This window comes from Mobula hypostoma, chromosome 23 (genome assembly GCF_963921235.1).
Source record: "Mobula hypostoma chromosome 23, sMobHyp1.1, whole genome shotgun sequence".
NCBI lineage: Eukaryota > Metazoa > Chordata > Chondrichthyes > Myliobatiformes > Myliobatidae > Mobula > Mobula hypostoma.
The window spans coordinates 1,508,066-1,637,925 of record NC_086119.1 but is presented as its reverse complement, the minus strand read 5'-3'; the positions used below and the strand labels follow the sequence as shown (position 1 = coordinate 1,637,925).

The 129,860-nt window shown below is 54.8% G+C and overlaps 2 protein-coding genes across 2 annotated transcripts; both read right to left on the bottom strand.

The window, feature by feature from the left end:
- Positions 1–8,542: 8,542 nt before the first annotated feature.
- Positions 8,543–105,694, bottom strand: abr (ABR activator of RhoGEF and GTPase). Its single transcript, XM_063031718.1, has 19 exons — positions 104,792–105,694; positions 73,315–73,478; positions 68,743–68,847; positions 56,185–56,370; positions 55,353–55,460; positions 55,172–55,232; positions 54,640–54,692; positions 54,101–54,241; positions 49,805–49,926; positions 48,418–48,586; positions 47,073–47,195; positions 46,755–46,830; positions 40,121–40,225; positions 39,719–39,793; positions 39,391–39,488; positions 33,053–33,184; positions 31,615–31,674; positions 29,338–29,447; positions 8,543–8,690 (listed from the first exon to the last, which is right to left on the bottom strand). Exons 1-19 carry the CDS (start codon positions 105,627–105,629, stop codon positions 8,543–8,545), a joined length of 2,874 nt encoding a protein of 957 aa, XP_062887788.1. The 5' UTR covers positions 105,630–105,694.
- Positions 105,695–114,430: 8,736 nt separating this feature from the next.
- Positions 114,431–117,421, bottom strand: timm22 (translocase of inner mitochondrial membrane 22 homolog (yeast)). Its single transcript, XM_063030975.1, has 4 exons — positions 117,153–117,421; positions 115,522–115,718; positions 115,029–115,101; positions 114,431–114,768 (listed from the first exon to the last, which is right to left on the bottom strand). Exons 1-4 carry the CDS (start codon positions 117,376–117,378, stop codon positions 114,692–114,694), a joined length of 573 nt encoding a protein of 190 aa, XP_062887045.1. The 5' UTR covers positions 117,379–117,421; the 3' UTR covers positions 114,431–114,691.
- Between the last annotated feature and the right edge of the window lie 12,439 nt (positions 117,422–129,860).

Sequence of the window (129,860 nt, the reverse complement as noted above, 5' to 3'; positions counted from 1 at the left end):
GATCTATTTATGGGCTCTCAAGTGGCTTATGAGTCCAATCTTGGCTTTGAAAGTTCCTCCACATTCAGGACAGGTAAAGCTTCCAGATGGCAGATGGGGCTTCCTGAAGTTGTTGCTGCCTCTCTTTCCATTTTCTTCCTCCTCTCTTTCAACTCTGCACATCTGTTGGCTTCGAAAGTTGCTGTTCCTCTCTCTCTCTCGGATGATGAAAGCTTGCCAGAGTTTCTGTCCTTGGCATTAGTTTCCCAATTGTTTGATGTCAATGTCATACATTTCTTCATGTTGGCTTTTAAGATGTCTTTCGAATCTCTTCTGTTGTCCGCCTCTTTTCACATTTGCCTTCCTCCTAAGCTGGGAGTAGAAGTATTTGTTTCGGCAAGATGTTCGTCTTTCATCTGAACAACATGACTGCTCCATCTTAGTTGGTTCTTCCCATGATGTAGGCTTCAATACTTGCTCTGTTTTTTGCTTCATTTAGCATGCTGACGTTGGTTCTTCTATTCCTTCCCAGCTGATATTTTAAGATGTTTCGAAGACACCGTTGATGGAACTTTTCAAGTGTCCTTCAGATGTCGTCGGTATGTTGTCCAGGTTTCTGATGCATACAGGAGCGTTGGGATTACCACTGCTTTGTACACTAACATTTTGCTGTCTGTTTAACGGGATGTCACGATGATGAAAAAGACTCTGCTCTGTTCGGAGACGTCCAAAAGCTGTTCCAGCGCATTTAAGATGATGTCTGGTTCTCGACATTAAGGTGGACATTGGAAGGAGAAGTGACTTCCAAGATACAGAAAGTGGTCCAACGTTTTCCAGGGGAATTGTTTTCACCAAGTTGAATCTGAATGGTTCTATCCAATTTGTCTCAGCCTTGGTGATGAGTAATGATGATCCTGAGTCTTCTTGGAATTGATGGTACAAGTCCAAATCTTCATGTACGCAACGGTTGAAGGCAGTCAGGGATAACTGCTGTCCAGCGTGGTTTTCTGGAGAGAAGCTGCAACAACTGTTGTCATCTGCGTAATTGGAACTCGATGAGGGAACTTATGGATGTCTTCGTTTTGGACTTGAGACGGGCAAGATCTAGAAAAGTCTGCCATCTGTTTTGTGGACGAGTTCAATTCCTGGGGGTAGAGTCGTCCTTGATAATGTGGATGATTGTCGCAATGAAGATGGTGAACAAAGTTGGGCAACCGCAATCACGCAAATCCCTGTTTTACTCCTGATCTTGAACTTGAAAAGACTCACAGTGTGATGGACTGTGTGCTGACCATGACTGTGGCAAAAAGGCATGCCATTATGGAGGAAGATGCCCAGGGTTCGAATGTACTTTTCAGGGCATCTGTACATGGATAGGAATATCCCATAGGAAGTTCCCTTGATACCGAAGTCAAAGGCCTTCTGGTGAGGTCAATGAATTGCCATGTACAAAGTGTTGAAGTTGCTTCGACGACATTTTTCTTGTAGTTGCAGCATTGTGAAGATCATGTTCATTTGGTCGACGTGATGGTCTAAAACGAGCTTGAGCTTGTGTCCGAAAGTTATCCTCCTCAGCTAAAAAGGCTTGAGCCAGAAGGTTCATGATGGGCGTGAGGCTACCTCTTGCGGCTGCTAACAGGGTGATCTCATGAGAACCTTCGACATTCCGGATCGATCAACCTCTCCCTCGGAAGATGGTAAGTTTGATTGCTGAGGCTCTGAAGTCTGCTGTTACCGTCTTCATCAATCCTAGATCTGCCTTGATGAGAAGTCTATGCAGTCTATAATGGTAAAAGTAGGTCACCTCAAAAACTCCGGCAGACCTCTGGCTGCAATTTCTATCGAAGCTTGAGCGGCCTTGGCTTGTTTTTCAAGGTGTTTTTGATGGGCTTTCTTGATCTTCTTCAAATGTTGGTATTCTGGTTGAGGAGTTGATCAACGGGGCTGTTTGGGAATGTTGTTAATGGCATTCCTGTCAAATGAGACGTGCTTGCATTTAGACACCTTGACAATGCTCCCTTCATCTAGAATTGATGTCAGCATTGCTCTCGAGGTATGGGTCTGCTACCATCTTTGCTTTCTAGTAGGGGCTTGACCGTGCGTGGATGGACGAAAGTAGAACTTGCCAAGTTGTGCGCCCAAAGCCTGGAGTGTCGTTGGCGCTTGCTAGTTGTTGGATATTTCTGAGCTTTCTTCCTCCACCATTGGTTCTTCAGGTTCTTCAGGTGCTCTTCTTGTACTCTGAAGCCTTGTACTCCTGATAGCATTTCCTTCGGTAGCCGATTGATGCGTCCCCACTTCGGGTAAGGCTATGAAAGCTCTTCTCTGCCGTTGATGAGCTTTGTTGGAGTAGTTCTTGTCGCTATGAACTGAGCTGAAACGGTCATGTTTTATCGTTTTTAACCTGAAGTCTCCTTCTTTGGAGGATGTGATGATAGCGTTCTTCAAATTTGATTCCGATGTTGTTGAGATACTTGGTGGGATCTGCTGAGGCAGCTGTTCTTGAAGATTTTCTTGTTGGCCTTGGTACAAGGCCGATGTCTCTGAAGGATCTTGTCCACATTGAACTTCTTGAAATAGTGTTCTGATTTTTGGTGTCTTCTTTTGGGCTGAATCTCTTCATCCTCATGGTGGACGAGATGAGTCGATGGTCTGGCGAGGACTCTGGTGAGGTACTCGAGGAGCAGCTCTTGTTGATCAGTACATCTTGTTGGTCCTGAAGTATTGGATTGATGATGTAGTCGATGAGGTGCTAGTGTCTTTGGAGCTTGGATGCTGTGCGAGGAAGACTTTGTGCCTGGAGTTTTTTCTGGCAAAATAGGGTAATTTGTATGAACCAGGGTTGGTGTTCAGCACATTTGGGTGAAGGAGGGAGTGTCTTTGATTGGGGTTTACTGTTGCCAACTCCTTCCTTGCTGATCATTCCAGTTCAGAGCCCTGATGATCTTTCCTTAGTCTCTTGGCATTGAAGTCTTGAAGTAAATGATCTTGCTGATTGTCTGGGAAGATAAGAGGAAGTGACGCGGTCAAGCTGGGCGGAGAAGCTCGATCTCACTTCATCTTCAGGCATTGAGAGTCCGAAGGATAGGCACTGATGATGGTAACGTGTTGGTACTTGACAAGCTGGGATTGGCATAGTCATGAGGCGTTCGTTGACATTTGAGTGGGTTGCTCTGTCAGCTTCTCAAGTAGGCTGTTCCTATGGCAAGATGGATTTCATGGATTCCTTCGGTTGTCGAGGATCAAGTCTTTTCCAGAAAAAGGTGTATTGACCTCAATGCTCTTCCTCTAGTCGTCCTTCTCGAGCTCTGCGGGTCGACTCACAGCAACAATGTCAAAATGAATTTTTGGAGTTCCTGGGCAACAAAGGCAGTTCTCCTGTTTGGTCTTGAGAGTTGGAGTTATTCTATTGTATAGTCTCTCTCACAGATCGAGGTTCGAATCTTCAGAGCCTTCACTTCTCGATGTTTTTGGATCTGATGACTGTGATCCCTCTGGATGCGGTCTTTCCAGACAGGACGGCGAGGAGCATACGATTCAGCAAACTTCTCCGAGCTGTTGAGCTTCAAGGGCTAGCAGACTTATCCTACAAGGGCTGCTCACACGCGAGACCTGCGTACCGAACAAGTTCCTGCTTCTGCCTCCAAAAGTTCAGCGACGAAATCGAGCATCGACGACTTCATTCTGAATTCTGATGAGGAGAAGCTTCGAGCTACGACACCGCCTGCTCCCGTCGCCTTCTCCCGATCGTCGAAGACGTGGCCGACGGGAAGTCAAGAACGCGCGCGTGCGCAATCGCTCAACGTGCATCCATGAATTGTATGAAGAAGTAGTATCAGCAGCTCTACAACAGCGACCCGAACCATCCATGGATGGAGAGTTACGACGATTGGAGCTATGGTTGTCGGAGCCTCGACCGCCTCGACAGCCATCTGAACCGAAAGACTTTGCATCCGCGGTGCTTCGACCGTTGAGAAAAACTTGGTCCACCGAGCATCCTCTTTGTCAAGGCAGGATACTCAAAACATCCTCGACCTTAACCGCCATGGGTGGCTACCAAGGAGCAGAGCCGAGACGGACACCAGCTCAGGATCTGAGGATGAGATAGCTTCTCCACACTATGCGATAAGGTGAGACTGCAATCCGGAGAAGTTTACTGAGAGGACCCAAACCCACCTGACACGGATATTTGTGGGAGCGATGTGATTTGGGGATGAGGGGGTACGGGAGGGGTGTACAGGGGTGGGGGGGGGATGTACAGACTGGGTAGGGGGTTACATTGCTGTTGAAGGGATTGCAGGGAATGGACATCTGTGGGGAGGGGATAGGAAGCGATGTGGGCATGTACGAAAGTGAGATGGGGTCAGTGATCAGGTGGAGACATGATGAGGAGGGCAAGGGCGGAGGGAGTCATCTACGGCTGTTGAAAGGAGCTGTAGGGACTGGGGCTGTGGGGGAGGGGACGGAGGAGCATGGAAGGGGATTCAGGTGGGTGGGGACAGTAGATTCTCTCTGTGGATCTCGAGTTACATCTGCCTTGGTGGTGGAGAAGCTTGTGTGGTCCTGAGATCCTGAGAGCAATGCCGTCTGGAGCTATGCTCCTGGTAGGGTCACCCATGGCGGTAAGGTCGAGGGTGAGGTCCCTGACAAAGAACAATCTAACCAAGACCTCAACGGTGGAACAGGCGGACGAAGTTACTTCGAATTCAATGGCTGTGAAGGCAGATGAAGGCTGCGACAACCATCAGCTCCAATCGTCGTGGTTTCCATGCCATTGGAATCAGTTGGTTGATTTGTGAGGTATCGTGTGCTTCTTGGAGTGCAACATCAAGTACACGTTAAACAAATACACACACAGGCGTCTTCGCTCCGTGGGCCAGTTCTTCAAGTCTTTCGGCGATCGGGGGAGGGCGACGGGAGCAGGCAATGTGATAGCTGGAAGCTCCTAGTCAAGAATCAGAATGAAAGTGGTGAATACTTGATTCAGTCACTCAACTTTTGGACAGAAGCAGGAAGGTTGTTCGGTAGCAGTATTCACGTCTGAGCAGCCCTATTTAGGATCCACTCTGCTCACCCTGAACTGGGAAGGGGCTAGAAAAGGTGCCCTAAAAATAGTCTGCTTCACCCCATCCTGTCTGGAAAGCCGCATCCAGAGGGATCACCATCATGAGATCCAAAAACATCGAGAAGTGAAACTATGAAATTTGGAACCTGGAATATAAGAACTCTGATGGATAACCCAAACTCAGACCGACCAGAGAGGAGAACTGCCTTTGTTGCCCAGGAACTCCAAAAATTCAGCTTTGACATTGTTGCTCTGAGTGAGACCCGCAGAGCTGGAGAAGGGCAACTAAAGGAAGAGCAAGGTCAATACACCTTTTTCTGGAAAGGACTTGATCCTGAACAACCGAGGATCCATGGAGTAGGTTTTGCCATCCGAAACAGCCTACTTCAGAAGCTGACAGAGCAACCACTGGGAATCAACGAACGCCTCATGACTCTGCGAATCCAGCTTGTCAAGTACCAACACGTTACCATCATCAGTGCCTATGCTCCAACTCTGGATGCTGAAGATGAAGTAAAGATGAACTTCTACGCCCAACTTGACCACGTCCTTTCCTCTGTTCCCAACAATGACAAGATCATTCTCTTGGGAGACTTCAATGCCAGAGTCGGGAAAGATCATAGGCTCTGGACTGGAATAATAAGCAAGGAAGGAGTTGGCAAGGTCAATGCCAATGGAACACTCCTCCTCACCAAATGTGCTGAACACAACCTGGTGATTACAAACACCCTATTTTGCCAGAAAAACAGGCACAAAGTCTCCTGGCAGCATCCAAGCTCCAAACACTGGCACCTCATCGACTACATCATCGTACGATCTCAGGACCAACAAGATGTACTGATAACAAGAGCTGTTACTGGTGCTGACGAGTGCTGGACAGACCATCGACTCATCTCGTCCACCATGAGAATGAAGATTCAGCCCAAAAGGAAACACCAAAATCAGAACACTATTAAGAAGTTTAATGTTGACATCCTTCAAGACATCAGCCATGTACAGAAGTTCCAACAAAATCTTCAAGAACAACTGCCTCAACAAATCCCACCATCTGTAGAAGAACATTGGAATCAATTGAAGAACGCTATCATCACATCCTGCAAAGAAAAAATTGGGTTCAAGACGATAAAACATCAGGATTGGTTTGGTGATAACGACAAACTACTCCAACAACTCATCGACGAAAAGAGAAAAGCTTTCATCACCTTACAAAATGACCAACAATCGGCTACCAAAAGGAAATGCTATCAGGAATGCAAGGCTGCAGTCCAGAAGAGCACCTGAAACCTGAAAAACCAATGGTGGAGGAAGAAAGCTCAGGAAATCCAACAACTAGCAGACGCCAACGACACTCCAGGCTTTTTCAACACAACTAAAGCTATTTTTGGTCCATCCACGCACGGTCAAGCCCCTCTCAAAAGCAAAGATGGTTCAACCATCCTGAAGAGCAATGCTGACATCAATTCTAGATGGAGGGAGCACTCTGAAGATCTTCTAAATCAAACCGTCTCATTTGACAGGAATGTGATTAACAACATTCCCAAACAGCCCGTTGATGACTCCCTAAGCAAAATACCAACATTTGAAGAAGTCAAGGAAGCCATCAAAACCTTGAAAAACAACAAGGCCGCTGGACTCGATGGAATACCAGCCAAGGTCTACAAAATTGGAGGTAACCTGCTTCATTATCAACTGCATCAACTTCTCATCAAGATCTGGATAAATGAAGACGTACCAGCAGACTTTAGAGCCTCAGCAATCGTTACCATCTACAAAAGAAAAGGTGATCGATCCGAATGTGGAAACTATCATGGAATCACCCTGTTAGCAGCAGCAGGAAAGATCCTCACCCCCATCATGAACACTGGCTCAAGCCTTTAGCTGAGAAGATCCTTTCGGAGACACAAGCTGGTTTTAGACCATCACGTGGAGCAATCGACATGATCTTCACAATGCTACAACTACAAGAAAAATGTCGTGAACAACTTCAACCTTTGTACATGGCATTCATTGACCTCACCAAAGCCTTTGACTCGGTATCAAGGGAACTCCTATGGGATGTCCTATCCATCTACAGATGCCCTGAAAAGTACATTCGAACCCTGACACTCCTCCATAATGGCATGCTTGCCACAGTCGTGGTCAGCAACAGTAACCGTGAGCCTTTTCAAGTTAGATCAGGAGTAAAACAGGGATGCGTGATTGCCCCAACTTTGTTCACCATCTTCATTGCGACAATCATCCACATTATCAAGGACGACCTACCCCCAGGAATTGAACTGGTCCACAGAACAGATGGCAGACTTTTCAATCTTGCCCATCTCAAGTCCAAAACGAAGACATCCATGAGTTCCCTCATCGAGTTCCAATACGCAGATGACAACAGTGTTGCAGCTCTCTCAGAAAACCACCTACAGCAGATTCTGACTGCCTTCAACCGTGCGTACATGAAACTTGGACTTACCATCAATTCCAAGAAGACTCAGATCATCTACCAACCATCACCAACTGAGACAAATTGGATAGAAGCATCAATTCAACTTGGTGAAACAACCCTGGAAAACGTGGACCACTTTCTGTATCTTGGAAATCACTTCTCCTCCAATGTCGACCTTAATGACGAGAACCAACATCATCTTAAATGCGCTGGAACAGCTTTTGGACGTCTCCGAACAAGAGTCTTTCATGATCGTGACATCCGAACAGACACCAAAATGTTAGTGTACAAAGCAGTGGTAATCCCAACGCTCCTGTATGCATCAGAAACCTGGACAACATACCGACGACATCTGAAGGCACTTGAAAAGTTCCATCAACGCTGTCTTCGAAACATCTTAAATATCAGCTGGGAAGATAGAAGAACCAACGTCAGCATGCTAAATGAAGCAAAAACAACAAGTATTGAAGCCTACATCATCAAGAACCAACTAAGATGGAGCAGTCATGTTGTTTGGATGAAAGACGAACATCTGCCGAAACAAATCTTCTACTCCCAGATTAAGGAAGGCAAATGTAAAAGAGGCGGACAACAGAAGTGATTCAAAGACATCTTAAAAGCCAACATGAAGAAATGTAACATTGACATCAACAATTGGAAACTCTGGCAAGCCATCATCCGAGAAGGAACAGCAACTTTCGAAGCCAACAGATGTGCAGAATTGGAAGAAAAAAGAAGAAAATGGAAAGAGAGGCAGCAACAACCAAAGCCTGATCTGCCATCTGGAACTACCTGTCCTGAATGTGGAAGAACTTTCAAAGCCAAGATTGGACTCATAAGCCACTTGAGAGCCCATAAATAGATCAGCAGAACAAAGATCATCATCCTCGACCTCGAGGGATCGCCACGACGACGACGAGGGGTATATAGACCAAGTGGGGGGCGGTCACTCACTGGTGTGGAAGTCCACCTGGAGGGATTGGATGTCTGTGGGAGGATATGGAGAACGGTATGATTATGAAATGGGTATTCGGGGTGGGTGGGTATACAGACTAATGGGGGGGTCACTCACTGGTGTCGAAGGCCGCCCGGAGGGACTGGATGTCCGTGGCCACACCAGAGATGCGGTAAATTCCAACCTCGTCAATGCCGCGTTTCTCTACCTCCTCCACACACTGACGCACGACATACGGAACCTTAGAGCGCTCTCTCCTGTAACACAGACAGTAGCAGCACGGGTGGAGAGAGGCTGCAGAGTGTGAGGGAGAGGGGTGTGGGTGAGTGAGGGAGAGGGGTGCGAGTGGGTGAGGGAGAGGGGTGTGGGTGAGGGAGAGGGGTGTGAGTGAGTGAGGGAGAGGGGTGTGGGTGAGGGAGAGGGGTGTGAATGAGTGAGGGAGAGGGGTGTGGGCGAGGGAGAAGGGTGTGACTGGGTGAGGGAGAGGGCTGTGGGTGAGTGAGGGAGAGGGGTGTGGGCGAGGGAGAGGGGTGTGGGTGAGGGATAGGGGTGTGAGTGAGTGAGGGAGAGGGGTGTGGGTGAGGGAGAGGGGTGTGAGTGTGAGGGAGAGGGGTGTGGGTGAGCGAGGCAGAGGGGTGTGGGCGAGGGAAGCAGAGGGGTGTGGGTGAGGGAGAGGGGTGTGAGTGGGTGAGGGAGAGGGGTGTGGGTGAGTGAGGGAGAGGGGTGTGAGTGGGTGAGGGAGAGGGGTGTGGGCGAGTGAGGGAGAGGGGTGTGAGTGGGCGAGGGAGAGGGGTGTGGGCGAGGGAGAGCGGTGTGGGTGGGCGAGGGAGAGGGGTGTGGGTGGGTGAGGGAGAGGGGTGTGGGTGGGTGAGGGAGAGAGGTGTGGGTGAGGGAGAGGGGTGTGAGTGGGTGAGGGAGAGGGGTGTGAGTGGGCGAGGGAGAGGGGTGTGAGTGAGTGAGGGAGAGGGGTGTGGGTGAGGGAGAGAGGTGTGGGTGAGGGAGAGGGGTGTGGGTGAGTGAGGGAGAAGGGTGTGGGTGAGTGAGGGAGAAGGGTGTGGGTGGGTGAGGGAGAGGGGTGTGGGTGAGGGAGAGGGGTGTGGGTGGGTGAGGGAGAGAGGTGTGGGTGAGGGAGAGGGGTGTGAGTGGGTGAGGGAGAGAGGTGTGGGTGAGGGAGAGGGGTGTGAGTGGGTGAGGGAGAGGGGTGTGAGTGGGCGAGGGAGAGGGGAGTGAGTGAGTGAGGGAGAGGGGTGTGGGCGAGGGAGAGGGGTGTGGGTGAGGGATAGGGGTGTGAGTGAGTGAGAGGGGTGTGGGTGAGGGATAGGGGTGTGAGTGAGTGAGGGAGAGGGGTGTGGGTGAGGGAGAGGGGTGTGAGTGTGAGGGAGAGGGGTGTGGGTGAGCGAGGCAGAGGGGTGTGGGCGAGGGAGGCAGAGGGGTGTGGGCGAGGGAGAGGGGTGTGGGTGAGGGAGAGGGGTGTGGGTGAGGGAGAGGGGTGTGGGTGAGGGAGAGGGGTGTGAGTGGGTGAGGGAGAGGGGTGTGGGTGAGTGAGGGAGAGGGGTGTGGGCGAGGGAGAGGGGTGTGGGTGGGTGAGGGAGAGAGGTGTGGGTGAGGGAGAGGGGTGTGAGTGGGTGAGGGAGAGGGGTGTGAGTGGGCGAGGGAGAGGGGTGTGAGTGAGTGAGGGAGAGGGGTGTGGGTGAGGGAGAGGGGTGAGTGTGGGTGAGGGAGAGGGGTGTGAGTGAGTGAGGGAGAGGGGTGTGAGTTGGCGAGGGAGAGGGGTGTGGGTGAGGGAGAGGGGTGTGGGTGGGTGAGGGAGAGGGGTGTGGGTGAAGGAGAGGGGTGTGAGTGAGTGAGGGAGAGGGGTGTGGGTGAGCGAGGGAGAGGGGTGTGAGTGAGTGAGTGAGAGGGGTGTGGGTGAGGGAGAGGGGTGTGAGTGGGCGAGGGAGAGGGGTGTGGGTGAGTGAGAGGGGTGTGGGTGAGGGAGAGGGGTGTGAGTGGGCGAGGGAGAGGGGTGTGGGTGAGTGAGGGAGAGGGGTGTGGGTGGGTGAGGGAGAGGGGTGTGGGTGGGTGAGGGAGAGGGGTGTGGGTGAGGGAGGGAGAGGGGTGTGGGTGGGTGAGGGAGAGGGGTGTGGGTGAGGGAGGGAGAGGGGTGTGGGTGAGGGAGGGAGAGGGGTGTGGGTGAGGGAGGGAGAGGGGTGTGGGTGAGGGAGGGAGAGGGGTGTGGGTGGGTGAGGGAGAGGGGTGTGAGTGAGTGAGGGAGAGGGGTGTGGGTGAGGGAGGGAGAGGGGTGTGGGTGGGTGAGGGAGAGGGGTGTGGGTGAGTGAGGGAGAGGGGTGTGGGTGGGTGAGGGAGAGGGGTGTGGGTGGGTGAAGGAGAGGGGTGTGAGTGAGTGAGGGAGAGGGGTGTGGGTGAGGGAGAGGGGTGTGAGTGGGTGAGGGAGAGGGGTGTGAGTGGGCGAGGGAGAGGGGTGTGAGTGGGCGAGGGAGAGGGGTGTGAGTGAGTGAGGGAGAGGGGTGTGAGTGGGCGAGGGAGAGGGGTGTGAGTGAGTGAGGGAGAGGGGTGTGGGTGAGTGAGGGAGAGGGGTGTGGGTGAGGGATAGGGGTGTGAGTGAGTGAGGGAGAGGGGTGTGGGTGAGGGAGAGGGGTGTGAGTGGGTGAGGGAGAGGGGTGTGAGTGGGCGAGGGAGAGGGGTGTGGGTGGGTGAGGGAGAGGGGTGTGAGTGGGCGAGGGAGAGGGGTGTGAGTGAGTGAGGGAGAGGGGTGTGGGTGAGTGAGGGAGAGGGGTGTGGGTGAGGGATAGGGGTGTGAGTGAGTGAGGGAGAGGGGTGTGGGTGAGGGAGAGGGGTGTGAGTGGGTGAGGGAGAGGGGTGTGAGTGAGTGAGGGAGAGGGGTGTGGGTGGGTGAGGGAGAGGGGTGTGGGCGAGGGATAGGGGTGTGAGTGAGTGAGGGAGAGGGGTGTGGGTGAGGGAGAGGGGTGTGAGTGGGCGAGGGAGAGGGGTGTGGGTGAGGGATAGGGGTGTGAGTGAGTGAGGGAGAGGGGTGTGAGTGGGTGAGGGAGAGGGGTGTGAGTGGGCGAGGGAGAGGGGTGTGGGTGGGTGAGGGAGAGGGGTGTGAGTGGGCGAGGGAGAGGGGTGTGAGTGAGTGAGGGAGAGGGGTGTGGGTGAGTGAGGGAGAGGGGTGTGGGTGAGGGATAGGGGTGTGAGTGAGTGAGGGAGAGGGGTGTGGGTGAGGGAGAGGGGTGTGAGTGGGTGAGGGAGAGGGGTGTGAGTGAGTGAGGGAGAGGGGTGTGGGTGAGGGAGAGGGGTGTGAGTGGGTGAGGGAGAGGGGTGTGAGTGAGTGAGGGAGAGGGGTGTGGGTGAGTGAGGGAGAGGGGTGTGAGTGAGTGAGGGAGAGAGGTGTGGGTGGGTGAGGGAGAGGGATGTGGGTGGGCGAGGGAGAGGGGTGTGGGTGAGTGAGGGAGAGGGGTGTGAGTGAGGGAGAGGGGTGTGGGTGAGTGAGGGAGAGAGGTGTGAGTGAGGGAGAGGGGTGTGGGTGGGCGAGGGAGAGGGGTGTGGGTGAGCGAGGGAGAGGGGTGTGGGTGAGCGAGGGAGAGGGGTGTGGGTGAGCGAGGGAGAGGGGTGTGGGTGGGCGAGGGAGAGGGGTGTGGGTGGGCGAGGGAGAGGGGTGTGGGTGGGCGAGGGAGAGGGGTGTGGGTGAAGGAGGGGGTGTGGGTGGGCGAGGGAGAGGGGTGTGGGTGAGTGAGGGAGAGGGGTGTGGGTGGGCGAGGGAGAGGGGTGTGGGTGAGTGAGGGAGAGGGGTGTGGGTGAGCGAGGGAGAGGGGTGTGGGCGAGGGAGAGGGGTGTGGGCGAGGGAGAGGGGTGTGGGTGGGCGAGGGAGAGGGGTGTGGGTGAAGGAGGGGGTGTGGGTGGGTGAGGGAGAGGGGTGTGGGTGGGTGAGGGAGAGGGGTGTGGGTGAGGGAGAGGGGTGTGGGTGAGGGAGAGGGGTGTGGGTGAGGGAGAGGGGTGTGCGTGAGGGAGAGGGGTGTGGGTGAGGGAGAGGGGTGTGGGTGGGTGAGGGAGAGGGGTGTGGGTGAGGGAGAGGGGTGTGCGTGAGGGAGAGGGGTGTGGGTGAGGGAGAGGGGTGTGGGTGGGTGAGGGAGAGGGGTGTGGGTGGGTGAAGGAGAGATGTGTGGGTGAGTGAGGGAGAGGGGTGTGGGTGGGCGAGGGAGGGGTGTGGGTGAGTGAGGGAGAGGGGTGTGGGTGGGCGAGGGAGGGGTGTGGGTGAGTGAGGGAGAGGGGTGTGGGTGGGCGAGGGAGAGGGGTGTGGGTGGGCGAGGGAGAGGGGTGTGGGTGAGTGAGGGAGAGGGGTGTGGGTGGGCGAGGGAGGGGTGTGGGTGAGTGAGGGAGAGGGGTGTGGGTGAGTGAGGGAGAGGGGTGTGGGTGGGCGAGGGAGAGGGGTGTGGGTGAGTGAGGGAGAGGGGTGTGGGTGGGCGAGGGAGGGGTGTGGGTGAGTGAGGGAGAGGGGTGTGGGTGAGGGAGAGGGGTGTGGGTGGGCGAGGGAGAGGGGTGTGGGTGGGCGAGGGAGAGGGGTGTGGGTGGGCGAGGGAGAGGGGTGTGGGTGAAGGAGAGGGGTGTGGGTGAGTGAGGGAGAGGGGTGTGGGTGGGTGAAGGAGAGATGTGTGGGTGAGTGAGGGAGAGGGGTGTGGGTGGGTGAGGGAGAGGGGTGTGGGTGAGGGAGAGGGGTGTGCGTGAGGGAGAGGGGTGTGGGTGAGGGAGAGGGGTGTGGGTGGGTGAGGGAGAGGGGTGTGGGTGGGTGAAGGAGAGATGTGTGGGTGAGTGAGGGAGAGGGGTGTGGGTGGGCGAGGGAGGGGTGTGGGTGAGTGAGGGAGAGGGGTGTGGGTGGGCGAGGGAGGGGTGTGGGTGAGTGAGGGAGAGGGGTGTGGGTGGGCGAGGGAGAGGGGTGTGGGTGGGCGAGGGAGAGGGGTGTGGGTGAGTGAGGGAGAGGGGTGTGGGTGGGCGAGGGAGGGGTGTGGGTGAGTGAGGGAGAGGGGTGTGGGTGAGTGAGGGAGAGGGGTGTGGGTGGGCGAGGGAGAGGGGTGTGGGTGAGTGAGGGAGAGGGGTGTGGGTGGGCGAGGGAGGGGTGTGGGTGAGTGAGGGAGAGGGGTGTGGGTGAGGGAGAGGGGTGTGGGTGGGCGAGGGAGAGGGGTGTGGGTGGGCGAGGGAGAGGGGTGTGGGTGGGCGAGGGAGAGGGGTGTGGGTGAAGGAGAGGGGTGTGGGTGAGTGAGGGAGAGGGGTGTGGGTGGGTGAAGGAGAGATGTGTGGGTGAGTGAGGGAGAGGGGTGTGGGTGGGCGAGGGAGGGGTGTGGGTGAGTGAGGGAGAGGGGTGTGGGTGGGCGAGGGAGAGGGGTGTGGGTGGGCGAGGGAGAGGGGTGTGGGTGAAGGAGAGGGGTGTGGGTGAGTGAGGGAGAGGGGTGTGGGTGAGTGAGGGAGAGGGGTGTGGGTGGGCGAGGGAGGGGTGTGGGTGAGTGAGGGAGAGGGGTGTGGGTGGGCGAGGGAGAGGGGTGTGGGTGGGTGAGGGAGAGGGGTGTGGGTGAGTGAGGGAGAGGGGTGTGGGTGAGTGAGGGAGAGGGGTGTGGGTGAAGGAGAGGGGTGTGCGTGAGTGAGGGAGAGGGGTGTGGGTGGGCGAGGGAGAGGGGTGTGGGTGAGGGAGAGGGGTGTGGGTGAGGGAGAGGGGTGTGGGTGGGCGAGGGAGAGGGGTGTGGGTGAGGGAGAGGGGTGTGGGTGAGGGAGAGGGGTGTGCGTGAGTGAGGGAGAGGGGTGTGGGTGAGTGAGGGAGAGGGGTGTGGGTGGGCGAGGGAGAGGGGTGTGGGTGAGGGAGAGGGGTGTGGGTGAGGGAGAGGGGTGTGCGTGAGTGAGGGAGAGATGTGTGGGTGAGTGAGGGAGAGGGGTGTGGGTGAGTGAGGTAGAGGGGTGTGGGTGAGGGAGAGGGGTGTGGGTGAGGGAGAGGGGTGTGAGTGAGGGAGAGATGTGTGGGTGAGTGAGGTAGAGGGGTGTGGGTGAGCGAGGGAGAGGGGTGTGCGTGAGCGAGGGAGAGGGGTGTGGGTGAGCGAGGGAGAGGGGTGTGGGTGGGCGAGGGAGAGGGGTGTGGGTGAGTGAGGGAGAGGGGTGTGGGTGGGCGAGGGAGGGGTGTGGGTGAGTGAGGGAGAGGGGTGTGGGTGGGCGAGGGAGAGGGGTGTGGGTGGGCGAGGGAGAGGGGTGTGGGTGAAGGAGAGGGGTGTGGGTGAGTGAGGGAGAGGGGTGTGGGTGAGTGAGGGAGAGGGGTGTGGGTGGGCGAGGGAGGGGTGTGGGTGAGTGAGGGAGAGGGGTGTGGGTGGGCGAGGGAGAGGGGTGTGGGTGGGTGAGGGAGAGGGGTGTGGGTGAGTGAGGGAGAGGGGTGTGGGTGGGCGAGGGAGAGGGGTGTGGGTGAGTGAGGGAGAGGGGTGTGGGTGAGTGAGGGAGAGGGGTGTGGGTGAGTGAGGGAGAGGGGTGTGGGTGAAGGAGAGGGGTGTGCGTGAGTGAGGGAGAGGGGTGTGGGTGAGCGAGGGAGAGGGGTGTGGGTGGGCGAGGGAGAGGGGTGTGGGTGAGGGAGAGGGGTGTGGGTGAGGGAGAGGGGTGTGGGTGGGCGAGGGAGAGGGGTGTGGGTGAGGGAGGGTGGGGGGGTGGGTGAGGGAGAGGGGTGTGCGTGAGTGAGGGAGAGGGGTGTGGGTGAGCGAGGGAGAGGGGTGTGGGTGGGCGAGGGAGAGGGGTGTGGGTGAGGGAGAGGGGTGTGGGTGAGGGAGAGGGGTGTGGGTGAGTGAGGGAGAGATGTGTGGGTGAGTGAGGGAGAGGGGTGTGGGTGAGTGAGGTAGAGGGGTGTGGGTGAGCGAGGGAGAGGGGTGTGGGTGAGCGAGGGAGAGGGGTGTGGGTGAGCGAGGGAGAGGGGTGTGGGTGGGCGAGGGAGAGGGGTGTGGGTGAGTGAGGGAGAGGGGTGTGGGTGAGCGAGGGAGAGGGGTGTGGGTGAGCGAGGGAGAGGGGTGTGGGTGGGCGAGGGAGAGGGGTGTGGGTGGGCGAGGGAGAGGGGTGTGGGTGAGTGAGGGAGAGGGGTGTGGGTGGGCGAGGGAGAGGGGTGTGGGTGAAGGAGAGGGGTGTGGGTGCGCGCGGGAGAGGGGTGTGGGTGAGCGAGGGAGAGGGGTGTGGGTGGGCGAGGGAGCGGTGTGGGTGAGCGAGGGAGAGGGGTGTGGGTGGGCGAGGGAGAGGGGTGTGGGTGGGCGAGGGAGAGGGGTGTGGGTGGGCGAGGGAGAGGGGTGTGGGTGAGTGAGGGAGAGGGGTGTGGGTGGGCGAGGGAGAGGGGTGTGGGTGAAGGAGAGGGGTGTGGGTGGGCGAGGGAGAGGGGTGTGAGTGAGTGAGGGAGAGGGGTGTGGGTGAGTGAGGGAGGGGTGTAGGTGGGCGAGGGAGAGGGGTGTGGGTGGGCGAGGGAGAGAGGTGTGGGTGGGCGAGGGAGAGGGGTGTGGGTGAAGGAGAGGGGTGTGGGTGGGCGAGGGAGAGGGGTGTGAGTGAGTGAGGGAGAGGGGTGTGGGTGAGTGAGAGAGGGGTGTAGGTGGGCGAGGGAGAGGGGTGTGGGTGGGCGAGGGAGAGGGGTGTGAGTGAGTGAGGGAGAGGGGTGTGGGTGAGTGAGGGAGGGGTGTGGGTGGGTGAGGGAGAGGGGTGTGGGCGAGGGAGAGGGGTGTGGGTGGGCGAGTGAGAGGGGTGTGAGTGAGTGAGGGAGAGGGGTGTGGGTGAGTGAGGGAGGGGTGTGGGTGGGTGAGGGAGAGGGGTGTGGGCGAGGGAGAGGGGTGTGGGTGAGGGAGAGGGGTGTGGGTGGGCGAGGGAGAGGGGTGTGAGTGAGTGAGGGAGAGGGGTGTGGGTGAGTGAGGGAGGGGTGTGGGTGGGTGAGGGAGAGGGGTGTGGGTGAGTGAGGGAGAGGGGTGTGGGTGAAGGAGAGGGGTGTGAGCGAGGGAGAGGGGTGTGGGTGAGCGAGGGAGAGGGGTGTGGGTGAAGGAGAGGGGTGTGGGTGAGGGAGAGGGGTGTGGGTGAGCGAGGGAGAGGGGTGTGGGTGAGCGAGGGAGAGGGGTGTGGGTGAAGGAGAGGGGTGTGGGTGAGGGAGAGGGGTGTGCGTGAGTGAGGGAGAGGGGTGTGGGTGAGTGAGGGAGAGGGGTGTGGGTGAGGGAGAGGGGTGTGGGTGAGCGAGGGAGAGGGGTGTGGGTGAGGGAGAGGGGTGTGGGTGAGGGAGAGGGGTGTGGGTGAGCGAGGGAGAGGGGTGTGGGTGAGGGAGAGGGGTGTGGGTGAAGGAGAGAGGTGTGGGTGAGGGAGAGGGGTGTGGGTGAAGGAGAGGGGTGTGGGTGAGGGAGAGGGGTGTGCGTGAGTGAGGGAGAGGGGTGTGGGCGAGGGAGAGGGGTGTGGGTGAGTGAGGGAGAGGGGTGTGGGTGAAGGAGAGGGGTGTGGGTGAGGGAGAGGGGTGTGGGTGAGGGAGAGGGGTGTGCGTGAGCGAGGGAGAGGGGTGTGGGTGAGGGAGAGGGGTGTGGGTGAGGGAGAGGGGTGTGCGTGAGCGAGGGAGAGGGGTGTGGGTGAGGGAGAGGGGTGTGGGTGAAGGAGAGGGGTGTGCGTGAGTGAGGGAGAGGGGTGTGGGTGAGGGAGAGGGGTGTGCGTGAGCGAGGGAGAGGGGTGTGTGTGAGGGAGAGGGGTGTGGGTGAGGGAGAGGGGTGTGGGTGAAGGAGAGAGGTGTGGGTGAGGGAGAGGGGTGTGGGTGAGGGAGAGGGGTGTGGGTGAAGGAGAGGGGTGTGCGTGAGTGAGGGAGAGGGGTGTGGGTGAGGGAGAGGGGTGTGGGTGAGGGAGAGGGGTGTGGGTGAAGGAGAGGGGTGTGGGTGAGGGAGAGGGGTGTGGGTGAGGGAGAGGGGTGTGTGTGAAGGAGAGGGGTGTGGGTGAGGGAGAGGGGTGTGGGTGAGGGAGAGGGGTGTGGGTGATGGAGAGGGGTGTGGGTGAGGGAGAGGGGTGTGGGTGAGGGAGAGGGGTGTGGGTGAGGGAGAGGGGTGTGGGTGAAGGAGAGGGGTGTGGGTGAGGGAGAGGGGTGTGGGTGAAGGAGAGGGGTGTGGGTGAGGGAGAGGGGTGTGCGTGAGCGAGGGAGAGGGGTGTGGGTGAGGGAGAGGGGTGTGGGTGAGGGAGAGGGGTGTGCGTGAGTGAGGGAGAGGGGTGTGGGTGAGGGAGAGAGGTGTGTGAGGGAGAGGGGTGTGGGTGAGTGAGGGAGAGGGGTGTGGGTGAGTGAGGGAGAGGGGTGTGGGTGAGGGAGAGAGGTGTGTGAGGGAGAGGGGTGTGGGTGAGCGAGGGAGAGGGGTGTGGGTGTGTGAGGGAGAGGGGTGTGGGTGAGTGAGGGAGAGAGGTGTGTGAGGGAGAGGGGTGTGCGTGAAGGAGGGAGAGAGGTGGGTGAGGGAGAGGGGTGTGAGTGAGGGAGAGGGGTGTGGGTGAAGGAGGGAGAGAGGTGTGTGAGGGAGAGGGGTGTGAGTGAGGGAGAGGGGTGTGGGTGAGTGAGGGAGAGGGGTGTGGGTGAGTGAGGGAGAGGGGTGTGGGTGAGGGAGAGGGGTGTGGGTGAAGGAGAGGGGTGTGAGTGAGGGAGAGGGGTGTGGGTGAGGGAGAGGGGTGTGGGTGAGGGAGAGGGGTGTGCGTGAGTGAGGGAGAGGGGTGTGGGTGAGGGAGAGGGGTGTGGGTGAGGGAGAGGGGTGTGGGTGAGGGAGAGGGGTGTGGGTGAGCGAGGGAGAGGGGTGTGAGTGAAGGAGAGGGGTGTGGGTGAGGGAGAGAGGTGTGCGTGAGTGAGGGAGAGGGGTGTGGGTGAGGGAGAGGGGTGTGGGTGAGTGAGGGAGAGGGGTGTGGGTGAGTGAGGGAGAGGGGTGTGGGTGAGGGAGAGGGGTGTGGGTGGGTGAGGGAGAGAGGTGTGTGAGGGAGAGGGGTGTGGGTGAAGGAGAGGGAGTGGTGTGTGAGGGAGATGGGTGTGGGTGAGCGAGGGAGAGGGGTGTGGGTGAGGGAGAGAGGTGTGTGAGGGAGAGGGGTGTGTGTGAGGGGAGAGAGGTGTGTGAGGGAGAGGGGTGTGGGTGAAGGAGAGGGGTGTGGGTGAGGGAGATGGGTGTGGGTGAGCGAGGGAGAGGGGTGTGGGTGAGGGAGAGAGGTGTGTGAGGGAGAGGGGTGTGCGTGAGTGAGGGAGAGGGGTGTGGGTGAAGGAGAGGGGTGTGGGTGAGGGAGAGGGGTGTGGGTGAGGGAGAGGGGTGTGGGTGAGGGAGAGGGGTGTGGGTGAGTGAGGGAGAGGGGTGTGAGTGAGGGAGAGGGGTGTGGGTGAGGGAGAGGGGTGTGAGTGAGGGAGAGGGGTGTGGGTGAGGGAGAGGGGTGTGGGTGAGGGAGAGGGGTGTGGGTGAAGGAGAGAGGTGTGGGTGAGGGAGAGGGGTGTGGGTGAGTGAAGGAGAGGGGTGTGGGTGAGTGAGGGAGAGGGGTGTGGGTGAGGGAGAGAGGTGTGTGAGGGAGAGGGGTGTGGGTGAGCGAGGGAGAGGGGTGTGGGTGAGTGAGGGAGAGGGGTGTGTGTGAGGGAGAGAGGTGTGTGAGGGAGAGGGGTGTGTGTGAGGGAGAGAGGTGGGTGAGGGAGAGGGGTGTGGGTGAGGGAGAGGGGTGTGTGTGAGGGAGAGGGGTGTGTGTGAGGGAGAGGGGTGTGGGTGAAGGAGGGAGAGAGGTGTGTGAGGGAGAGGGGTGTGAGTGAGGGAGAGGGGTGTGGGTGAGTGAGGGAGAGAGGTGTGTGAGGGAGAGGGGTGTGAGTGAGGGAGAGGGGTGTGGGTGGGTGAAGGAGAGGGGTGTGGGTGAGGGAGAGGGGTGTGGGTGAGGGAGAGGGGTGTGGGTGAAGGAGAGGGGTGTGAGTGAGGGAGAGGGGTGTGGGTGAGGGAGAGGGGTGTGGGTGAGGGAGAGGGGTGTGCGTGAGTGAGGGAGAGGGGTGTGGGTGAGGGAGAGGGGTGTGGGTGAGGGAGAGGGGTGTGGGTGAGGGAGAGGGGTGTGCGTGAGTGAGGGAGAGGGGTGTGGGTGAGGGAGAGGGGTGTGGGTGAGGGAGAGGGGTGTGGGTGAGGGAGAGGGGTGTGCGTGAGTGAGGGAGAGGGGTGTGAGTGAGGGAGAGGGGTGTGGGTGAGGGAGAGGGGTGTGAGTGAAGGAGAGGGGTGTGGGTGAGGGAGAGAGGTGTGCGTGAGTGAGGGAGAGGGGTGTGGGTGAGGGAGAGGGGTGTGGGTGAGTGAGGGAGAGGGGTGTGGGTGAGTGAGGGAGGGGTGTAGGTGGGCGAGGGAGAGGGGTGTGGGTGAGGGAGAGAGGTGTGGGTGAGGGAGAGGGGTGTGGGTGAGCGAGGGAGAGGGGTGTGGGTGAGGGAGAGGGGTGTGGGTGAAGGAGAGGGGTGTGGGTGAGCGAGGGAGAGGGGTGTGGGTGAGGGAGAGGGGTGTGGGTGAGGGAGAGGGGTGTGGGTGAGTGAGGGAGAGGGGTGTGGGTGGGTGAGGGAGAGGGGTGTGCGTGAGTGAGGGAGAGGGGTGTGGGTGAAGGAGAGGGGTGTGGGTGGGAGAGGGAGAGGGGTGTGAGTGAGTGAGGGAGAGGGGTGTGGGTGAGGGAGAGGAGTGTGGGCGAGGGAGAGGGGTGTGGGTGGGCGAGGGAGAGGGGTGTGGGTGGGAGAGGGAGAGGGGTGTGGGTGGGCGAGGGAGAGGGGTGTGGGTGGGCGAGGGAGAGGGGTGTGGGTGGGAGAGGGAGAGGGGTGTGGGTGGGAGAGGGAGAGGGGTGTGGGTGAGCGAGGGAGAGGGGTGTGGGTGGGCGAGGGAGAGGGGTGTGGGTGGGCGAGGGAGAGGGGTGTGGGTGGGCGAGGGAGAGGGGTGTGGGTGAGCGAGGGAGAGGGGTGTGGGTGGGTGAGGGAGAGGGGTGTGTGAGGGAGAGGGGTGTGAGTGAGGGAGAGGGGTGTGGGTGGGTGAAGGAGAGAGGTGTGGGTGAGGGAGAGGGGTGTGGGTGAGGGAGAGGGGTGTGGGTGGGTGAAGGAGAGGGGTGTGGGTGAGGGAGAGGGGTGTGGGTGAGCGAGGGAGAGGGGTGTGGGTGAAGGAGAGGGGTGTGAGTGAGGGAGAGGGGTGTGGGTGAGGGAGAGGGGTGTGGGTGAGGGAGAGGGGTGTGCGTGAGTGAGGGAGAGGGGTGTGGGTGAGGGAGAGGGGTGTGGGTGAGGGAGAGGGGTGTGGGTGAAGGAGAGGGGTGTGGGTGAGGGAGAGAGGTGTGGGTGGGTGAGGGAGAGAGGTGTGGGTGAGGGAGAGGGGTGTGGGTGAGGGAGAGGGGTGTGGGTGAGTGAGGGAGAGGGGTGTGGGTGAGGGAGAGGGGTGTGGGCGAGGGAGAGGGGTGTGGGCGAGGGAGAGGGGTGTGAGTGAGGGAGAGGGGTGTGGGTGAGGGAGAGGGGTGTGGGCGAGGGAGAGGGGTGTGAGTGAAGGAGAGGGGTGTGGGTGAGGGAGAGAGGTGTGGGTGGGTGAGGGAGAGAGGTGTGGGTGAGGGAGAGGGGTGTGAGTGAGGGAGAGGGGTGTGGGTGAGTGAGGGAGAGTGGGTGTGTGAGGGAGAGGGGTGTGGGTGAGTGAGGGAGGGGTGTAGGTGGGCGAGGGAGAGGGGTGTGGGTGAGGGAGAGAGGTGTGGGTGAGGGAGAGGGGTGTGGGTGAGCGAGGGAGAGGGGTGTGGGTGAGGGAGAGAGGTGTGTGAGGGAGAGGGGTGTGGGTGGGCGAGGGAGAGGGGTGTGGGTGAGCGAGGGAGAGGGGTGTGGGTGAAGGAGAGGGGTGTGGGTGAGCGAGGGAGAGGGGTGTGGGTGAGGGAGAGGGGTGTGGGTGAGGGAGAGGGGTGTGGGTGAGTGAGGGAGAGGGGTGTGGGTGGGTGAGGGAGAGGGGTGTGAGTGAGTGAGGGAGAGGGGTGTGGGTGAGGGAGAGGAGTGTGGGCGAGGGAGAGGGGTGTGGGTGGGCGAGGGAGAGGGGTGTGGGTGGGAGAGGGAGAGGGGTGTGGGTGGGCGAGGGAGAGGGGTGTGGGTGGGCGAGGGAGAGGGGTGTGGGTGGGCGAGGGAGAGGGGTGTGGGTGGGAGAGGGAGAGGGGTGTGGGTGGGCGAGGGAGAGGGGTGTGGGTGAGCGAGGGAGAGGGGTGTGGGTGGGCGAGGGAGAGGGGTGTGGGTGGGCGAGGGAGAGGGGTGTGGGTGAGCGAGGGAGAGGAGTGTGGGTGAGCGAGGGAGAGGGGTGTGGGTGAGTGAGGGAGAGGGGTGTGGGTGGGTGAGGGAGAGGGGTGTGGGTGAGGGAGAGGGGTGTGGGTGAAGGAGAGGGGTGTGCGTGAGTGAGGGAGAGGGGTGTGGGTGGGTGAGGGAGAGGGGTGTGGGTGAAGGAGAGGGGTGTGCGTGAGTGAGGGAGAGGGGTGTGGGTGGGTGAGGGAGAGGGGTGTGCGTGAGTGAGGGAGAGGGGTGTGGGTGAGGGAGAGGGGTGTGGGTGGGTGAGGGAGAGGGGTGTGGGTGAGGGAGAGGGGTGTGCGTGAGGGAGAGGGGTGTGGGTGAGGGAGAGGGGTGTGGGTGGGTGAGGGAGAGGGGTGTGGGTGGGTGAAGGAGAGGGGTGTGGGTGGGTGAAGGAGAGATGTGTGGGTGAGTGGGGTGGGGGTGTGAGGGAGAGGGGTGTGGGTGTGGGAGGGAGAGGGGTGTGGGTGAGGGAGAGGGGTGTGGGTGAGGGAGAGGGGTGTGGGTGAGCGAGGGAGAGGGGTGTGGGTGAGGGAGAGGGGTGTGGGTGAGGGAGAGGGGTGTGCGTGAGCGAGGGAGAGGGGTGTGGGTGAGGGAGAGGGGTGTGGGTGAAGGAGAGGGGTGTGGGTGAGGGAGAGGGGTGTGGGTGAGGGAGAGGGGTGTGCGTGAGCGAGGGAGAGGGGTGTGTGTGAGGGAGAGGGGTGTGGGTGATGGAGAGGGGTGTGGGTGAAGGAGAGAGGTGTGGGTGAGGGAGAGGGGTGTGGGTGAGGGAGAGGGGTGTGGGTGAAGGAGAGGGGTGTGGGTGAGGGAGGAGAGGGGTGTGGGTGAGGGAGAGGGGTGTGGGTGAGTGAGGGAGAGGGGTGTGGGTGAGGGAGAGGGGTGTGGGTGAGGGAGAGGGGTGTGGGTGAGGGAGAGGGGTGTGGGTGAGGGAGAGGGGTGTGGGTGAGGGAGAGGGGTGTGGGTGAGGGAGAGGGGTGTGGGTGAGGGAGAGGGGTGTGGGTGAGTGAGGGAGAGGGGTGTGGGTGGGTGAGGGAGAGGGGTGTGGGTGAGTGAGGGAGAGGGGTGTGGGTGAGGGAGAGGGGTGTGGGTGAGGGAGAGGGGTGTGGGTGAGGAGAGGGGTGTGGGTGAGGAGAGGGGTGTGGGTGAGGGAGAGGGGTGTGGGTGAGGGAGAGGGGTGTGGTGTGGGGAGGAGAGGGGTGTGTGAGGGAGAGGGGTGTGGGTGAGGGAGAGGGGTGTGGGTGAGGGAGAGGGGTGTGCGTGAGCGAGGGAGAGGGGTGTGGGTGAGGGAGAGGGGTGTGGGTGAGGGAGAGGGGTGTGCGTGAGTGAGGGAGAGAGTGTGGGTGAGTGAGGGAGAGGGGTGTGGGTGAGCGAGGGAGAGGGGTGTGGGTGAGTGAGGGAGAGGGGTGTGGGTGAGGGAGAGGGGTGTGGGTGAGGAGAGAGGTGTGGGTGAGGGAGAGGGGTGTGGGTGAGGAGGGAGAGGGGTGTGGGGAGGGAGAGGGGTGTGGTGAGTGAGGGAGAGGGGTGTGGGTGAGGAGGGAGAGGGGTGTGGTGAGGGAGAGGGTGGGTGAGGGAGAGGGGTGTGGTGAGGTGAGGGGGGTGTGGGTGAGGAGAGAGGGGTGTGGGTGAGGGAGAGGGGTGTGGGTGAGGAGAGGGGGTGGGGAGGGGAGGGGGGTGGGCGAGGGAGAGGGGTGTGGGTGAGGGAGAGGGTGTGGGTGGGGAGGGAGAGGGGTGTGGGTGAGCGAGGGAGGGGTGTGGGTGGGAGGGAGAGGGGTGTGGGTGAGCGAGGGAGAGGGGTGTGGGTGAGTGAGGGAGAGGGGTGTGGGTGGGCGAGGGAGAGGGGTGTGGGTGGGCGAGGGAGAGGGGTGTGGGTGAGGGAGAGGGGTGTGGGTGAGGGAGAGGGGTGTGGGTGAGCGAGGGAGAGGGGTGTGGGTGAGGGAGAGGGGTGTGGGTGAGGGAGAGGGGTGTGGGTGAGCGAGGGAGAGGGGGTGTGGGTGAGGGAGGAGAGAGGGGTGTGCGTGAGTGAGGGAGAGGGGTGTGGGTGAGGGAGAGGGGTGTGGGTGAGGGAGAGGGGTGTGGGTGAGGGAGAGGGGTGTGGGTGAGGGAGAGGGGTGTGGGTGAGGGAGAGGGGTGTGGGTGAAGAGGAGGTGTGGGTGAGGAGGGAGAGGGGTGTGGGTGAGGGAGAGGGGTGTGGGTGAGGGAGGGGGTGTGGGTGAGGGAGAGGGGTGTGGGGCGAGGGAGAGGGGTGTGGGCGAGGGAGAGGGGTGTGGGTGGCGAGGGAGAGGGGTGTGGGTGGGCGAGGGAGAGGGGTGTGGGTGAGTGAGGGAGAGGGGTGTGGGTGGGCGAGGGAGAGGGGTGTGGGTGAAGGGAGAGGGGTGTGAGTGGGCGAGGGAGAGGGGTGTGGGTGGGCGAGGGAGAGGGGTGTGGGCGAGGGAGAGGGGTGTGGGTGAGCGAGGGAGAGGGGTGTGGGTGGGCGAGGGAGAGGGGTGTGGGTGAGTGAAGGAGAGGGGTGTGGGTGGGCGAGGGAGAGGGGTGTGGGTGGGCGAGGGAGAGGGGTGTGAGTGAGTGAGGGAGAGGGGTGTGGGTGAGTGAGGGAGGGGTGTAGGTGGGCGAGGGAGAGGGGTGTGGTTGGGCGAGGGAGAGGGGTGTGGGTGGGCGAGGGAGAGAGGTGTGGGTGAGGGAGAGGGGTGTGGGTGGGCGAGGGAGAGGGGTGTGGGTGGGCGAGGGAGAGGGGTGTGGGTGGGCGAGGGAGAGGGGTGTGGGTGGGCGAGGGAGAGAGGTGTGGGCGAGGGAGAGGGGTGTGGGCGAGGGAGAGGGGTGTGGGTGAAGGAGAGGGGTGTGAGTGAGGGAGAGGGGTGTGGGTGAGGGAGAGGGGTGTGGGTGAGGGAGAGGGGTGTGAGTGAGTGAGGGAGAGGGGTGTGGGTGGGTGAGGGAGAGGGGTGTGGGTGGGTGAGGGAGAGGGGTGTGTGTGAGTGAGGGAGAGGGGTGTGGGTGAGTGAGGGAGAGGGGTGTGGGTGGGTGAGGGAGAGGGGTGTGAGTGAGGGAGAGGGGTGTGGGCGAGGGAGAGGGGTGTGGGTGGGTGAGGGAGAGGGGTGTGGGTGAGGGAGAGGGGTGTGGGTGGGTGAGGGAGAGGGGTGTGAGTGAGGGAGAGGGGTGTGGGCGAGGGAGAGGGGTGTGGGTGAAGGAGAGGGGAGGGGTGTGAGTGAGTGAGGGAGAGGGGTGTGGGTGAGTGAGGGAGGGGTGTAGGTGGGCGAGGGAGAGGGGTGTGGTTGGGCGAGGGAGAGGGGTGTGGGTGGGCGAGGGAGAGAGGTGTGGGTGAGGGAGAGGGGTGTGGGTGGGCGAGGGAGAGGGGTGTGGGTGGGCGAGGGAGAGGGGTGTGGGTGGGCGAGGGAGAGGGGTGTGGGTGGGCGAGGGAGAGGGGGGAGGTGTGGGCGAGGGAGAGGGGTGTGGGCGAGGGAGAGGGGTGTGGGTGAAGGAGAGGGGTGTGAGTGAGGGAGAGGGGTGTGGGTGAGGGAGAGGGGTGTGAGTGAGGGAGAGGGGTGTGAGTGAGGGAGAGGGGTGTGGGTGAAGGAGAGGGGTGTGAGTGAGGGAGAGGGGTGTGGGTGGGTGAGGGAGAGGGGTGTGGGTGAGGGAGAGGGGTGTGGGTGTGTGAGGGAGAGGGGTGTGGGTGAGGGAGAGGGGTGTGGGTGAGGGAGAGGGGTGTGGGTGAGGGAGAGGGGTGTGGGTGAGGGAGAGGGGTGTGAGTGAGGGAGAGGGGTGTGGGTGGGTGAGGGAGAGGGGTGTGGGTGGGTGAGGTAGAGGGGGGTGTGTGAGTGAGGGAGAGGGGTGTGGGTGGGTGAGGGAGAGGGGTGTGAGTGAGGGAGAGGGGTGTGGGCGAGGGAGAGCGGTGTGGGTGGGTGAGGGAGAGGGGTGTGGGTGAGGGAGAGGGGTGTGGGTGGGTGAGGGAGAGGGGTGTGAGTGAGGGAGAGGGGTGTGGGCGAGGGAGAGGGGTGTGGGTGAAGGAGAGGGGTGTGGGTGAGTGAGGGAGAGGGGTGTGGGTGGGCGAGGGAGAGGGGTGTGGGTGGGCGAGGGAGAGGGGTGTGGGTGAAGGAGAGGGGTGTGCGTGAGTGAGGGAGAGGGGTGTGGGTGAGCGAGGGAGAGGGGTGTGGGTGGGCGAGGGAGAGGGGTGTGGGTGGGCGAGGTAGAGGGGTGTGGGTGAGCGAGGGAGAGGGGTGTGGGTGGGCGAGGGAGGGGTGTGGGTGAGTGAGGGAGAGGGGTGTGGGTGGGCGAGGGAGAGGGGTGTGGGTGAAGGAGAGGGGTGTGGGTGGGCGAGGGAGAGGGGTGTGGGTGAGTGAGGGAGAGGGGTGTAGGTGGGCGAGGGAGAGGGGTGTGGGTGGGCGAGGGAGGGGTGTGGGTGGGAGAGGGAGAGGGGTGTGGGTGAGTGAGGGAGAGGGGTGTGGGTGGGAGAGGGAGAGGGGTGTGGGTGAGTGAGGGAGAGGGGTGTGGGTGGGAGAGGGAGAGGGGTGTGGGTGAGTGAGGGAGGGGTGTAGGTGGGCGAGGGAGAGGGGTGTGGGTGGGCGAGGGAGGGGTGTGGGTGGGAGAGGGAGAGGGGTGTGGGTGAGTGAGGGAGAGGGGTGTGGGTGAGTGAGGGAGAGGGGTGTGGGTGAGTGAGGGAGAGGGGTGTGGGTGAGCGAGGGAGAGGGGTGTGGGTGGGCGAGGGAGAGGGGTGTGGGTGAGCGAGGGAGAGGGGTGTGGGTGAGCGAGGGAGAGGGGTGTGGGTGAGCGAGGGAGAGGGGTGTGGGTGGGCGAGGGAGAGGGGTGTGGGTGAGCGAGGGAGAGGGGTGTGGGTGAGCGAGGGAGAGGGGTGTGGGTGAGCGAGGGAGAGGGGTGTGGGTGGGCGAGGGAGGGGTGTGGGTGAGTGAGGGAGAGGGGTGTGGGTGAGCGAGGGAGAGGGGTGTGGGTGAGTGAGGGAGAGGGGTGTGGGTGGGCGAGGGAGAGGGGTGTGGGTGAAGGAGAGGGGTGTGGGTGGGCGAGGGAGAGGGGTGTGGGTGAAGGAGAGGGGTGTGGGTGGGCGAGGGAGAGGGGTGTGGGTGGGCGAGGGAGAGGGGTGTGGGTGAAGGAGAGGGGTGTGGGTGAGTGAGGGAGAGGGGTGTAGGTGGGCGAGGGAGAGGGGTGTGGGTGAGTGAGGGAGAGGGGTGTGGGTGGGCGAGGGAGAGGGGTGTGGGTGAAGGAGAGGGGTGTGGGTGAGTGAGGGAGAGGGGTGTAGGTGGGCGAGGGAGAGGGGTGTGGGTGGGCGAGGGAGGGGTGTGGGTGGGAGAGGGAGAGGGGTGTGGGTGAGTGAGGGAGAGGGGTGTGGGTGAGTGAGGGAGGGGTGTGGGTGGGAGAGGGAGAGGGGTGTGGGTGAGCGAGGGAGAGGGGTGTGGGTGAGCGAGGGAGAGGAGTGTGGGTGAGGGAGAGGGGTGTGGGTGGGCGAGGGAGAGGGGTGTGGGTGAGCGAGGGAGAGGGGTGTGGGTGGGCGAGGGAGAGTGGTGTGAGTGGGCGAGGGAGAGGGGTGTGGGTGAGTGAGGGAGAGGGGTGTGAGTGAGGGAGAGGGGTGTGGGTGAGTGAGGGAGAGGTGTGGGTGAGGGAGAGGGGTGTGAGTGGGCGAGGGAGAGGGATGTGGGTGAGCGAGGGAGAGGGGTGTGGGTGAGTGAGGGAGAGGGGTGTGAGTGAGGGAGAGGGGTGTGGGTGAGTGAGGGAGAGGTGTGGGTGAGGGAGAGGGGTGTGAGTGGGCGAGGGAGAGGGGTGTGGGTGGGCGAGGGAGAGGGGTGTGAGTGGGTGAGGGAGAGGGGTGTGAGTGGGTGAGGGAGAGGGGTGTGAGTGGGCGAGGGAGAGGTGTGTAGGTGAGTGAGGGAGAGGGGTGTGAGTGAGGGAGAGGGGTGTGGGTGAGTGAGGGAGAGGTGTGGGTGAGGGAGAGGTGTGGGTGAGGGAGAGGGGTGTGAGTGGGCGAGGGAGAGGGATGTGGGTGAGCGAGGGAGAGGGGTGTGAGTGGGCGAGGGAGAGGGGTGTGAGTGAGTGAGGGAGAGGGGTGTGGGTGAGTGAGGGAGAGGGGTGTGAGTGAGGGAGAGGGGTGTGGGTGAGTGAGGGAGAGGTGTGGGTGAGGGAGAGGTGTGGGTGAGGGAGAGGGGTGTGAGTGGGCGAGGGAGAGGGATGTGGGTGAGCGAGGGAGAGGGGTGTGAGTGGGCGAGGGAGAGGGGTGTGAGTGAGTGAGGGAGAGGGGTGTGGGTGAGGGAGAGGGGTGTGAGTGGGCGAGGGAGAGGGGTGTGGGTGAGTGAGGGAGAGGGATGTGGGTGAGCGAGGGAGAGGGGTGTGGGTGGGCGAGGGAGAGGGGTGTGAGTGAGTGAGGGAGAGGGGTGTGGGTGAGGGAGAGGAGTGTGGGTGAGGGAGAGGGGTGTGAGTAGGCGAGGGAGAGGGATGTGGGTGAGCGAGGGAGAGGGGTGTGGGTGGGCGAGGGAGAGGGGTGTGAGTGGGTGAGGGAGAGGGGTGTGAGTGGGTGAGGGAGAGGGGTGTGGGTGAGTGAGGGAGAGGAGTGTGAGTGGGCAAGGGAGAGGGGTGTGGGTGAGGGAGAGGTGTGTGGGTGAGGGAGAGGGGTGTGAGTGGGTGAGGGAGAGGTGTGTGAGTGGGCGAGGGAGAGGGATGTGGGTGAGCGAGGGAGAGGGGTGTGAGTGAGTGAGGGAGAGGGGTGTGGGTGAGGGAGAGGAGTGTGGGTGAGGGAGAGGGGTGTGAGTAGGCAAGGGAGAGGGATGTGGGTGAGCGAGGGAGAGGGGTGTGGGTGGGCGAGGGAGAGGGGTGTGAGTGGGTGAGGGAGATGGGTGTGAGTGGGTGAGGGAGAGGAGTGTGAGTGGGCAAGGGAGAGGGGTGTGGGTGAGGGAGAGGGGTGTGAGTGGGTGAGAGAGAAGGGTGTGGGTGGGTGAGGGAGAGGGGTGTGGTAGGTGAGGGAGAGGGGTGTGGGTGAGTGAGGGAGAGGGGTGAGGGTGAGGGAGAGGAAGGGGAGGGTGAAGGGGAACAGGAGCTGGCATGGGTGAGTGGGAGGGATGAGGGAGATGGATGGAGACAGAGTTTGAAGGAGATTGGAAGGTGAGGAGGAGGGTTGGGGGGAAAGGACCTGGGGGAAGGGGAAGGGGGTTAAGAGGGCAGGGGCAGAAGGGCATGGGGGAGGAAGGGCGGGGAAGAAGTGAGGTTGAGGGGGAGAGGTTGAGGGGTGAGGGGTGAGGCAATGGGGAGTGGCAAGGGCTGAGGGAGAGGGAGAGGGAGAGGTGGGTGGAGTGTAGAGGGAAGGTGGGGTGAGGGGACGGTGGGAGGAGGGGGGGACAGTGAAGGGAGGGAGGGTAGAGGGTGGGGGAGGGGAGGGAAGGCATGGGGAAGGTGAGGGGAGGGGTAGGGGGAAGGTGGGGTAGGGGGACGGTAGTGGGAGGGGAGGGAGGGTAGAGGGATGGTGGGGGAGGGGAGGGGTTGGGGGAAGGTGGGAGGAGGGGAGGGTAAGGTGGGAGGAGGGGAGGGGGACAGTAGGGAGAGGGGAGAGGGACGGTGGGAGGAGGGGACAGGGGTGAGGGAGGGGACGGGGTGAAGGTGAGGAAGGGATTGCGAAAGGGGGTGGGGACCTCAATGGATGCGGTCAGGCTTCTGGCTGTCGGACTTACTTGGTGACGATGCCGATCTTGACACCGAAAACTCCGTGTTGCCGGCGCGACGGGGTTCGCCGGAGACTCAGGTCCCGGCTGCTGAACTTGAGCGAAAGCAGCACCTCCACCTGCCGTCACCAGAGAGTGGGGTGAGGGCCTGGAACCCGATCCCCTCACACCCCATACTGATCTGACCCCAACCCAACCCCCCAACCCTTGACCCTTCACCCCACCCCAACTGCTGACCTCTTCCTAAACCAACCCACCCCAATACGTGGCAAATTGAGCGTGGTTTTCTTCAGGGAAAATCCTGCCTGACGAACCTGTCGGAATTCTTTGAGGAGATTACAAGTAGGATAGATAAAGAGGATGAAATGGATGTGGTACATTTGGACTTTCAGAAGGCCTTTGACAAGATTACACACGTGAGGTTACTTACCAAGTTAAGAGCCCATGGTATTACAGGAAAGTTACTAACATGGTTAGAGCATTAGCTGATTAGTAGGAGGCAGTGAGTGGGAATAAAGGGATCCTTATCTGGTTGGCTGCCAGTAGCTGGTGGTGTTCCGCAGGGGTCAGTGTTGGGACTGCTTTTTATGCTGTATGTCAATGACTTTTGGAGAAGAGGAGTTCGGTGGGTAATACCGTTCCGCCTGACTGGAAGTGCACTGAGAGCGGTAAGCGTAAAGGAGTGGGGTGCTTACTGATCTGGTTAACAACGGATGGTGCAATCTGGGGCATATTACGATCGAGGAATGTGTTTCCAGACTGGATATTGAACATTTTACTGTTGGACTTCGGCCACATTCCACCGAAATACAACACTTGGCGGCAGGGAGGTCGTTCCTCCTGTGGAGGATCAGACACCCTGAGCCAATAGACTGGTCCTGGACTTATTTTCCATCTGGCATAGTTTGCATTTTGTAGTTTGATTGTTGGGGGTTTTGTATTGCTATATTTATGCTCTATTCTTGGTTGGTGCGGCTGTAACGAAACCAAATTTCCCTCGGGATTAATAAAGTATATCTATCTATTTATCTATATCTATCTATCTATTTATATGATGGAATAAGTGGCTTTGTTGCCAAGTTTGCAGATGATACGAAGATTGGTGGAGGGGCAGGTAGTGTTGAGGAAACAGGTAGGCTGCAGTGGAGCTTAGACAGATTAGGAGAATGGGCAAGAAAGCAGCAAATGAAATACAGTGTTGGAAACTGCATGGTCATGCACTTTGGTAGTAGAAATAAATGTAAAGACTATTTTCTAAACAGGGAGAAAATCCAAAAATCTGAGATGCAAAGGGACTTGGGAGTCCTTGTGCAGAACACTCTAAAGGTTAACTTGCAGGTTGAGTCAGTGGTGAGGAAGGCAAATGCCTTGTTAGTGTTCATTTCAAGAGGTCTAGAATACAAGAGCAAGGATGTGATGCTGAGGCTTTATAAGGCACTGGTGAGGCCTCACCTTGAGTATTGTGAACAGTTTTGGGCCCCTCATCTTAGAAAAGATGTGCTGGCATTGGAGAGGGTCCAGAGGAGGTTCATAAGGATGATTCTGGGAATGAAAGGGTTATCGTACGAGGAACGTTTGATAGCTCTGGGTCAGAAGGATGGGGGGGGGAGGGGATTTCATTGAAACCTTTCGAATGTAGAAAGATTAGACAGAGTAGATGTGGAAAGGGTGTTTCCCATAGTGGTAGAGTCTAGGACAAGAGGACACAGCCTCAGGATAGAGGGGCTCCCTTTCAAAACAGCGATGTGGAGAAATTTCTTTAGCCAAAGGGTGGTGAATTAGTGGAATTTGTTGCCACATGCAGCTGTGGAGGCCAGGTCATTGGGTGTATTTAAGGCAGAGATTGACAGGTTCTTGACTGAACTTGGCATCAAAGGTTACGGGGAGAAGGCCGGGAACCGGGGTTGAGGAGAAGATTAAAAAGAGAGGATCAGCCATGATTGAATGGCAGAGCAGACTTGATGGGCCAGATGGCCTAATTTTACTCGTATCTTATGGTCTAATTTCTGATTCCATCCCGAACTGAACCCGGTCTGACCCATATCTAACATCACCTCAACCTGACTCCCTCCCGACCACTGTCCCGACCTGACCCCTGACCCCTGACCCGCAGCCCGACCTGACCCAGATCCAGCCTGACCACTTCCTAAAACTCACCTCCAACCCAAGGCTGACCCTGATCCCTCAACCTGCCCTGTGACCCCAGCAGAAACCTCAACCTGACCACAGACACAGCCACTGTCCCCACTCCCTTCCTCACCCCACTATCCCTAGCGTCAGACTCACCCCATTCATCTCCAGGGTTGCCGGCTGCCAGTTGCGACTCTGGGCCAATGTGGCGTCCAACTGTGAGCAACAGGGTGGGTCAGACAGGGAGCATCAGAGAACGGTCTCAACCTCCAACACTGACACACACACACTCACACACCCTCTTGTACACTCACTCACACACACACACACTCATACTCACGCTAACACACACTCACTTATACTCACACTGATACACACACACACGTGCACTGACAGACACACTCATACTCACGGGTGTGAGGTGTCGGGTGACACTGTGGAGGCGACGGGTGACGCTGGGGAGGGATGGATGACACTGGGGGGGACGCGTGAAGCTGGGGAGGGATGGATGACGCTGGGGGGGACGGGTGACACTGGGGAGGGACGGATGAGGGATGACGGGTGACGCTAGGGTGGACGGGTGAAGCTGGGGAGAGATGGATGACGCTGGGGGGGACGGATGACGCTGGGGGGGACGGATGTGGGATGACGGGTGACGCTGGGGGGACGGGTGAAGCTGGGGAGAGATGGATGACGCTGGGGGGGACGGATGTGGGATGACGGGTGACGCTGGGGGGACGGGTGAAGCTGGGGAGAGATGGATGACGCTGGGGGGGACGGATGTGGGATGACGGGTGACGCTGGGGATGACGGGTGAAGCTGGGGAGGGATGGATGACGCTGGGGGGGGACGGATGACGCTGGGGGGGTCGGATGACGCTGGGGGGGATGGATGTGGGATGACGGGTGACGCTGGGGAGGGATGGATGACGCTGGGGGGGACGGATGTGGGATGACGGGTGACGCTGGGGAGGGATGGATGACGCTGGGGGGGACGGATGTGAGATGACGGGTGACGCTGGGGAGGGATGGATGACGCTGGGGGGACGGATGTGGGATGACGGGTGACGCTGGGGGGGATGGGTGAAGCTGGGGAGGGATGGATGACGCTGGGGGGGACGGATGACGCTGGGGGGACGGATGTGGGATGACGGGTGACGCTGGGGGGGATGGGTGAAGCTGGGGAGGGATGGATGACGCTGGGGGGGGACGGATGACGCTGGGGGGGACGGATGTGGGATGACGGGTGACGCTGGGGGGACGGGTGAAGCTGGGGAGGGATGGATGACGCTGGGGAGGGATGGATGACGCTGGGGGGGACGGATGACGCTGGGGAGGGACGGATGAGGGATGACGGGTGACGCTGGGGAGGGATGGATGATGCTGGGGGGGACGGATGACGCTGGGGGGGATGGATGTGGGATGATGGGTGACGCTGGGGGGGGACGGATGACGCTGGGGAGGGACGGATGAGGGATGACGGGTGACGCTGGGGGGGACGGGTGACACTGGGGGGGACGGATGAGGGATGATGGGTGTGGCGGGTGAGTGCTGAGGGTTGGGGAGACCCTGGGGGGTGCAGGGCTGTAACTCACCTGCACCTGCCCTTTACCCATGATGGTGTCGACAATTTCATTGTCACCCTTGTTGAGCTTCAGTTTGTCGAGGGATTTCTCGTAACAGAGAACGCGGAGCCACTGTGAACCTTCCAGCTCGATCTCAAACTCCTGCAGGGGGATGAGGGAAAGTCACATCCACACCCCCATCCCTCAACCTACCCCACCCCTCCTCCTGCCCCTCACCTCCACCCTTCCTCCCTCACTCCCCCCCGACTCCCCGACCCTCACTCCCCCCAACTCTCTGACCCTCACTCCTCCCAACACCCCAACCCTCACTCTCCCAACACTCCGACCCTCACTCCCCCTGACTCCCCGACCCTCACTCCTCCCAACACCCTGACCCTCACTCCTCCCAACACCCCGACCTTCACTCCTCCCAACTCCCCGACCCTCACTCCCCCCGACTCCCCGACCCTCACTTCCCCCGACTCCCCGACCCTCACTTCCCCCGACTCCCCCCAACTCTCTGATCCTCACTCCTCCCAACACCCCAACCCTCACTCCCCCAACACTCCGACCCTCACTCCCTCCGACTCCCTGACCCACACTCCTCCCAACTCCCCGACCCTCACTCCTCCCAACTCCCCGACCCTCACTCCTCCCAACACCCCGACCCTCACTCCTCCCAACTCCCCGACCCTCACTCCTCCCAACACTCCGACCCTCACTCCCTCCGACTCCCCGACCCACACTCCTCCCAACTCCCCGACCTTCACTCCTCCCAACTCCCCAACCCTCACTCCTCCCAACACCCCAACCCTCACTCTCCCAACACTCCGACCCTCACTCCCCCTGACTCCCCGACCCTCACTCCTCCCAACACCCTGACCCTCACTCCTCCCCCAACACCCCGACCTTCACTCCTCCCAACTCCCCAACCCTCACTCCTCCCAACACCCTGACCCTCACTCCCCCCGACTCCCCGACCCTCACTTCCCCCGACTCCCTGACCCTCACTTCCCCCGACTCCCCCAACTCTCTGATCCTCACTCCTCCCAACACCCCAACCCTCACTCCCCCAACACTCCGACCCTCACTCCCTCCGACTCCCCGACCCACACTCCTCCCAACTCCCCGACCCTCACTCCTCCCAACACCCCGACCCTCACTCCTCCCAACACCCCGACCCTCACTCCTCCCAACTCCCCGACCCTCACTCCTCCCAACACCCCGACCCTCACTCCTCCCAACTCCCCGACCCTCACTCCTCCCAACACCCCAACCCTCACTCCCCCAACACTCCGACCATCACTCCCCCAACACTCCGACCCTCACTCCCTCCGACTCCCCGACCCTCACTCCTCCCAACACCCCGACCCTCACTCCTCCCAACTCCCCGACCCTCACTCCTCCCAACACCCCAACCCTCACTCCCCCAACACTCCGACCATCACTCCCCCAACACTCCGACCCTCACTCCCTCCGACTCCCCGACCCACACTCCTCCCAACTCCCCGACCCACACTCCTCCCAACTCCCCAACCCTCACTCCTCCCAACACCCCGACCCTCACTCTCCCAACACTCCGACCCTCACTCCCCCGACTCCCCGACCCTCACTCCTCCCAACTCCCCGACCCACACTCCTCCCAACACCCCGACCCTCACTCCCCCCGACTCCCCGACCCTCACTTCCCCCGACTCCCCCCAACTCTCTGATCCTCACTCCTCCCAACACCCCAACCCTCACTCCCTCCGACTCCCCGACCCACACTCCTCCCAACTCCCCGACCCTCACTCCTCCCAACACCCCGACCCTCACTCCTCCCAACTCCCCGACCCTCACTCCTCCCAACACCCCGACCCTCACTCCTCCCAACTCCCCGACCCTCACTCCTCCCAACACCCCAACCCTCACTCCTCCCAACACCCCGACCTTCACTCCTCCCAACTCCCCGACCCTCACTCCTCCCAACACCCCGACCCTCACTCCCCCCGACTCCCCGACCCTCACTTCCCCCGACTCCCCGACCCTCACTTCCCCCGACTCCCCCCAACTCTCTGATCCTCACTCCTCCCAACACCCCAACCCTCACTCCCCCAACACTCCGACCCTCACTCCCCCCGACTCCCCGACCCTCACTCTCCCAACACTCCGACCCTCACTCCCCCGACTCCCCGACCCTCACTCCTCCCAACTCCCCGACCCTCACTCCTCCCAACACCCCGACCCTCACTCCCCCCGACTCCCCGACCCTCACTTCCCCCGACTCCCCCCAACTCTCTGATCCTCACTCCTCCCAACACCCCAACCCTCACTCCCCCAACACTCCGACCCTCACTCCCTCCGACTCCCCGACCCACACTCCTCCCAACTCCCCGACCCTCACTCCTCCCAACACCCCGACCCTCACTCCTCCCAACTCCCCGACCCTCACTCCTCCCAACACCCCGACCCTCACTCCTCCCAACTCCCCGACCCTCACTCCACCCAACACCCCAACCCTCACTCCCCCAACACTCCGACCATCACTCCCCCAACACTCCGACCCTCACTCCCTCCGACTCCCCGACCCACACTCCTCCCAACTCCCCGACCCACACTCCTCCCAACTCCCCGACCCACACTCCTCCCAACTCCCCAACCCTCACTCCTCCCAACACCCCAACCCTCACTCTCCCAACACTCCGACCCTCACTCCCCCTGACTCCCCGACCCTCACTCCTCCCAACACCCTGACCCTCACTCCTCCCAACACCCCGACCTTCACTCCTCCCAACTCCCCGACCCTCACTCCTCCCAACACCCCGACCCTCACTCCCCCCGACTCCCCGACCCTCACTTCCCCCGACTCCCCGACCCTCACTTCCCCCGACTCCCCCCAACTCTCTGATCCTCACTCCTCCCAACACCCCAACCCTCACTCCCCCAACACTCCGACCCTCACTCCCTCCGACTCCCTGACCCACACTCCTCCCAACTCCCCGACCCTCACTCCTCCCAACTCCCCGACCCTCACTCCTCCCAACACCCCGACCCTCACTCCTCCCAACTCCCCGACCCTCACTCCTCCCAACACTCCGACCCTCACTCCCTCCGACTCCCCGACCCACACTCCTCCCAACTCCCCGACCTTCACTCCTCCCAACTCCCCAACCCTCACTCCTCCCAACACCCCAACCCTCACTCTCCCAACACTCCGACCCTCACTCCCCCTGACTCCCCGACCCTCACTCCTCCCAACACCCTGACCCTCACTCCTCCCCCAACACCCCGACCTTCACTCCTCCCAACTCCCCAACCCTCACTCCTCCCAACACCCTGACCCTCACTCCCCCCGACTCCCCGACCCTCACTTCCCCCGACTCCCTGACCCTCACTTCCCCCGACTCCCCCAACTCTCTGATCCTCACTCCTCCCAACACCCCAACCCTCACTCCCCCAACACTCCGACCCTCACTCCCTCCGACTCCCCGACCCACACTCCTCCCAACTCCCCGACCCTCACTCCTCCCAACACCCCGACCCTCACTCCTCCCAACTGCCCGACCCTCACTCCTCCCAACACCCCGACCCTCACTCCTCCCAACTCCCCGACCCTCACTCCTCCCAACACCCCAACCCTCACTCCCCCAACACTCCGACCATCACTCCCCCAACACTCCGACCCTCACTCCCTCCGACTCCCCGACCCTCACTCCTCCCAACACCCCGACCCTCACTCCTCCCAACTCCCCGACCCTCACTCCTCCCAACACCCCAACCCTCACTCCCCCAACACTCCGACCATCACTCCCCCAACACTCCGACCCTCACTCCCTCCGACTCCCCGACCCACACTCCTCCCAACTCCCCGACCCACACTCCTCCCAACTCCCCCACCCTCACTCCTCCCCACACCCCGACCCTCACTCTCCCAACACTCCGACCCTCACTCCCCCGACTCCCCGACCCTCACTCCTCCCAACTCCCCGACCCTCACTCCTCCCAACACCCCGACCCTCACTCCCCCCGACTCCCCGACCCTCACTTCCCCCGACTCCCCCCAACTCTCTGATCCTCACTCCTCCCAACACCCCAACCCTCACTCCCCCAACACTCCGACCCTCACTCCCTCCGACTCCCCGACCCACACTCCTCCCAACTCCCCGACCCTCACTCCTCCCAACACCCCGACCCTCACTCCTCCCAACTCCCCGACCCTCACTCCTCCCAACACCCCGACCCTCACTCCTCCCAACTCCCCGACCCTCACTCCTCCCAACACCCCAACCCTCACTCCTCCCAACACCCCGACCCTCACTCCTCCCAACTCCCCGACCCTCACTCCTCCCAACACCCCGACCCTCACTCCCCCCAACTCCCCGACCCTCACTTCCCCCGACTCCCCGACCCTCACTTCCCCCGACTCCCCCCAACTCTCTGATCCTCACTCCTCCCAACACCCCAACCCTCACTCCCCCAACACTCCGACCCTCACTCCCCCCGACTCCCCGACCCTCACTCTCCCAACACTCCGACCCTCACTCCCCCGACTCCCCGACCCTCACTCCTCCCAACTCCCCGACCCTCACTCCTCCCAACACCCCGACCCTCACTCCCCCCGACTCCCCGACCCTCACTTCCCCCGACTCCCCCCAACTCTCTGATCCTCACTCCTCCCAACACCCCAACCCTCACTCCCCCAACACTCCGACCCTCACTCCCTCCGACTCCCCGACCCACACTCCTCCCAACTCCCCGACCCTCACTCCTCCCAACACCCCGACCCTCACTCCTCCCAACTCCCCGACCCTCACTCCTCCCAACACCCCGACCCTCACTCCTCCCAACTCCCCGACCCTCACTCCTCCCAACACCCCAACCCTCACTCCCCCAACACTCCGACCATCACTCCCCCAACACTCCGACCCTCACTCCCTCCGACTCCCCGACCCACACTCCTCCCAACTCCCCGACCCACACTCCTCCCAACTCCCCGACCCACACTCCTCCCAACTCCCCAACCCTCACTCCTCCCAACACCCCAACCCTCACTCTCCCAACACTCCGACCCTCACTCCCCCGACTCCCCGACCCTCACTCCTCCCAACACCCTGACCCTCACTCCTCCCAACACCCCGACCCTCACTCCTCCCAACACCCCGACCCTCACTCCCCCCAACTCCCCGACCCTCACTTCCCCCGACTCCCCGACCCTCACTTCCCCCGACTCCCCCCAACTCTCTGATCCTCACTCCTCCCAACACCCCAACCCTCACTCCAACACTCCGACCCTCACTCCCCCCGACTCCCCGACCCACACTCCTCCCAACTCCCCGACCCTCACTCCTCCCAACACCCTGACCCTCACTCCTCCCAACTCCCCGACCCTCACTCCTCCCAACACCCCGACCCTCACTCCTCCCAACACTCCGACCCTCACTCCTCCTGACTCCCCGACCCTCACTCCCCCCGACTCCCCCCAACTCTCTGACCCTCACTCCTCCCAACACCCCAACCCTCACTCCCCCAACACTGCAACCCTCACTCCCCCCGACTCCCCAACCCTCACTCCCCCCGACTCCCCGACCCTCACTCCCCCCGACTCCCCGACCCTCACTCCCCCAACACTGCGACCCTCACTCCCCCCGACTCCCCAACCCTCACTCCCCCCGACTCCCCGACCCTCACTCCTCCCAACTCCCCGACCCTCACTCCTCCCAACACTCTGACTCTCACTCCTCCCAACACTCCGACCCTCACTCCTCCCAACACCCCGACCCTCACTCCTCCCAACACCCCGACTCCCTGACCCTCACTCCTCCCAACACCCTGACCCTCACTCCTCCCAACTCCCTGACCCTCACTCCTCCCAACTCCCCGACCCTCATTCCTCCCAACACCCCGACCCTCACTCCTCCCAACTCCCCGACCCTCACTCCTTCCAACACTCTGACCCTCACTCCTCCCAACACCCCGACCCTCACTCCTCCCAACACCCCGACCCTCACTCCTCCCAACACCCCGACACCCCGACCCTCACTCCTCCCAACACCCCGACCCTCACTCCTCCCAACTCCCCGACTCTCCGACCCTCACTCCTCCCAACACCCCGACCCTCACTCCTCCCAACTCCCCGACCCTCACTCCTCCCAACACCCCGACCCTCACTCCTCCCAACTCCCTGACCCTCACTCCTCCCAACACCCCGACCCTCACTCCCCGCCGACTCCCCGACCCAAACTCCTCCCAACACCCCGACCCTCACTCCTCCCAACTCCCCGACCCTCACTCCTCCCAACTCCACTCCATCTACCCATCAAGCCTCTCCACTGTCCTTCTCCAAACACACCTCAACCCTCCCTCTACCTCGCTCTGCCCCGGTCACACACCTCATTCCATTGAGGCTCGGTCGTGTCCCGGAATACCCTCGTCTTCGCTTTACTAACAAAGTAGCCAAAGGAATCAACTTCCAGAGTGCAATACAGACCTACAGGCAGAGAGTGTGGAGAGACAGAGAGGATGCGTGAGAGCGAGGGTGGGGAGAGCGAGGGTGTGGATACCGAGGGCTCAGGGAGAGAGCACACAGGGAGAGTGAGAGTGGGGGAATGAATGGGTGTAGTGTGTGAGTCTCGGGAGTGGGGAGAGGTAACCGGGATGAGTCTGGTGGAGTAGGGGGATTCGTGGGGAGCGACTGGGGAAAGAGGACTTCACACTCACTGGCTGAGCTCTTGAATCCTTTTGCGGATCGAACGATGACATGAAGAAACCCGTACAGGCCCGTGGGTTCATCACCTGAGCAGCAAGGGAGGTGGTAGGAGGGTGAGGGTGTGTGTGGTAGGGAGGGTGAGGGTGTGTGTGGGTGGGTAGGGGAGGAGTGGGTGGGGAGGGGAGGTGTGGGAGGGGAGGGGAGGAGTGGGAGGGGAGGGGAGGAATGGTAGAGAATGAATTATTTTTCAGCTGTTCTGTGAACAAAATTCCCCTCTTCCCCTCTGCCTCCCCCCACATCCAACAGGCAAGTAAGCACCCCAGCAACTCTGTTACAAAGTCAACGACCCCACCAAGTACTCAAACATCCAACTGCCCATCGCCCAGCCCCGGTGCAGACCCTGGGGGACTTACCCTCCTTGTGGCTGGTGACAGGAAGGCTGTGGACGGTTCTCAGCTTCACACACGAACCCATCAGCATCTGCAGTTCCAGAGAACTCAGCACAAAACCCTGCAGATCTGCGGAGGTGTGAAGACATGACTGACTGGGGAGCTGGTTGACCGTAGCAGGGGGAGGGGTTTCGTTGACTGTAGCGGGGAGCAGGGTATGGTTGACTGTAGCAGGGGGAGGGGTTTCGTTGACTGTAGCGGGGAGCAGGGTATGGCTGACTGTAGCAGGGGGAGGGGTTTCGTTGACTGTAGCGGGGAGCAGGGTATGGTTGACTGTAGCAGGGGGAGGGGTTTCGTTGACTGTAGCGGGGAGCAGGGTATGGTTGACCGTAGCAGGGGGAGGGGTTTCGTTGACTGTAGCGGGGAGCAGGGTATGGTTGACTGTAGCAGGGGGAGGGGTTTCGTTGACTGTAGCGGGGAGCAGGGTATGGCTGACTGTAGCAGGGGGAGGGGTTTCGTTGACTGTAGCGGGGAGCAGGGTATGGTTGACTGTAGCAGGGGGAGGGGTTTCGTTGACTGTAGCGGGGAGCAGGGTATGGTTGACCGTAGCAGGGGGAGGGGTTTCGTTGACTGTAGCGGGGAGCAGGGTATGGTTGACTGTAGCAGGGAAAGGGTTTCGTTGACTGTAGCGGGGAGCAGGGTATGGTTGACCGTAGCAGGGGGAGGGGTTTCATTGACTGTAGCGGGGAGCAGGGTATGGTTGACTGTAGCAGGGGGAGGGGTTTCATTGACTGTAGCGGGGAGCAGGGTATGGTTGACTGTAGCAGGGGAAGGGTTTCGTTGACTGTAGCGGGGAGCAGGGTATGGTTGACTGTAGCAGGGGGAGGGGTTTCGTTGACTGTAGCGGGGAGCAGGGTATGGTTGACCGTAGCAGGGGGAGGGGTTTCGTTGACTGTAGCGGGGAGCAGGGTATGGTTGACCGTAGCAGGGGGAGGGGTTTCGTTGACTGTAGCGGGGAGCAGGGTATGGTTGACTGTAGCAGGGGGAGGGGTTTCATTGACTGTAGCGGGGAGCAGGGTATGGTTGACCGTAGCAGGGGGAGGGGTTTCATTGACTGTAGCGGGGAGCAGGGTATGGTTGACTGTAGCAGGGGAAGGGTTTCGTTGACTGTAGCGGGGAGCAGGGTATGGTTGACTGTAGCAGGGGGAGGGGTTTCGTTGACTGTAGCGGGGAGCAGGGTATGGTTGACTGTAGCAGGGGGAGGGGTTTCTTGACTGTAGCGGGGAGCAGGGTATGGTTGACTGTAGCAGGGGGAGGGGTTTCGTTGACTGTAGCGGGGAGCAGGGTATGGTTGACTGTAGCAGGGGGAGGGGTTTCGTTGACTGTAGCGGGGAGCAGGGTATGGTTGACCGTAGCAGGGGGAGGGGTTTCGTTGACTGTAGCGGGGAGCAGGGGGGAGCAGGGTATGGTTGACTAGTAGCAGGGGGGTAGGGGTTTCGTTGACTGTAGCGGGGAGCAGGGTATGGTTGACTGTAGCAGGGGGAGGGGTTTCGTTGACTGTAGCGGGGAGCAGGGTATGGTTGACTGTAGCAGGGGGAGGGGTTTCGTTGACTGTAGCGGGGAGCAGGGTATGGTTGACTGTAGCAGGGGGAGGGGTTTCGTTGACTGTAGCGGGGAGCAGGGTATGGTTGACTGTAGCAGGGGGAGGGGTTTCGTTGACTGTAGCGGGGAGCAGGGTATGGTTGACTGTAGCAGGGGGAGGGGTTTCGTTGACTGTAGCGGGGAGCAGGGTATGGTTGACTGTAGCAGGGGGAGGGGTTTCGTTGACTGTAGCGGGGAGCAGGGTATGGTTGACTGTAGCAGGGGGAGGGGTTTCGTTGACTGTAGCGGGGAGCAGGGTATGGTTGACTGTAGCAGGGGGAGGGGTTTCGTTGACTGTAGCGGGGAGCAGGGTATGGTTGACTGTAGCAGGGGGAGGGGTTTCGTTGACTGTAGCGGGGAGCAGGGTATGGTTGACTGTAGCAGGGGAAGGGTTTCGTTGACTGTAGCGGGGAGCAGGGTATGGTTGACCGTAGCAGGGGGAGGGGTTTCGTTGACTGTAGCGGGGAGCAGGGTATGGTTGACTGTAGCAGGGGGAGGGGTTTCGTTGACTGTAGCGGGGAGCAGGGTATGGTTGACCGTAGCAGGGGGAGGGGTTTCGTTGACTGTAGCGGGGAGCAGGGTATGGTTGACTGTAGCAGGGGGAGGGGTTTCGTTGACTGTAGCGGGGAGCAGGGTATGGTTGACTAGTAGCAGGGGGAGGGGTTTCGTTGACTGTAGCGGGGAGCAGGGTATGGTTGACTGTAGCAGGGGGAGGGGTTTCGTTGACTGTAGCGGGGAGCAGGGTATGGTTGACCGTAGCAGGGGGAGGGGTTTCGTTGACTGTAGCGGGGAGCAGGGTATGGTTGACTGTAGCAGGGGGAGGGGTTTCGTTGACTGTAGCGGGGAGCAGGGTATGGTTGACTGTAGCAGGGGAAGGGTTTCGTTGACTGTAGCGGGGAGCAGGGTATGGTTGACCGTAGCAGGGGGAGGGGTTTCGTTGACTGTAGCGGGGAGCAGGGTATGGTTGACTGTAGCAGGGGGAGGGGTTTCGTTGACTGTAGCGGGGAGCAGGGTATGGTTGACTGTAGCAGGGGGAGGGGTTTCGTTGACTGTAGCGGGGAGCAGGGTATGGTTGACCGTAGCAGGGGGAGGGGTTTCGTTGACTGTAGCGGGGAGCAGGGTATGGTTGACCGTAGCAGGGGGAGGGGTTTCGTTGACTGTAGCGGGGAGCAGGGTATGGTTGACTGTAGCAGGGGGAGGGGTTTCGTTGACTGTAGCGGGGAGCAGGGTATGGTTGACTGTAGCAGGGGGAGGGGTTTCGTTGACTGTAGCGGGGAGCAGGGTATGGTTGACTGTAGCAGGGGGAGGGGTTTCGTTGACTGTAGCGGGGAGCAGGGTATGGTTGACTGTAGCAGGGGGAGGGGTTTCGTTGACTGTAGCGGGGAGCAGGGTATGGTTGACTGTAGCAGGGGGAGGGGTTTCGTTGACTGTAGCGGGGAGCAGGGTATGGTTGACTGTAGCAGGGGGAGGGGTTTCGTTGACTGTAGCGGGGAGCAGGGTATGGTTGACTGTAGCAGGGGGAGGGTTTCGTTGACTGTAGCGGGGAGCAGGGTATGGTTGACTGTAGCTTAGCGGGGAGCAGGGTATGGTTGACTGTAGCAGGGGGAGGGGTTTCGTTGACTGTAGCGGGGAGCAGGGTATGGTTGACTGTAGCAGGGGGAGGGGTTTCGTTGACTGTAGCGGGGAGCAGGGTATGGTTGACTGTAGCAGGGGGAGGGGTTTCGTTGACTGTAGCGGGGAGCAGGGTATGGTTGACTGTAGCAGGGGGAGGGGTTTCGTTGACTGTAGCGGGGAGCAGGGTATGGTTGACTGTAGCAGGGGGAGGGGTTTCGTTGACTGTAGCGGGGAGCAGGGTATGGTTGACTGTAGCAGGGGGAGGGGTTTCGTTGACTGTAGCGGGGAGCAGGGTATGGTTGACTGTAGCAGGGGGAGGGGTTTCGTTGACTGTAGCGGGGAGCAGGGTATGGTTGACTGTAGCAGGGGGAGGGGTTTCATTGACTGTAGCGGGGAGCAGGGTATGGTTGACTGTAGCAGGGGAAGGGTTTCGTTGACTGTAGCGGGGAGCAGGGTATGGTTGACCGTAGCAGGGGGAGGGGTTTCGTTGACTGTAGCGGGGAGCAGGGTATGGTTGACTGTAGCAGGGGGAGGGGTTTCGTTGACTGTAGCGGGGAGCAGGGTATGGTTGACTGTAGCAGGGAAAGGGTTTCGTTGACTGTAGCGGGGAGCAGGGTATGGTTGACTGTAGCAGGGGGAGGGGTTTCATTGACTGTAGCGGGGAGCAGGGTATGGTTGACTGTAGCAGGGGGAGGGGTTTCGTTGACTGTAGCGGGGAGCAGGGTATGGTTGACTGTAGCAGGGGGAGGGGTTTCGTTGACTGTAGCGGGGAGCAGGGTATGGTTGACTGTAGCAGGGGGAGGGGTTTCGTTGACTGTAGCGGGGAGCAGGGTATGGTTGACTGTAGCAGGGGGAGGGGTTTCGTTGACTGTAGCGGGGAGCAGGGTATGGTTGACCGTAGCAGGGGGAGGGGTTTCGTTGACTGTAGCGGGGAGCAGGGTATGGTTGACTGTAGCAGGGGGAGGGGTTTCGTTGACTGTAGCGGGGAGCAGGGTATGGTTGACTGTAGCAGGGGGAGGGGTTTCGTTGACTGTAGCGGGGAGCAGGGTATGGTTGACTGTAGCAGGGGGAGGGGTTTCGTTGACTGTAGCGGGGAGCAGGGTATGGTTGACTGTAGCAGGGGGAGGGGTTTCGTTGACTGTAGCGGGGAGCAGGGTATGGTTGACTGTAGCAGGGGGAGGGGTTTCGTTGACTGTAGCGGGGAGCAGGGTATGGTTGACTGTAGCAGGGGGAGGGGTTTCGTTGACTGTAGCGGGGAGCAGGGTATGGTTGACTGTAGCAGGGGGAGGGGTTTCGTTGGCGGGGAGCAGGGTTTCGTTGACTGTAGCGGGGAGCAGGGTATGGTTGACTGTAGCAGGGGGAGGGGTTTCGTTGACTGTAGCGGGGAGCAGGGTATGGTTGACTGTAGCAGGGGGAGGGGTTTCGTTGACTGTAGCGGGGAGCAGGGTATGGTTGACTGTAGCAGGGGGAGGGGTTTCGTTGACTGTAGCGGGGAGCAGGGTATGGTTGACTGTAGCAGGGGGAGGGGTTTCATTGACTGTAGCGGGGAGCAGGGTATGGTTGACCGTAGCAGGGGGAGGGGTTTCATTGACTGTAGCGGGGAGCAGGGTATGGTTGACTGTAGCAGGGGGAGGGGTTTCGTTGACTGTAGCGGGGAGCAGGGTATGGTTGACTGTAGCAGGGGGAGGGGTTTCGTTGACTGTAGCGGGGAGCAGGGTATGGTTGACTGTAGCAGGGGGAGGGGTTTCGTTGACTGTAGCGGGGAGCAGGGTATGGTTGACTGTAGCAGGGGGAGGGGTTTCGTTGACTGTAGCGGGGAGCAGGGTATGGTTGACTGTAGCAGGGGGAGGGGTTTCGTTGACTGTAGCGGGGAGCAGGGTATGGTTGACTGTAGCAGGGGGAGGGGTTTCGTTGACTGTAGCGGGGAGCAGGGTATGGTTGACTGTAGCAGGGGGAGGGGTTTCGTTGACTGTAGCGGGGAGCAGGGTATGGTTGACTGTAGCAGGGGGAGGGGTTTCGTTGACTGTAGCGGGGAGCAGGGTATGGTTGACTGTAGCAGGGGGAGGGGTTTCGTTGACTGTAGCGGGGAGCAGGGTATGGTTGACTGTAGCAGGGGCAGGGTTTCGTTGACTGTAGCGGGGAGCAGGGTATGGTTGACTGTAGCAGGGGGAGGGGTTTCGTTGACTGTAGCGGGGAGCAGGGTATGGTTGACTGTAGCAGGGGAAGGGTTTCGTTGACTGTAGCGGGGAGCAGGGTATGGCTGACTGTAGCAGGGGAAGGGTTTCGTTGACTGTAGCGGGGAGCAGGGTATGGTTGACTGAGCAGGGGCAGGATTTAGTTGACTGTAGCGGGGAGCAGGGTATGGTTGACTGTAGCGGGGAGCAGGGTATGGTTGACTGTAGCAGGGGCAGGATTTAGTTGACTGTAGCGGGGAGCAGGGTATGGCTGACTGTAGTGGGGGGAGGGGTTTCGTTGACTGTAGCGGGGAGCAGGGTATGGTTGACTGTAGCAGGGGGAGGGGTTTCATTGACTGTAGCGGGGAGCAGGGTATGGTTGACTGTAGCAGGGGGAGGGATTTCGTTGACTGTAGCAGGGGCAGGATTTAGTTGACTGTAGCGGGGAGCAGGGTATGGTTGACTGTAGCAAGGGCAGGATTTAGTTGACTGTAGCGGGGAGCAGGGTATGGTTGACTGTAGCAGGGGCGGGATTTAGTTGACTGTAGCGGGGAGCAGGGTATGGTTGACTGTAGCAGGGGCAGGATTTAGTTGACTGTAGCGGGGAGCAGGGTATGGTTGACTGTAACAGGGGGAGGGGTTTCGTTGACTGTAGCGGGGAGCAGGGTATGGTTGACTGTAGCAGGGGCGGGATTTAGTTGACTGTAGCGGGGAGCAGGGTATGGTTGACTGTAGCAGGGGCGGGATTTAGTTGACTGTAGCGGGGAGCAGGGTATGGTTGACTGTAGCAGGGGCGGGATTTAGTTGACTGTAGCGGGGAGCAGGGTATGGTTGACTGTAGCAGGGGCGGGATTTAGCTGACTGTAGCGGGGAGCAGGGTATGGTTGACTGTAGCAGGTGCGGGATTTAGTTGACTGTAGCGGGGAGCAGGGTATGGTTGACTAGCAGGGGCGGGATTTAGTTGACTGTAGCAGGGGGAGGGATTTCGTTGACTGTAGAGGGTAGCAGGGTATGGTTGACTGTAGCAGGGGTAGGGGCTGGTGGATTGCAGCAGGGGTAACAATAGTGGGGACAACTGTAGAAGTGAGGGTGAGACTGAGACAGTTATGTGGTGCCTGCCGAACTGAGAGAACAAGCCAACAACTGTTTGGAGACGGTGGTTGATGGGTCGGTGTGTAGTGTTTCAGAGTTCAGAACGCGGGGTTTCAAAGGCTGGGGCAAGAGCATACCTTTCCTCTGCAGCTTCTCAATGGCCTCTCTCCACTCACAGCGCTCATAGTCGGACGACAGCAGGAACTGGAAGCTCTGGACCGGAGGGACACAGTCAGACATCAATCCCAACCTCCCAAGCCCCCTCCCTCTCATCCTTGAACCCTGATCCTTAACTCTGACCTTTGACCCGTCATCAGACATCCTCCCCCTCGCCCCTGAACATTGACTGCTGTCCTTGCACATCATCCTTCTGACTCCTGATCACTGAAATTGTCCGTGGAAACCCCCCCATTAACCCCTCCCCAAATGCCCTGAGTGTTGCCCAAGGCACTGACCTTGCCGTTCTTGTTGTGGATGCGGAAGGGGATGTTGGGTGAATGCATCAGCAGCCAGGACTCTAACTCAAACACCTTCCTCCTCAGACGCTCCACCGCTCGGTTCTGTGCCTTCGGCAGTTTCTGCAATGTTGGAGGATAGGTCAGTCCTGGCCGCCGCGGGTCGGCGTTGGCCGGTCCTGGTGAATGCCCCTGCCCCCAATACTGTCAACCAGCCCACCCCCCCCACCCCCACTACTGGTAAACAGTCAATGTTTCAGGCTGAGACCCTTCAGAATCCTGCTGAAGAGTCTTGGCCCAAAACATCGACTGTACTTTTTTCCGTAAATGCTGCCTGGCCTGCTGAGTTCCTCCAGCATTTTGCGTGTGCTGCCTGCATTGGTCAATGCTGGTCAACGCAGGTCTGTACTAGTTGATACTGATCAACACAAGTCGGTATTGGTCAGTGCAAGTCAGTATTAGTTAATGCTGGTCAAACCAGCTTGGTAGTGGTCACTGCTGATCAAGACAGTTTAGTATTGGTGAGTACTGGTCAACACAGGTCAGTATTGGTCAATGTTGATCAAGGCAAGTCTGTAGTGGTCACTAATGGTCAATGCAGGTCAGAATATGTCCACATTGATAAATACTGGTAAGTACTAGTGAGTATTTGTCAGTACTACTCTCTGCAGGTCAGTGCTGGTCAGTACTGATCTGTGCAGGTCAATATTGGTCAATATTAGTCAGAGCAGGTCTGTATTGGTTAATACTGGTCAGTGCAGGTCAGTATTGGTCAGTGCTGGTCGGTACTGGTAAATACTGTTACCCCAATGGTCATCGAATAGGTCTGCGTTGATCAATACTAGTCAATGAAGATCAAAATTTGTTAGTACTGGTCAACGCAGGTTGGTATTTGACAGTACTAGTCAACATAGGTTGGTATTGTTCAAGACTGGTCAATGCAGGTCAATTTTGGAAAGTTCTGGTCAGAACAGGTTAGTACTGATCAACCCAGGTAGGTACTGGCAAATGCTGTCCCCCCACTGGTCATTGAACATCGATATTGATTAATACTGGTCAACACAGATCTGTGTTGGTCAATACTCGTCAATGCAGATCAGAATTGGTTAATACTGGTCAGTACTGGTTAACGCTGTTCCCTCCACCGGGAGACCATGGGAACACGCGATGATCCTTCACCAACAGAGGGACACTCAGTGATCCCTCACTGAAGGAGAGACCCAGCAGTCTGTCTGAAAGCCCACCGATGGAATCAGGGGGGAGTGAGTGTGGTGGAGCTGAGGCCTTGGGTCAGCGCTGGGAGTGATGGGGGGTAAGGGGTCCAGGGATTGCCACACACACTGACCTTCTCTCGCTGGATCTCGTTCCTGGCGTGGGAGATCTTCACCTTGGCCTCGTCGAGCTCGCGGTCTGGGATGGGTGGGAGCTGGGGTCCCGTCTCGCGGTCCTCGGCTGACACCAGCACCAGCTCCCACAGCGGCACGTACCATTTACACTCATACTGTGGCACCTTCCTGCCCACACACACCCTGTCAGGCTTTTTGGACCATTTCTCCAAACCCAAACTCCACCCAAATGCCCCCCTACACCACCCCATCAGGCCTTTTGGCTTGCTGCCCCCCACCCAAGCCCACTGGCATGTGCTGGGACCATTTCATCCAAAGACCATCCACCCACTGCCCCTCAGACTGTCTAATCGGGGAGTAACCAAGGTGATACGCTGCCCCCGTACTCCCCAACCCCAAACCTCCCCAACCCCACCTGGAGAAAAGCCCACTCACACCACCCAGTCTCTTTCTTTGTTACCCGGTGCCCCCCACCCAAATTTTCCTTAGCCACCCCGGGGTTGGGGCGGAGGGCTGGTGTGACGGACCTTTCCACACACAGGCCAACCACTCCATCCAAAACATCCCCTCTCCCACAACAGCCTGAAGAGGGAGGGAGGGGGAGGGGAGAGTGAGGGGAGAGGGGAGAGTGAGGGAGGGGAGAGCGAGGGGTGGGAGGGAGGGGGATGGGGGGGAGAGAGAGGAGAGTGAGGGAGGGGAGAGAGAGGAGAGTGAGGGAGGGGGAGAGAGAGGAGAGTGAGGGAGGGGGAGGAAGGGGAGAGCGAGGGGTGGGAGGGGAGAGCGATGGGACGGGAGATTGAGGGGAGGGAGGGGAGAGCGATGGGACGGGAGATTGAGGGGAGGGAGGGGAGAGCGATGGGACGGGAGAGCGAGGGGTGGGAGGGGAGAGTGAGGGGACGGGAGAGCGAGGGGTGGGAGGGGAGAGTGAGGGGAGGGGGAGGGGAGGGGAGAGTGAGGGGAGGGGGAGGAGCGGGGAGGGGAGAGAGAGGGGAGGGGAGAACGAGGGGAGAACAAGGGGAGGGGAGGGGAGAACGAGGGGAGGGGAGGGGAGAACGAGGGGAGGGGAGAGCGAGGGAAGAGGGCAGAATGAAGTAGGGAGGACAGACAGTAAGTGAGGGAGGAGGGATGAGAGAGGGAGGGAGGAGGGGAGATTGAGGGAGGACAAACAGGATTTGGGGAGAGGAGTGATTGCTGAAGGAAGTAGTGAAGGATTGAGGAGTGAGGTGTGAGAGGTTAGGGGTGAGAGATGTGGGGGTGATGGGGTCAGAGTTGGGAGAGGTGGGGGGTCAGTGGATAGGGGTTGAGACAAGTGAATCAGGACGTGTGAGCGAGTGAAGACATGGGGAAATGTGGCGTCAGGGACGGGGGTGAGTGTTGATAACTTACACGGCGGTGGGTTTCTTCAGCTTGGCGCACAGCAGCAGGTCAGTGAAGAGGAAGAGATGTCTCAGCTTCCTCACCCCCTCCGACACCTCGACCAGGAACCCGTCCTTCACCAGCTGCCGGCTCTGGGGCCAAAGGGGTGGATTCACTGACAGGAGACTGACCGACCGGACGACCCCCCTCCCCCACCACAAAATACCGACTGTCCAGTTCCCTCCAGCCATTTCTGTGTTCACATCCTCACAAATATTAATTCACCAGTCGGGTTTCAGATCACGTGAACCATTATTAGTGTTAACTGAACACAAGGTTTCAAAAGCAAGCACAGCCTGTTGGGACCTCCAGCAAAGCCTGAAATGATTGGGTAATTCAGCACTTGGCAAGGACCAATAAAACGTTGAGTTAAAGTAGAGGTGCCATTGCTGGAGTGGGCCAAGGTTAGAATGGGGCAGCCTGAGGCTTCAGCTCAAGATGATTCGGCGAGAAGAGGCAGAGGGTAAGGTTCATTCTTTCTATCTTTCATTCTCATTGCATAGTTAGAGGAGAGGAAATACAGGGAGACCTCCATGACCCTGATGACTCCACCTGCAAGAAGTGCATCCAGCTGCAGCTTCTAACACTCCACGTTGACTCCCAGAAGGTTAATTTACAGGTTGAGTCTATGGTAATGAAGGCAAATGCAACGTCGGCTTTTATTTCAAGGAGAATAGAATATAAAAGCAAGGAGAGAATGCACTTGGAGTGTTGCCAATAGTTCTGGGCCCCCTATCTCAGAATAGATGTGTTGTCATTGGAGAGAGGTTCACGAGGATGGTTCCAGGAATGAAAGGGTTGACATATGAGGAGAGTTTGGCAGCTTTGAGCCTGTACTCACTGGAATTTAGAAGAATATGGGGGATGGGGTGGATCTCATTGAAACCTACCGAATGTTGAAAGGACTAGACAGGGTGAATGTGGAGAGGATGTTTCCTACGCTGGGGGTATCCAGAACTAGGGAGCACAGAGTCAGGATTGAGGGACAACCTTTTAGGACAGAGGTAAAGAGGATTTTTTTAGCCAGAGAGTCGTGAATCTGTGGAATGCTCTGCCACAAACTGAGGCCACGTCCATGGGTATATTTAAGGTGGAAATTGATCGTTTCCTGACCTGTCAAGACATCAAAGGATATGGCGAGAAGGCAGATGTATAGGGTTGGGTGAGATCTGGGATCAGTCATGATGAAATGTCAGAGCAGACTAGATGGGCTGAATCGCCTAATTCTGCTCCTATGTCTTATTGGCTCATAGTGGAAGAGTTGGAGCTTGAACTTGATGAACACCAGAACTTTCTTGAGGGTGAGGGGGTGAAAGGCAAGATATTTAGAGAGGAAGATACACCCAAGGTGCAGGACACAGGTAACTGGGTGACCATCGGGAAGGGGCAAGGCGATAGGCAGCCAGTGCAGAATACCCCTGTGGCCATTCCCCTCAACAACAGGTATACTTGGATACTGTTGGGGGGGGAGGGGTTAGTAGAAATGACCTAGCTGTCTGGAGGAAAATTAGAATATAAGAAATAGGAGCAGGAGTAGGCCATCTGGCCTGTCGTGCCTGCTCTGCCATTCAGGAAAACTGTCAGAGATTACAGCAGGATCTGGACCAGCTGGAAAAATGAGCTGAAAAATAGTAGATGGAATTTAAAACAGACAAGTGCAAGGTGTTGCACTTTGGTATGTCAAACCAGGGTAGGACTTGCAGGCTGAGCAAAAGGGCACGGAGGAGTGTGGCAGAACGGAGGGACCAGGGAATACAGGTCCATAATTTCTTGAAAGTGGTGCCGCAGGTAAACAGGATTATCAGAAAAGCTATTGGCTCATTGACTTCATAGATCAAAGTTTGAGTACTGCCCAGAAGTTAGGAAGTTACGCTGAAGTTGTATAGGATGTTGGTGAAGGCTAATATGGAGTTTTGGTCACCTAACTACAGGAAAGATGTAAATAAGATTGAAAGAGTGCAGAGAAAATCTACGAGGATGTTGTTGGGACTTGAGGACCTCAGTTACAGGGAAAGGTTGACCAGGTTAGGACTTAATTCCCTAAGTAGGAGAATGAGGGGAGATTTCAAAGTTCAAAGTACAGTTATTATCACTGCGTGTACACTATTTACAACTGTGATATTCATCTCCTTACAGGCAGCCACAAAGAAACCCAATAGAACTCCTCCATCCTGATCAAAAAGGCGCACTAGCGCCTTTATTTCCTGCAGAACATCAAGAAAGCTCACCTCTGTCCCAGGATACTGACGGACTTTTACCGCTGTACCATTGAGAGCATACTCACCAACTGCACCTCAGTGTGGTATGGCAATTGTCCCGTATCAGACCACAAAGCACTCCAGCATGTGGTGAAAACTGCCCAGCGGATTATCGGCACCCAATTGCCCACCGTTAAGAATATCTACCATAAACGCTGCCTGGGCAGGGCGAAAAGCATTATCAAGGATGCATCTCACCCTAACCATGGACTTTTTACTCTCCTATCATCCGGTAGGCGCTACAGGAGCCTCCGCTCCCACACCAGCAGGCACAGGAAGAGCTTCTTCCCTGAGGCTGTGACACTGCTGAACCTCTCATCACAGCGCTAAGCAGTATTGCACCCATATTGGACTGTCTCAGTACTTTTATATTTGTTTGCTGTAGCACTTACTTTTTATTCGCAATTATTTTGTAAATAACACTATTCTTTGCATTTCTGTTCAGATGCTAAATGCATTTCATTGGCTTTGTATCTGTACTCAGCACAATGACAATAAAGTTGAATCTAATCTAATCTGATCTAAAAAAGACCCATCATACACCTAATGTGCAGAAAAAAAACAAATTGTGTTAACAATAAAAGTAAGCAAATAACATTTAGAACTGAAGTTCACGAGAGTGAGTCCACAGCCAATCCAGGAGACCATTAGTTGCAGGCCACAGCCTCAGTTCAGCGCAGCGATGAGCAAACCTTGGAGGGAACAGGCCTGTCCCTTGCCTCTGGCCTGGTGGTTAAATCATCCAAATGTTGGGTCTTCCCTTGCTCTCAGACCCAGGGCCTGCCCTTTCGATACGTGTTTGGGCCTGGACCTCATACCCAACCTTCCCAATTTGTCCCGACACTTAGATCAGGCAAACCTCAGGTCTTCCCTTGTACTCGGGCCTGGGCCCAGCGCCTCAGCTTGGCGTCACCTCGCCTCAGTTCTGCCGCATCGAATTGGGTCCAAGTCTGCTTCGGCAACAGCCAAACATTGGCTCATTTCCTGCTCTCAGGCCCAGGGCCTGCTGTCTTGGTTTGGCCCATATACGCCACACCACAACCATTCTGCACCTCCAAGACTTCAGTTCACACCTCAAAAATGGCAGGTCGTAGAGGCGGTTCAACAGCTCAACTCCAAAAGAGAATTTACAGGCTATTGATAGCAGTGATCGTATCCGTAAGACCATAAGATATACAAGAGCAGAAGTAGGCCATTCGGCCCATTGAGTCTCCGCCATTCAATCATGGGCTGATCCAATTCTTCCAGTCATCCCCACTCACCTTGCCTTCGCCCCATACCCTTTGATGCCCTGGCTAATCAAGAACCTGTCTATCTCTGCCTTAAACGCACCCAATGACTTGGTCTCCCCAGCCATTCATGGCAAAAAATTCCACAGATTTATCACCCTCTGACTAAAGTGATTTCTCCATATGTCTATTCTAAATGGACATCCTTCAATCCTAGACTCCCCTACCATCCCATAAAAGTGTGATTAACACAGTCAGTTGTTTGTTTCCAGAAAGTCATCGCTGTGCCGTCTTAAACTAGAAGGGGTATACAGAATGATAAGGGGTATAGGTGGGGTAAAAGCAAGCAGGCTTTTTCCACTGAAGTTGGGTGAGACTACCACTGGAGGTCATGGGTTAAGGGTGAAAAGTAAAATGTTTAAAGGTAACATGAGGGGAAACTTCACTCCGAGGAGGATGAGAGTGTGGAATGAGCCACCAGCACAAGTGGTGATGGAGGTTTGATTTCAGCATTTCGGAGAACTTTGGATAGGTACGTGAATGGAGACCTATAGTCCGAGTGCAAGTCGATGGGACTATTTACAATAATAGTTTGGTACAGACTAGATGGGCTGAAGGGTCTGTTTCTATGCTGTAGTGTTTAATGGCCCTCTGACCCCTGCATCCATCTGCTGAGACCCCTTTTCCAACACCAAACCTCTCGCCCTTCTTCCATCACCCATACTTCCACCTCATCCCTTGAGCCTTCCCACTCCACTTCTCCGGCCCCTCGCCCTCACCTCGCCCTTGGCCAGTCCAACTGGTGTGGGTCGCTCTGCGATTTCCTGGTTGATGCTGGACAGGAGATTGTGGGAGATGCGAAGAGCATCCTCCAGCAGCGGGTAGTCAGGGTGATCAGCTGGGGTGTGTTTCAGAAGGTCCTGCAACACACAGCAGAGACAGATCACGGAGTGTTTCGGGGGGGGCAAGGGTCAGGAGGGGTCACAGATTGGTTCTGGGGGGCAAGGGTCAGGAGGGGTCACAGAGTGGTTCTGGGGGGGCAAGGGTCAGGACAGGTCACAGAGTGGTTCTGGGGGGGCAAGGGTCAGGACAGGTCACAGAGTGGTTCTGGGGGGCAAGGGTCAGGACAGGTCACAGAGTGGTTCTAGGGGGGCAAGGGTCAGGAGGGAAGGAAATAATGGGTTGGGGGGGCCACATTCACCCACCTGGTCGGGAGGTGTAGTATTGAGGGATTCACAGGGGTGGGGAGTGGGGAGCGGATTCGGGGGCGGGGGGAGGTAGGTCAGTGATGTCTGTGCCACTTGGTCCCTCTACTCACGTGCAACACCAGCGTACTTCGGGTGACACGGTCAATGGGCTTGTAGAGAAGGGCTGGAACACAGAAGAGAATTGTGTCTGAGACCGAGACTCACCGCACTACACACACAGAGACACACACACACCACAGTCTGCCTGTCCCAAACCCAATCTCTCCACCATCCCTCACCACCGTGGGAGAGTAATGACCTCAACTCACCCCCTCTTCACACACGGTTCCCGTGCTGGTGGGCAGACCTGAACCCTTCTCCAGCCCTCCCGTGCAGTCACGCCAGCCCCTGGCCCAGGGAGCAGAGATTCAACATGCAGCGGGGACAGGTGGAGAGCGGGATCAGCGTTGAGGTGTGCAGGTGAGGCGGGGGGTGGTCATGGGATGAGAGGGGTCGAGGGTGAGGGTGAGGGTGAGGGGTGTGTCAGGGGCGGGGCAGGGGAGGTCCGGGACGAGGGTTGGGGCAATTGGGGACAAGAGCAAGGGTGATTGGGGACAAGGGAGAGGGCGAGAGGGGTCGAGGTCTGGGTCAGCACTATCCTACCTTCCAGTGTGACGGAGGTGGAGGTTTCCTTCGAATCTTTGCAGCTTTTGACCTTGATGTCCTGGGGGGACACAGGGAGACTTTCAGCACCAGACGACACCCCCAACCTCTCGCGAGGTAGCACCCCTCACCAACCCCCACCCACCCGAACCGCTCCAAGCTTCGAAAGCTGAACTCTGACCTCAGAGATCTTCCTGAAGTTGTTGTTGGCTGAACTGCAGTGCTCCACCATCTCGATGGCCAACTTGTAATTGTCGACAAACTCCTTGTACACACCCAGACTCTCCGCCTGGGGCGATGGGACCAGAGAGAGATGGGGGTGAGGAGGGAGTGAGGAGGGGCGAGGTATGGGGTGAGGAGGGGTGAGGTAGGGGGTGAGGAGGGGCGAGGAAGGGGGTGAGGTGAGGAGGGGTGAGGAAGGGGGTGAGGTAGAGGGGTGAGGTGTGGGGTGGGGGGGTGAGAAGGGGCAAAGAGAGGTGAGGTAGGGGTGAGGAGGGGCAAGGTAGGGGGTGAGGGGGCAAGGTGGGGGTTGAGGAGGGGCGAGGAGGAGGTGGGGGGGTGAGGTGAGGGTGAGGAGGGGGTGTGGTGTGGGGTGGAGGGGTGAGGAGGGACATTAGTTAAACCAGGTAACATAAACCTGAATCCATCCCCAACCCCCATTGATACAGGTCTGATCCCTGAGCTCTCACTGTAGCCTTCCCTCACACACCCACCCTCCTCACTGCCCACACACCTTCCACTTTCCTCTCACCCCACCCGGTGTCTCCACACCCCTCCCTCTGTCCTCCCTACTCCTCCGTCCCCTCCCCTACATCGCAACTTCCCTCTTCCTCAGTCTCCTCCCCTTATTGCCCTATCTCTCCCTGTCAATTCCCCCAGCTCCTATCCACCACTCCCACCTCCTCCTCCCCCTTGCCTCTCCTCCTACCCCCGCCTCTCCGTCCCCCTCCCCGCCTCTCTCTCCCCATAGCCCTTGCCTCTTTGTCCCGCTGCCGGCTGTGGGTCAGACTCACCAGTGTGTGGAAGAGGTGTCCCACGGTGGGGTGGGCATCGCAGTGCTGGATGTGAGCTCTCAGTCCGTCGGTGAATTGTTGGTGGACCTGGTGGATCTCGGTGACCCTATAGAAAATGGTGTCGATCTGCTGGTGGGTCAGGACAGGTTGTGACGTGGTGGCCGCTGCCTTCAGCGGCTTCAGTGGCTACACAGGGACCAGAGCGCTGTGGGTTAGATGGCCTGAAGTCTCCCTCCTACCCAGCCCCCACCCCTTCCCCCGCTGAGTGATCCCCCCCTACCCAGCCCCCACCCCTTCCCCCGCATGCCCACTCCCAACCCCCTACCCGGCTCCCAACCACCTCTGCCGAGTGCCCACCCCCAACCCCCTACCCAGCTCCCACCCACCTCCCCCGAGTGCCCACCCCCAACCCCCTACCCGGCTCCCACCCACCTCCGCCAAGTGCTCACCCCCTACCCAGTCCCCACCCCCTCCCCTGAGTGCCCACCCCCAACCCCCTACCTGGCTCCCAACCACCTCCCCCGCATGCCCACCCCCAACCCCCTACCCAGCTCCCAACCACCTCCCCCGAGTGCTCACCCCCTACCCAGCCCCCACCCCCTCCCCCGCATGCCCACTCCCAACCCCCTACCCGGCTCCCACCCACCTCCCCCGAGTGCCCACCCCCAACCCCCTACCCGGCTCCCACCCACCTCCACTGAGCACCTACCCCCATCCCCTCCCTACCAGGCAGTAGTGGGTAAGGGTATCAGGAAAGATCTGGACATGGGTCAAGAATGGAAGTAGGGCTTGAAAGGTTAGTGAGGGGAGATGGGGAGACAAGAAGGGGGAAATGGGGAGAAGGACAAGGGTGAAGGGGGGGTCAGAGGGATGGGTGTAATGCCCTGGTAAAGATTTTACTGCTAATATTGTAGGGTATTTCATTTCATGGTTTTCGGTATAAGCTGTGCGTTCTGCTGGTAGTGTTTGGGTTACTGTTAAAGATAAGGGAGCTTAGAAATGTTGTGTCATCCAATCAGGATGGTGGAACTGGGAGAAGGTTCTAGAGAATGCTGGAGGAGAGGTTTTGTGACAGACATTGAGGTGGGTTGAAGGTCTTTTTCGGGGATGGAGGTGCAATGGAGAGAGAAGATGCTTGAGAGAACTGGCTGTTGGATTCGATCTGGCAGGAATGTGCAATTTGATGGAGCCCGAGGGGATCGGTGAATAGGAGTTGGTGCCGTGATTACATTGGAGATTTGAGCTCCAACCTGCACACGTTTGACTCTTTGACTATGATGGGCCTTTTGTTTTTTTTTTCCTTTCTTTTCTTTAATAACTGCTTGGTTAAGCTAACATTCATAAATATGCTTTCCTTATAATTGTATGCAGATTAAAAGGGGAGTTGAGTATAGGAGCAAAGAGGTCTTTCTGCAGTTGTACAGGGCCCTGGTGATACCACACCTGGAGTACTGTGTGCAGTTTTGGTCTTCAAATTTGAGGAAGAACATTCTTACTAGTGAGGGAGTGCAGCGTAGGCTCATGAGGTTAATTCCCGGGATGGCGGGACTGTCATATGTTGAAAGATTGGAGCGACTGGGCTTGTATACACTGGAACTTAGAAGGATGAGAGGGGATCTGAGTGAAACATATAAGATTATTAAGGGATTGGACACGCTAGAGGCAGGAAACATGTTCCTGATGTTGGGGGAGTCCAGAACCAGAGGCCACAGTTTAAGAATAAGGGGTAGACTATTTGGAACGGAGTTGAGGAAAAACTTTTTCACAGAGGGTTGTGGATCTGTGGAATGCTCTGCTTCAGAAGGCAGTGGAGGCCAATTCTCTGGATTCTTTCAAGAAAGAGTTAGATAGAGCTCTTAAAGATTGCGGAGTCAAGGAATATGGGGAGAAGGCAGGAACAGAGTACTGATTGTGAATGATCAGCCATGATCACAGTGAATAGTGGTGCTGGCTCAAAGGGCTGAATGGCTTACTCCTGCACCTATTGTCTATTACGGTCTGTTATGTCTTGCCACAGGGCAATTAGATGGGAGCAGTACGTTACACAGTATTCACACAAAGCAGGGTTTGGATGGGCAAGACATTGCAACCTCATGGATTTGGTGGGACTCAAGTCACACCCTAGACATACTAAGTCTGATAAGGGTTTTCTTATCACTGAGTCTGGTGGCTGTTAGTGAGGGACCAACGATCCACATCTTTAGAGACGCCCAGCAACCGTCCCAGATTGAGTTTGTTGAATACTGTGTAATTTCTCTAAGAACTGATTAAGTGGGTTTCTGTTTAAGCCTGTGTTAAACTTTTGACCGAGTGTTGGCACGTGGCCAAGTGGTTAAGGCGTCGGTCTAGTGATCTGAAGGTTGCTAGTTCGAGCCTTGGCTGAGGCAGCGTGTTGTGTCCTTGAGCAAGGCACTTAATCACACATTGCTCTGCGACGACACTGTTGTCAAGCTGTATTGGCCCTAGTGCCCTTCCCTTGGACAACATCGGTGGCGTGGCGAGGGGAGACTTGCAGCATGGACAACTGCCGGTCTTCCATACAACCTTGCCCAGGCCTGCGCCCTGGAAACCTTCCAAGGCGCAAATCCATGGTGTCACGAGGCTAACGGATGCCTATTTTAAACTTTTGACCAAGAAAGTGATTAAGATATGTGGTTACGGACGTCGCAAGGATTAGGCGTTGGTGTGGTTCAAAGAGATCATCTGTAATGATTGCTTGTGTTCTGAGCGGGGTGGATGTCTGCAGCCCAGATGAACGGCTATTTTGGGTTTTAAGTATCGTTGAAGAACTAGGGGAAGTTGTCATCACAGAATGACAGTTTGACCAAATGGAGGGCAAAGATGTTGTTTTAGTTCAGACCAGCGACGGCGTAACAGGAATGGATCTGCCTGTTACCTCTGGGGTCCTGGGAGAGGCCACGGGCCATCCACACTTTCAGAGAAGAGAGGAGTGTAGGCAAGGTGACGAATTGCAAGCTGAGTTTCCCGTAGCTGAGGGTGGAAACTTTAAAGACCAGTTATTCTCATTTCTGCGGAGTGAGAGGAAGGAGTTGTCTGATGTGTAAGGTCTAATGAGTGCTCCAGCAAGGGGTAAAAATTCTGTAGTGGTATTGCCAATTATGTCCCTGGTGCATATAAATGACAAAGTGCACTGGTAGAGTCAAAGTGATCTTAGGCTGAGAATGTTGTCGGGAGTGAAGCCAGACCCCGACTGGGAGAAGGAAAATGAGACTTGGGTGGAGCAGACCTCTCAGACGCTGGATGATGTGAAAGGACAGCGCTGGTAGAGAGCCTAAAATGTCCAGTTGCTCAGGCAGTGACATCCTCAAAGACAGAGAACCCCTTTGCTGCTTCCACAGGCTAAATGCAAGAGCTGTAAGCAGGGGACCAATGACCCACATCTTTGCATTTTTGGCGATGGAGCTTATGGTGGGGTTTAGAAACATGTTTCAGGAGAAGGGGAGAAACTTTCTGCCTACATTTTTCAGCTAAAGAGACAGCTGCTTTGCTTATGGCGTAAAGGGGCCATTCCACAGGCCAATATGAGTCAATTAAGGATGAACCAAGTGGCGAAGGGTACACAGTCACGTGACATGATTGCCTTAAGCCTCCCAGTGTCTTGTAAGATCGTCCCCCTCCCTAGCTTTATACTTCATTGTCGCCAAACAGTTGATACTAGAATGTACAATCATCACAGCGATATTTGATTCTGCGCTTCCCACGCCCTGGATTACAAATATTAAATATTAAAAATAAAATTAGTAAATATTAAAAATTTAAATTATAAATCATACATAGAAAATAGAAAAATGGAAAGTAAGGTAGTGCAAAAAAACCGAGAGGCAGGTCCAGATAGTTGGAGGGTACGGCCCAGATCCAGGTCGGGATAAGTTCAGCAGCCTTATCACAGTTGGAAAGAAGCTGTTCCCAAATCTGGTCGTACGAGTCTTCAAGCTCCTGAACCTTCTCCCGGAGGGAAGAGGGAGGAAAAGTGTGTTGGCTGGGTGGGTCGTGTCCTTGATTATCCTGGCAGCACTGCTCCGACAGCGTGCGGTGTAAAGTGAGTCCACGGACGGAAGATTGGTTTGTGTGATGTGCTGCGCTGTGTTCACGATCTTGTTGAGCTGATCAGAGAAGTAAGAGGAGGAAAAAGCGATGGAGGAGTGGGAGGCCTCCGTCAGCAGGGCACAGTCCTCAGTCGTTGCCTCTGTTGCTGAAAGGACCCCCGATGTCACACAGGCGGGGGGTTTACAGGATTTTGTGAAAGAATTGAGAGCCAAGATATCTCTGTTGATATCGACTGGCACTGTCACCAAGCATGACAAGGTCGATAGGTAGTCAGACCCACTGATGGGACACGCTAAGCAGGCCCTCTGGATTGTTTCCCTCACCACAGTTGTAACAGACAATACTGGTCTCACAGTAAAGGGCTGCTGTTAAACGGGGAGCAACTGGTATTGATGGTTACAACTGTGGTGAGGAGAGACATTTCAGACAGGACTGAGAAGGACATGAAAACCTTTGGAAAGTGAACCAACAGTTATTTAAATAGGAGGGGAAGTCAGGAAACCTCGGAGAGACCCAGTGACGGAACAGACTGGCGTTTCAGAGGGAACACATCCCAATCAATGTATCAAGGAAAACACCAGAGAGCAAAGCACTATTCCTGAAGGCTTGGCAGGGCCAAGCTCCAAGCTCCATGGATCGGGGTGTTTATGCTAGAGCCATACTTGATAGAGGTTCTCAGGTTACTCTGCTGTATGGATCCTTCTGCAACCGGTATCTGACGCATTTACCATTGATGTCAATCAGTGTGCTAAGGATCTGGGTGATGACTACCCGTATGATGATTACTTGTCGTTGAAGCTGGAGGTTTCGGAGGCAGATGTGGGAGCAACTGAGGCCCTTGATATGTTAATGTTGGTCTGTCCGGACCCTGTTGAGAAGGCTGAAGCTTCAATTCTTGTGGGGGCAAATACTCCTGCTGTGAGGAGGCTAGTGGAAGCCTGCAAGGAGAGAATTGGGGGGAGCTTTCTGAAAGATGTCCATTCATCCTGTCTTTAGAGTTGCTTTTCAGAAAGTGCAAGCCCATCCTGGACTGGATGATGAGCACAAACAAGGAACTGTGTGGTACACCCCTTCCAAATCTATTGTGTTACAGCCTGGGGAAGTAGCGAGAGTGACGGGAAACCCCAAATTTCCGGGAATGCCTGATGCCAAGGCCTCCTGGTGGATGTTCCTGAGGACAACAAAGAGGAGTCATGCTTACCTGCTGGGGTACTGGTGAGGCCCAAACTGCAGAAGCCTTTGGTTGTACATGTAAACAGGGCGACAGTGAGTGTCAGGAACATCTCAGAGAGGGAGGTCACCCACAGGCAGGGGGTGCTGATGGCACATCTTTCTCTAGTGACTGTAATGTCTAGTTTTCCTGTGTGAAAAGCAGGAGAGAGAGACCATCTCCTGGATCAGGACAGTTGACAGTCAAGTCATTCAACTTTGGTGACTCCCTTGGTACCTGGAGGTTGGAAAAGAAGACTGACAGAAGCTCTCAGGATGAGGCTTTTCATTCCAGAGTGAAGGAGATGTCTTTCTTCAAAGAAAGGGTTTCCGTTCCTCCACCATTAACACTGCCCTCAACCGCATCTCTTCCATTTCATGCACATCTGCTCTCATCCCATCCTCCCATCACCCTACCAGGGATAGGGTTCCTCTTGTCCTCACCGACCACCCCACAAGCCTCTGCATCCAGCACACAAGTCTCGTCAACTTCTGTCATCTCCAATGGGATCCCACTACCAAGCACATCTTTCTCTCCCCCCACTTTCTGCTTACCACGGGGATCATACCCTACACGACTCCTTGTCCATTCATCCCTCCCCACTGATCTCCCTCCTGGCACATACCCTTGCAAGTAGAACAAGTGCTACACCTGCCCCTACACCTCCTCCCTCACTACCATTCAGGGCTCCAAACAGTCCTTCCAGGTGAGGTGACACTTCACCTGTGGGTCTGTTGGGGTCATATACTGCGTCCGGTGCTCCCGGCGTGGCCTCCTGTATTTCGGCAAGACCCACCGTAGATTGGGAGACCACACTGCCGAGCACCTATGCTCTGTCTGCCAGGAAAAGCGGGATCTCCCACTGGCCTCCCATTTTAATCCCTCTTCCATTCCCATTCTGATCCTTGGCCTCCTTACTATCATGATGAGGCCACACTCCGGGTGAAGGAACAACTAATTACTTTCTGTCTGGGCAGCCTCCAACCTGATGACGTGAACATCGATTTCTCGAACTTTCGGTAGTTGCCCCCTCCCCCCTTCACCAGTCCTCATCCCCCTTTCCCTTTCTCACTTTATCTCCTTGCCTGACCATCACCTTTCGATAGTGTTCCTCCCCCCTTTTCTTTTTTCCATGACGTTCTGTCCTCTCCTATTAGATACCCCTTTCTCCAGCCCTGTATCTCTTAGAAACATAGAAACATACAGCACAATACAGGCCCTTCGGCCCACAAAGCTGTGCCGAACATGTCCCTACCTTAGAACTACCTAGACTTTACCCGCAGCCCTCTATTTTTCCAAGCTCCATGCAGCCATCCAGGAGTCTCTTAAAAGAGCCCATCATTTCCGCCTCCACCACTGCCGCCGGCAGCCCATTCCACACACTCACTACCCTCTGAGTAAAAAACTTACCCCTGACATCTCCTCTTTACCTGCTTCCAAGCACCTTAAAACTGTGTCCTCTCATGCTAGCCATTTCAGCCCTGGGGAAAAGACTCTGACTATCCACATGATCAATGCCTCACATTATCTTGTATACCTTTATCAAGTCACCTCTCATCCTCCGTTGCTCCAAGGAGAAAAGGCCAAGTTCATTCAACCTATTCTGATAAGGCATGCTCCCCAATCCAGGCAACATCCTTGTAAATCTCCTCTGCACCCTTTCTATGGTTTCCGCATCCTTCCTGTAGTGAGGTGACCAGAACTGAGCACAGTACTCCAAGTGGGGTCTGACCAGGGTCCTATATAGCTGTGACATTACCTCGCAGCTCCTAAACTCAATTCCACGATTGATGAAGGCCAATGCACCGTATGCTTCTTAACCACAGAGTCAACCTGTGCAGCAGCTTTGAGTGTCCTATGTACTCGGACCCCAAGATCCCTCTGATCCTCCACACTGGCAAGAGTCTTGCCATTAATGCTATATTCTGCCATCATATTTGACCTACCAAAATGAACCACCTCACACTTATCTGGGTTGAACTCCATCTGCCACTTCTCAGCCCAGTTTTGCATCCTATCAATGTCCCGCTGTAACTTGACAGCCCTCCACACTTTCCATAACACACCCAACGCTCCACTTCCTCAACCAGGTCATTTATAAAAATCATGAAGAGTAGTGTCCCAGAACAGATCCCTAAGGCACACCACTGGTCGCCGACCACCATGCAGACTATGACCCGTCTACAACCACTCTTTGCCTTCTGTGGGCAAGCCAGTTCTGGATCCACAAAGCAATGTCCCCTTGGATCCCATGCCTCCTTATTTTCTCAATAAGCCTTGCATGGGATACCTTATCAAATGCCTTGTTGAAATCCATATACACTACATCTACTGCTCTACCTTCATCAATGTGCTTAGTCACATCCTCAAGAAATTCAATCAGGCTCCTAAGGCACAACCTCTCTCTGACAAAGCCATGCTGACTATTCCTAATCATATTATGATTCTCCAAATGTTGATAAATCCTGCCTCTCAGGATCTTCTCCATCAACTTACCAATCACTGAAGTCTTTCACCAACCAACTTCCCAGCTCTTTAGTCCACCTGTCCCCCTACCAGTTTCACCTATCACCTTGCCTTTCTCCCTCCCCTCCCCCCACTTTCTTATTCTGGCGTCTCATCTTTTTTTCTCCAGCCCTGTTGAAGGGTCTCGGCCCGAAATATCGACTGTACGCTTTTCCATAGATGCTGCCTGGCCTGCTGAGTTCCTCCAGCATTTTGTGTGTGTTGCATGTGTTTTCTACTGACGAATTTAATGTGGGTTGTTCCAAGAGTACTCAGTACACAATCTGAGAGAGAGAAGACACCCCTTTCAGAGAGAGGTCTCGGTGAATAGCACCTGCTGATGTGGAGGAAGTTTGGCAGCATCTGTTGAAGCTGAAGGAAGCTGGGATTATCACTGAGTCACCGAGTCCCTTATGCATTTCTCACAGGGGTGGGGAGGAAGAAGAATGGGAAGGAACGAATGTGTGCTGACTATGAGACACTGAACCGACGTACGGTCCCTGACCGTGAATTGAGGTCATGCTAGCCTGCCTGAGTGCAGTGAAATGCTTCAGTGTGCTGGGCCTGAGGAGTGGGTATTATCAGACCCCCATGAGTGAGACTAACAAGGAGAAGACGGCATTCACAAGTCCACTTGGATTCTTTCAGTTCGAAAGGAGGCCCCAGGGCATCTCAGGAGCACTGGCTACCTTCCAGCGTGTCATGGAGACTGTTGGGGATATCAACTTGCTTGAGGTACTGGTGTACCTGGATGATCTCACAGTGTTTAGGTCCACCCTGGAAGATCATGAGATGAGGCAACTGAAGGTGCTAAACTGCCTGAAAGCTGAAGGGTTAAAACTGTCTCTGGACAAGTGCCAGTTCTGCAAGATGTCTGTCACCCGAGCTTGACACATAGTCTCATGGGATGAAGTAACTACAGATCCAAAGATAGAGGCAGTGACCACGTGGCCAAGGCCCAAGAATGTGAGTGCTCTACCCTCGTGCCTTGGGCTCTGTAGGTACTATCGGAGGTTCGTGAAGGACTACTCCAACGTGAGTCACCCTTTGAATCAGGCTCTGTGCGGTTACTCTCCTTTGGGGAAGAAAGGGAGGAGGTCGAAAGGAGACGATGGTAAAGTTTATTGTAGCCCTTCAGAGCCCTTTGGAGCAAGATGGGATGCAAAATATGAAGAACCTTTCAGTTGCTAAAGGAGCTGCTGAAGAAAATACCTGTGTTGGCTTTTACAGACCCCCAGTTGCCATACGTACTGCATACAGTTGCCAGCCGAGAGGGCTTAGGGGGCGTTCTATATGAGGATCAGGGCAAGGGTTGAAGCCTGTCACTTTTGTCAGCTGGAGTCTGAGCAAAACTACCCCAATAACAAATTGGAGCTTTGGCGTTGAAATGGGCTGTAGTGGGTAGTGATTATCTATATGGTGCCACGTTCAAAGTGAGGACTGACAACAATCCATTATCCAGACCTCGATGAAAACGGATGCCACAGGCCATCAGTAGTTGGCGGTGTTGTCTGCCTAAGTGCTGGCCGGGCAGCCGGTACATTGAGCCGATGCATTGTCCCGACATGCGCACAAAGGGCCGGAAATGGACAGAGTGGGAGGGCATTCCTGCACTTGGAGTTAAAGCAATGTGCCTGTTTTCTGCCACGGGGAAATCAGAGCGAGGCAAGGGCAGAATAGAGCTGTGGATCATGTGGGAGCTTCTGGTTGCGCCATTCCACAAGTTTATTGCAACTTGACCATTCTGAATACAAAGCAGTTGCCTGCATTGGGTCCTGGGGCAGTGGACACTGCTCAGCGAGATGACCCCTCTATAGCTACCATTTGGTCAGCCGTTGCAAGAGGGGATATGGCACAAATTGAAAAGACGAAACACCCTGCCATACCTCTGTACTGCTGAGAGAATGGAAGAAAATGGAGTTGAGGAACCGGGTTCTATACTGGGTCCAGACGGGCCTCAGCAGTCCCAGTTGTTTCTGCCAGAGAAGTATCAGAGGATTGCATTGAAATCATTGCATGATCACTCGGGTCATTTGGGGTTTGACAAGACCTGTGGATTGGTCCGAATTTGGTTCTACTGGCCCCAAATGAAGCCTGAGGTCAAACAGTACTGTAAGTTGTGCATTCAGTGTACTCAGAAGATGCTGCCTACGAGGGCTGCTCCTTTATCCCATTTGGAGAGTGCAGGCCACTTGATCTAGTATGTATGGATTTCCTCTCCATAGAGCCTGATTCCAGCAACACTGCAAATGTCTTGGTTATTATTGATCACGACACCTGATATGCTCAAGCCTTCTCTACAAAGGATCAGAGGGCAGCCACCATGGCCAAAGTGTGATGTGAAAAGCATTTAGTTCATTATGGCCTTCCAAGACAGCGATCAGGGAAGGAATTTTGAGAGTATGCTAATACTTGAGTTACTGGGCATGCTTGGAGTTGAGAAATTGAGGACTACACCTCATCAGCCTCAGGGTGATCTCCAGCCCGAGAGGTTCAACTGGACATTGCTAGACATGCTCAGAACCCTGGATATCAGCAAGGAGGACAAATGGAGTCAGCATATTGGGCATTTGGTCCGCTGTTACAACTGTACACAGAATGAAACTACTAGATACTCACCATATTATTCGATGTTTGGACACAAAGTGAGATTGCCTGTTTTGGGACCGGTGGGGAAGACTTGAAACAGAAGACCTATCTCAAGTATGTGTCTGACATGAGGAAGGAATTGCAAGTGGCTTACAAACTAGCAGAGCTCTCTGATATCAAGCAGAATTAAGGAAATGAGGAGATATGATCAAAAGATAAGGTTCTCCAAACTGATGGCTGCAGACGGAGTTCTAATAAAGAATTTGGACCTACCAGGGAAGCACAAGTTGGGTGACCGATGGGTGGTTATGCCTTAGGTAGTGGAGAGTCAGATGCCAAATGTGCCAGTTTTTTGGGTGAAGCCAAAAGACGGAAATGGGTCTGTCAAAGTTCTCCATCAGAACCACCTTTTACCTCTAGAACAAGAGGTACATGTTGACCCAGAGCTCGACATGGCTCCTACACCTAGAAGAAGGACTCAGTGCTGAAGTGGGAGAACAGAAAGACAATCAGTGGAGAGACCTGAAAGAGGCATAACTGCTGAGAGCTGTACGGATTCAGAGAACGAGGAAATGGTGGTGTGGTATACATTACCTTATGCGAACTCCCCAATAATTGATGAAGAAATTCCTGAACCTCCCAACGCTGATGTGGGGGTAACTAGGCTCAAAGTAACTGGAAATGAAGCTGAGCTCAGTCAAGTGACAGAGGGACCTGAGTTGCTGGAAGGGATGAATAATGGACAGAGGGAGACTTCACCAAGTAGACAGGAAAGACCCCACCAAGAAGTGTCTGAGACTGAAGAAGTGAATGATAAGATAAGGAGGTTTCAAAGAGTGAGGAAACCCCTAGATATGCTGGCCTACGTGGCACTGGGGAACAGAGTGTTGCGCCTATCCCTCTAGTGAGATACGTCACTACCATTTACAAATGGATTGGAGGTTCTGATATCATGAACTTCCTTTGAAAACTGTGTTATTAATGATGAGGACATGACTATTTTTGGTGGAGGGAAGAATGTAATGCCCTGGTAAAGATCTTACTGCTAATGTTGTAGGATATTTCATGTAATGGTTTTCTGTAGAAGCTGTGTGTTCTGCTGGTAGTGTTTGGTTTACCATTAAAGATAGGGATGCTTAGGAATGTTGTGTCATCCAATCAGGAGGGTGGAATTGGGAGAAGGTTCTAGAGAATGCTGGGGTGAGGTTTTGTGACAGACACTGAGGTGAGTCGAGGTCTTTTTCAGCGGAGGATGGAGAAAGGAGCTCGAGAGGACCGGCTGTATGATTTGATCCGGCAGGAATGCACAATCCAAAGGAACCCAAAAAGGGGAATTTCTACTACAGATCGGTGAATAGGAGCTGGCGCCATGAGTACATTGGATACATTGAGGTCCAACCTCTGCACATGTGACTGTTTAATTATGATGAGCCCTTTTGTTTTTATCTTTCTTTGCTTTAATACTGTTTGGTTAAGCTAACATTCATAAATATGCTTTCTTCAAAATTGCATGTGTACGGTCTGTTATTCTTGCTGACGGCTGATTACATGGGAGCAGTAAGTTACACAGTGTTCACACAAAGCGAGGTTTGGGTGGATGAGACATCCCAACCTCACGGGTTTGGTGAGACCCAAGTCATATCTACCCTAGACATACGGAGATGAGAATGGTGGCTTTCTCACGGCTGAGTCCAGTGCCTGTCAGCGAGGGGTCAATGGCCGCAGCCCTAGAGATGCCCAGTAAAGAAGGGGTTCACAGGGAATGGGGGAGATGGGGGGGATGGGGGGATGGCAGTGGGCAGAGATGGGGGGATGGGGGTGGGGGGATGGGGTGGGGAGATGGGGGTGGGGGGAGATGGGGATGGGGAGATGGGGGGATGGGGTGGGGGGAGATGGGGGATGGCAGTGGGCGGAGATGGGGGATGGCGGTGGGGGGAGATGGGGATGGGGAGATGGGGGATGGGGAGATGGGGAGGATGGGGGTGGGGGGAGAAGGGGTGGGGGAGATGGGGGGAGGGAGATGAGCAAGGTGACTTTGGGACAGGGGTAGGAGAAGGTGGACCACACCCAGTGAGAACACAGCCCTTACCAACTCCTGCCCGTAAGAATGCAGTCCCGTGAGAGACCAACAAACCTCACTTGAGACCCAGTAACCAGAGTGAGACAGCCACACCCTCCATCCATACCAGTAGCAGGGCCTCCAGCTGGTTGAGATAGAGCTCTTCACTGGCCAGGATGCCCGACAGAACCAAACTCCTCATCTCCAGTCGCTTCTCCGGCCCCGACACACCCTGGGGAGACAGTCACACCGGTCAGTCTCAACGTCCCCACACCCTGGGGACACAGTCACACCGGTCAGTCTCAATGTCACCACACCCTGGGGAAACAGTTACACCGGTCGGTCTCACAGTCCCCACACCCTGGGGAGACAGTCACACCGGTCAGTCTCAATGTCCCCACACCCAGGGGAAAGAGTTACACCAGTCAGTCTCACAGTCCGCACACCGTGGGGAGACAATTACACCGGTCAGTCTCACAGTCCCCACACCCTGGGGAGACAGTCACACCGTGCACGCAGCCTGGGGAGACAGTCACACCGGTCAGTCTCACAGTCCCCACACCCTGGGGAGACAGACACACCGTGCACGCAGCCTGGGTAGTCAACAGTCATCCGGCTGCCGTTTCTGCACCCCAGGGGAAACACAACCTCTTGTGTCTCCCTTGCCACATCGCGGTCACAGCTGCATCCACCCCCACTGACCCTCCCTCACCCTCACCTTCTGCAGCCCCAGATCAGAGTCGAGGTCTGCATCATGTACCTCGCATTCGTCCTGGTCCGAGGCGTCCGCTCCCTCCAACACCTCATCCAAGAACGAAAGCACCTCCTCCTCTCCCATTGCTGCGAGCGGCGGCCGATACCTCTGAGAGGAGACCTCTCCTTCCAAGACCAAACTGAACCTTCCCTCCTCTTGCTTCTCCTGAGAGTTGTCCGAGGGTGCGATCTCTCCCTTTCCCCTACCCCGAAAAGGGTTCGAGGGTGTGTGCTCTCCCCACTTCTGAGGGGAGACTGAGGGTGCAATTGTCCCTCTGCTCTGCGTGCGAGATTTCCCAATCTCTCCCTGGTCCTTCGAGATCAGACCCAGGGTGGGATCTCTCCCCCTCCCCCTTCAGTCTCCACCAACCTCTCCCCTCCTCCTCTGAGAGCAGGGTGAGGGAGGGACCTCTCAATCTATCCCAACCTCTCCCTTCCTCCTCCTCCTCCTCCGACAGCAGAGCGATTGTGGGATCTCTCCCAGCCCAACTCTGGGATGACACCAGTCCCTGCCCTCACCCCTCTTCCCCCACTCTCTGGCTCTCTCTGGGAAGTCACCTTGCACCTCTCCCACTCACCTCCTCCCTGCCCAACTCACTCCTCTCTGGATAAGAGCCTCGACTTGTCCCTCTTCCCCTCTCCCTCCACCTACCTTCTCATCCCTCCCTCCCTCCTCTTGTCCTCCCTGCCACTCTCCTCTCCTCTTCCTGTCCTACTTCCCCTCCCCCGCTCTCTCCTCCCTCCCTCGCTGAGATACTCCTTCCACTCCTTCCCTCTCCACCCTCGCTGCCCCTCTCCCTCTCCTCCTTGCCCTCCCCACCTCTCCCTCCCCGTCCTTCTCCCCCACCCTGCCTCTCCCCTTCGTGGGACAAAACCTGCCCCTGGGTCTTGCAAGTCACAACTTCCTTGTTGAGGCTCGTCCTCTCCGGCTTCCCGCTGCAGGAAGGCAGCTTTGCCTGGAACGCTGAGCGAGCAGGAACGCGGCGACACAGCGGGTTGGGGTGGGGGGGGGAACAGTGAAGCCCCCACACTGCACCTCCCTGGGGTCCGAGGAGCTGATGCAGGGAACAGCCCGAGGCATAAACAACAGGCCCGACACTCCCCCACTGAGTCAGCAAGTGGTCACAGTAACCACAAAGCTGTGACTCGCGTAGCAGGGCCCAGGAACAGCAGTATCGTCGCCTGGTGTTATGCAGTGACAGACCCGTCCCCACCGGTACCGTACCCCAGTGTTGTACAGTGACGGACCCGTCCCCACCGGTACCGTACCCCAGTGTTGTACAGTGACGGACCCGTCCCCACCGGTACTGTACCCCGGTGTTCTACACTGACGGACCCGTCCCCACCGGTACCGTACCCCAGTGTTACACAGTGACAGACCCGTCCCCACCGGTACCGTACCCCAGTGTTGTACAGTGACGGACCCGTCCCCACCGGTAACGTACCCCGGTGTTGTACAGTGACGGACCCGTCCCCACCGGTAACGTACCCCGGTGTTACACACTGACAGACCCGTCCCCACCGGTAATGTACCCCGGTGTTACACAGTGACTGACCCGTCCCCACCGGTACTGTACCCCGGTGTTCTACACTGACAGACCCGTCCCCACCGGTACCGTACCCCGGTGTTACACAGTGACGGACCCGTCCCCACCGGTACCGTACCCCGGTGGTACACAGTGACGGACCCGTCCCCACCGGTACCGTACCCCGGTGTTACACAGTGACGGACCCGTCCCCACCGGTACCGTACCCCGGTGTTACACAGTGACGGACCCGTCCCCACCGGTACCGTACCCCGGTGTTGTACAGTGACGGACCCGTCCCCACCGGTACCGTACCCCGGTGTTACACAGTGACGGACCCGTCCCCACCGGTACCGTACCCCGGTGTTGTACAGTGACGGACCCGTCCCCACCGGTACCGTACCCCGGTGTTGTACAGTGACGGACCCGTCCCCACCGGTACCGTACCCCGGTGTTGTACAGTGACGGACCCGTCCCCACCGGTAACGTACCCCGGTGTTGTACAGTGACAGACCCGTCCCCACCGGTACCGTACCCCGGTGTTCTACACTGACAGAGCTGAATCCCGTTTTGGCAGATGCCCTCCAGTCCCGTCAGCATCCTGGTGTACATATTCTGCACCATCTCCCGATAACTGGGCAATCGGACTGTCAGCCACACTCCAGAATCAGCCTGACTCGAGTTTTATAAAGCTGTAATGTAACTTCCTACCCTTTCAACTCAAAGCTCTGAGTAATGAACACTAGCATGCCCCATGTCTCTTTGACCACCCGAGCAACCCCTGTAGCCATGTTCAGTCAACGCTGCATCATCAAGATGCCTCCGTGCATCCACATTGTTAAAGGTGTTTCACTGGCGTGCTTTTGCATTTGATCTAGCAGGGTGCAACGGTTCACACTTGGCCCAGTGCTGGAATTGTACTCGCACACTCTCACCAGGGACCTTACAAACTGCTCCTGTCCAAAGGAGTCCATCACATCAAACAAACTCACTGACATCCACAGAGTCTCCAGTCCGCCCTGGAAACACGACTTCCCTTCCCACAGTCAATACCGGCTTTCCCCCAGCCTCCCGTTCACTCCCTCCCTCACCCTCCTCCCTCCCTGTTCACTCACTCCCTCACCCTCCCGTTCACTCACTCCCTCACCCTCCTCCCTCCCTGTTCACTCACTCCCTCACCCTTTCACTCACTCCCTCACCCTCCTCCCTCCCTGTTCACTCACTCCCTCACCCTCCCGTTCACTCCCTCCCTCACCCTCCTCCCTCCCTGTTCATTCACTCCCTCACCCTCCCGTTCACTCCCTCCCTCACCTCCCTCCCTGTTCACTCACTCCCTCACCCTCCTGTTCACTCCCTCCCTCACCCTCCTGTTCACTCCCTCCCTCACCCTCCCCGTTCACTCACACCCCACCCTCCCTGTTCACTCACTGCCTCACCCTCCCCATTCACTCACACCCCACCCTCCCCATTCACTCACTCCCTCACCCTCCCCATTCACTCACTCCCTCACCCTCCCCATTCACTCACTCCCTCGACCTCCCGTTCACTCACTCCCTCACCCTCCTCCCTCCCGTTCACTCCCTCCCTCCCTCACCCTCCTGTTCACTCACTCCCTCACCCTCCCATTCACTCCCTCCCTCACCCTCCCGTTCACTCACTCCCTCACCCTCCCATTCACTCACTACCACACCGTCCCCGTTCACTCACTCCCTCACCCTCCCGTTCACTCCCTCCCTCACCCTCCCCGTTCACTCACTCCCTCACCCTCCCGTTCACTCCCTCCCTCACCCTCCCCATTCACTCACTCCCTCACCCTCCCCATTCACTCACTCCCTCATCCTCCCCATTCACTCACTCCCTCACCCTCCTCCCTCCCCATTCACTCACTCCCTCACCCTCCCGTTCACTCACTCCCTCACCCTCCCAGTTCACTCACTCCCTCACCCTCCTCCCTCCCTGTTCACTCACCCCCACCCTCCCCATTCACTCACTCCCTCACCCTCCCCGTTCACTCACTCCCTCACCCTCCCGTTCACTCACCCCCCACCCTCCCCATTCACTCACTCCCTCACCCTCCCGTTCACTCACTCCCTCACCCTCCCCGTTCACTCACTCCCTCACCTTCCTCCCTCCCTGTTCACTCACCCCCCACCCTCCCCATTCACTCACTCCCTCACCCTCCCCATTCACTCACTCCCTCACCCTCCCCATTCACTCACTCCCTCACCCTCCCGTTCACTCACTCATCTTCCTCCTCCCCATTCACTTACCCTCTTCCTCCCTCCTCCTCACTCACCCTTCCTCCCCGTTCACTCACCTCCCACCCTCTGCGTACACTTACGCCCTCACCTTCCCCACCCGTTTACTGACCCCCTTCCCCCCTTGCCGCTCACTGCCCCTCCCCACCCTGCGGTACTCACCCCGGCTGCAGGACCCTGAGGGGTGGTGAGCAGCGCAGGCCCCGTGCTCAGCTGTGGTGATACGGCGGGCGATTCATCGATAAAGGGCAGCGTGTCCGATATCTCGTCCCCAGGCCGCGTCTCCTCTCCGGACTCACCGTCAAAACCCTCGGCAAAGCTGAAATCTGAGAGGCGGGAGAGAGGTAAGCACAACAGCCTTCCATCTCCCGATCTGCTGAGCACAGTCCAGTCCTCCACCGCCCCCGACAACGGCCGAGGCATGGGGGAAGGGGAGGGGAGGCATGGGGGGAGGGGAGGGGAGGCATGGGGAGAGGGGAGGGAGGCATGGGGGGAGGGGAAGGGATGAAGGGGAGGGGGAGGGGAGGCATGGGGGGAGGGGAGGGGAGGCATGGGGAGAGGGGAGGGGAGGCATGGGGGGAAGGGAAGGGAGGCATGGGGGGAGGGGAAGGGATGAGGGGGAGGGGGAGGGGAGGCATGAGGGGGCGGGGAGGGGAGGCATGAGGGGGCAGGGGAGAAGGAAGAGTGGATTCTAGGAGAAGGGTGTGAGGAGGCTGAGGGGTGGGGAAAGGGGTGAGGAGAGCGAGGGTGTGTGAGGAGAGTGAGGCTGTAAGGAGAGTGAGGGAGTGAGGAGAGTGAGGGGTGAGGGGAAGGGTACAAGGAGAGTGAGGGAGTGAGGATGTGAGGAGAGTGGGGGTGTGAGGAGAGTGAGGGGTGAGGGGAAGGGTACAAGGAGAGTGAGGGTGTGTGAGGAGAGTGAGGAGGTGAGGAGAGTGAGGGGGTGAGGAGAGTGAGGGAGCGAGGAGAGTGAGGGTGTGTGAGGAGAGTGAGGGTGTGTGAGCAGAGTGAGGGTGTGTGAGCAGAGTGAGGGGGTGAGGAGAATGAGGGAGTGAGGAGAGTGAGGGTGTGTGAGGAGAGTGAGGGTGTATGAGGAGAGTGAGGGGGCAAGGAGAGTGAGGGGTGAGGAGAGTGAGGGGGTGAGGAGAGTGAGGGGGTGAGGAGAATGAGGGGGTGAGGAGAGTGAGGGTGTGTGAGGAGAGTGAGGGTGTGTGAGGAGAGTGAGGGTGTATGAGGAGAGTGAGGGGTGAGGAGAGTGAGGGGTGAGGAGAGTGAGGGAGCGAGGAGAGTGAGGGGGCGAGGAGAGTGAGGGGGTGAGGAGAGTGAGGGGGTGAGGGGAGTGAGGAGGTGAGGAGAGTGAGGGTGTGCGAGGAGAGTGAGGGGGCGAGGAGAGTGAGGGTGTGTGAGGAGAGTGAGGGGGCCAGGAGAGTGAGGGGGCCAGGAGAGTGAGGGGGTGAGGAGAGTGAGGAGGTGAGGAGAGTGAGGGTGTGCGAGGAGAGTGAGGGGGTGAGGAGAGTGAGGGAGCGAGGAGAGTGAGGGTGTGTGAGGAGAGTGAGGGGGGCGAGGAGAGTGAGGGTGTGTGAGGAGAGTGAGGGGGTGAGGAGAGTGAGGGAGCGAGGAGAGTGAGGGAGCGAGGAGAGTGAGGGTGTGTGAGGAGAGAGTGAGGGGGCGAGGAGAGTGAGGGTGTGTGAGGAGAGTGAGGGTGTATGAGGAGAGTGAGGGGTGAGGAGAGTGAGGGGTGAGGAGAGTGAGGGGTGAGGAGAGTGAGGGAGCGAGGAGAGTGAGGGGGCGAGGAGAGTGAGGGGGTGAGGAGAGTGAGGGGGTGAGGGGAGTGAGGAGGTGAGGAGAGTGAGGGTGTGCGAGGAGAGTGAGGGGGTGAGGAGAGTGAGGGGGTGAGGAGAGTGAGGGAGCGAGGAGAGTGAGGGTGTGTGAGGAGAGTGAGGGGGCGAGGAGAGTGAGGGTGTGTGAGGAGAGTGAGGGGGCCAGGAGAGTGAGGGGGCCAGGAGAGTGAGGGGGTGAGGAGAGTGAGGAGGTGAGGAGAGTGAGGGTGTGCGAGGAGAGTGAGGGGGTGAGGAGAGTGAGGGAGCGAGGAGAGTGAGGGTGTGTGAGGAGAGTGTGGGGGGCGAGGAGAGTGAGGGTGTGTGAGGAGAGTGAGGGGGTGAGGAGAGTGAGGGAGCGAGGAGAGTGAGGGAGCGAGGAGAGTGAGGGTGTGTGAGGAGAGTGAGGGGGCGAGGAGAGTGAGGGTGTGTGAGGAGAGTGAGGGTGTGTGAGGAGAGTGAGGGTGTATGAGGAGAGTGAGGGGTGAGGAGAGTGAGGGGTGAGGAGAGTGAGGGAGCGAGGAGAGTGAGGAGGTGAGGAGAGTGAGGGTGTGCGAGGAGAGTGAGGGGGTGAGGAGAGTGAGGGGGTGAGGAGAGTGAGGGAGCGAGGAGAGTGAGGGTGTGTGAGGAGAGTGAGGGGGCGAGGAGAGTGAGGGTGTGTGAGGAGAGTGAGGGGGCCAGGAGAGTGAGGGGGCCAGGAGAGTGAGGGGGTGAGGAGAGTGAGGAGGTGAGGAGAGTGAGGGTGTGCGAGGAGAGTGAGGGGGTGAGGAGAGTGAGGGAGCGAGGAGAGTGAGGGTGTGTGAGGAGAGTGAGGGGGGCGAGGAGAGTGAGGGTGTGTGAGGAGAGTGAGGGGGTGAGGAGAGTGAGGGAGCGAGGAGAGTGAGGGAGCGAGGAGAGTGAGGGTGTGTGAGGAGAGTGAGGGGGCGAGGAGAGTGAGGGTGTGTGAGGAGAGTGAGGGGGCGAGGAGAGTGAGGGGGCCAGGAGAGTGAGGGAGCGAGGAGAGTGAGGGGGTGAGGAGAGTGAGTGGGTGAGGAGAGTGAGGGGGTGAGGAGAGTGAGGGAGCGAGGAGAGTGAGGGTGTGTGAGGAGAGTGAGGGGGTGAGGAGAGTGAGGGAGCGAGGAGAGTGAGGGTGGGTGAGGAGAGTGAGGGGGCGAGGAGAGTGAGGGTGTGTGAGGAGAGTGAGGGTGTGTGAGGAGAGTGAGGGGGCGAGGAGAGTGAGGGGGTGAGGGGAGTGAGGAGGTGAGGAGAGTGAGGGGGCGAGGAGAGTGAGGGGGTGAGGGGAGTGAGGAGGTGAGGAGAGTAAGGGTGTGGGAAAGGGGTGAGGGGTTGAGGGGGTTAGGACAGTGAGGGCAGAGTTTGAGGAGGGAGGGTGGAATTTGGGGGGGTTTGAGGGAGGCACATTCGGGGGAGGGAGAGGGAAAGTTCGAGAGAGCTTCAGAGGGGTACTGAAGGGTGCAGGGGTACAGGGAGGTTTGTTGGTGCTTTTGGGGAGGCTTTAAACTAGATTTGCAGGGGGATGGGAACCGAAGTGCCAGAGCAGATAATGGAGCAGGGGTGAAAATAAATGATGTTAAAAGTTCATGCAAAGCCACAAATAGAAGGGTTGTGTGTGGTGGCAATAGTCTTCTGAGGCGTGTCTATTTCAGTGCAAGGTGTATTGTGGGGAAGGCAGACGAGCTGAGGGCGTGGATTGACACGTGGAATTACGACATTATAGCCATTAGTGAAACTTGGCTGCAGGAGGGGCAGGACTGGCAGCTTAATGTTCCAGGGTTCTGATGTTTCAGACATGATCGAAGCAGAGGAATGAAGGCTGGCAGGGGGTGGCATTGCTAGTCAGGGAAAATGTTACAGCAGTGCTCAGGCAGGACAGATCAGAGGGCTTATCTACTGAGGCCATATGGGTGGAGCTGAGAAACAGGAAAGGTATGACCACATTAGTGGGATTGTATTACAGACCACCCAATAGTCAGCGAGAATTGGAGGAGCAAATCTGCAGAGAGACAGCAGACAACTGCAGGAAACATAAAGTTGTGGTGGTAGGGGATTTTAATTTTCCACATATTGATTGGGACTCCCATACTGTTAAAGGTCTAGATGGGTTAGAGTTTGTAAAATGTGTTCAGGAAAGTTTTCTAAATCAATATATAGAGGTACCAACTAGAGAGGATGCAATATTAGATCTCCTATTAGGAAATGAGTTAGGACAAGTGACGGAAGTGTGTGTAGGGGAACATTTTGGTTCCAGTGATCATAACACCATTAGTTTCAACTTGATCATGGATAAAGATAGATCTGGTCCTCGGGTTGAGGTTCTAAATTGGAAAAAGGCCAGATTTGAAGAAATGAGAAAGGATCTAAAAAGCGTGGATTGGAACAGGTTGTTCTCCGGCAAGGATGTGATTGGTAAGTTGGAGGCCTTCAAAGGAGAAATTTTGAGAGTGCAGAGTTTGTATGTTCCTGTCAGGATTAAAGCCAAAGTGAATAAGAATAAGGAACCTTGGTTCTCAAGGGGTATTGGAACTCTGATAAAGAAGAAGAGAGAGATGTATGAAATGTATAGGAAACAGGGAGCAAATAAGGTGCTTGAGGAGTATAAAAAGTGCAAAATAATACTTAAGAAAGGAATCAGGAGGGCTAAAAGAAGACATGAGGTTGCTTTGGCAGTCAAGGTGAAGGATAATCCAAAGAGCTTCTACAGGTATTTTAAGAGCAAAAGGATAGTAAGGGATAAAATTGGTCCTCTTGAACATCAGAATGGTCAGTTATGTAGGGAACCAAAAGAAATGGGGGAGATCTTAAATGGGTTTTTGCATCTGTATTTACTAAGGAAACTGGCATGGAGTCAATGGAAATAAGGCAAACAAGTAGTGAGGTCATGGAACCTATACAGATTGAGGAGGAGGAGGTGCTTGCTATCTTGAGGCAAATCAGAGTAGATAAATCCCCAGGACCTGACAGGGTATTCCCTCGGACCTTGAAGGAGACCAGTGTTGAAATTGCAGGGGCCCTGGCAGATATATTTAAAATGTCAGTATCTACGGCTGAGGTGCCGGAGGATTGGAGGATAGCTCATGTTGTTCCGTTGTTTAAAAAAGGCTCTAAAAGTAACCCAGGAAATTATAGTCCGGTAAATTTGACGCCGGTAGTATGTAAATTATTGGAAGGAGTACTAAGAGATAGGATCTATAAGTATTTGGATAGACAGAGACTTATTAGGGAGAGTCAACATGGCTTTGTATGTGGTAGGTCACGTTTAACAAATCTATTAGAGTTTTTCGAAGCGGTTACCAGGGAACTGGATGAAGGGAAGGCAGTGGATATTGTCTACATGGACTTCAGTAAGGCCTTTGACAAGGTCCCACATGGGAGGTTAGTTACAAAGATGCAGTCGATAGTTATACATGGAGAGGTGGTAAATTGGATTAGACATTGGCTCAATGGAAGAAGCCAGAGAGTGGTGGTAGAGAATTGCTTCTCCGAGTGGAGGCCTGTAACTAGTGGTGTGCCACAGGGATCAGTGCTGGGTCCATTGCTATTTGTTATCTATATCAATGATCTGGATGATAATGTGGTAAACTGGATCAGCAAATTTGCTGATGATACAAAGACTGGAGGTGTAGTGGACAGTGAGGAAGGTTTTCAAAGCTTGCCAAGGGATTTGGACCAGCTGGAAAAATGGGCTGAAAAATGGCAGATGGAGTTTAATACAGACAAGTGTGAGGTATTGCACTTTGGAAGGACAAACCAAGGTAGAACATACAGGGTAAACAACAGGAATTCTGCAGATGCTGGAAATTCAAGCAACACACATCAAAGTTGCTGGTGAACGCAGCAGGCCAGGCAGCATCTGTAGGAAGAGGTGCAGTCGACGTTTCAGGCCGAGACCCTTCGTCAGGACTAACTGAAGGAATAGTGAGTAAGGGATTTGAAAGTTGGAGGGGGAGGGGGAGATCCAAAATGATAGGAGAAGACAGGAGGGGGAGGGATAGAGCCGAGAGCTGGACAGGTGATTGGCAAAAGGGGATACGAGAGGATCATGGGACAGGAGGTCCGGGAAGAAAGACAAGGGGGGGGGGACCCAGAGGATGGGCAAGAGGTATATTCAGAGGGACAGAGGGAGAAAAAGGAGAGTGAGAGAAAGAATGTGTGCATAAAAATAAGTAACAGATGGGGTACGAGGGGGAGGTGGGGCCTCAGCGGAAGTTAGAGAAGTCGATGTTCATGCCATCAGGTTGGAGGCTACCCAGACGGAATACAAGGTGTTGTTCCTCCAACCTGAGTGTGGCTTCATCTTTACAGTAGAGGAGGCCGTGGATAGACATGTCAGAATGGGAATAGGGCGTGGAATTAAAATGTGTGGCCACTGGGAGATCCTGCTTTCTCTGGTGGACAGAGTGTAGATGTTCAGCAAAGCGGTCTCCCAGTCTGCGTCAGGTCTCGCCAATATATAAAAGGCCACATCGGGAGCACCGGACGCAGTATATCACCCCAGTCGACTCACAGGTGAAGTGTTGCCTCACCTGAAAGGACTGTTTGGGGCCCTGAATGGTGGTAAGGGAGGAAGTGTAAGGGCATGTGTAGCACTTGTTCCGCTTACAAGGATAAGTGCCAGGAGGGAGATCAGTGGGGAGGGATGGGGGGGACGAATGGACAAGGGAGTTGTGTAGGGAGCGATCCCTGCGGAATGCAGAGGGGGGGGGAGGGAAAGATGTGCTTAGTGGTGGGATCCCGTTGGAGGTGGCGGAAGTTACGGAGAATAATAGATTGGACCCGGAGGCTGGTGGGGTGGTAGGTGAGGACCAGGGGAACCCTATTCCTAGTGGGGTGGCGGGAGGATGGAGTGAGAGCAGATGTATGTGAAATGGGGGAGATGCGTTTAAGAGCAGAGTTGATAGTGGAGGAAGGGAAGCCCCTTTCTTTAAAAAAGGAAGACATCTCCCTCGTCCTGGAATGAAAAGCCTCATCCTGAGAGCAGATGCGGCGGAGACGGAGGAATTGCGAGAAGGGGATGGCATTTTTGCAAGAGACAGGGTGAGAAGAGGAATAGTCAGATAGCTGTGAGAGTCAGTAGGCTTATAGTAGACATCAGTGGATAAGCTGTCTCCAGAGACAGAGACAGAAAGATCTAGGAAGGGGAGAGAGGTGTCGGAAATGGACCAGGTAAACTTGAGGGCAGGGTGAAAGTTGGAGGCAAAGTTAATAAAGTCAACGAGTTCTGCATGCGTGCAGGAAGCAGCGCCAATGCAGTCGTCGATGTGCGAAGGAAAAGTGGGGGACAGATACCAGAATAGGCACGGAACATAGATTGTTCCACAAACCCAACAAAAAGGCAGGCATAGCTAGGACCCATACGGGTGCCCATAGCTACACCTTTAGTTTGGAGGAAGTGGGAGGAGCCAAAGGAGAAATTATTAAGAGTAAGGACTAATTCCGCTAGACGGAGCAGAGTGGTGGTAGAGGGGAACTGATTAGGTCTGGAATCCAAAAAGAAGCGTAGAGCTTTGAGACCTTCCTGATACATACAGAACATACAGGGTTAATGGTAAGGCACTGAGGAGTGCAGTAGAACAGAGGGAACTGGGAATACAGATACAAAATTCCTTAAAAGTGGTGTCACAGGTAGATAGGGTCGTAAAGAGAGCTTTTGGTACATTGGCCTTTATAAATCAAAGTATTGAGTATAAGAGCTGGAATGTTATGATGAAGTTGTATAAGGCATTGGTGAGGCCGAATCTGGAGTATTGTGTTCAGTTTTGGTCACCAAATTACAGGAAGGATATTAATAAGGTCGAAAGAGTGCAGAGAAGGTTTACAAGGATGTTGCCGGGACTTGAGAAACTCAGTTACAGAGAAAGGTTGAATAGGTTAGGACTTTATTCCCTGGAGCATAGAAGAATGAGGGGAGATTTGATAGAGGTATATAAAATTATGATGGGTATAGATAGAGTGAATGCAAGCAGGCTTTTTCCACTGAGGCAAGGGGAGAAAAAAACCAGAGGACATGGGTTAAGGGTGAGGGGGGAAAAGTTTAAAGGGAACATTAGGGGGGGCTTCTTCACACAGAGAGTGGTGGGAGTATGGAATGAGCTGCCAGACGAGGTGGTAAATGCGGGTTCTTTTTTAACATTTAAGAATAAATTGGACAGATACATGGATGGGAGGTGTATGGAGGGATATGGTCCGTGTGCGGGTCAGTGGGACTAGGCAGAAAAATGGTTCGGCACAGCCAAGAAGGGCCAAAAGGCCTGTTTCTGTGCTGTAGTTTCTATGGTTCTATGGGAGTGAAGTCGAGGGGAAGGAGGGAAGTTGAGGGGGTGTGGGGAAGCGGAAGGGGGTCTGGGAAACTTTCACCCCGGTGTTACACAGTGACAGACCCGTCCCCACCGGTACCGTACCCCGGTGTTGTACAGTGACTGACCCGTCCCCACCGGTACCGTACCCCAGTGTTACACAGCGACAGACCCGTCCCCACCGGTACCCTACCCCGGCGTTATACACTGACAGACCCGTCCCCACCGGTACCGTACCCCAGTGTTACACAGCGACAGACCCGTCCCCACCGGTACCCTACCCCGGCGTTATACACTGACAGACCCGTCCCCACCGGTACCCTACCCCGGTGTTACACAGCGACAGACCCGTCCCCACCGGTACCCTACCCCGGCGTTACACAGTGACAGACCCGTCCCCACCGGTACCCTACCCCAGTGTTACACAGCGACAGACCCGTCCCCACCGGTACCCTACCCCGGCGTTACACAGTGACAGACCCGTCCCCACCGGTACCCTACCCTGGTGTTGTACACCGACAGACCCGTCCCCACCGGTACCGTACCCCGGTGTTACACAGTGACAGACCCGTCCCCACCGGTACCGTACCCCGGTGTTGTACAGTGACAGACCCGTCCCCACCGGTACCGTACCCCGGTGTTACACAGTGACAGACCCGTCCCCACCGGTACCGTACCCCGGTGTCGTACAGTAACAGACCCGTCCCCACCGGTACCGTACCCCGGTGTTTCACAGTGACAGACCCGTCCCCACCGGTACCGTACCCCGGTGTTACACAGTGACAGACCCGTCCCCACCGGTACCGTACCCCGGTGTTACACAGTGACAGACCCGTCCCCACCGGTACCGTACCCCGGTGTTGTACAGTGACAGACCCGTCCCCACCGGTACCGTACCCCAGTGTTACACAGTGACAGACCCGTCCCCACCGGTACCGTACCCCGGTGTTACACAGTGACAGACCCGTCCCCACCGGTACCGTACCCCAGTGTTGTACAGTGACAGACCCGTCCCCACTGGTACCGTACCCCGGTGTTACACAGTGACAGACCTGTCCCCACCGGTACTGTATCCCTGTTATACAGTTAGAGACCTGTACCCTGGTATCATACGTTGAGGGAGAAATGGAGGGATGGTGAGAAAGAGAAAGAACAGAGAGGGTGTGTGGATGATGGACGGAGGGAGAGAGGTACAGAGGGAGATGACATACTGCTGTAAAGGGTGTCGATCCAGGATAGTTGGGGGAGGGCCTGCTGACTGACCGGTTCCATGTTGGGCCTGACCGTTCAGTGTCGAACACCCGCCAGCCGGTGAACTCGGTTACAAAGGCCGTGGCCGCCGCAGACACAGACTCCCTGTGTGTGCACTGCAAAGGCTTTGTCAATGAGAGCGCTGGCTCCCTGCTGCTCCTCACTGCAGGCAAAATCCATCAAAGGGCAGCGCTTCTCCCAGCTGCCCCAACTCACGATTCCCGGCAGTCCCGACCTGACTGGGGTCGGCCCGACACTCACAGGCAGACCAGGGTTCAGTCCTGCAGCACATCAGCAGCACCCGACTCTCAGACAGATGGCTTCGGGCTTTTGAAATGCAAATCAATCCTGCACAGCTGTCTGCTTGCTGCACCCACACACAGGTCGGAGTTACAACGTATTCAGTACATCCCCACTACGTCTACACAGACAATACACTGCATCACATACACACACACCTCAAACCCCACGTACACACACACCGCAAACACACAACATATTCAATACATCCCCACTACGTCTACACAGACAATACACTGCATCACATACACACACACCTCAAACCCCACGTACACACACACCGCAAACACACAACGTATTCAATACATCCCCACTACGTCTACACAGACAATACACTGCATCACATACACACACACACACCTCAAACCCCACGTACACACACACCGCAAACACACAACGTATTCAAAACACCCCCACTACGTCTACACAGACAATACACTGCATCACATACACACACACCTCAAACCCCACGTACACACACACCGCAAACACACAACATATTCAATACATCCCCACTACGTCTACACAGACAATACACTGCATCACATACACACACACCTCAAACCCCACGTACACACACACCGCAAACACACAACGTATTCAATACATCCCCACTACGTCTACACAGACAATACACTGCATCACATACACACACACACACCTCAAACCCCACGTACACACACACCGCAAACACACAACGTATTCAAAACACCCCCACTACGTCTACACAGACAATACACTGCATCACATACACACACACCTCAAACCCCACGTACACACACACCGCAAACACGCAACGTATTCAATACATCCCCACTACGTCTACACAGACAATACACTGCATCATGCAGTATATAATTAGCATTATCATGGAAAAGGATAGAATCAGAGAGGACAGGAAAATTTTTAATTGGGGAAGGGCAGCTTATGAGGCTATAAGGCTAGAACTTGCAGGTGTGAATTGGGATGATGTTTTTGCAGGGAAATGTACTATGGACATGTGGTCGATGTTTAGAGATCTCTTACTGGAGGTTAGGGATAAATTTGTCCCGGTGAGGAAGATAAAGAATGGTAGGGTGAAGGAACCATGGGTGACAAGTAAGGTGGAAAATCTAGTCAGGTGGAAGAAGGCAGCATACATGAGGTTTAGGAAGCAAGGATCAGATGGGTCTATTGAGGAATATACGGAAGCAAGAAAGGAGCTTAAGAAGGGGCTGAGAAGAGCAAGAAGGGGGCATGAGAAGGCCTTGGCGAGTAGGGTAAAGGAAAACCCCAAGGCATTCTTCAATTATGTGAAGAAAAAAAGGATGACAGGAGTGAAGGTAGGACCGATTAGAGATAAAGGTGGGAAGATGTGCCTGGAGGCTGTGGAAGTGAGCGAGGTCCTCAATGAATACTTCTCTTCGGTATTCACCAATGAGAGGGAACTTGATGATGGTGAGGACAATATGAGTGAGGTTGATGTTCTGGAGCACGTTGATATTAAGGGAGAGGAGGAGTTGGAGTTGTTTAAATACATTAGGACGGATAAGTCCCCAGGGCCTGACGGAATATTCCCCAGGCTGCTCCACAAGGCGAGGGAAGAGATTGCTGAGCCTCTGGCTAGGATCTTTATGTCCTTGTTGTCCACGGGAATGGTACCGGAGGACTGGAGGGAGGCGAATGTTGTCCCCTTGTTCAAAAAAGGTAGCAGGGATAGTCCGGTTAATTATAGACCAGTGAGCCTTATGTCTGTGGTGGGAAAGCTGTTGGAAAAGATTTTTAGAGATAGGACCTGTGGGCATTTAGAGATCAGGGACAGTCAGCATGGCTTTGTGAAGGGCAGATCGTGTCTAACAAGCCTGATAGAGTTCTTTGAGGAGCTGACCAGGCATATAGATGAGGGTAGTGCAGTGGATGTGATTTATATGGATTTTAGTAAGGCATTTGACAAGGTTCCACACGGTAGGCTTACTCAGAAAGTCAGAAGGCATGGGATCCAGGGAAGTTTGGCCAGGTGGATTCAGAGTTGGCTTGCCTGCAGAAGGCAGAGGGTGGTGGTGGAGGGAGTACATTCAGATTGGAGGACTGTGACTAGTGGTGTCCCACAAGGATCTGTTCTGGGACCTCTACTTTTCGTGATTTTTATTAGCGACCTAGAAGTGGGGGTAGAAGGGTGGGTTGGCAAGTTTGCAGACGACACAAAGGTTGGTGGTGTTGTAGATAGTGTAGAGGATTGTCAAAGATTGCAGAGAGACATTGATAGGATGCAGAAGTGGGCTGAGAAGTGGCAGATGGAGTTCAACCCGGAGAGATGTGAGGTGGTACACTTTGGAAGGACAAACTCCAAGGCAGAGTACAAAGTAAATGGCAGGATACTTGGTAGTGTGGAGGAGCAGAGAGATCTCGGGGTACATGTCCACAGATCCCTGTGATCCATGCCTCACAGGTGGATAGGGTAGTTAAGAAAGCTTATGGGGTGTTAGCTTTCATAAGGTGAGGGATAGAGTTTAAGAGTCGCGAGGTAATGATGCAGCTCTATTAAACCCTGGTTAGGGCACACTTGGAGTACTGTGTCCAGTTCTGGTTGCCTCACTATAGGAAGGATGTGGAAGCATTGGAAAGGGTACAGAGGAGATTTACCAGGATGCTGCCTGGTTTAGAGAGTATGCATTATGATCAGAGATTAAGGGAGCTAGGGCTTTACTCTTTGGAGAGAAGGAGGATGAGAGGAGACATGATAGAGGTATACAAGATATTAAGAGGAATAGATAGAGTGGATAGCCAGCGCCTCTTCCCCAGGGCACCACTGCTCAACACAAGGGGACATGGCTTTAAGGTAAGGGGTGGGAAGTTCAAGGGGGATATTAGAGAAGGTTTTTTAACTCAGAGAGTGGTTGGTGTGTGGAATGCACTGCCTGAGTCAGTGGTGGAGGCAGATACACTCGTGAAGTTTAAGAGACTACTAGACAGGTATATGGAGGAATTTAAGGTGGGGGCTTATATGGGAGGCAGGGTTTGAGGATCAGCACAACATTGTGGGCCGAAGAGCCTATAATGTGTTGTACTACTCTATGTTCTATACACACACACACACACACACCTCAAACCCCACGCACACATACACCGCAAAAACACAACAATAGACAATAAACAATAGGTGCAGAAGTAGACCATTCGGCCCTTCGAGCCTGCACTGCCATTCTGAGATCATGGCTGATCATCTACTATCAATACCCGGTTCCTGCCTTGTCCCCATAACCCTTGATTCCCCTATCCATAAGATACCAATCTAGCTCCTTCTTGAAAGCATTCAGAGAATTGGCCTCCACTGCCCTCTGAGGCAGCGCGTTCCACACCTCCACAACTCTCTGGGAGAAGAAGTTCCTCCTCAACTCTGTCCTAAATGACCTACCCCTTATTCTTAAACCATGCCCTCTGGTACTGGACTCTCAGCATCTGGAACATATTTCCTACCTCTATCTTGTCCAATCCCTTAATAATCTTATATGTCTCAGTCAGATCCCCCCTCAATCTCCTTAATACCAGCGTGTACAAGCCCAGTCTCTCTAACCTCTCTGCGTAAGACAATCCGGACATCCCAGGAATTAACCTAGTGAACCTACGCTGCACCTCCTCCACAGCCAGGATGTCCTTCCTTAACCCTGGAGACCAAAACTGCACACAATACTCCAGGTGTGGTCTCACCTTGGCCCTGTACAAATGCAAAAGGATTTCCTTGCTCTTGTACTCAATTCCCTTTGTAATAAAGGCCAACATTCCATTAGCCTTCTTCACTGCCTGCTGCACTTGCTGATTCACCTTCAGAGACTGATGAACAAGTACTCCTAGATCTCTTTGTATTTCTCCCTTACCTAACTCCACACCGTTCAGATAATAATCTGCCTTCCTGTTCTTGCTCCCAAAGTGAGCACACCTCACACTTATTCACATTAAACGCCATCTGCCAAGTTTCTGCCCACTCACCCAGCCTATCCAAGTCACCTTGAATTCTCCTAACATCCTCATCACATGTCACACTGCCACCCAGCTTAGTATCATCAGCAAACTTGCTGATGTTGTTCACAATGCCTTCCTCTAAATCATTGACATAAATCGTAAACAGCTGTGGTCCCAATACCGAGCCCTGTGGCACCCCACTAGTCACCACCTGCCATTCCGAGAAACATCCATTCACTGCTACCCTTTGCTTTCTATCTGCCAACCAGTTTTCTATCCATGTCAATATCCTCCCCCCAATGCCATGAGCTCCGATTTTACCCACCAATCTCCTATGTGGTACCTTATTAAATGCCTTCTGAAAGTCAAACTACACCACATCCACTGGATCTCCCACGTCTATCTTCCTGGTTACATCCTCGAAAAACTCCAATAGATTAGTCAAGCATTATTTGCCTTGGTAAATCCATGCTGGCTCGGCCCAATCCTATCACTGCTATCAAGATATGCCGCTATTTCATCTTTAATAATGGACTCTAGCATCTTCCCCACTACTGATGTTAGGCTAACAGGGTGATAGTTCTCTGTTTTCTCCCTCCCTCCTTTTTTAAAAAGTGGGATAACATTAGCCATTCACCAATTGTCAGGAACTGATCCTGAATCTAAGGAACATTGGAAAATGATCACCAATGCATCCGCAATTTCCAGAGCCACCTCCTTTAGTACCCTAGGATGCAGACCATCTGGACCTGGGGATTTGTTAGCCTTCAGTCCCATCAGTCTACTCATCACCGTTTCCTTCCTAATGTCAATCTGTTTCAGTTCCTCTGTTACCCTATGTCCTTGGCCCATCCACACATCTGGGAGATTGCTTGTGTCTTCCCTGGTGAAGACAGATCCAAAGTACTTATTAAATTCGTCTGCCAGTTCTCTGTTTCCCATAACAATTTCTCCCAATTCATTCTTCAAGGGCCCAACATTGTTCTTAACTATCTTCCTTCTCTTCACATACCTAAAAAAACTTTTGCTATCCTCCTTTATATTTCTAGCTAGCTTGCGTATTCAATACACCCCCACTACGTCTACACAGACAATACATTGCATGATACATGCACACCTCAAACCACAAGCACACCACTCCCCACTCACATACAACATACTATGTGTGCACCTACCACACTGCACACATATGCTACACGTGTATACGACAGTGAACAGTGTGTACACACAAGGTGCTACACGTATGCTCCTACCATGCTACAGACATCGCAACATGCTATACCATGCCACACATGTACATAACATGCCAAACTCCACAGAGTCACAGAGAAGTACAGCACAGAAACAGGCTCTTCGGCCCATCTACTCCATGCCAAACCATTTAATCTGCCTACTCCCATTGACCATATCCCTACCATCCATGTACCTACTCAACCTTCTCTTAAACGTTGAAACGGAGCTCGCATGCACCCATCACTTGTGCTGCAGCTTGTCCACACTCTCATGACCTTCTGGGTGAAGAACTTGCCCTTCTTGTTCCTGTTAAACTTCTCACCTTTCACCCTTAACTTGTCACGTCTGCTTGCAGTCCCACCCAACCTCAGTGGAAAAAGCCTGCTTGCATTTACCCTATCAATACCCCTCATAATTTCGTATACCTCCGTCAAATCTCCCCTCAATCTTCTACGTTCTGAAGAATACAGTTCTAACCAATTCAATCTTTTCTCATATACAGTAAATCAGTCCTCCACAGCTGGCAATATCCTTGCAAATTTTCTCTGTACTCTTTCAATCTTGTTTACATCTTTCCTGTAGGCAGGTGACCAAAACTGCACACATACTGTAAATTGGGCCTCCCCAACGTCTTATACAACTTCAGCATAACATCCCATCTCCTGTACTCATTACAGTGATCTATGAAGGCCAAAAGCTTTCTTTACAACCCACTTTCAGTGAATTATGGACCTGTATTCTCTGATCCCTTTGTTCTACCACACTTTTCAGTACCCTACCAGCTGCACCAACTCCTTAGTCACGTGTTAAACTCTACTCTTCCTGTTTCTGGCCTCACTAACAGGTAGCACAGGTAACAATCCTGAGATCAATAGACCCTGGAGGTCTTGACCTTTAACTTAGCACCTAACTCCCTGACACGAGGAAATCTGCAGATGCTGGAAATTCAAGCAACACACATCAAAGTTGCTGGTGAACGCAGCAGGCCAGGCAGCATCTCAAGGAAGAGGTACAGTCGACGTTTCGGGCCGAGACCCTTCGTCAGGACCCACGTAAGCGGCTGACAGTGTGGAAATGTATAGAAAGTAATGGTAATGTCTGTAAAGGCTTGCGAGTCATTGAATGGTTTAATGTAAATAATTTTTAAACAAAATATACAGTAAAGTATATTTTGTTTAAAAAACCACTAACACTGTCCACTCCAACAAAGGCCACTCCACCTGTCCACCTTATTTTAATTTGTTCTTGCCTATCAATTCCAATCGCTGATTGGCCACTGCATAAAACACTAAATTGCCATGAACTGATGTCTTATGTACTCAATCGGCAAACCTGAGTGAGCTACAGCTTCTCATCCTTCCAATCACAGATTGGCAACAACACAACCCAGGAACAGGCCCTTTGGCCCATCTGGTATATGCTGCCCATGATGCCCCACCCAAGCTAGAAACATTTGCCAGCATTTTATGCATACCCTTCTAAACCTTTCCAATCCACCTAACTCTCCAAGTATCTTTTTTAATGTTCCTGCACCTGCCTCAACTACTTCCTCCTGCATCCCCCATTTACAGACCACTTTCTGTGTAATGGAGTTGTTCCTCAAGTTCCTCTTGAACCTTTCCCTTCTCACTATCCTGTGAGAACCTACCCTGTGGTTCTTGATTCCCCAACCCTGGGGAAATGACTGAGAGCACTTTGTGATTTACTTAGCTCCATAAGATCGCCTCTCAGTCTCCTGTGCTTTAAGCAATAAAGAACTAGCCAGTCTAACCCCTCCCTATTACTCATTCCCTTGAGTACTGTCAGAGTCTTTGTCAATCTTTTCTTCACTTTTTCAATTTCATATCTCTCCATTGCAGAACGACCAAAACTGAAAACAATTCTCCAAGTGTGGCCTCACCAGCGTGCATGGCCCAACTTTTATACTTCATGCCCTGACAAGTGAAAGCCAAGGTGACAAAGGCCTTTTTCACCACCCTGTCTACCAGTGACTCTATTTCCACTCTCGTCACTGAAGTGGCCACACAGGTTGCTAGCGTGGTTAAGAAGGCATATGACATGCTCGCTTTTACTAGTCAAGGTTTTGAGTTCAAAAGTCAGGAAGTCATGTTGCAGCTTTATAAAACTCTGGTTAGGCTGCATCTGGTGTATTGCATGTAGTTCTGGTACCCCCACTATAGGAAGGACATTGAGGCTGTGGAGAGGGTGCAGAAGAGGTTAGGATGTGGCCTGGGTTAGAGGGCATGTGTTGCAAACAAAAGATTGGAAGATGACAGGAGACCTGATATTGGTTTACAAGTTCAAAGTTTAAAGGTAATTTATTATCAAAGTAGATATATGTCACCATATACAATCCTGCGATTCATTTTCTCGTGGGCATACTCAATAAATCCATAACAGAATGATAAACATGACAGAATCACGGGAAGACCGCACCAACTTGGGCGTTCGACCAGTGTGCAGAAGACAACAGACTGTGCAAATACAAAAAGAAAGACACAATAAATATCAAGAGGAGTCTTTGAAAGTGAGTCCATAGGTTGTGGGAACAGTTCAGTGATGGGGCGAGCAAAGCTGAATGAAGTTATCCCCGTTGGTTCAGGAGCCTGACGGTTGAGGGGTAATAACCGTTCCTGTACCTGACGTTTGAGGGGTAATAACCGTTCCTGAACCTGATGGTGCGAGTCCTGAGGCTCCCAATGACAGCAGTGAGAAGAGAGCATGTCCTGAGTGATGAGGGTCTCTGTTGGATGCTGCTTTCCCGTGACAACGTTTCGTATAGATGTGTTCAAGGGTGGGGAGAGCTTTACCTGGATTGGGCTGCATCTTATGAGAGGCATAGACCGAATAGACTGACAGTATTTTTTTCCAAGGATTTAAATGTTTAATACCAAAGGGAAAATTTTTAAGGTAAGAGCGGGTAAGTGAGGGTCAAGTTTATTTTTTTTAAAAAACACTTTTTTTTTTAAAAGAGTGGTGGGCTCCTGGGTGGTAGTGGTAGAGCCGTCTCTGTTTCCTGAGGAGACTGAGGTCTTTTAACATCTGCCGGACGATGCTGAGGATGTTCTACGAGTCTGTGGTGTCCAGTGCGATCATGTTTGCTGTTGTGTGCTGGGGCAGCAGGCTGAGGGTAGCAGACACCAACAGAATCAACAAACTCATCGGTAAGGCCAGTGATGTTGTGGGGATGGAACTGGACTCTCTCACGGTGGTGTCTGAAAAGAGGATGCTGTCTAAGTTGCATGCCATCTTGGACAATGTCTCCCATCCACTACATAATGTACTGGGTTGGGCACAGGAGTACCTTCAGCCAGAGACTCGTTCCTCCGAGATGCAGCACAAAGCGTCATAGGAAGTCATTCCTGCCTGTGGCCATCAAACTTTACAACTCCTCCCTTGGAGGGTCAGACACCCTGAGTCAATAGGCTGGTCCTGGACTTATTTCCTGGCATAATTTACATATTACTATTTAACTATTTATGGTTTTATTACTATTTAATTATTTATGGTGCAACTGTAATGAAAACCAATTTCCCCTGTGATCAATAAAGTATGAGTATGACTATGACTATAAGGCAAATGTGATAGAGGCGTGTTAAGATAGTCACATGAATGTGCAGGAAATGGGAGGATATGGACATTATGTAGTAGACGGGATTAGTTTAGCAGGCGTGTACTGAGTTCAACACAACATGGTGAGCCTCAGGGCACATTCTTGTGCTGTACAGATGAATAATCTTCTAATTCCTTCAATTTGTTCTCAAATCATCCCCTCCCCCCACCCACAGACTCTCTGGGCAATGTTAATTTAGAGATACAACACAGAACAGGCCCTTTCGGTCAAATGACCCGCCCTGCCCAGCAACCCTGGTCAATTCACAGAACAATTTATCATGGCAAATTGACCTACTATCACCTTTGGACTGTGGGAAGAAACCAGAGCACCTGGGGGAAATCCACATGCTTACAAGAAGGACGTACAAACTTCTTACAGAGGATCCAGAATTGAGGTCCAAACCCCGAGACCCCGAGTTGCAATCGCATTGTGTTAACGGCTACACACAGGGGCATCCTCACTTTAAAGGAACACGCCCTTCCTGCCGAACAAGTCTGTGTTGTCCAATTACCTACTATCATCTACATCTTTGGAATGTGGGAGAAAAACATATTCCTACACCGGACTGAGCGACCACATGACCATAGAGTCATATAGCATGCAACCAGACTGTTCGGCCCATTGTTACCATGCCAGCCAACACCGATCCCATTCTGAGTTCACGGCCTGCAGCTTTCGGTGCAGGGCACTTCAGCTAACCGTGTGTTGACATTGAGGGAGTACCAGCCTCCACCACTCCTTCAGATACTCTGCTCCAGATTGCACCAAAATATTCTTACTCACATCATCGAAATTTAAATAATCTCCCTCAAAAGATAATTAGCAGGTCAGCTTTTGAACTACGCTCCTAAACTGTGGAACTCAATACCTAACTCATAGAAACATAGAAAACCTACAGCACAATACAGGCCCTTCAGCCCACAAAGCTGTGCCGAACATGTCCCTACCTTAGAAATTACTAGGCTTACCCAAAGCTCTCTATTTTTCCAAGCTCCATGTAGCCATCCAGGAGTCTCTTAAAAGACCCTATCGTATCCGTCTCCACCACCGTCGCCGGCAGCCCATTCCACGCACTCACCACTCTGCGTAAAAAACTTACCCCTGACATCTCCTCTGCACCTATTTCCAAGCACATTAAAACTGTGCCCTCTCGTGCTAGCCATTTCATCCCTGGGGAAAAGCCTCTGACTATCCACACGATCAATGCCTCTCATTATCTTATACACCTCTAAGAGGTCTCCTCTAATCCTCCGTCGCTCCATGGAGAAAAGGCTGAGTTCACTCAACCTATTCTCATAAGACATGCTCCCCAATCCAGGCAACATCCTTGTAAATCTCCTCTGCACGCTTTCTATGGTTTCCACATCCTTCCTGTAGTGAGGTGACCAGAACTGAGCACAGTACTCCAGGTGGGGTCTGACCAGGGTCCTATATAGCTGCAACATTACCTCTCGGCTCCTAAACTCAATTCCACGATTGATGAAGGCCAATGCACCCTATGACTTTTTCTCAGCAATATTTTTATCGTTTTTTTAAAATAAAGAGAGCATAGTATAAAGGAGATTTGTGCAGTGCATAACAGATGTATCAAATGTACAATTCACATTTATGAAAGAGATGCACCCTTAGTACAATCATGCTTTGACTATCTCCTCACCCCTCCCAGTCCCCAACTCCAAACCATCATTGCATTAGCACAAAGGGTTAAACAGAACCTCTGTCCCCACAGAGCTGCATTGGTATAGAGAAGGTGCGCTGGTGCCAGCCAAGTCTCTGTAACGGCCACTACATCATAATTCCATGTATGTATCCAAGCTCTCAAGTTCATCACCTTTGTTCCTGATGCTTCTTGCATTGAGGTACACACATTTCAGCCCTTCTACCTTACTGTCTTTACACCGTTTATTCTGCTTCTCTTTCCTCAAAGCCTCTCTGTATGTTAGATCTGGCTTTACTCCATGCACTTCTTTCACTGCTCTATCGCTCTGGGTCCCATCCCCCTCGCAAATTAGTTTAACCCCTCCCGAACCATGCTAGCAAACCTACCTGCAAGGATATTGCTCCCCCTCAAGTTCAGGTGCAACCCATCCAATCTGTACAGGTCCCACCTTCCCCAGAAGAGATCCCAATGATCCAAAAATCTAAAACCCTGCTCCCTGCACCAACTCCTCAGCCATGCATTCAACTGCCATCTCCTCCAATTCTTACCATCTCTGTCATGTAGCACTGGCAGCAATCCTGAGAACTCCACCCTTGAGGTCCTGTTCTTCAGCCTTCTGCCTAGTTCCTGAAACTCACACTTCAGGACCTCATCCCTCTTCCTGCCTATGTCGTTGGTCCTAACATGTATCACGACTTCTGGTTGCTTTCCCTCTCGTAGCAGGATGTCGTGCACCCGGTCAGAGACATCCCAGACCCTGGCACCCGGGAGGCAACAAACCATGCGGGTATCCTTCTCACGTCCACAAAATCTCCTGTCTGCTCCCCTGACTATAGAGTCTCCAATGACGACAGCTCTCCTCTTCTCCGTCCCACCCTTCTGCACCACAGGGTCAGTATTTGGGACAGAGTTTGGAAAACATCTTTCCAGTATTTTTCCAAGCTAGGGCATGTCCAGTACATGTGGATAAGGGAAGCCTCACCCCTTTTGCATTTGTCGCAGCAGGGATTAACATCTGGATAAATGTGAGATAATTTAGTTTTAGACATATGGGCCCTATGTATGACCTTGAACTGTTACAAGCAGTGGCGGGCACATAAAGAGGTTGAGTTAACTAACTTAAGAACTGAATCCCATACATCGTCTAACAGTGAGGAATTTAAATCTTGCTCCCAGGCAGTTTGAATTTTGTCAAGGGGGGCTGGCCTCAGAGCCGCTAGCTTGTCGTAAATAGTAGATATTAGACCTTTGTGCAATGGATTCATGCAGGGAATCATATCAACGATGTTTGTGTCGGATGTCTCAGGGAAGTTTGGTATCAGAGGGCTGATAAAGTGTCTAATTTGCAAATATCTGAAGAAGTGGGTGTTGGGTAGGTTAAACGTTACAGACAGTTGTTCAGATGATGCAAAACAGTTGTCTATAAAAAGATCTTTAAAGCGCCTGATGTCCTTTCTATACCAGTCTTGAAATGTTGGATCATGTATAGAAGGCTGGAAGAGATGATTATATAGAATAGGACTTGAACGAGAGAAGCCATGGAGACCACTATGCTTTCTGAACTGAGCCTATACTCTCAGGGTGTGCCTGATAACAGGATTAACAACTGGTTTAGGCGTAAGAAAAGGGAGTCCCGACCCAAGAAGTGTGGAGATGGAGAAATTCTGAATAGAGTTCAGCTCCATTGCCATCCATATTGGGCAGTCAGATTGGTTGTAAAAATGAGACCAAAAGATGAGACAGTGTATGTTAGCTGCCCAGTAACATAAGCGAAAATTGGGCAGAGCCATGCCCCCAAAACCTTTAGATTTTTGAAGATGGACTTTATTCAGTCGGGGACGCTTGCCCTTCCATAAGTAGGATGATATGACTGGGTCTAGCGAGTCAAAGAAGTCTTTAGGAATGAAAGTTGGTATGGATTGAAAAAGGTATAAGAATTTAGGAAGAATGTTTATTTTGACAACATTGATTCGGCCCATCAGGGACATGGACAGGGGTGACCACTGTGCTAGGCTCTGTTTTGTACGATTTAAAAATTAATGAAATTTTCTCCAAACAGACGCTTATATTTCCTTGTTACTGTGATGCCAAGGTAAGTAAGTTGGTTATTCACTTCCTTAAAAGGGAGGTTATGGAACCCCAATGTTTGTGCTTCTCCATTTATTGGAAAAAGTTCACTCTTGTGTAAGTTAAGCTTGTATCCTGAAAACTGGCTAAATTTGCTAAGGAGTGAGAACATGGGCGGGGGGCGGGGGTAAGGAGGTGATCGGGTGTGATATAAAAAGTAAAAGATCATCAGCATAAAGGGAGACTTTGTGCTCAATTCCCTCCCTCCAAATCCCCGTCAGGTCCACACAACTGCGGAACGCAATCGCCAGTGGCTCTGTGGCCAGATCGAAAAGTAAAGGGCATAAAGGGCACCCTTGGCGGGTTCCACGTTTGAGGTTGAAAGGTTGAGATTGCTGAGAGTTGGTCAAAACAGAAGCGGTGGGACGCGAATATAACAGTTTAATCCATGTGATAAAACTTGGTCCGAAATCAAATTTTTCTAAAACAGCAAGGAGCTAATTCCATTCCACACGGTTGAACGCTTTCTCTGCGTCTAAAGAAATGACACATTCAGAGATCCCAACTGAAGGTGAGTATAAAATATTTAAGAAGCGGCGTATGTTTAAAAAGGGGAGGCGGTTTTTGACAAAGCCAGTTTGGTCTTCAGAAATAATTGAGGGTAAGATGTTCTCCAGTCTATGGGCCAAAACTTTAGCTAAAATTTTGACATCGCCATTTAACAGAGAGATTGGCCTGTATGAGGAGCACTCTGTTGGATCTTTGCCTCTCTTTGCTAAAAGAATGATGCATGCCTCATTAAATGATGCTGACAACTTACCTTGTTTAAATGAGTCAGATAGAACCAAGGAGTTCAGGGAGGCGGGACTGTGCAGGCGTGCGACATCGGGCAGTGAAATGCGAAAAGGAACACAGCCATATGCAGCGGGCAGCGGAGTGAGCCAGGAGCAGAGTGAAGGCTTAAGGGCTTTGGCTCAACGGGCTTAGGCGGAAACAGGCGAGGCAAAGTAGGTTTGGTTTTCAATTTTCCCTGTTATTTGAGGAGAGGGGCAGTATGAGTGTGAGGGCAGCTTGCTGTTCTCGGTGCCAGATGTGGGAGGCCCTGGAGTCTCCAAGCCTCCCGGACGTCCACATCTGCACCAGGTGCGCCGAGATGCAGCTCCTAAGGGACTGCGTTAGGGAACTGGAGCTGCAGCTCGATGACCTTCGTCTGGTCAGGGAGAGCGAGGAGTTGATAGAGAGGAGTTACAGGCAGGTGGTCACACCGGGGCCACGGGAGGCAGACCAGTGGGTCACGGTTAGGAGGGGGAAGGAGAAGTGTCAGGTACTAGAGAGTACCCCGGTGGCTGTGCCCCTTGACAATACGTACTCCTGTTTGAGTACTGTTGGGGGGGGAACAGCTTACCTGGGGTAAGCAACAGTGGCCGTGCCTCTGGCACAGAGTCCGGCCCTGTAGCTCAGGAGGGTAGGGAAAGGAAGAGGAGGGCAGTAGTAATAGGGGACTCGATATTTAGGGGGTCAGATAGGCGATTCTGTGGACGCAGTCCAGAGACCTGGATGGTAGTTTGCCTCCCTGGTGCCAGGGTCTGGGATGTTTCTGATCGCGTCCAAGATATCCTGAAGTGGGAGGGTGAGGAGCCAGAGGTCGTGGTACATATAGGTACCAATGACATAGGTAGGAAAAGGGAAGAGGTCCTGAAAGGAGAATATAGGGAGTTAGGAAGGGAATTGAGAAGAAGGACTGCAAAGGTAGTAATCTGGGGATTACTGCCTGTGCCACGCGACAGTGAGAGTAGGAATACAATGAGGTGGAGGATAAATGCGTGGCTGAGGGATTGGGGCAGGGGGCAGGGATTCAAGTTTCTGGATCTTTGGGACCTCTTTTCGTACAAGTGTGACCTGTACAAAAAGGACGGGTTACACTTGAATCCTAGGGGGACCAATATCCTGGCAGGGAGATTTGCAAAGGCTACTGGGGAAACTTTAAACTAGAATGGTTGGGGGGTGGGAATCAAACTGAAGAGACGAGGAGAGAGGAGGTTAGTTCACAAATAGAGAAAGTTAGTAGACAGTGTGTGAGGGAGGATAGGCAGGGGACAGAGAATGGGAGCACTCAGACCCAAGATGTAGGGGAGAAAGAAGAAAAAGATAACAAAGTTGTTTGCTCCATTAAGGATAAACAGAGAGTAAGAGGTGGAGAGTTTCTTAAATGCATCTATTTTAATGCTAGGAGAATTGTAAGAAAGGTGGATGAGCTCAGAGCATGGATTGATACCTGGAAATATGATGTTGTAGCTATTAGTGAAACATGGTTGCTGGAGGGGTGTGATTGGCAGCTAAATACCCCTGGATTTCGTTGCTTCAGGTGTGATAGAATCGGAGGGACAAGAGGGGGAGGTGTTGCATTGCTTGTCAAAGAAAATATTACAGTGGTGCTCTGGCAGGGTAGATTAGAGGGCTCATCTAGGGAGGCTATTTGGGTGGAATTGAGGAATGGGAAAGGTGTAGTGACCATTAGCCACCCTCCAATCCACAGGAACTGATCCTGAATCCATAGAACATTGGAAAATGATTACCAATGCGTCCACGATTTCTAAAGCCACCTCCTTAAGTACCCTGGGATGCAGACCATCAGGTCCCAGAGACTTATCAGCCTTCAGACCCAACAGTCTATCCAACACCATTTCCTGCCTAATATAAATTTCCTTCAATTCATCCATTACCCTAGGTCTTTTGGCCACTATTACATCTGGGAGATTGTTTGTGTCTTCCCTAGTGAAGACAGATCCAAAGGACCTGTTCAACTCGTCTGCCATTTCCTTGTTCCCCATAATAAATTCACCCATTTCTGTCTTCAAGGGCCCAATTTTGGTCTTAACTATTTTTTTCCTTTTCACATACCTAAAGAAGCTTTTACTATCCTCCTTTATATTCTTGGCTAGTTTACCTTCGTACCTCATTTTTTCTCTGCTTATTGCCTTTTCTAGTTACCTTCTGTTGCTCTTTAAAAGTTTCCCAATCCTTCAGCTTCCCACTCATCTTTGCTATGTTATACTTCTTCTCTTTTATTTTTATACTGTCCATTACTTCCCTTGTCAGCCATGGCCTCCCCTTGCTCCCCTTAGGATCTTTCTTCTTCTTTGAAATGAACTGATCCTTCACCTTCCGTGCTATTCCCAGAAACACTTGCCATTGCTGTTCCACTGTCATCCCTGCTAGGGAATTATTCCATTGAACTTTGGCCAGCTCCTCCCTCATAGCAACATAGTTCCCTTTGTTCAACTGTAATACTGACACTTCCGAGTTTCCCTTCTCCCTCTCAAATTGTAGATTAAAACTTATCATATTATGGTCACTACCTCCTAATGGCTCCTTTACCTCGGGTCCCTGATCAAATCCGGTTCATTGCACAACACTAAATCTAGAATTGTGTTCTCTCTGGTAGGCTCCAGTACAAGCTGTAATACGAATCCATCTCAGAGGGACTTCACAAACTCCCTTTCTTGGGGTCCAGTACCAACCTGATTCCTCCAGTCTACCTGCATGTTGAAATCCCCCATAACAACTGTAGCATTACCTTTGCTACATGCCAATTTTAACTCTTGATTCAACTTACACCCTACATCCAGACTACTGTTTGGGGGCCTGTAGATAACTCCCATTAGGGTCTTTCTACACTTACAATTTCTCAGTTCTATCCATACTGACTCTACATCTCCTGATTCTATGTCCCCCCTCACAAGGGACTGAATATGATTCCTCACCAAGAGAGCAACCCCACCCCCTCTGCCCATCAGTCTTTCCTTTCGATAGGACGTATACACTTGAATATTCATTTCCCAGGCCCTGTCCACTTGAAGCCATGTCTCTGTTATTCCCACAACATCATACTTATCAATTTCCAACTGAGCCTCAAGCTCATCCACTTTATTTCTTATACTCCGTGTATTCATATTTAATACTTTTAATTCATTACTCCCCTCACCTCCCATATCAATTCCTATTTCACTTGGCCATACTGTACGATCCCTTCTTGAACTTTCTGCTCTGTTGATTCTGCTGTCTTTCTTAACTTTTCTTATTCTCACTTTCCCTTTATCTCCATCCTTATGTTCCAGTTCGTCCCCTCTCCCCCGCCCCACTACTTAGTTTAAACACACCCGTGTTACAAAGGCAAACCTGCCTGCCAGAATGCTGGTGCCCCGCTTATTAAGGTGCAATCCGTCTCTTTTGTACAATTCATCCTTACCCAGAATCATACCCCAGTGGTCCAAGAATGTAAATCCTTGCTTCCTGCACCAGTTCCTCAGCCACACATTCAGATCCATTATAGAAACATAGAAACATAGAAAATAGGTGCAGGAGTAGGCCATTCGGCCCTTTGAGCCTGCACCGCCATTCAGTATGATCATGGCTGATCATCCAACTCAGAACCCTGCACCAGCCTTCCCTCCATACCCCTTGACCCCTGTAGCCACAAGGGCCATATCTAACTCCCTTTTAAACATAGCTAATGAACTGGCCTCAACAGTTTGCTGTGGCAGAGAATTCCACAGATTCACCACTCTCTGTGTGAAGAAGTTTTTCCTAATCTCGGTCCTAAAAGGCTTCCCCTCTATCCTCAAACTGTGACCCCTCGTTCTGGACCTCCCCAACATCGGGAACAATCTTCCCGCATCTAGCCTGTCCAATCCCTTTAGGATCTTATACGTTTCAATCAGATCCCCCCTCAATCTTCTAAATTCCAACGAGTACAAGCCCAGTTCATCCAGTCTTTCTTTATATGAAAGACCTGCCATCCCAGGAATCAATCTGGTGAACCTTCTTTGTACTCCCTCTATGGCAAAGATGTCTTTCCTCAGATTAGGGGACCAAAACTGCACACAGTTGTCTGGCAGCTGCGAGAGATCGGTTTCAGTAGCGATAGCGTCGGACTGAAAGCTTCTCTACCTCCTGCCCGACAAAGAGAGGACGGCCTGGATGGTGGGAGTGTTTGATTATGGACGCTGCTTTCTTCTGGCAGCGATCCATGTACAATGCTTGATGTAAGCGGACACTCTCCACTGTGCATCTGTAGAATTTCCTCAGAGTTTTTGATGACATGCAAATGTAGACAAATATCGAAGAAAGTAGAGGTGCTGTCATGCTTTCTTTGTGATGACACTAATGTGCCTGTCCCAGGACAGGATCTCCCTGTGTTGACTGAAATTTGCCACTTTTCAGTCAACACTTTTAAACAACCAGCTCAAAACCTCTTTATTTAATCTTACTTTTAACTAACATCTTGTTGTCTTTTATTTTCATTTTTTTTGTATTATTTTCATGTTTGCATTTTTATCCCATTGTAAAGCACTTTGAACTGCATTGTCTGTAAGTGTTCAATAATTAAGTTGTTATTATTATCTAATCTCCCTTTGCTTACCTTAGAACATAGAACAAACAGTCCAGCAGAGTACAGGCCCTTCGGCCCACAATGTTGTGCCAGCCCTTTACAAGATCATTTGAACCTTTCCCTCCCACACAGAACTCCACTTCCCAGGTCCATTAACCTTCGCTTGATTCCCACTGGTAGATACCTCTTCCGAGGGGAAATGGAGCTCACTCTGCCCTGCCTATATTCCTCAACCTCCTCGGCTCCAGGGAGCACAGCCCAGCCTCCCCACCCATGGGGGTGAATGCCCCAGCATCTTTCCCATATCAGGTACCCAGTCCCCTGGCAGTGAGGTGGGAGTAATGATGCCCACACCATCGAGCTGATGGTGATGGTGAATGTCAGTTATAGGAGCCTCCCACCCGCAGTGACAGCAGGGCCCAGTGTTGGTGCTGCAGATCAGACTAAAGCATCCACAACTACTGATCCAGCAGTGGCAAAGGAATGGTTAAAGAGACCCACACCAGATTCTCCAGGTATGCCTTGCTGGATTAATCACTTCCACACCCTCCTCTTTGATGAACACAGAGTATAGATTAGCCTTTTCTGTCTGAAGGGGCCCAGTATTTCCCTCTTGCTCCTGATATACGCTTACAGAACACATACCTGCTTCAAATCTCTCGGTTTCCGTTTTTACTAAGTTTAACCCAGGCAACATTACACACATTTCCTGTCTAACAACATCACTCACATTTCCCACCTTAATAAAGACAGCCGCAAATAATTCATTCAGAACTTCACCCACATCCTCTCCCTCCACACACAGGTCACACTCAGACTTTCTTGCTCCTCAACTATACCCTACGTTCATTTAATTAATACATTATAGTCTTTGTGCTTTTATTTACCAGTATTTTGTCTAATCGTTGCTTTGACTTCATAATAAAATGAGGGTTTTTCCCTTCGGAGAGGAGATTGAGTGCTGATGGAGCTGTACAAAATGTAGAGAGGCATTGATCGAGTGGACAGACAGAGATGGTGGGCACCTGGGCAAGGAGCTGGCTGAGCCGGGCACACTAGCATCATGGAAAGGGTATCCAGATAAGTACACTGTGTGTGAAGAAGCTGTTCCTGATGCCCCTTTTAAATCTCTCACTTCAGATCTTACCCTTATGCACTCGTGCTTTTAATGCTCTCCTTGCGAAAATGACCATAAGATACAGAAGGAGGGTTAGGCCATTCGGCCCGTCGAGTCTGCTCCGTCATTTCACCATGGCTGATCCATTTCTCTCTCAGCCCCAATCTCCTGCCTTCTCCCTGTATCACTTCAAACCCTGATTAATCAAGACATCTTCAATGAATTGGTGCTTTAATCCTGTTTATGTCCCTCATCATCTTATATACGTTTTTTAGGTGACCAAGATTGTACACAGCACTCCGTGTGACCTCACCAGCACCTTATCTGACTGTACCCTAATTTCCCAACTCCTATACACAGTACCCTGACTGATGGTCAAACACCCTCACCACCTTGTCTACCTCTAATGCTACTCTCAGTGAACTACACAGGTCCCTCTGTCCTACAAAACTCCTCAGAGCCCTACCATTCCCTCTACAAGTCCTACCCTGGTTTATTCTTCCAAATCGAAACACCCCATACTGATCTGGATTGAAATCTGGTCCTCAGCCCACACACCCAGCTGATCAAACACCCCCTGTAATTTTTCACAACACCAACTATTTGAGTACCAATAAGATGAATATCCAAAAACACAGAGTTTGACAGTGTGGGGAAAAAGCTTCTTGGCTCAACTGGCCCATACTAACCAAAATGTCCCATCCAAGTCCCATTGGCCAGCACTTGGTCCATAATCTTCTAAACATTCCCTGCAATCCTGATAATATTATGCCCAACTCTGTTAAAAGTCAAATCAGACCAACGAGAGTCACACTTGTACCACAAGATGAAACTTTAACTCTGTTTCTCTACAGATGCTGCCTGACCTGTTGAGTGTTTCCAGCATTTTCTCTTTTTGTTTCAGATTTTCAGCTTCTGCCATTGCTTTGATTTCCACAGAGAAACTCTGTGTTCTCCTGTGTCCCTAAAGTTTACTGAAACAGTTCACGTACAGAGAGCAGCTATCTCGTGAAGTTTGCTACCGGGATTTAGAAAGGAAGTAGAAGACGAAACTGAGACACAGCAGAATAACTGACCAAGTCAGCTGCTGGTGAAGATGTTTCAAGTTGCCTGAAAATGCAGTTCTGGAGTCAGAGTACTACAGCACAGAAACAGGCTCTTCGACCCATCCAGGGCATGCTGAATTGTTATTCCACTTAGTGCATTTTTCTGGTATGCTAGTATATTATTCTAGCATTCTAATCTATTATGAAATATTTGCATATTATTCTAGTATTCTGAAAACTACTGTACATCTCCAAAATCATTTCAGCCAAGCAATCTGAATGTGGGTTTGTCTTTGTCCAGGCCACAGGACTGCACGGCGATGAGCCATGTATGGTATAGAGTGGAGGAGACGCTGCAAATTCTCCACACACAAAGCCAAGTGAGGTGTACTGCAGATGCAGGTCTGAGAGGAGAGGGACAGGACAAAAGGCACATGCAAAACTGAGCAGCAACAAATGGTGGGAACAGCTACAAGAATGGACAATCTTCTCTGTTGAAACTGATTTTGGATTTGGGGATCAGGGTATTACTGGCAACCCCTGATTTCATGCCCTCCCCCCGGGAAAGGTGGGAGTGGTGGCAGCCGTCCTTCTGGTGAACAAGCTCTCAGTGCTGAAGGGCAGCAGGGCTGGTGAAGGCATCTGGCACACTTGCCTTTATGTAAAATTATAGAGCACAGGCCCTTCGGCCCTCAATGTTATGCTGACCTTTTAACCTGCTTTAAGATCGATCCAACCTTTCCCTCCCACAGAGCCCACCATTTGTCTTTCATCCATGTGCCTATCTAAGAGTCTCTTAAATGTCCCTGTTCTACCATCACCCCGGCAGCGTGTTCCACACACCCAACCCACCTCTGACATCCCCCCCCCCTCCGGTATTTTCCTCCAATCACCTTAAAATTATGTCTTCTTATATTATACATTTCCACCCTGGGAAAAAGTCTCTGGCTGTCCACTTTGTTAATGCCTCCCATCATCTTGTACACCTCTATCAAGTTGCCCCTCATAAACAGCTCTTACAAACAACAATGGTCCCAGCTACCACCCACATGGCAGATCATAAGACACGGACTTCCAGTCCAAGAAACAATCCTCAGCTATCACTCTTTTCACCATTCTATCGTGCCAATTATGAATGCAATATGCTATTTCCCCTGGATCCCACGCAATTCAAACTTCCAGGCTAGATGCCATCAGGGATTTGTCAAAGTTCTTGCTGAAGTCTGAAGAGACAACAGCCACTCTACCCTCTTCGTTACCTGCTCAAAAAACTCCAAGAGACTATCTCAAATCAGATCGAGTCACTCCAAATGTTGATAGGTCCTGTCCCTCAGAATTCCCACCACCAAAGCCAGACTTTGCTGACGGTTGTTTCCCGGTTTGCTTTTGCGGTTGAGACGCACATCCCCAGTGCCTGATCAGACAATGTTGTGGGAAACAAGGGAGGAATTTGGTGGGTGTTCCCGGAGTGAAGGAAGCTAAGGGGTGCGAATCACAACATCTAAACTGAGAGGCAGAGCTTGAAGGTGAAAGGGGAAAGATTTTTTAAAAATTGAGAACTAGACTTTTTCCACAAGTTCACTGCTGGGTAGCTGCAACCAGCTGTCAGAGGAAGTGGTTGAGGCATCTGAGACAATAGGTAGGAAATGGACAGCAAGGTACAGGACCGGTGGATGCAGGTTGTCTCTGTATTACACGGGGGAGGGGGGCGTGCATACACTATCTATAAACCACCCCCGCTCCCCCAGTGAAATACAGAGACAACCACTCCCCGCCGCTGCTGTATCCTGGTGTTATACAAAGACAGACCCGGACCCTGGTGTTAGACAGTGATGGCCACACCGGTACCGTATCCCGGTGTTACACAGAGACAACCCCGTACCCCGGTGTCACACAGCGCCGGACTCTCACCTGTCGAATCCCGGTCCGAGCTGTACTCGCGGTCGCTTCCTTCGCTCGGCGAAGCCTCCCTGTGCCACCTGGGCAATACTGACAGAAGTTGGCGCCGCCGCTGTCCCGGTGAATCGCCGCCGTCCTTAACTCGCTTCTTCGGTATCATCCTGAACTTGGGGAAGATCAGGTGCCGTGCGAGGCCGGGTGACAACGATTCCCGGTCTCGCTGCTGCGTCTCCGTCTCCCCTTCGTCCTCATTGTCCTCATCCGGCGCCTGCTCCAGGCATGGGGCGTCGGATTCATGACCCGAGGCGTCTGGTTGTCCCGGGCTGTCTACTTTTTGGTCATGGGTGTCTGATCCCTGTTGCGGACTGTCCAGTGTGTCTGGTCCCTTATCGGAGGTGCCTGGTCCTTCTCCCGGAGTCTCGGTTCCCTGGCTCGGACTCGTTTCTTCATCCGGACTCTCGGCTGCCTGGTCCGGATTCGTTGCTTTTTCGTCTGGACTCTTGGCTTCCTCTCCCGGGCCAATACTTTGTTTCTCCGAGTTGTTACTTTGTTGCTCCGAAACGATACTTTGTTGCGCTCCCCGGAGTCCGACGCTACATTCGTCTTGGCGCCGCTCTGACTTGCTCTGGGCCCGGAGCGACCCACTCTGGGGCTCACGGCCCAGCGCTGTCTCCAGGTAAATCACTTTGAACTTCTCCCGGGCCAAGCGCTCCTGGCCGACCCGCAGCCGCTCTCGGCACCGCTCCAACTCGGCCTCCAGTTCGGCTACCGAGTTTAGTTTCATCTGCGGTACTTCGCTGCCCGGGAACTCCCGACGCCAGTGCTCCTCAAACTCGGCTGGGTTCCACATCGCAGCCGCAGCCTGGCCTCGGAGCCGGAGCCGGAGCCGGAGCCCGAGTTCAACAGGTGCCTTCCCTCACCGCCTCTCCCTCCCTCCCTCCCAGGCACACACGCACGCTAGCTCACCCTCAACCCGGCTTCTCCCTCCCACGCTCTCTCGTTCACCCTCCCCCTCTCCTCTTTCTCTTTCGCTTTCTGCCAGGCCCTCCCCCTGGTTTCTCTCACTCTCTACCCGGCCCCGTCTCTCCCCTCACCCTTTCCTCCCAGACTCTGACTTCTCTGTCGGGGTGAAGGAGACCCCGCTCCACACACCCAATCCACAGTAGTACTAGTTAGCCCTGGCAGTGCAGAGGGTTAGTCCGTTAGCCTGATGGGCCAAACGGCGTCTGTGTTTCTGCCCTCCTGCCGCCTTAATACCCTGGGAGGCCTCTGGCCCAGTCTCTCCCGGAATTGTTCAGTCCACCTCTGGGAAAGGCTGAACCGATGTCCGTGTCTAACCCTCGGACACCCAGCGGTGCTACCTGTTCTGAGGGCATGCTGGTCTCCCACGCTCAGATCAGAATCAAACGGAACATCACTGACACAGGAGCAGAATTAGGCCATTTGGCCCATCGAATCTGCTCCACCATTCAATCATGGCTGATCCTTTTTTTTAATCTTCTCCTCAACCCCAGTTCCTGGCCTTCTCCCAGTAATCCTTGATGCCATGTCCAGTCAAGAACCTATCAATCTCTGCCTTAAATATGCCCGACGACCTGGCCTCCACAGGTGCATGTGACAACAAATTCACCACCCTTTGGCTAAAGAAATTTCTCTGCATCTGTGTTTTGAAAGGGCACCCCTCTATCCTGAGGCTGTGCCCTCTTGTCCTAGACTCTCCCACTATGGGAAACATCCATTCCACATCTACTCTGTCTAATCTTTCTACATTCGAAAGGTTTCAATCAGATCCCCCCTCATCCTTCTGAATTCTAGAGAGTACAGATACAGAGCCATTAAAGGTTCCTCATATGATAACCCTTTCACTCCTGGGATCATCCTTATGAATCTCCTCTGGACCCTCTCCAATGCCAGCATATCTTTTCTAAGATGAGAGGCCCAAAACTGTTCACAATACTCAAGGTGAGGCCTCACCAGTGCCTTATAAAGACTCAGCATCACATCCTTCTTGTATTCTAGACCTCTTGAAATGAATGCTAACATGGCATTTGCCTTCCTCACCACCGACTCAACCTGCAAGTTAACCTCCAGGGTGTCCTACACGAGGACTCACAAGTCCCTTTGCATCTCAGATTTTTGGATTTTCTCCCTGTTTAGAAAATAGTCTGCACATTTATTTCTACTACCAAAGTGCACGACCATGCATTTTCCAACATTGTATTTCATTTCCCACTTTCCTGCCCATTCTCCTAATCTAAGTCCTTCTGCATCCTACCCGTTTCCTCAACACTACCTGCCCCTCCACCAATCTTTGTATCATCTGCAAACTTGGCAATGAAGCCATCTATTCCATCATCTAAATCATTGATATACAGCGTAAAAACAAGTGGTCCCAACACCAACCCCTGGGGAACACCACTAGTCACTGGCAGCCAGACGGAAAAGGATTCCTTTATTTCTACTGGCTGCCTCATACCAATCGGCCAAATGTTGTGAAATTTGTTTTGTAGCAGCAATACATAATATATAAAACTATAAATTACAGTAATTATATACACACACACCACACATATATACCAGTGGTTTGGGCACCTCTGGTCAAAATCTCTATTACTGTGAATAGCTAAGCAAGATGAACTGATTTCCAAAAGGCATAAAGTTAAAGATGACACACTTCTTCAATATTTCAAGCCAGAAAACTTTTTTTATTTCCATCTTTTAGTTTCAAAATAACAAAAAAGGAAAAGGGCCTGAAGCAAAAGTTTGGGCACCCTGCATGACAGTACTTAGTAACACCCCCTTTGGCAAGTATCACAGCTTGTAAATGCTTTTTGTAGCCAGCTAAGAGTCTTTCAATTCCTGTTTGGGGGATTTTTGTCCATTCTTCCTTGCAAAAGGCTCCTAGTTCTGCAAGATTCTTGGGTCATCAGTCAGTTTTTATGTTCCCTGCCAGCTTTCTCTGATAATCTTTTTTCCCTTTCCTAATTAAGCCCTTTGTCCTCCTCTACTGGACTCTGAATTTCTCCCAGTCCTCAGGTGTGCCGCTTTTTCTGGCTAATTTGTATGTTTCTTCTTTGGAATTGATACTATCCCTAATTTCCCTTGTCAGCCACGGGTGCACTACCTTCCCTGATTTATTCTTTTGCCAAACTGGGATGAACAATTGTAGTTCATCCATGTGATCTTTAAATGCTTGCCATTGCATATCCACCGTCAGCCCTTTAAGTATTATTTGCCAGTCTATCTTAGCTAATTCTTATCTTCTACCTTCAAAGTTACCCTTCTTTAGGTTCAGAACCTTTGTTTCTGAATTAACTATATCACTCTCCATCTTAATGAAGAAGTCCACCATATTATGGTCACTTATCCAAGGGGCCTCACACGACAAGATTGCTAACTAACCCTTCCTCATTGCTCATGGGTTCATTGTCCATTAAGAAATCAGATGGCAGAGGGGAAGAAGCTGTGCCTGAATCATTGTGTGTGTGTCTGTGTGTCTTCAGGCTCCTTGATGGCAGAGGGGAAGAAGCTGTTCTTGAATCATTGAGTGTGTGTCTTTGGGCAAAGTGAAAATGGGATGTCTTGGGCGATGCAGGTCCTTCGTGATGCATGCTGCCTTCTTCAGGCATCGCCATTAGAAAATGTACTGAATGCTGGGGAGATTGGTGCCCATCACATACATGAGAAAATCTGCAGATGCTGGAAATACAACGCAAAACACAGAATATCTCAGGTCAGGTCGCACCTATGGAAGAGTAAACAGTGAACAGCCCTTCATCAGGACTGGAAAGAACGAGGTCAGTGCCCGTGATGGCGCTGACTAAATTTACAACTTTCTGCAGACCAGCCCTGTACACAACATTCTAGATGTGATCTCAGTACAATCGCAAGAAGGCATCTCTGTTTCCTTGCAATAGGTCACATTTAAGTCCATGAGATGAGGTTTTTGTACTAACGAACCAGGGGTTAATGAGTGTAATTCACTGATATATAAATGGATTTCAAATGCCTTGCCAAGAAAGCAGCAAAACCAAATGGATATACTGGGGAGATTTTTGGATATTAAAGGAAAAGTGGAACATGGGGGGGTGGGGGGCAGGAAGTGGCTCCAAGGTAAAAAAATAATTCAGCCTGATCTGGACGCTAGGGTGGACCTGACAGGCCGAATGGCCTCCTGCCATTCCAGAATCGTGTTTATTATCACTGACACACTGTCGTGAAACTTTGTAGTTTTGCAGCAGTACATTAAAAAATAAATAATTGGTGCAGAAACAGAGCAAAGTAGTGAGGTGGTGGTGATGGGTTGAGAGCGAGAGAGCGAGGAGGCCCCTGACGGTTTCCACATTCATTCATATGGGCTCCAGACTGCAGCGGCGTGAGACTGCCTACGCCTGCGTTCCTGGACAGGTGGCTTCTTCAGCCACTGCTGGGTTCGAGGTGCCAGGACATCCACGGTGCTGTTAGGGAGGGAGTTCCAGGATTTTCACCCAGTGATAGTGAAGGAATAGGGATTTTTTTTCTGGAATAAAAGCAAAAGCAGCCACACATTGAGTCCTTGCCTTTACTGTTATCCCAATATAACATCTGCCGGACGATGCTGAGGATGTTCTACGAGTCTGTGGTGGCCAGTGCGATCATGTTTGCTGTTGTGTGCTGGGGCAGCAGGCTGAGGGTAGCAGACACCAACAGAATCAGCAAACTCATTCGTAAGGCCAGTGATGTTGTGGGGATGGAACTGGACTCTCTGACGGTGGTGTCCGAAAAGAGGATGCTGTCCAAGTTGCATGCCAATCTTGGACAATGTCTCCCATCCACTACATAATGTACTGGGTGGGTACAGGAGTACATTCAGCCAGAGACTCATTCCACCGAGATGTAGCACAGAGTATAGAAACATAGAAAATAGGTGCAGGAGTAGGCCATTTGGCCCTTCGAGCCTGCACCGCCATTTATTATGATCATGGCTGATCATCCAACTCAGAACCCCGCCCCAGCCTTCCCTCCATACCCCCTGACCCCCGTAGCCACAAGGGCCATATCTAACTCCCTTTTAAATATAGCCAATGAACTGGCTTCAACTGTTTCCTGTGGCAGAGAATTCCACAGATTCACCACTCTCTGTGTGAAGAAGTTTTTCCTAATCTCGGTCCTAAAAGGCTTCCCCTCTATCCTCAAACTGTGGCCCCTCGTTCTGGACTTCCCCAACATCGGGAACAAACTTCCTGCATCTAGCCTGTCCAATCCCTTTAGGATCTTATACGTTTCAATCAGATCCCCTCTCAATCTTCTAAATTCCAACGAGTACAAGCCCAGTTCATCCAGTCTTTCTTCATATGAAAGTCCTGCCATCCCAGGAATCAATCTGGTGAACCTTCTTTGTACTCCCTCTAAGGCAAGGATGTCTTTCCTCAGATTAGGGGACCAAAACTGCACACAATACTCCAGGTGTGGTCTCACCAAGGCCTTGTACAACTGCAGTAGTACCTCCCTGCTCCTGTACTCGAATCCTCTTGCTATGAATGCCAGCATACCATTCGCCTTTTTCACCGCCTGCTGTACCTGCATGCCCACTTTCAATGACTGGTGTATAATGACACCCAGGTCTCGTTGCACCTCCCCTTTTCCTAATCGGCCACCATTCAGATAATAATCTGTTTTCCTATTTTTGCCACCAAAGTGGATAACTTCACATTTATCCACATTAAATTGCATCTGCCATGAATTTGCCCACTCACCCAACCTATCCAAGTCACCCTGCATCCTCTTAGCATCCTCCTCACAGCTAACACTGCCACCCAGCTTCGTGTCATCCGCAAACTTGGAGATGCTGCATTTAATTCCCTCATCCAAGTCATTAACATATATTGTAAACAACTGGGGTCCCAGCACTGAGCCTTGCGGTACCCCACTAGTCACCGCCTGCCATTCTGAAAAGGTCCCGTTTATTCCCACTCTTTGCTTCCTGTCTGCTAACCAATTCTCCACCCACACCAATACCTTACCCCCAATACCGTGTGCTTTAAGTTTGCACACTAATCTCCTGTGTGGGACCTTGTCAAAAGCCTTTTGAAAATCCAAAAATACCACATCCACTGGTTCTCCCCTATCCACTCTACGAGTTACATCCTCAAAAAATTCTATGAGATTCGTCAGACATGATTTTCCTTTCACAAATCCATGCTGACTTTGTCCGATCATTTCACTGCTTTCCAAATGTGCTGTTATCACATCCTTGATAACTGACTCCAGCAGTTTCCCCACCACCGACGTTAGGCTAACCAGTCTATAATTCCCCGGTTTCTCTCTCCCTCCTTTTTTAAAAAGTGGAGTTACATTAGCCACCCTCCAATCCTCAGGAACTAGTCCAGAATCTAACGAGTTTTGAAAAATTATCACTAATGCATCCACTATTTCTTGGGCTACTTCCTTAAGCACTCTGGGATGCAGACCATCTGGCCCTGGGGATTTATCTGCCTTTAATCCCTTCAAGTTACCTAACACTACTTCCCTACTAACATGTATTTCGCTCAGTTCCTCCATCTCACTGGACCCTTTGTCCCCTACTATTTCTGGAAGATTATTTATGTCCTCCTTAGTGAAGACAGAACCAAAGTAATTATTCAATTGGTCTGCCATGTCCTTGCTCCCCATAATCAATTCACCTGTTTCTGTCTGCAGGGGACCTACATTTGTCTTTACCAGTCTTTTCCTTTTTACATATCTATAAAAGCTTTTACAGTCCGTTTTTATGTTCCCTGCCAGTTTTCTCTCATAATCTTTTTTCCCCTTTGTCCTCCTCTGCTGAACTCTGAATTTCTCCCAGTCCTCAGGTGAGCCACTTTCTGTGGCTAATTTGTATGCTTCTTCTTTGGAATTGATACTATCCCTAATTTCTCTTGTCAGCCACGGGTGCACTACCTTCCTTGATTTATTCTTTTGCCAAACTGGGATGAACAATTGTTGTAGTTCATCCATGCAACCTTTAAGTGCTTGCCATTGCATATCCACCGTCAATCCTTTAAGTGTCATTTGACAGTCTATCTTAGCTAATTCACGTCTCATACCTTCAAAGTTACCCCTCTTTAAGTTCAGAACCTTTGTTTCTGAATTAACTATGTCACTCTCCATCTTAATGAAGAATTCCACCATATTATGGTCACTCTTACCCAAGGGGCCTCTCACGACAAGATCGCTAATTAACCCTTCCTCATTGCTCAAAACCCAGTCCAGAATAGCCTGCTCTCTTGTTGGTTCCTCGACATGTTGGTTCAAAAAACCATCCCGCATACATTCCAAGATATCCTCTTCCTCAGCACCTTTACCAATTTGGTTCACCCAGTCTACATGTAGATTGAAGTCACCCATTACAACTGCTGTTCCTTTATTGCACACATTTCTAATTTCCTGCTTAATACCATCTCCGACCTCACTACTACTGTTAGGTGGCCTGTACACAACTCCCACCAGCGTCTTCTGCCCCTTAGTGTTACGCAGCTCTACCCATATCGATTCCACATCTTCCCGGCTTATGTCTTTCCTTTCTATTGCGTTAATCTCTTCTTTAACCAGCAACACCACCCCACCTCCCCTTCCTTCATGTCTGTCCCTCCTGAATATTGAATATCCCTGAATGTTGAGCTCCCATCCCTGGTCACCCTGGAGCCATGTCTCTGTGATCCCAACTATATCATAATCATTAATAACAATCTGCACTTTCAATTCATCCACCTTATTACGAATGCTCCTTGCATTGACACACAAAGCCTTCAGGCGCTCTTTTACAACTCTCTTAGCCCTTATTACAATTATGTTGAAAAGTGGCCCTTTTTAATGCTTGCCCTGGATCTGTCAGCCTGCCACTTTTACTTTTCTCCTTTGTACTTTTTGCTTCTACCCTCACTTTACACCCCTCTGTCTCTCTGCACTGGTTCCCATCCCCTTGTTGTGAACTAACCTCCTCACGCCTAGCCTCTTTAATTTGATTCCCACCCCCCAACCATTCTAGTTTAAAGTCACCTCAGTAGCCCCCGCTAATCTCCCTGCCAGGATATTGGTCCCCCTAGGATTCAAGTGTAATCCGTCCTTTTTGTACAGGTCACGCCTGCGCCAAAAGAGGTCCCAATGATCCAAAAACTTGAATCCCTGCCCCCTGCTCCAATCCCTCAGCCACGCATTTATCCTCCACCTCATCGCATTCCTACTCTCACTGTCGCGTGGCACAGGCAGTAATCCCGAGGTATCATAGGAAGTCACTCCTGCCTGTGGCCATCAAACTTTACAACTCCTCCCTTGGAGAGTCAGACACACTGCGCCAATAGGCTGGTCCTGGACTTATTTTCTGGCATAATTTACATATTACTATTTAATTATTTATGGTCTTATTACTATTTATTATTTATGGTGCAACTGTAAAGAAAACCAATTTCCCCCAGGATCAATAAAGTATGACTATGACTATATTAACGGTGGAGCGAGTGGATGGGGTGGACATCAAGGGGCCAATGTGGGCTGGACAGTGTGGGGGTTTTGAGTTTACCTGAAGTTGCATTCACTCAGGCAGGCAGGGGTGGGGGGTGGTGTTCCATCACACTCCTGACTGAGATTCCCAGCCTCTGAGGCCACACTGTGTGTACGTGATGACTCCAGTGCATTCTGTGGTCAATGGGAACCCCCAGGGCATTGTGACAGGGGGGGACAGTGCTGTGGAGTGTCAGGGGGTGAGGGCTGGATTTCTTTTGTTGAGTATCACCATTATCCAGCACTGGTGTGGGATTACAGTTACTGTCACCAGCAGATCCGGCCTGGATATTGTCCAGGGCTGGCTACTTCACTACCCGAGGAGCTTCTGAACCCTGTGCAGTCATCAGCCAACTTTCCCCTCCTCAGCTGCTGAATGAAGGTCAATCACTAGTGAAGCTAGTTGGGCCCAGGACACTGAGAAACCCTTGCAGAGATGATCGACCTCCCAACCACCACAACTCCATCACAAAATGCTGGAAGAAATCAGCAGGTCAGGCAGCATCTAAGGAAGAGGGTAAACAGTCAACGTTTTGGGCCAAGACCCTTCATCCTGAATGTTCACCCTTTTTCCACAGATGCTGCCTGACCTGAGTTTCTCCATTTTGTGTGTTGCTTTGAATTCCAGAAACAGATTTCTCTTGTTTGCGATTGGACTCCATTCTTTGTACAGGGTACGATTTCAGCAGGCGGAGAGTTTATCCTCTGGTTGGATCAAGTGCTGCCCTGATGTCAAGAGCACTAAATCTCATTTCATCTCCGAGTTCGGCTCCTTTGCCCATGCTTGGAGAAGGGCTGTGATAAGTCAGGGACATTGCTGGAACCCAGAGAATGGTGCAGAGCAAAGGAGAGCATTAATTAGGAAGGGGAAGAAGAGCAGGAATGGATTGTACGAAGAGATAAGGGGGAAGAGGGGTAAAGAGAGGGAGGGAGGGAAAGAGGAGGAGGAATGAGAGAGACACGTGGTGTAGGGAGGGAGTGGAGAGGGGGATGAGGGAGAGGGGTAGGGGGAGGCACATACACACAAAGTGTGGATGAGAGTACAAATTGGGCCTGTTATACAGGTGCAAGAATTCAATCCTAAGACTGTATTCATGTTGAATTAGAACCCTCTCTGCGAATAAACAGCCACTCTTTTCATACAGTTCAGTACTTTAATAGACTCCTCTCAATGGAAACACGATCGACAGTAAAGAATGACCAAGACCGGTAAAGGCACGTCACTCTTAGTCCGCTCCATTTCCCGGCCCCATGTAGTCATCTCCTTCTGATTAACCATTCAGATCTCAGCTGGTGGCTGCCGTTTCCAATCCACTGACAGAGTTTCCGCCCTGCAGCCATGGAGCCACTCTGTCTGTCTGTGTCTGCAGTCTTGCCCACTCACTCCCCACCAGCTCAGCGCAGATAGTAATCGATGACTGCGGAGAAAGCGGCAAAGCCCGCACATCCCACTGCTCCCGCTTTCAAACCAGCTGCAGGACAGATGAGGGGGTTAATCACAGCAGAGGGGCCTGTGCCCCCTTGGGGCATGGGGAGGGGTGGGGTAGGGCCGACGGGAGGAGTGTGGGGACTGCTTGGGGAGTGGGGCCGACGGGAGGGGTGTGGCCCGCTTGGGGCACAGGGAAGGAGGTGGGGGCCGTTGGGGGGGATGGCTTGGGGCACGGAGGTGGAGGGGTCTGGACGTGAACGAGGTCCAGAGGCAAAGCCAATCTGAACAAGGGAGTGAACTTACCCCGGAATCCGATCGCACCTCCCGTCACACAGCCACTTAGTACACTGTTCTTCCAGTCTGACTTTCCCCGGTACTTGAAGGAAAGGAGGGAGAAATGTTACAAACTCCAACTCCAGTCGTAATTCTGGAACAACTCAAATGCATAGTGACCATTCATCCCAACCAGACTGCGCTAGCCCTTGATCATGAATGGACCTAATTACATTCCACCTCTCCATTCTGATATCCACTGATGTCCAATCTCAATAGTGAATATTTACATCATTGCAACTGGGGAGTGAACCTGACTGTCTGAAGCCCCCACCGAATCTCTTGTCTGCCTCCTTAAAAATCAAGGAATTCTGGTAATCTTTTGTCCCTTCATTTCAAAAACAAGAACCAGCAGGAGCCTTGCCTTCTTCCAAACCCACCTTTCCTAAGCTGTGATTTCTCTTATTCCACTGAGGAACACAAATTGTTCTTGCACTAATTCACGGAGAGACACACAACATACCGACTCGATAATACATTCTGTACAGGAGAACATGGCGCCAACAATGGCAAAGTTCTTGGCGTACGACATCCCACGCTGGCCCATATCCTTCAGAACTTCCTTTGCAGTTGGTGTCCTGAGAGGATCCTTGGGGTCAAAGCCAACGTTGGTGTCGATACCAGCGGTGAAAATGCCAAATGCCCCACCCAACACAAATCCTGAGGGAGAGACAAAACAGTCCAGAGAGGAAATCCAACAACCACAGAGTGGGGCGGAGCAGAGGTTGGGATGAGGGGAAAGGGCAGCAGGGCAGTCTCCAGCTCTGGGTCTCATGGTATTTAGTTTCTGTCCAGGATATTGGTATCAGAAAATACAGCAGAGGAGTTCCTCACACTCTCACTCAACCAGCCCTCCTGACCCCTCACCCCATCCTTACACCCCCAACCAGCCCTCCTCACCCTCAACCTGCCTTCCTCACCCTCACTCTATCCTTATACCCTCAAAATACCCTCCTGACCCCCACTCCATCCTTCTACCCTCAACCTGCCCTCCTGACCCTCACCCCACCATACACCTTCAACCTGCCCTCCTGACCCTCACCCCACCCTACACCCTCAACCTGCCCTCCTGACCCTCACCCCACCTTACACCCTCAACCTGCCCTCCTGACCCTCACCCCACCTTACACCCTCAACCTGCCCTCCTGACCCTCACCCCAGCCTACACCCTCAACCTGCCCTCCTGACCCTCACCCCACACCCTCAACCTGCCCTCCTGACCCTCACCCCACACCCTCAACCTGCCCTCCTGACCCTCACCCCACCCTACACCCTCAACCTGCCCTCCTGACCCTCACCCCACCCCCTCAACCTGCCCTAACCCTCACCCCACCCTACATCCTCAACTTGCCCTCCTGACCCTCACCCCACCCTCAACCTGCCCTCCTGACCTTCACCCCACCCTTACACCCCCAACCTGCCCTCCTGACCCTCACCCCACCCTTACACCCCCAACCTGCCCTCCTGACCCTCACCCCACCTTACACCCTCAACCTGCCCTCCTGACCCTCACCCCACCTTACACCCTCAACCTGCCCTCCTGACCCTCACCCCAGCCTACACCCTCAACCTGCCCTCCTGACCCTCACCCCACCCTACACCCTCAACCTGCCCTCCTGACCCTCACCCCACCCTTACATCCTCAACCTGCCCTCCTGACCCTCACCCCACCCTTACACCCTCAACCTGCCCTCCTGACCCTCACCCCACCCTTACACCCTCAACCTGCCCTCCTGACCCCCTACCCCGTTACTCTCTCAATCTAACCAACAAACCCGACAATTTACTCATACAACAGGAATTCTGCAGATGCTGAAAATTCAAGCAACACACATGAAAGTTGCTGGTGAACGCAGCAGGCCAGGCAGCATCTCTAGGGAGAGGTACAGTCGACGTTTCAGGCCGGGACCCTTCATCAGGACTGTACCTCTCCCTACAGAAGCTGCCTGGCCTGCTGCGTTCACCAGCAACTTTGATGTGTGTAACTTACTCATGCAACCTGCGCTCCTGACACCTAAACCCTGATCTTACTCCCAAGCTTTCCCTGTTGCCCCCCGAGCTCGAGGACCTGCTCTCCCACTCCTGACCGCTGACCTCCTACACAGGCCAGCGCCGCCTTGAAGCCGCAGCTCTCCATCGCTCGCTCCACCATCTTCTGCTCGTCGGACTTGTTGGGTGCGGGGAAGCCGCCGAGCACGGACGGACTGAGAGGTCGTGGCTGCCGCCGCTCTCCCACCAGATGCTGCAGGAGCTGTGAGTAAATGAGGCCGCCGGACGGCTCTGGGGAGGCGGCGGCTGCACGATCCCGGGCCGCCGCCATCGCGCCCGTCCACTCAGTTATACGTCACTCCATCGCAACTGCGTCACCGCGTCCGCCGCTGCGTCTTGCGTCACCGCGTAGCTACGGGGATGTGTGATAATGAGGAAGAGCGCCGCCATCGGGTTTAATGTGATATTTCAACGACTAACCTGCTGAGGGAGCGGCGCAGTGGGAGGGGCTGTGAGGGAGCATCGCACTGTGGGAGGGGTGCTACTGAGGGAGGGTCACACTGTGGGAGGGGTGCTACTGAGGGAGGGTCACACTATGGGAGGGGTGGTACTGAGGGAGGGTCACACTGTGGGAGGGGTGGAACTGAGGGAGGGTCACACTGTGGGAGGGGTGGTACTGAGGGGGGTCACACTGTGGGAGGTGTGGTACTGAGGGAGGGTCACACTGTGGGGGGGTGGTACTGAGGGGGGTCACACTGTGGGGGGTGGTACTGAGGGGGGGTCACACTGTGGGAGGGGTGGTACTGTGGGAGGGTCACACTGTGGGAGGGGTGGGACTGAGGGAGGGTCACACTGTGGGGGGGTGGTACTGAGGGGGGGTCACACTGTGGGAGGGGTGCTACCGAGGGAGGGTCACACTGTGGGGGGTGGTACTGAGGGAGGGTCACACTATGAGGGGTGGTACTGAGGGAGGGTCACACTGTGGGAGGGGTGGTACTGAGGGAGGGTCACACTGTGGGGGGGTGGTACTGAGGGGGGGGTCACACTGTGGGAGGGGTGCTACCGAGGGAGGGTCACACTGTGGGGGGGTGGTACTGAGGGGGGGTCACACTGTGGGAGGGGCGGTACTGAGGGAGGGTCACACTGTGGGGGGGTGGTACTGAGGGGGGGTCACACTGTGGGAGGGGTGCTACCGAGGGAGGGTCACACTGTGGGGGGTGGTACTGAGGGAGGGTCACACTATGAGGGGTGGTACTGAGGGAGGGTCACACTGTGGGAGGGGTGGTACCGAGGGAGGGTCACACTGTGGGAGGGGTGGTACCGAGGGAGGGTCACACTGTGGGGGGGGTGGTACTGAGGGGGGGTCACACTGTGGGAGGGGCGGTACTGAGGGAGGGTCACACTGTGGGGGGTACTGACGGAGGGTCACACTGTGGAGGGGTGGTACTGAGGGAGGGTCACACTGTGGGAGGGGCGGTACTGAGGGAGGGTCACACTGTGGGAGGGGTGATACTGAGGGAGGGTCACACTGTGGGGGGTGGTACTGAGGGGGGTCACACTGTGGGGGGTGGTACTGAGGGGGGTTGCACTGTGGGGTGGGTGGTACCGAGGGAGGGTCACAGTGAGGAAGCAGTGGTATAGAGGACGGGTCGCACGTAACATGCTGTATTGTGGGGATACTCATTGTGCCTTTTTGTGGCGCACCGAATAAGTTCATTTCCTTTCCTTCATCAAGCAAAAGGGGGTGGGGAATTATGAAGGGGGCTATTATCGGAATGGGAATGGGAAGTGGAATTAAAATAGGTGGCGACTGGGGGATCCCACTCCGATATGTCTATCCATGGCCTCCTCTATTGTCGCAATGAGGCCACACTCAGGTTGGAGGAACAATTTGTATTCGCTCTGGGCAGCCTCCAACCTGATGGCATGAACATCCATTTCTCGAACCAGCAGTAATGGAGAATGGTGAAACCCAGGGCCGGGTCCCCTGGGCTGGAGGCCCTGATGGGCCCCTGCCGACACCGTAAAATGCTGCTGTACCAAGCAAAAAAAAGGCAAGAACAAGAGCAAAGGTCATACTGGTCTAAATATTAAAGCTGTGGACCAAGACACTGGTTTAGTACAATACGTAGGCTATAAGCTTTCAGGCCTTAAGAGGGAGGACAGAAAGTAATGCAGATTCTTAGCTTGAAGGACAGCATCTAAAGCACTCAAAAATTGACCTAGGGTTAGTTGGCTTCGTAAAGTTACGAGGGAGATGAAGTATGATGTGCCCAATCTTAAATCTTTATTTAGCTGTTGCTGCACATACCATGGGCCCTATTTCTCAAACAATGCCAAAGCATTTTTATCTAGTTTATTTTTCTCAACCGTGTGTTCTGAGAAAGTAAAACGGAAATGAGGGACAAAAAGGCCAAGAGAGATGGCACTATGGCAAACTAGGAAACTTTGCAATACTCCAACAATCGTTTTGAAAAATGAGATCTAGCACATACTAATCTATTGCTGTACTGTGTGGCTTGCAGAGTAAAGACCACTTATTACTCACTAGGTTCGTAAACTGTCAACTATTAGCCTATTGCCACAAAAACAGGAACAGCACTGACACAAAAGCCTAGATATTTACAAAGTCAGATGCTTGTTTTTCAAAATTAAAGCTTGGTTCTTCTGGATTTCTTCACAGCAAAGTCCTTGATCAGATCATTAAAATCCAGTTTCTGAACAAGATCACTTTTAGGTGACATCGGAGTAAGATGGTTCAGCTTGTCCTGTCCCATTGTGGATCTGAGCCTGTTCTTCACTAGCCTGAGCTTGGAGAAAGATCATTCACCACTTGCACTTGTGACAGGGAGAGTCAGGTAAAGCCTCAAAGCAATGTTTACATTTGGGAAGATGACCTGCAAGTTTTTTTCTCTGAGGAAGCATAAAAACTCTGTGTCTACTCTTCCGCTGTCAGATGCTAGTGTAACGCAGGTCAGTATCGTTTTCCTGTGGTGTTCACTATTTTCATGCTCTCCTATGCGCTCAGCTAAAGCCAGTTTTGAAGATGGACTGATGGATGCGGCATGCAAAACAAAACACACAGCCGGTGGAAGGGGAATATAAGAGCCGGTGCCTTGATATGTACTCACCATTTACCAGCTTGCATTTGAAGTGAAATTTGGAGAAAAAACGTCTCTGCTGTTTGTATACTCGTTCTGAAGCTTTGATATCCACATCCTTATTCTGGCAGGACTCCGGCCCTTTCTTAGCCCAGTATGCTCGGACTGAATCATCTAACGTTTCCTTCCCCCAGCGAGCAGGATCAGTGCTGTAAGGATCCTCAGTAGCGGTAATGTTAACATTAATGGCGGCCCGACTTGGTTGTTCGGAGGCCTCGGTGGTCAGGAATCCCAAAGTCATGCTCTCTGCCTCTTCGACGTCAGCTGCTGACTGTGGCAAGGACGGTGGTCCTGTGCTAACGCTGGTGCTAGCGCTAGCTGTTGAACAAGCCTCCATTTGTCCACCGGTCTCAGACTGTGACAAGAGCGATGGTACTGCCGCACCATCGAGAACAGGTTTAAAAAATTCTGTCATTTTCAATGTCTCTTTTAATGCTTCTTTCTCACCCTCCTCTTTTTCTTGTTTCTTTTCTCTTTTCTGTGCTCCACTCTCGTGTTTTTTTTTGTCCTCCATGATGATAGCTACCTATTTTGGGCCCCTGGGCTGCAGCCCAGCCTAGATCTGCCTAAAGTCTGGCCCTGGTGAAACCTTTCTTTCATCATTCCCCATCCCCTTTTCCCTCTCTCACTTTATCTTCTTGCCGGCTCACCTCCTCCCTCTGGGGCTCCTCTCCCACCCCTGACCTTTTCTTTCTTCCATGACCTTCTGTCCTTTTCCATTAGATTCCCCTTCTCCAAACCAGTATCTCTTTCACCATTCAACATCCCAGCTCTTCAGTTCATCCCTCCCCCTCCTGGTTTCACCCACCACCTTGTGTTTCTCCCTCCCCTCCCCCACTTTTTAAATCTACCCACCGCCCCCAACTTCTTTCTTCCTTCAGTTCTGCTGAAGGGTCTTGGCCCAAAACGTCTTTTCCACAGATGCTGCCTGACCTGCTGAGTTCCTCCAGCATTTTGAGTGTGCTGCTTGGAACTCCAGCACCTGCAGATGTCCTGTTGCTTGTGGTTGGGTTTTGAGCAGGGTCACTGCCACCGGATCTATTCCGTGCCTGGGAGCAGTCAGGACCATGCTGAAATGGAGAGGGAGAGCTTGCAGCCACTGTCTGATGTCTGATAACTGAAAGGTCTGCTCCTCAGGTTCTGGGGGCACTTCAGACCCTCACACCATAAATATAGTGTGGAAGTGGCGAGGGCACGAGGTGAGCTAGGACAATACAGCAAAGAGTCTGTTGGGGCCGTAGCTCTGCTCCTCTTCCGAGGACACAATCCGGCCAACAGCCTGCTCCTCTTCCGTGTTGGTGAGGGGGAGTCTCACTGTTGGGGAGTGTTGGTGAGGGAGAATCTCACTGTGGGAGGGGTGTTGGTGAGGGAGAGTCTCACTGTGGGGGAGTGTTAGAGAGGGAGGGTCTCACTGTGGGGGAGTGTTGCTGAGGGAGAGTCTCACTGTGGGGGAGTGTTAGAGAGGGAGGGTCTCACTGTGGGGGAGTGTTGCTGAGGGAGAGTTTCACTGTGGGGGAGTGTTGCTGAGGGGGAGCCTCACTGTGGGGGGAGTGTTAGTGAGGGAGGGTATCACTGTGGGGGAGTGTTGGTGAGGGAGATTCTGACTGTGGGGGGATAGTTGCTGAGGGAGAGTCTCACTGTGGGGGAGTGTTGGTGAGGGAGAGTCTAACTGGGGGAGTGTTGGTGAGGGACAGTCTCACTGTGGGGGGAGTGTTAGTGAGAGAGGGTCTCACTGTGGGGGAGTGTTGGTGAGGGAGAGTCTGACTGTGGGGGAGTGTTGCTGAGGGAGAGTCTCACTGTGGAGGGAGTGTTAGTGAGGGAGAGTCTCACTGTGAGGGGAGTGCTTCTGAGGGAGAGTCTCACTGTGGGGGAGTGTTGGTGAGGGGGAGTCTCTGTGTGAGGAGTGTTGGTGAGGGGGAGTCTCACTGTGGGGGTGTGTTGGTGAGGGAGAGTTTCACTGTGGGAGGGTGTTGCTGAGAGAGTGTCTCACTGTGAGGGAGAGTCTCACTGTGGAGGAGTATTGTGGAGGGGGAGTCTCACTGTGGGGAGAGTGTTGGTGAGGGGGAGTCTCACTGTGGGGGGAGTGCGGCTGAGGGGGAGTCTCACTGTGGGGGGAGTGCTGCTGAGGGAGAGACTCACTGTGAGGGGAGTGTTTCTGAGGGAGAGTCTCACTGTGGGGGAGTGTTGGTGAGGGGGAGTGTTGGGGAGGGGGAGTCTCACTGTGGGCGAGTGTTGGTGAAGGGGAGTCTCACTGTGGGGGAGTGTTGGTGAGGGAGAGTTTCACTGTGGGGGAGTGTTGGTGAGGGGGAGTGTCACTGCGGGAGGGTGTTGCTTAGGGAGTCTGACTGTGAGGGGAGGGTTGGTGAGGGGGAGTCTCACTGTGGGGGAGTGTTGGTGAGGGGGAGTCTCAATGTGGGAGGAGTGTTAGTGAGGAGGAGTCTCACTGTGGGAGGAGTCTCACTGTGGGGGGAGTGTTTCTGAGGGAGAGTCTCACTGTGGGGGAGTGTGTTGCTGAGGGAGAGTCTCACTGTCGGGGAGTGTTGCTCAGGGAGAGTCTCACTGTGGGGGAGTGTTGATGAGAGAGAGTCTCACTGTGAGGGAAGTGTTGCTGAGGGAGAGTCTCACTGTCGGGGAGAGTCTCACTGTGGGAAAGTGTTGGTGAGGGAGAGTCTCACTGTGGGGGGAGTGTTGGTGAAAGGGAGTCTCACTGTGGGAGGAGTGTTAGTGAGGGGGTGTCTCAATGTGGGGGAGTGTTGGTGAGGGGGACTCTCACTTTAGGGGGAGTGTTGCTGAGGGAGAGTCTCACTGTGAGGGGAGTGTTTCTGAGGGAGAGTCTCACTGTGGGGGAGTTTTGGTGAGGGGGAGTCTCTGTGGGGGGAGTGTTGGTGAGGGGGAGTCTCACTTTGGCGGTCTTGCTGAGGGAGAGTCTCACTGTGGGGGGAGTGTTGCTGAGGGAGAGTCTCACTGTGGGGGAGTGTTGGTGAGGGGGAGTCTCACTGTGGGAGGAGTGTTGGTGAGGGGGAGTCTCACTGTGGGGGCGTGTTGGTGAGGGGGAGTCTCATTGTGGGGGAGTGTTGGTGAGGGAGAGTCTCACTGCGGGAGGGTGTTGCTGAGGGAGAGTCTCACTGTGGGGAGTGTTGGTGAGGGGGAGTCTCACTGTGGGGGAGTGTTGGTGAGGGAGAGTCTCACTTTGGGGGGAGTGTTGGTGAGGGAGAGTCTCACTGTGGGGGTCTGTTGCTGAGGGAGAGTCTGACTGTGGGGGGAGTGTTGGGAAGGGATAGTCTCACTGTGGGGGAGTGTTGCTGAGGGAGAGTCTCACTGTTTGGGAATGTTGGTGAGGGGGACTCTCACTGTGGGGGAGTGTTGGCGAGGGGGAGTCTCACTTTGGGGGTGTTGCTGAGGGAGAGTCTCACTGTGGGAGTGTGTTGGTGAGGGAGAGTCTCACTGTGGGAGAGTGTTAGGGAGGGGGTGTCTCATTGTGGGAGGAGTGTTGGTGAGGGGGAGTCTCACTGTGGGGGCGTGTTGGTGGGGGAGTCTCATTGTGGGGGAGTGCTGGTGAGGGGGAGTCTCACTGCGGGAGGGTGTTGCTGAGGGAGAGTCTCACAGTGAGGGGAGTGTTGGTGAGGGGTAGTCTCACTGTGGGGAGAGTGTTGGTGAGCGGGAGTCTCACAGTGGGGGGAGTGTTGCTGAGGGAGAGTCTCACTGTGAGGGGAGTGTTTCTGAGGGAGAGTCTCACTGTGGGGGAGTGTTGGTGAGGGGGAGTTTCACTGCGGGAGGGTGTTGCTGAGGGAGAGTCTCAGTGTTGGGGGACGTTGGTGAGGGCGATTCTCACTGTGGGGGGAGTGTTGGTGAGGGGGAGTCTCACTGTGGGGGCAGTGTTGGTGAGGGGGCATCTCACTGTGGGGGAGTGTTGGTGAGCGGGAGTCTCATTGTGGGGGAGTGTTGGTGAGGGATAGTCTCACTGTGGGGGCAGTGTTGGTGAGGGGGCGTCTCACTGTGGGGCGAGTGTTGGTGAGGGGGAGTCTCACTGTGGGGGAAGTGTTGGTGAGGGGGCATCTCACTGTGGGGGAGTGTTGGTGAGGGGGAGTCTCACTGTGGGGGGAGTGTTGCTGAGGGAGAGTCTCACTGTGAGGGGAGTGTTTCTGGTGGAGAGTCTCACTGTGGGAGAGTGTTGGTGAGCAGGAGTCTCATTGTGGGAGGAGTGTTGGTGAGGGGGAGTCTCACTGTGGGGGAGTTTTGTTGAGGGAGAGTCTCACTGCGGGAGGGTGTTGCTGAGGGAGAGTCTTACTGTGAGGGGAGTGTTGGTGAGGGGGAGTCCCACTGCGGGGGAGTGTTGGTGAGGGGGAGTCTCACTGTGGGAGGAGTGTTGGTGAGGGGGAGTCTCACTGTGCGAGGAGTGTTGGTGAGGGGGAGTCTCACTGTGGGGAGAGTGTTGCTGAGGGAGAGTCTCACTGTGGGGGGAGTGATGCTGAGGGAGAGTCTCACTGTGGGGGAGTGTTGCTGAGGGGGAGTCTCACTGTGGGGGAAGGGTTGCTGAGGGAGAGTCTCCCTCTGGGGGGACTGTTGCTGAGGGAGAGTCTCACTGTCGGGGGAGTGTTGGTGCGGGATAGTCTCACTGTCGGGGGAGTGTTGGTGAGGGGGAGTCTCTGTGGGGGGAGTGTTGGTGAGGGGGAGTCTCACTTTGGCGGTCTTGCTGAGGGAGAGTCTCACTGTGGGGGGAGTGTTGCTGAGGGAGAGTCTCACTGTGGGGGGACTGTTGCTGAGGGAGAGTCTCACTGTGGGGGAGTGTTGATGAGGGAGAGTCTCACTGTGGGGGAATGTTGGTGAGGGGGAGTCGTCTCACTGTGGGAGGAGTGTTGGTGAGGGGGAGTCTCATTGTGGGGGAGTGTTGGTGAGGGAGAGTCTCACTGCGGGAGGGTGTTGCTGAGGGAGAGTCTCACTGTGGGGAGTGTTGGTGAGGGGGAGTCTCACTGTGGGCGAGTGTTGGTGAGGGGGAGTCTCACTGTGGGGGGAGTGTTGGTGAGGGAGAGTCTCACTGTGGGGGTGTGTTGCTGAGGGAGAGTCTGACTGTGGGGGGAGTGTTGGTAAGGTATAGTCTCACTGTGGGGGAGTGTTGCTGAGGGAGAGTCTCACTGTCGGGGAATGTTGGTGAGGGGCACTCTCACTGTGGGGGAGTGTTGGCGAGGGGGAGTCTCACTTTGGGGGTGTTGCTGAGGGAGAGTCTCACTGTGGGTGGTGTGTTGCTGAGGGAGAGTCTCAATGTGAGGGGTGTGTTTCTGATGGAGAGTCTCACTGTGGGAGTGTGTTGGTGAGGGGCTGTCTCACTGTGGGGGAGTGTTGGTGAGGGAGAGTCTCACTGTGGGGGAGTGTTGGTGAGGGAGAGTCTCACTTCGGGAGCGTGTTGCTGAGGGAGAGTCTCACTGTTAGGGGAGTGTTGGTGAGGGGGAGTCTCACTGTGGGGGAGTGTTGGTGAGGGTGAGTCTCACTGTGGGGAGAGTGTTGGTGAGGGGGAGTCTCACTGTGGGAGGAATGTTGGTGAGGGGGAGTCTCACTGTGGGCGAGTGTTGGTGAGGGGGAGTCTCACTGTGGGGGGAGTGTTGGTGAGGGAGAGTCTCACTGTGGGGGTGTGTTGCTGAGGGAGAGTCTGACTGTGGGGGGAGTGTTGGTAAGGGATAGTCTCACTGTGGGGGAGTGTTGCTGAGGGAGAGTCTCACTGTCGGGGAATGTTGGTGAGGGGGACTCTCACTGTGGGGGAGTGTTGGCGAGGGGGAGTCTCACTTTGGGGGTGTTGCTGAGGGAGAGTCTCACTGTGGGTGGTGTGTTGCTGAGGGAGAGTCTCAATGTGAGGGGTGTGTTTCTGATGGAGAGTCTCACTGTGGGAGTGTGTTGGTGAGGGGCTGTCTCACTGTGGGGGAGTGTTGGTGAGGGAGAGTCTCACTGTGGGGGAGTGTTGGTGAGGGAGAGTCTCACTTCGGGAGCGTGTTGCTGAGGGAGAGTCTCACTGTTAGGGGAGTGTTGGTGAGGGGGAGTCTCACTGTGGGGGAGTGTTGGTGAGGGTGAGTCTCACTGTGGGGAGAGTGTTGGTGAGGGGGAGTCTCACTGTGGGAGGAATGTTGGTGAGGGGGAGTCTCACTGTGGGGAGAGTGTTGGTGAGTGGGAGTCTCACTGCGGGAGGGTGTTCCTGAGGGAGAGTCTCACTGTGAGGAGAGTATAGGTGAGGGGGAGTCTCACTGTGGGGGAGTGTTGGTGAGGGGGAGTCTCACTGTGGGAGGAGTGTTGGTGAGGGGGAGTCTCACTGCGGGAGGGTGTTGCTGAGGGAGAGTCTCACAGTGAGGGGAGTGTTGGTGAGGGGGAGTCTCACTGTTGGGAGAGTGTTGGTGAGCGGGAGTCTCACTGTGGGGGGAGTGTTGCTGAGGGAGAGTCTCACTGTGGGGGGCGTGTTGCTGAGGGAGAGTCTCACTGTGAGGGCAGTGTTTCTGAGGGAGAGTCTCACTGTGGGGGAGTGTTGGTGAGGGGGAGTTTCACTGCGGGAGGGTGTTGCTGAGGGAGAGTCTCACTGTGGGGGGAGTGATGGTGCGGGAGAGTCTCACTGTGGGGGAGTGTTGATGAGGGGGAGTCTCACTGTGGGGGGAGGGTTGCTGAGGGAGAGTCTCCCTCTGGGGGGACTGTTGCTGAGGGAGAGTCTCACTGTTGGGGGAGTGTTGGTGCGGGATAGTCTCATTGTCGGGGGAGTGTTGGTGAGGGGGAGTCTCTGTGGGGGGAGTTTTGGTGAGGGAGAGTCTCACTTTGGGGGGACTGTTGCTGAGGGAGAGTCTCACTGTGGGGGAGTGTTGGTGAGGGGGAGTCTCACTGTGGGGGAGTGTTGGTGAGGGGGAGTCTCACTGTGGGAGGAGTGTTGGTGAGCGGGAGTCTCACTGTGGGGGGAGTGTTGGTGAGCGGGAGTCTCACTGTGGGGGTAGTGTTGGTGAGTGAGAGTCTCACTGTGGGGGAGTGTTGGTGAGTGAGAGTCTCATTGTGGGGGAGTGTTGGTGAGGGAAAGTCTCACTTCGGGAGGGTGTTGCTGAGGGAGAGTCTCACTGTGGGGAGTGTTGGTGAGGGGGAGTCTCACTGTGGGCGAGTGTTGGTGAGGGGGAGTCTCACTTTGGGGGGAGTGTTGGTGAGGGAGAGTCTCACTGTGGGGGGAGTGTTGGTAAGGGAGAGTCTCACTGTGGGGGAGTGTTGCTGAGGGAGAGTCTCACTGTCGGGGAATGTTGGTGAGGGGGACTCTCACTGTGGGGGAGTGTTGGCGAGGGGGAGTCTAACTTTGGGGGTGTTGCTGAGGGAGAGTCTCACTGTGGGGGGTGTGTTGCTGAGGGAGAGTCTGAATGTGAGGGGTGTGTTTCTGATGGAGAGTCTCAGTGTGGGAGTGTGTTGGTGAGGGGCTGTCTCACTGTGGGGGAGTGTTGGTGAGTGGGAGTCTCACTGTGGGGGAGTGTTGGTGAGGGAGAGTCTCACTGTGGGGGAGTGTTGGTGAGGGAGAGTCTCACTTCGGGAGGGTGTTGCTGAGGGAGAGTCTCACTGTGAGGGGAGTGTTGGTGAGGGGGAGTCTCACTGTGGGGGAGTGTTGGTGAGCGTGAGTCTCACTGTGGGGAGAGTGTTGGTGAGGGGGAGTCTCACTGTGGGAGGAATGTTGGTGAGGGGGAGTCTCACTGTGGGGAGAGTGTTGGTGAGCGGGAGTCTCACTGTGGGGGAGTGTTGGTGAGGGGGAGTCTCACTGTGGGGGCGTGTTGGTCGGGGAGTCTCATTGTGGGGGAGTGTTGGTGAGGGAGAGTCTCACTGCGGGAGGGTGTTGCTGAGGGAGAGTCTCACTGTGGGGGAGTGTTGGTGAGGGGGAGTCTCACTTTGGGGGGAGTGTTGGTGAGTGAGAGTCTCACTGTGGGGGTGTGTTGCTGAGGGAGAGTCTGACTGTCGGGGGAGTGTTGGTAAGGGATAGTCTCACTGTGGGGGAGTGTTGCTGAGGGAGAGTCTCACTGTGGGGGAGTGTTGATGAGGGGGAGTCTCACTGTGGGGGGAGGGTTGCTGAGGGAGAGTCTCCCTATGGGGGGACTGTTGCTGAGGGAGAGTCTCACTGTTGGGGGAGTGTTGGTGAGGGATAGTCTCACTGTGGGGGGAGTGTTGGTGAGGGGGAGTCTCTGTGGGGCGAGTGTTGGTGAGGGGGAGTCTCACTGTCGGGGGAGTGTTGGTGAGGGGGAGTCTCACTGTGGGGGAGTGTTGGTGAGGGGGAGTCTCACTGCGGGAGGGTGTTGCTGAGGGAGAGTCTCACAGTGAGGGGAGTGTTGGTGAGGGGTGTCTCACTGTGGGGAGAGTGTTGGTGATCGGGAGTCTCACTGTGGGGGGATTGTTGCTGAGGGAGAGTCTCACTGTGGGGGGCGTGTTGCTGAGGGAGAGTCTCACTGTGAGGGGAGTGTTTCTGAGGGAGAGTCTCACTGTGGGCGGAGTGTTGGTGAGGGGGAGTTTCACTGCGGGAGGGTGTTGCTGAGGGAGAGTCTCACTGTTGGGGGACGTTGGTGAGGGCGATTCGCACTGTGAGGGGAGTGTTGGTGAGGGGGAGTCTCACTGTGGGGGTAGTGTTGGTGAGGGGGAGTCTCACTGTGGGGGGAGTGTTGGTGAGGGGGCGTCTCACTGTGGGAGAGTGTTGGTGAGCGTGAGTCTCATTGTGGGGGAGTGTTGGTGAGGGGGAGTCTCACTGTGGGGGCAGTGTTGGTGAGGGGGCATCTCACTGTGGGGGCAGTGTTGGTGAGGGGCGTCTCACTGTGGGGGAGTGTTGGTGAGGCGGAGTCTCACTTTGGGGGTGTTGCTGAGGGAGAGTCTCACTGTGGGGGGAGTGTTGCTGAGGGAGAGTCTCACTGTGAGGGGAGTGTTTCTGGTGGAGAGTCTCACTGTGGGAGAGTGTTGGTGAGCGGGAGTCTCATTGTGGGAGGAGTGTTGGTGAGGGGGAGTCTCACTGTGGGAGAGTTTTGGTGAGGGAGAGTCTCACTGCAGGAGGGTGTTGCTGAGGGAGAGTCTCACTGTCGGGGGAGTGATGCTGAGGGAGAGTCTCACTGTGGGGGAGTGTTGATGAGGGGGAGTCTCACTGTGGGGGGAGGGTTGCTGAGGGAGAGTCTCACTGTGGGGGGACTGTTGCTGAGGGAGAGTCTCACTGTGGGGGAGTGTTGGTGAGGGGGAGTCTCACTGTGGGAGGAGTGTTGGTGAAGGGGAGTCTCACTGTGGGGGTGTTTTGGTGAGGGAGAGACTCACTGCGGGAGGGTGTTGCTGAGGGAGAGTCTCACTGTGAGGGGAGTGTTGGTGATGGGGAGTCTCACTGTGGGCAGAGTGTTGGTGAGCGGGAGTCTCACTGTGGGGGGAGTGTTGCTGAGGGCGAGTCTCACTGTGGGGGAGTGTTGGTGAGGGGGAGTCTCACTGTGGGGGGAGTGTTGGTGAGGGGTAGTCTCACTGTGGGGGAGTGTTGGTGAGGGGGAGTCTCACTGTGGGAGGAGTGTTGGTGAGGGGGAGTCTCACTGCGGGAGGGTGTTGCTGAGGGAGAGTCTCACAGTGAGGGGAGTGTTGGTGAGGGGTGTCTCACTGTGGGGAGAGTGTTGGTGAGCGGGAGTCTCACTGTGGGGGGATTGTTGCT

What these genes read in the sequence shown, in the direction of transcription:
- abr (XM_063031718.1), bottom strand. Translation starts at nt 105,629, where the DNA reads ATGTGGAACCCAGCCGAGTTTGAGGAGCACTGGCGTCGGGAGTTCCCG. An exon ending in CCGAGCCTCAATGGAATGAG is followed by an intron (nt 33,185 to 39,390) that starts GTGTGTGACCGG and finishes ATCCCCCTGCAG; the next exon opens with GAGTTTGAGATCGAGCTGGA. An exon ending in AAGATCGGCATCGTCACCAA is followed by an intron (nt 8,691 to 29,337) that starts GTAAGTCCGACA and finishes TCTGTGTTACAG; the next exon opens with GAGAGAGCGCTCTAAGGTTC.
- timm22 (XM_063030975.1), bottom strand. Translation starts at nt 117,378, where the DNA reads ATGGCGGCGGCCCGGGATCGTGCAGCCGCCGCCTCCCCAGAGCCGTCC. An exon ending in CAGAATGTATTATCGAGTCG is followed by an intron (nt 115,102 to 115,521) that starts GTATGTTGTGTG and finishes CTTTCCTTCAAG; the next exon opens with TACCGGGGAAAGTCAGACTG. An exon ending in AGGTGCGATCGGATTCCGGG is followed by an intron (nt 114,769 to 115,028) that starts GTAAGTTCACTC and finishes TCTGTCCTGCAG; the next exon opens with CTGGTTTGAAAGCGGGAGCA.